Source organism: Kogia breviceps, chromosome 13 (assembly GCF_026419965.1).
Source record: "Kogia breviceps isolate mKogBre1 chromosome 13, mKogBre1 haplotype 1, whole genome shotgun sequence".
Classification (NCBI taxonomy): domain Eukaryota; kingdom Metazoa; phylum Chordata; class Mammalia; order Artiodactyla; family Physeteridae; genus Kogia; species Kogia breviceps.
In genome coordinates this window covers 39761133-39872225 of record NC_081322.1, presented here as the reverse complement: position 1 = coordinate 39872225, position 111093 = coordinate 39761133, and the positions used below count along the sequence as shown (strand labels likewise).

General features: G+C 38.9%; 1 protein-coding gene and 1 pseudogene across 1 annotated transcript; one reads left to right on the top strand and one right to left on the bottom strand.

Annotated features, from left to right (window-relative positions):
• The first annotated feature begins 40589 nt into the window (after positions 1-40589).
• Positions 40590-105462, top strand: SEC63 (SEC63 homolog, protein translocation regulator). The gene is made up of 21 exons (XM_059083930.2): positions 40590-40910; positions 62715-62814; positions 67383-67497; positions 68868-68980; positions 72866-72927; positions 73728-73786; positions 75231-75281; positions 76295-76403; positions 78483-78577; positions 78677-78809; positions 80188-80280; positions 80945-81099; positions 82425-82572; positions 83903-83985; positions 88214-88273; positions 88479-88652; positions 92409-92567; positions 94346-94447; positions 99253-99351; positions 103672-103776; positions 105050-105462. The coding sequence occupies exons 1-21, from the start codon at positions 40787-40789 to the stop codon at positions 105191-105193; spliced, it is 2283 nt and encodes a 760-aa protein (XP_058939913.1). The 5' UTR covers positions 40590-40786; the 3' UTR covers positions 105194-105462.
• Positions 61584-62341, bottom strand: LOC131768204 (large ribosomal subunit protein uL23 pseudogene; annotated as a pseudogene).
• Positions 105463-111093: the final 5631 nt, after the last annotated feature.

The following is a 111093-nucleotide window of genomic DNA, read 5'->3' as shown; positions in this document are numbered from 1 at the left end:
CCTTTATCTTTCTCCCCTTTCTCCATCCTGCTGCTTGGAAAGTGGCTGTGATGGCTGGAGCTCCATCTTGAACGAAAAGGACAAGGGCCATGCATAGCAGAGTAGCAAACCAGAGTCCTTGACACCATGGAGCCCCCTACCAACTCAGGCCTGCCCACTCAGATTTTATGTGAAGGAGGAATAAACTTCTATGTTGCTTAAGCTACTATTATCTTGAGATTTTGGTCATTCACAATTAAACGAATACCAATTGATTTAGTATATTTCAGGTGGAGCAGATGAGCAGAGGAATTCTATTTTGTACTAAAGGACAAGGGAAAGTGTCATATCATCCAGGAAGGGCTGAGTGTGTGATAGCCTGGAGTGAAAAGCGTGAAAAGCTGGGCAGTCGTTTTGGGGGGTTGGTAGGAGCAATGCTACTTCCTAAAAGTAACCAAGGCCAAGGCTTTTGAACTCCCTTCTTTCTCTGCTATTGGTCCTTAATCTTAAACCAGTGCAAATCCCTTGAGCATTCAATGTCCATATTGGTAAACTAATAATAATGTTTTATAATGTGTTTGGTTTTTAGTTTCACGAGTAAGAAACACTGAATAATTAATAGCGAGAAAATGCAGTATCACAGTTTGAAAATTGAAATATACTTAAATAGTAATGAGAAAGAAGCACTCCAACTTATCGACAGTCTTCTCTTTTAAGCGCTGTGCTAGGCTAAGTACTTTATAAACATTATCTCATTTAATCCTAACAACAATTCCATGTGCTAAATGAATTAAATACTGTTTTTAGCTCCATTTTCTGGATGAGATACCTAGAGATACTTAACTGACACTTGGAGAGAAAGATTAAGCATACCTAGGATCATACAGTTGATAACAGATCTGCATGACCCCAACACCCATACTCCTAAGCAATACTCTGACTGAAGTTGTAAAGAAATATATTCTACAAAATCGAGATCTCTCTTAACAATTTCATGTTAAAATGAGCGTCAGTTGGTGTAACAGCCAGGTTCCCCACAGGAAACAGAATTTATCCCAACAAGTAAGACTGTTAGTGCAATGGGGAGACTGTAATAAAGGGACTGCCTCCAGAGGTGTGGGTGGGGTTAAGGAAATGAACGAAGAATTTTGAGGCACCCAGAGTCTGGTACCAGCAGGAAGCCATTAATTCCTCTAGGGCTGAAGGGGAAGAAAAAGTGGTCTTGGAGCCTGGTGAGAGCTGGAGCTCCCTGAGGGGAGCCATAGGTGTGGAACATCACAGCTATCAACAGAGATGCAGCTACTAAGGGGGGAGGGCAAAGAATAAAGCCTGACCCCTCTCTCCTCTTGCCCTCTCATCAGAAGGGGTCAGTCTCCTTGGGCACAGAGCAGGGCTGGGAAGGATGGAGAATGGGTCAGGAAGGCAAGCAGAGGAATTACAGCAAGCACCGTCCATCTCTGATCTACAACAGCTCTGTAATCCAGCCATCATTCAGACTTTTCTAGAAAACACACTCTTTGGGCAATTCTTTGAGGGAAGTATCCCACAGGACTGAGAGCAGCTCTCAGAGCTCAGGATCCACTCCCTTTCTTACCCTGCTTTGCAAGCATAACCGGGCTGCAGGGAATCTTCAGGGCAGCATAGGCAGTTCAGCCCTGCAATCCCAGGGTTCTCTTTTCCTCCATGTAGCCTCTCCAGCCATCCTTTAGGACAGTCTCAGCCTTTAGTGCTGTATTCCTTCATGCCACAGGGGGAGAGGCAGCTGTCAGAGTAACGAAGTGAGTAGATGATGGTCAGACAAAAAGCTGCTTCAATGATTAAGACATATTTTTTACTTGAGCCCAGTCTAGTCATTTATTTTTGGAAAGTCCATGGATATTATAGCCACAGGAATCAAAAATTAGTTTCCAACTGCAGTAGACACCTCTTAAATGGTAAGCAATGATGGGCCAAGGCCCATACCACTATCAGTTGTGTTTACTTCATATTATTCATGAATTTTTTGTTAAAAGGATGTAAGAGAGGTGCAGGAAATCTGTGAGAAAATACTTTGTGGGAAATGAAGGATAAATAAATTGATAATCTATTGTCTTTTGACTTCTGAAAAAGGAAAAATTCTAAACTCTGTAGCTTCTCCTCAGAGGATATTTTACACCCATTAACTATGAAACAAAATTGGTATACAAAGAAAAGGAAAAGGTAAATTCTGACTGCTTAAGCCTCTGGGAAGCATGAACGAGAAAGTGACACTGCCAGTCTATCGTACAATCTTGTTTTAATGAGAAAAAGCCTGAAAAAACTTCAGCAGCCCACACAGTCCAAATCAGGTCTTTTATAAGCAGATGTTGCCACCTTTGGGGCCACTAGAAAATCAAATCAAATCCTTGAGCAAATTATAAAATGGTACCCTTAGGAATTACAGAAATAATGAGTCATTCTACTTTTCAAATACATGGTAATAAAACCACATTATATCTCTGTTTTTATGGTTAAGTTTTATTTTTAAAGTATTTTTTAAAGTTATATTTTGGTAAATCATTTTTCTAACTTTGTATTCTTTCACAAAGCAGTTTTGTCATATTTTTCTGTTTGTCATGATCACTAAATGGCTATTATATTTATATAAAGTAATAATACCAGTTCTGGCTTCAGTAGCCAAAAAAACAAAATTTAGGAGAAAAGAATATTTCTTTCTTACTGAAAAAATATATACTTCTGGTCTTTACATTTTCATTTGGGCTTTTGCCATGCCACAAAAAAAGAAAATGAAGCCCTCTGAAAAGTGTTGACATAGATGGGGAATTTCTTTTAGTAAAGAGTGCTTAAGAGGAAGGTGGAATTACTCACTAAGTCAATATTTTCCCCCCAAAAAAGGCTCTGCAGAATTGTAGTCTTCAGAGATGCTACTCTCTCTCTCTCTGAGACTCATAATGTACATTAACATATTAAAGGCTCTGAGAATTACTGCAAGAAAGTAATCTGCTTAACATTTGTTCTACTCACCATTATTTTTCCTTCCACAAAACCCTGTAATTCCCCATGAAATTATTAAGAAAAACCAAAAAATATACTTTGGGGAATGTGGCCTTGAACTGAAGTTCCCCTAATTACAGTATAACTCACTGTAAAGATTTTTTTTAAATTTAATTAATTAATTTATTTATTATCTTTGGCTGCATTGGGTCTTTGTTGTTCGCATGGGGTTTCCCTAGTTGCGGCAGGTGGGGGCTACTCTTCGTTGCGGTGCACAGGCTTCTCATTGTGGTGGCTTCTCTTGTTGTGGAGCATGGGCTCTAGGTGCGTGGGCTTCATTAGTTGTGGCACGCGGGCTCAGTAGTTGTGGCTCACGGGCTTAGTTGCTCCGCGGCATGTGGGATCTTCCTGGACCAGGGCTCAAACCCATGTCCCCTGCATGGGCAGGCGGATTCTTAACCACTGTGCCACCAGGGAAGCCCCAGTAAAGATTTTTGTTGTCAAATTGTTTTGAAATTTTTAAGCCATCCAGGAAGAGTCTGATTTCAATGAACCAAATCAAATCTTTAAGTAGGAGAACTGGCCTTTATGTCACATGCCCAAGCACCAGAAAGAATGACATCCAAGACCCTTGCTTTTTTCTTTGCCCTATTCACACCTGGGTTCCTGAGAAGTTCCTGACGTCCTCTGCCTGAACTTTCCCCTTATCTCTTATTTTTGGCCTCATAAAAATCCCCTAGGGAGGGCTTGGGGAGACAAAAACCAAGACACATTTGATAATCCTCTGGTCTTGGCTCCCTTCCTCTGCTCTGATTCACAGTTACCCCTTAAATTCTATCTGTCTCCTTCCAGACACTCCAGAAATAATCCAACCATATTCAGCTTATTCTAAAGCCCTGGTGCTGGATTGTGTCCACTCAGTCTTTGAAGGGATATTTCTGGCCCCCTAAGGTGAGGCAGGCAGTGTGCCAGGCCCTGGGGCTCCTGCAGTGACCCAGACAGACATGGCCCTGAGCTCACAGAGTTCTTGATCTAATGAGAATGCCAATGGAACCAGGCAGGTCCTAGGTAAGAAAACCAGGGATTACTAACTATTAAAGAGCAGGGAAACTGGAATTTAGTCATAATAGGCAATTATATTTTATTTAAAATTTAAAACTGTATATCCTTTTCAATAAAGTGGTTTTTGTTTCTTTGGCTGTTTTAATTTTATATGAAAAGCAAAGTTGGCTATAAATGCATGATGATTTCCCTCTAGATTAACCGATCTTATGGATAATATAAGGGTAACCAAGTTTACTTGGTGGCTGCATATTCTAATTTCAGTAAAATAAATAGAGACCAGTTAAAATCTTCTTCAGGACTGGTGTTGTAACTCAAAACTTCTAAATGCTAAGTGAATGGTAGGTGTTCACATATGTAGAGACAAAAATTTTTTATGAAGAACATTTTTAGGTACAAATTCTTTTGAACTGATGATTGTGATTTTTTAAAAGGTGCTCCTCAGGATGGGTTTGGAAGAAACTGCTGGGCTTGGATATTTGGAGAAGAGTGAGGTTTCTGGGAATCAGATCAGAAAACCTGGCTTCAGGCAGACAATGGTCTCTTTCTCTTCCTTGCTCTCTGTGAATATGAAATTTTACCTATCCCAACTTCTCCTTTTCCAGACACAGAGACTGGCAGCTTTTTGGAAGCTTCAGCTGTTCCCTCCCTCAAGGGTGGTGGGCTTAGGGGCTGGAGGTGACGTGCTGCTTTTGGAGGGGGGGTGAATGGTGGTCATTTCTGCAAGCCATTTCGTGTGAGACTAATTTTATACAGGCTTTTAGGTCAAGATATAGTCAGGAGCAACTCAGGGAAAATTCTCCACCGAACCTCAGGTTCCTAGCACTAGAACAAATTTTTTTTTTTTTTAAAGGAGGGTGTGTGTCTAGACTAGAGGAGGTAGAGGAGGAAGTGCTCACCTCCATTAAATATGGTCATTATGCCCCAAGTACCCTTACCCATAGGCAAAGCAGGTAATCCTTGATTCAAAAATGACAGCCCATGAATAACTCCTGTGATGTAATGTACAGCACAGTGACTATAGATAATAGTACTGTATTGCATATTTGACACTTGCTAAGAAAGGAGATCTCAAAAATGCTCATCACAAGAAAAAGAATTTTAACTATGTATGGTGATGGTGATGTTAACTAGACTTATTGTGGGGATCATTTTGCAATATATATAAATATTGGATCATGTCATACACCTAAAAAACTAATGTAATATATCAATTATACCTAAATTAAAAACCAAAAACATCCCCAAAACAAACAACAGTCAATGCAACTGCCCACCCATCTACCACTCTAGCTTCACCCTTATTGATTGTTTGTTTGTTTTTTATAAATTTATTTATTTAGTTTTGGCTGCATTGGGTCTTTGTTGCCGCACGCGGGCTTTCTGTAGTTGCAGAGAGCCAGGGCTGCTCTTCGTTGCGTTGTGCGGGCTTCTCATTGTGATGGCTTCTCTTTGTTTTGGGGCACGGGCTCTAGGTGCGAAGGCTTCGGTAGTTGTGGCCCGCTGGCTCTAGAGTGCAGACTCAGTAGTTGTGGTGCAACGGGCTTAGTTGCTCCGCGGCATGTGGGATTTTCCCCGACCAGGGCTCAAACCCATGTCCCCCGCATTGGCAGGCGGATTCTTAACCACTGTGCCACCTGGGAAGTCCCCACACTTTCTGATTCTTGAGAGCTTTCTTTTCTAAAATCATATACTCCTTGGAGGAGTTGTAGCTTAATTTAGGGGTTATAGTTTATCAGATAACATGTACAAAACTGAGATGATTTCCCATCTTGGTAAATGAGTACCAATGCCCACACAGTTGCTTAAGTTAAAAATCACACCCTTTCCCTGTATTCCTCATGCAGTCCATAGCCACTTCTTGTCAGTTTTTCCTCCAACGTATCTCAAGTCTATCTACTTCTCTCCCTTTCCCCTGCACCATCCTAACCCAAGCCTCCCTCATAGCTCATTGGCAATGCCCTCCTATGAGACCCTCAGCACCTGTACCACCCCCTGGCCATGAGCTGTAATTGCTGTTTACTGACCTGCCTCCTCTCACACAAGCTCAGGGCCTGGTGTATCAAATAGATGAGTGAATCTGAGTGACACTATTTTCTAAGTCACTGCAGGAGACAGGAAGTTGGGAATTCTACTTAGTATACTCAATGAGAATATTCTTTCCCTAGGGCTGGCCTCTGGACACTAAAAACAAACAAACAGACCAAAAAAACCCACAGATATATTTCGAAGGATAACTTGACCTGAAATGAATCCTAATCAGTTTAGACAGTAAAATATAAGACTTGATTTAGAACCAAGAAACTTCTCTAAGCTTCACCTATCAAAGAATCTTCAGGGCTTTTTCGTCATGTCGAAATCCTTGATGAAGTGCACTGCAAAGGGCTTAAGAGACGATTCTGGATAATTTAAGCAACCAGGATACTTTTGAATTAAGGTTGTTGGGAGAAGCCCAGGCAGAGTAGAGGTCCCTTTTAATCTTTTGGACTTCAGGGTCAATTTGTCGGGTAAGGAGGGAAAGCTCCCTTCACTTTATTTTTCTCATATTCTGTCTCTTCTTGCCTCCCTCATCTTTCATTCTATTTTCTTCATCCTTCCTCAGAAACATCTCCCTGCTTTCTAAAATCACGGCTCTTTTTTTTTTTTTTTTCGGTATGCGGGCCTCACACTGTTGTGGCCTCTCCCGTTGCAGAGCGCAGGCTCCGGAAGCACAGGCTCAGTGGCCATGGCTCACGGGCCCAGCCGCTCCGTGGCACGTGAGATCTTCCCAGACCGGGGCACGAACCCGTGTCCCCTGCATTGGCAGGCGGATTCTTTTTTTGCGGTACGCGGGCCTCTCACTGTTGTGGCCTCTCCCGTTGCGGAGCACAGGCTCCGGACGCGCAGGCTCAGCGGCCATGGCTCACGGGCCCAGCCGCTCTGTGGCATGTGGGATCTTCCCAGACCGGGGCACGAACCCGTGTCCCCTGCACTGGCAGGCGGATTCTCAACCACTGCGCCACCAGGGAAGCCCTAAAATCACGGCTCTTAGAGCTGGAAGGGACTCAATAGACTCTCTCTAGTATCTGGCTTAACATCCCCTGAGGCGAAAACCTAGGCTCAGAGACTTGAAATGATTTGCCCACAGCAGTTGGAGACCAGTTTTTCATTGATGACCCCTAATTTGTCTCACCATGTACTGCTGCCTTGCTTTTTTTCTCTAAGAGAATAGTAAGAAGAAAGAAGGCTCCAGTACTGGCAGGGAAAAAAAAAAAGTTTATTTTTCTTTTATTTGAAAAAAAAATAATGTAACATGAATTTGTGCTTTCAAAATATTAATTTCCTGAGTTAAAGAGTTAAACTCAGGTCACAAAACAAAAGAGAAATCCTGATTAAATTAGAAAATAAAAATACTTTGAGTAGAAGTTTATTATTAGAGCTCTGATTTGTTTCTCCAGTTCACTAGTTAGCTGCCCAGTAGTTCTTAAGTTCAAAACTCTGATAATGTCCTTCTAATCATCTCTTGAGCCACAGGGACTCTTAGCCCTAGACTAATGCAAGAGGCTTAGAACTCTCTCACATGCCTTACTTGTTTCTTTACTTTCTTTTCATGGATTTTGTTGACTACTTCCCAGATGTTTGAAAGGTACCTATTCAATGTCTCTTTATTCAGGTGCACCATTAAAAATTAAAGTTGAAACAAAAATAAAATATCAAATAGATTATCCTTAATAAAAATATTCCTAGGGAGGGCTGCTCCCAATTCATTAGGCTCTGTGGCTCATGGGGTAGACAAAGACTGACTTAATAATGCTTATAGTATACTGGGGTTTATAGAGATCCAGACTGCCCTCTTGGTAGCCTGCAGAGGAGCCAGTGTACACAAATGGAAAGCATCCTCCAAACAGTCTATGAGAGAGAATCATGCAGTCAACCCAAACCCCTCACTTTGTTTAGCCTGCATTGTCCTCATGAACTGACCCCACTTGCTTCACCCAGGCTCATTGCTGACCGCTCTCCCCTTGTTCACCATGCTCCAGCCCAGCTGTTTTCCATTGTGTTCCTCAAATTCCAGCTGCTGTTCCACACTTCCAGGCCCTGCCCCTGTCCTCACCTGATACCTTGACCTAGAACACTTTTCCTTCCTAGGACTGGCTCCTCATCCCAAGGGAAGCCTTTCTGAGGCACTTTACCTGAAGCAGGCACCACCTCTATCCACTCAGTCTCCAGGCCATTATCCTATTTGTTTCCTTCATAGACCTGCCGTAATCTGAAATTGAGTTAATTTTTTACTGTTTGTCTGTGCCTCTCCCCTCCCCCCAGAAGGTAAGTTCTGTACGAATTTTCTTGTCTTGTTCACCGTACATAGCCCCAGCATCTCTACCTGGCACAGAGTAGATGCTTGATAAGTATTTGTTGAATATACGAAGTAACAAATAAAACAAGCTGGAGGATAGTAGATTATTGTTTAAATATAGATGAGCTGTGCAATTATGATGTCAGCTGGATTCAGAATTGCCTGCCAGGAATGAAGTCTCCAAGAATATCGCTGTGGACAGGAAAACACAGACTCATCGGTCCAAGGCAATTTCTTTCTTTTTTTTTTTTTTTTGGCATTCTTCTATCCAACTTCATTTATTTATTTTATTAATTTTTATTGGAGTATAGTTGCTTTACAATGTTGTGTTAGTTTCTGCCATACAGCAAAGTGAATCAGCTATATGTATACATATATCCCCTCTTTTTTGGATTTCCTTCCCATTTAGGTCACCACAGATCACTGAGTAGAGTTCCCTGGGTTATACAGCAGGTTCTCATTAGTTATCTATTTATACATAGTAGTGTGTATATGTCAATCCCAATCTGCCAATTCATCCCGCCCTCCCACCCCCAAGGCAATTTCGTCTAATTGGAATTTTCCTAAAACTAGGCTGCATTCTAACAGTCCCTTGTAATGTTTCCCAAGACATATCAGTCTGAACTCCTCAATAAGAGAATATCCAAGCAGTATTGGGAGATTCTAGAGACACAGAGATGAGAAAGCCTCCATCCCTTTCCTGAGAGATCTTGTACTCTAAGGGGGTAAAGACATAAGGGGCTTTGTCTTTTGTAAATTGCTCAGACCACAGAATTTTCATTAGTACATGAAGCAGTCTCAGGAGTGTTGTTCTACAATATGAGATTTTGAAATGGTTCCTGAATCCTTCACCTTTCAAAGCCTAGGATCATTTGGACTCCACAAAAGTACCCAGCGTTTCAAAACAAACAAACGATTTTTTGAAAAAAAAAATGCTACCCGTTACTGAGCTCCTGTTATGTGCTAGACCCTAGCCTGGGCATTTTTTACATTGTTTTTCTCCCAAGGTAGTTCCGATTATATTAAACTCATTTTTACATATGATGAGACCGAGACTCAAGAAAATTCAGTAACTGGTTCGAGGTTACACAACTAGGAAGTGAAAGCCATGAATCAGATCCCAGGTGTTTCTAGTGCCAGAGCCCATGTTCCTTGCACTATACCACAGGCTCTTGTTTCAAATATTCCAGGACCCAGTTCCTCCATTTTTCACCTACAATGGATCTCTTCCTAACTTCCCTTCTCTATACATGTTAGAGAACATCTTATACACACCAGGTAAAAGCCCTGTAGATCCAGGCAGTCTTCCTTACAAAGAGGGTGCAGTCCAATGGCACACTGTACTAATGGAACCATTGAATAAGGCTGCAGGAGCTCTAAGGATATGTAGAAGACATGGGGCAAAAATAACACTAAACTATCAATTACAGATGTGACTGATACAAGACGCTTAATCGGCTCAGCTTCTGTTCCCACTTTGGTAACTGCAGAGCCCTTCTGGGTGACACCATTTATCCCCTAGGTCCATTCAGGTTTCTCTCATGCCTTATTTTCAGTTCCTAATGGTCACCTAAATAGTATTCATGGATGAAAAGCAGCTGTGTCTTCCAAGGGCTGTGACTTCCCCAACGATTGGCAACAGTGAGTGCTGGTTTCCCACTGGAGCCAAACCCTTCCTCCATCTCAGGGAAGCAGTTCCATTCCTCCTAGCCCCTGCGGATACAGTTTTTATTTTTTTCTTTCAGATGTTACTACTTGAAAATTGCGGTTTTATTCCAGCTCATTAAGTCTTATAAATATTATGATTTGACATGTCACATCCGCCAGTCAATTTCACCTTCGTAAACTCTGGGTTGTTTGGACAATTGCAGAAATTAGACAGGGAGGGCGTAGTTGGCAGGAATGAAGACAGTCACCCCCTCCCTTCCTGCACACACTATCCAGCCCATGGCAAGGCACTGCTGGAAAAGTAGACTATGAGGGAGAAAACACTTTAAAAGTAATTATTACTCTGCTGAGGAAATAACATTGACTTTCCTTCAAACCACTTTTTTGGAGTATCAGGCAAATATCAAACATCTTTCAACCTCTTGGATTTGAAATGGTTTTATAGGTACATGTGACAATTGACTTCGAAACAAAGGCTTTTGGAACTAGCTGCTCTCCTCTCTAAATATGTTTCATAAGAAGGCATATGCCTATGGGAGGAGTGGGATGAGGAACTAGGGAAATAATAGAAAATAAAAAGAGGGGGGATGGGGGAAGGGTAGGAGAGAGGAAGAGTCAGAAACAAAGGACACATGGGGTTTAAGTGTTCTGCTTCCTTTTGCTTTTCATTAACACAAATGATGGGGCTACCAGTGGATTTCAAATCCACTTAAGCTCTTCTTAGGGGCTGGTTGTGGCCTGAGGCACAGGCCGGCTCTCAGAAGAGAGCTTGGCAGTAACAGAGGCAGAAGTCAGACAGAAAGGCTCTGACATGTGAGCTGTCGGGTGATGTCAACAACAGCTGACCTATCATAAGACCTTAGGAAGTTAACCAATGGGAATCTTGTTTCAGAGCATCCAGTGCCGGCTAGCTCCCCGCTAGGTGCTTGGAAACAGATTGACTAGCATAATGGAGTGATTTTGTAATCTGTCATAATACCATAAGCCACAGATCCACAGACTTTGACCCCTCACAGGTATAATAAGCTCCTTTGAATAAAGCTGCACATGTTCTCCCTATGGGGAGTGTGGGAGGGGGCCTTTCCTCTAATTACATATCCAAAGCAGATGTTTTGCCTGAGAACAAAGCATTATATTCATTAGCAGCAATCTTATAAACCAGGTTCTTTTTACTAGCGAGTTAACTAATTGACAGTTAAGAATTTGTATTAATAATATACTGCAGCCAGGCATTGCTTAATCTGACAGTTTTTTAAAAAAAACGTAGGCAAGCTCTGCAAGCCAGCATGACTGCCAGCCTTTATGTAGGAATCCTGCTTATCCAGGATCTTCAAATCCGAGGTCGAAGTCCAGGAGTCAGCAGAGTTACTCGCTTGGATGATTTTTGTTGTTGTTCCCTTTGTGACACATCTGAACAAGGAAGTGATTTTGTCCCTGTTTTCTTAAAATCTTATTGGCATGATTCACTTGTTCTCCAAATTATCCAGATAGTGAATTATCCTGACTCTTCCTTTCTGCTTTTCTGTGTCCCACACTCTCTTTTTAAAAATTTTATTTTACGGTATAGAAAGAACTATTTCTCAAGTCATTAGCAACTCCATCAAAAGTTGTGTAAGTGATGGTAGAGATGGTGAAATTGAAAATCTATCATCTCACTGCCCTTTCCAGTCTTTGCCTTCAAAATTCTACCCATTTTTTGAGACCCAGTTAAAGACTTCCTCTTCCACGATATCTTCTCTAACCTCCCCCACTCATGAAAATCAAATATTTCCCTCTTCCTCTCTCCCAGCATTTGCACCAAACCTCTCCTGTGCCCATGACTCACCTGATTGTAACCCTCTTGGGACAGAATCTGTCCTATCTATGCCCTCATTCTCCCTCCCAAGATCCCTTGCCTATAGTTAATACTTACTAAATATCTGCTAGGTCACACTGAAATTACTCTTTATTGTAGCTCTAATCTCAGTCAGTCTGTAAACACACATTTGATCTCTGTTTTTTAATAACTATGTCTAGAATCTAGTCCTCTGCGGCAGGACCTTTAATACCTCTTGTCCATCTCCGTGCTTAAGTCTCAGCCTCCTTGAGAGGGATCTTTCTTAGACACACATATGGTCACGAGACTCCTCTGCTTAAAATCCTTGCACAGTTCTTCATTCATTCATTCATTCATTCATTCCCCAGATATTTACAGAGCATGAGCTGTGTGCCTTGCATTGTGTTGGGAGCTGGGAATTCAGCAGTGAACAAAACACTCCAAGATCCTGCACTTGTGGAACTGATATCTATGGGGGAAACAAACAACACATAAACAAGTAAGTATACAGTATGTCAGATGGTGATAAGTACTACAGGGAAAAGAAAACAAGTGAGGGGGATCTGGAGCGAGAGAAGGGAAGGCCAGCGCTATCCTGGCTTGGTCAGGAAAGGCTTCTGGGTGAAAGCCATTGAGTAGGGACTAGACGAAGTGAGGGAGTGAACCAAGTGGAAACCGGGGCGAGGAAAGCTCCCCAGGTAGAGGGAACACAGAGGAAGGAAGGCACTGCGGTGGAGAGGAGCATACCAGTGTGCTTGGAATCAGAGGCAGAGGTCGGGAGAGATCACGCTGGATTTTGGGGGCATTGTAAGGACTTCGGATTTTACTCTGAGTGAGATGAGGAGCTTTGAATGATTCTCAGCAGAGGAGAGTTTTGATGTAACCTCAGCTTTGAAAAGATGACTCAGGCTATCCTATGTTGAGTAGAATGCTGGGAGGGCTGCATAAGGACAGAAGTAGGGGAACCTATTTAGAGGCTATTGCCACAGTCCAACACAGATGACAGTCACCTGGGCCCGGTGGGTCATACAGGTGGTGAAAAGTGGCTGGACTCGCTGTCTTGTAGAGGTAGAGCCAACAGGACGACTTGCTATTAGAATGTATGTAAGGGGGCAGGGGGAAGAGATAGAGAGAGAGAGAGAGAGGCCTATGGACTTTTCTTCGCAGTCTTCTATTTGGCCCACCTTCCAGTGCTGTCAGCTCCCTCTCGCTTTTTATATTCTATGCTCTGTTCACACCCATCTCCTCCATGTCCCACACTCACATTCTTTCACATGCTTGGGTCTTTGCTGATAATAATCCTTCCTACTGGGTGCCAAAATGTGGTCATTTGTTCACCAAGCAAACTCCTCTTCCTCCTTCAAGACTTCTGAACTGAAACATCCTCTGTGAGGTCTGCTTTGTTTTACACACACACACACACACACACACACACACACACACACACACACACACACACACACCTGAGCAGGTGCAGCCATAACCACCTTTCTTTCCTATAGACTTTTACAAATGCCTCTCCTGCACAAAGCTCACTTATTTGTTCATGTTTCAGGCTTTGGGGGCCTCCTGGAGAAAGTGTGCTCCCTGAGGGTGGGACTCTACCTTCTTTATCACTCTTGCTCTTCCACAATAAGTGGAACATAGTGGAGCTTCGTTAAGTGTTTATTGAATCAGTGAATGAATGAGAGTCGTGGAGGGATGTGCCTCTTCCTCTAACTCCCTCTTTCTCCTCTCCTTTCCCTGCAGAAAAATGTTTTGTTTTTTCCCCCCTCCCTGTAACCACATAAGCACTCATGCTACCTGGCAGGGCATGTGACAAAAGGACTTGATTGGATAAACACTGACTTAGCTTGGAAACTCAGGAATAAAATTTTCTTTGCATCTTAAATATGTTTTAAAATATCAAATGAATTTAAGACTGCTTTAACTATCCACCAAATCAGGCTGTGTTGTAAGGAATGACAGCCTCCAATTTCACTCCCAGCAAAGCTTTCTTAGAGGTCATGGAATAGAAAGGCTCATGGACCAAATTAAATTTCTCAAATAACATTATTTATTGAATCTATTTAAAACACCGAATGGGAAACAGGGGGACATAGATGAGGCAGGGGGTGGTTAACATCTTTAGAATGAGGGCAAGCAGCATGGAAGGAAGCTCAGTCTTCTCTCTCTGCTTGTGTTATAGTTAGAAGAACCAGAGTTGAGTTTGGACAAGGTAGGGGCTCAGTAGAAAGAACGCTCCTAGAGCTACCCCATGCTTGCTTTATTGGAAAGACACAGGGCAAGTACACCAGCACAGAGTCAAATCATGCCAATTAGTTTACTAAAGCTATGAGTTTCAGCTGCATTTCTGGGGCAGAGCACACATGGGGCCATAAAGGATGATACTGAGATCACTGAAAGGTTACTGATTTAGGGATGACATAACTACCAGCCTAGAGGTAGCATAATCCATAACATATGACATGTCTTTCTATCCCTTTTTGTCTATGAGTAACACTCTTGTTGATCTTTTTTAACATATAACATATTTTACGAGTGACCAATTACTACCTAATACTTAGCACATCTTATGAATTCTGTGTTTCATAGTCTATTTGCTCACTCATGTATACTTATCAGATCCTGAGTTTTATTTCTCATAAACTACTCATTTACTTTCTATCTATGCTGAATCCTTCTTATGAGTTTTATCCACCTTACGTGTTTTTCTTTCTTCGATAGTAGAATTGGATATTCTCAAATAACGCAGCAAGCACATACACTATAGGCTGGAAAAGAGAGATTCTAAAATGCCAGTTTAAGTGTACCTGTGCCCTAATGCAATGTCTAAGGGAGATAATTACACCCAGCAATTTATGCCTCTCACCACCTACAGTACATCCCCATGATTGGCTTATTGAAGAACATGTTTAAAGGCAAAAGAAAATGAAAGTCATACAACCTCTGGGATAGTTAATTACTTAAACCCATGCTGGCTGGTTAATAATCATAATAGTTCGTTGGAAATTTTTGTTTTCACTTATCTTAGTAACTCGGAATCTTTTTATTTTCTTGCTTACTCTCAAGAAGTCCTAAACTATTTCCAAAATGGTATTGCTCAGCTGAAAGAAAGGAATTCCAGGGGCAGTTATTTATTTCTTTGTTTATTTTGGATTCACTCTCATTTTTTATTGTGCAAATTGCTTTTTAAAAGTAAACTTTTTTGGGCTTCCCTGGTGGCGCAGTGGTTGAGAATCCATCTGCCGATGCAGGGGACACGGGTTCGTGCCCCGGTCTGGGAAGATCCCACATGCCGCAGAGCGGCTGGGCCCGTGAGCCATGGCCGCTGAGCCTGCGCGTCCGGAGCCTGTGCTCCGCAAAGGGAGAGGCCACAACAGTGAGAGGCCTGCGTACCACACAAAAAAATAAAAAAATAAATAAAAAAATAAAAGTAAACTTTTTTGAGAGGTATACTTTGCATCCAATAAAACACACCCATTTTAACTGTGCAATTCGTTGGGTTTTGACAAATATTTGCACCCACATAAATACCACCACAATCAAGACATAGAGCATATCCATTATTCTCCCAAATTTCTTCATTCTCTAGCAGCAGTTTGACACAAAAAGGAAATCTCCGAAGTGCCCATTTTTAAAGGATTTCACTTTGCTTAAAGCCCAATTCGTGCTTTTGTGGGCAAATTGAGATACCTTTGTAAAACATCATTTAGCAATTTATTTCCAATAGGTGCTGAATAGTGCTTATCCAACACATTGTTTTTAATTATTGGCATCAATTAGGAGTATAGGTGCTTCTGATAATTGGTGTCAGCCTTGCCTTCTGCCCCTATCTTGAGAAACGTTTCAACCACCTTTCCAGCATTACTTCTTCCCACTTCTGGACCCACAGCCATGGTCAGACAGTATGTGTGATTGCCCTTTACATGTACCACAGTCAACATGCAACACAATACAACCTCTGTGCACTTGCTCACGTGACGTTCCAGCCCAGAAAGCCCTTCTCCAGGGACCAGCTCAAGCCCTGCCTCTCTGAGAAGCGTTTCACAACCCACCCAAACTGTTGATCACTTTCTCTCCGGCACGTCCACACTGTACACGCTCAGCACACGTGGTTAGTATCGCCAGTTTAGTGTCTTTTGTGTACCTGTCTCCTCCACAACTGGATAGTAGACTCCTCAAGGGCAAGGACCTCCCTTTACCCCAGTGGTGTCCAATGCCCAGTGAATAGTCACTGAATGACTGAGCCCATGAGACTTTCCCTGGCAGGATATATTACATTTGAATAGGTCCCAAAACACTGCTTGACTCACAACAGATAATTGGATGTCTAGCCCATGCTCTAGCCAACAATCTCAGAGGGACACAATGGGAGTGTTGGGTCCTGCACTCTAATATAGAAGCCATTCTGCCTTAAGGAAACCTGATATATGACAATCCAAACTTACAGAGTATATAAATCACGCATATTTTTTGGAGAGCAGGAAAGGGGTTGCACAAAGGGGAAGAAAGAGGAGGAGAGAGAGAATATCCATAATTACTTTCCTTACAAATTGTTTTTTTACAGTACAGAAAGCAGTCATCACAGGGTTCCTGGATTGCTTGATTCTGTCCTCCTATGCGCTCCTGTGGGACTTCCTCCATCATGCATCTTCTCTCTCTCCAATTCCAAACTTCTCCTTTCTACTGGGTCTTAGCCCCCATGCCACGAACGACTCCAGTTTTCTTTAGTTAAAAAGAAAAAAAAAATGTATCCTACTGAGGTCCTTGATCTCCTCCAGCTGTGACTGTATCTCCCTCCTTCCCTTCTCATCCAATTTTCTGAGTCCCCTCTATTCATTGTCTTCACTTACTCTCTGTCTTTTCACTCCTAAACCTGTTCCCGCCTGGCTTCATTCCAGACCACCTAACTGACTTTGCTCTTGCAAAGACCACTGAACTCATAACTGCCAAGGCAAATGGTCAATTTTCAGTACTATCTTTGTTTCACTCACAGAGCTGATCATTCTTTTCTCTTCCAGGTTTTCTTCCAATTCTCCCAAAGCTCTTTCGCAGTCTCTTTTTTGTACACCTCTCTCTTTATCTGTTATCCTCCAAAATGTCATTACTCAAGATTCTGCCCTTGACCTACTTTTCTTTTCCTTTATATTCCTTTACATTTCTCTTCCTATTTACATTTATTCCCAATGAACGGTCACCTGTACAATGATAACACTGGAATCTGTTTTTCCAGCCCAGCCCAGATCTCTTTTCCCAAGATTTAAGTTATCGTCTATCAAAACTGCAATGTCAACATGCCCAGATTCTACTCATGCTATTTTAATAGCACCACCACCCCCTCAACACCCAAGTCAGAGACCTGGACATCATCCTGACTTCTCTCTCTGCTTTCTTTCTGCCCCTCATTCATTCAGGTCCCCCTCCAGGTAAACACTCCCCCCACCCACCCCAAATTTCCCCTATAATCTGGACTGGAGTTGCATTTTACTTGGCAGAGTTTGAATCCCAAAGACAGTGAGCACAGTGACAAATGGAAGAGTTAAAATTAACCTGAAAGGGCTTCCCTGGTGGCGCAGTGGTTGAGAGTCTGCCTGCTGATGCAGGGGACATGGGTTCGTGTCCCGGTCCGGGAAGATCCCACATGCCGTGGAGTGGCTGGGCCGCTGAGCCTGCGCGTCTGGAAACTGTGCTCTGCAATGGGAGAGGCCACAGCAGTGAGAGGACCGCGTACCGCAAACAACAGCAAAAACAAAAATTAACCTGAAAGATTTTTGTTTCAGTCTATGAAGGATTAAATACTACAGGAATTTCCTTTTACCATAAACAACTGGAAAACCAGACAAGATATTTGAAACAGTTTCCTGACATTGGACAACGGGTTATGAATTGTAATCCCTGAGAAAAGGGAACGAAACAAGGAATGCCTTATCAGCATTCTAGCTCATTGTCTGGATGCAAGAAGAAGGAATCTAAACAACCTGATAATCTTGCCAAGTTGAAAGACAGAGATCAGAGTTTGGGGAAGTTGTGGCGTACAGTACCAGAGTGGAGGGAGGTAAATAAACAGAAAGAGAGCTCCAGAGAGCTCCAGGGGAGCCCCTTTGAGTCTTTGGCTGAGTACTGATCTGAACATGTATAAGAGGAAACCCCCCAAGGCCTGGGAATAACGGCCTTGCAAAAAACGGTAGAGGGATGATCAATGCTCAAAGCCCACACAGGGCTAGGAGTAGTTGTATTTCATCCAGTCAGAATAGAGACCTCAGAGAGAGTGCTTGCTCTTGTAGAGGGGCTAAATTAACTCTACAATAATGAGTCCTATGCAGTGCAGTTCTGCTGGTAATGAATTTTTCCAGCTTTTGTCTGTCTGAAAACATTTTTTTTTTTTGTGGTTTGCTCAAAGATATTTTTGCTGCATGTAGAATTCTAGGCTGACAGTTTGTTGGGTTGGTTTTTTTTTTTTTTTTTTTGGTACTTTAAAGTGTTGTTCCATTGTTTAACTACCAATGAAAAATCTGCTGTCATTTTAATTGTTCCTTTGTATATAATATATATTTTTTTCCTCACCTGCTTCTACGATTTTCTCTTTATCACTGATTTTCAGCAATTTGATTATGATATGCCTTGGAGTAGTTTTCTTTATGTTTCTCATGCTTGGGTTTTTTGTTTTTGTTTTGTTTTGTTTTTAGAGCTCCTTGGATCTGTGAGCTTGTAGTTTTCATCAAATTTTGGAAATTATTTCTCCATATATTTTTCTGTACCCATTCCCTTTCTTTGGAGGCTTTAATTATGTGCATATTAGTCTGCTTGAAGTTGTGCCACAGATCACTGATGCTCTGTTCATTTTTAAAATTTCTTTTTTCTCTACATATTTCATTTTGAATATTTTCTTCAATCTCATAATTTGTGATGTCTAATCTGCTACTAATCTCATCAAGTGTATAATTTATCTCAGATTTAATCTCTAGATTTGGGTCTTTTAAAATACCTTCCATGTCTCTACATAACTTTTTGAACATAAGGAAAATACAGTTTTAATATTTTCTGTTAATTCTAACATTTCCTCTAGTTCTGGATTGGTTTCAATTAATTGATTTTTTTTCTCATCATAATAGAGCATATTTTCTTGTTTCTTTATATACCTGGTAATCTTTGATTGGATGACCAGCATTGTAAATTTTACCTTGTTGGATGATGGGTATTTTTGAATTTTTATAAATATTCTTCAACATTGTTCTGAAGTGCATTTAAGTTACTTAGAAATCATTTGCTCTTTGGGGGCCTCGCATTTATGATATTTTTTTGGTGGGGGGAAGCTAGGTGGGCCTCTCACTGTTGTGACCTCTCCCGTTGCAGAGCACAGGCTCCGGTCGTGCAGGCTCGGCGGCCATGGCTCACGGGCCCAGCCGCTCCACGGCATGTGGGATCTTCCCGGACCGGGGTACAAACCCGTGTCCCCTGCATCGGCAGACGGATTCTCAACCACTGCGCCACCAGGGAAGCCCTATGATATTTTAGAGTAAACTAGAGCAGTGTTTAGTTCAGGACTAATAATCATTCCCCATTATTGAGGCAAGACCTTCTGAGGACTCTACCAATGCTCCATGAATTATGAGGTTTTCTATGCTGGCTGGTGGGAACAGACATTATTCTTAGCCCTGAGCAAGTGCCAGGTAGTATACTCTCTGATCCTGTTAGATCGTTCTTTCTTCAGCCTTGGATCATTTTTCCACATGCTTGTGCTGATAAATTCTCTTGAATATTTGAAGGTGATTTTCTGAAAATCTCTGGAGTTCTTTCTTTGTTCAGCTCTCTCTTCTCTGGCACTCTGTCCTGTGAACTTTAGCTGCCTTTATCTCCCCAGAATCTTGGCTCCATCTCTTCGATTCACAAGTCCAACAGGATCCACACGAGTTCGACTTTTCTTTGCTGTGGCCTGGGAACCATTCAAGGCAGAAAGCTGGGGCAATCATAGGACTCACCTCATTTGTTTCCTATCTCTCAGGGATCACTGTCCTTCATTGCCTGATGACCAATGTTTCATACATTTAATCTGGTTCATTATTGTTGTTTCAGGTGGGAGAGTAAATCCAGTCCATTACTCCATCATGGCTGAAAGCAGAAGTCCTAAAGCCTCCTCTAAATTTGCCCTAAAGAAGCTTAAAAGAAAGCATTGACAGGATCAAACTCAAATAACTTAGCTGCACCTCAGAACAAAGTCCCAAACTCTTTAAGAATACAATAAAATCTAGTGTCCAACAATGTAAAATGCACAATGTCTGGCATCTGATAAAAATTACCAGCCATACAAAGAAGCAGGAAAATATGACACACACCAAGGAGAAAAATCAACCAGTAGAGACAGATCCAGAAATGACAGAGGTAATGGAATTAGCAGACAAAGGGCTTAAAACATCTATTATAAATCATACAGGTATATTTGACACTGTAAAGGAAAACATGAGCATGATGAGGAGAGATATGAAAGATACTTATTTTAAAAAGAATCAGGTGGGACTTCCCTGACAGTCCAGTGGTTAGGACTCCATGCTTCCACTGCAGGGGGCCCAGGGTTTGATCCCTGGTGGGGGAACTACGATCCCACAAGCCTTGCGGTGTGGCCAAAAAACAAACAAACAAACAAACAAAAAACATAAAAAGAATGGGAGACTTGGATTCTAACATTGATGCTTCCACAGGTTGGCTGTATGACCCTAGAAAATGACCTCCCCTCTCTGGGCTAATGACATCCTGCTAATACTCTCTTCCTCTCAATCTCTTTCTCATCCCATAAATTCTCTATCCTAAATATCTGCATGTCTCCTTCTCTATTTCCCAATCATCTCTGCCTAGACTATGCAAGTCTCCTATCCTAATCATCACCAATCCTTTTCTCCAATTGCCGGAGAGATTTTTCTAAGATGAAAAATGAACCATGTCTCTCTCCTGGCCTTTCACTGTCCTAAGGATAAAGTCCACAGTTCCTACTGCAGACTCAACGCCCTTCCTGGTCTGGTCCCACCCTTCTTGCTCCTTTGAGCCTTTGTAGAAACCATTCTTTCCTTTCCTTCATGGCTCCACTCCTACCCTTTCATCTTGAGGCTTCCTGCCTAGAACATTTCCCCCAGTGATTTTTCAGTCAGTTAATTTCCGATCCTTCATTAAATTGCAAGGGTAAACTCTACTTCCTCAGGGAAGCCTTCCCTGACGACCTGTATCCCTTCCCCTGACTCTGTTAAGTGCTGCTCCTGCTATGCACTCTTATATGTCTCTGGTTCAATGGTCACAGCATTTTTCTCACCATATTATAATTGCCTAATTGTCTCTCCCCATCCCAGCCTCTGTGCCTGTTCCCCATTTTATCACAGCACCTAACCCAGTGCCTGGTTCTAAAAAGAATGAATGAATGTTTACCCTCCATAGTATATTTTGGTTCTGCTCCTTCCATCCCACACCCAGAGCCCTGCTCTAGGCCATGCGCCTGTAACCCTGCATTCTTGGAATAACCTCAGATCAGCCTCCTGGCCTGAGAGTCTCCTTCATCTAATCCACCCTGCTCACAGCAGCAAGAACCATTGTCCTCAAGCATCGTTTTGATCATATCACTCCCCTTCTTAGAAGCCTACAATAGCTCCAATTGCCTCTTGAATTAAATTAAAACTCCTAATCATGGGTTTCAAGGGTCCCTACCAATTAGCTGCCTGCCTTCCCCCACACAGAACTGCTGTCATCTTTTCACAGGCCCTCAAGTATGGCTTCTCCTGCTGCCCCGCAAATCTGCTCCATGTCCACCTCCTTCCTAAGCCCGCCCCTATGGCACTCTAGCCTTCTTTCTTAGCTTTTTCCCCTCCTCTTTCTTTGTCTCAAATAATTATATCCCTTCCCCTACTTTAAAAATATTGCTCTATAATTATTTTCTTTGTGACAGTTTCCTAAATCAACTCCACATGGCTTTGTCCTTTCTACCACAACTTGTTTTCATGTGTGTAGAATATTGGTGCTTATATGTGTGTTGTTGGCATTCCATGCCCTGTGGCTTCTGCTAACTAATTTTTGGTACTGTCTGCCCTATTAAGGTCTGGCAACTCCAAGGAGAAGGATGGCATCTTTTCATCCCTTGTGACTTTTTGCTAGCCTCAGGCATGTTCTGTGCCTGAGGTCCTTGCTTACCTTTACAATAGTGACGGAGGGGAGACTGGAAAGTGGGAATTCCTAAGGAAACCTGATTTCCTTCAGACTGATAGGTGCAGCCCTAGTTGAGCAGTAGATAGTGTGAGCTCAGCATTCCTGTCATGGGGGAAATCTTAGTGTGGTGGTGAGCAAGAGGGACAAAAACAGACATTTCTGAGTGCCTACCCTGTGCCAGACACTGTGCTAGGAGCTTTACATATGCTATTTCATTTCTGCCTCCCAATAACCTGATGAATTAGGACTGATTATTCTTAATTTACAAGTACATTCAGTGTCAGAGAGGTACGTATAATCTGCGTTGTCACTGATAAAAGTCTTCCTGATCCAAAATACATGCTTCTGTTCTCATACCAAGGAAAACATGTTTCTGGAAAAGTGGACCTTCTGGTAGAGTGGTGAAGAAGGGCACCAAAATCAGGACACGTGCTCTGACAATGCTGTGTCCATACTTCATATACAATGTTGACTATTGCTTTATGTTTGAGGAAGAGGCTCACCAAGCGTATACCACATGGCTCTGTCACCCCGTCTGCTTGTCTTGGTCTTGTGAGACGAGACTCCTCCTACAAATGATTACATTTTACATTTTAGTTAAAGATTCCTGGGCTTCCCTGGTGGCGCAGTGGTTGAGAGTCCGCCTGCCGATGCAGGGGACGCGGGTTCGCGCCCCGGTCCGGAAAGATCCCACATGCCACGGAGCGGCTGGGCCCGTGAGCCGTGGCCGCTGAGCCTGCGCGTCCGGAGCCTGTGCTCCGCAACGGGAGAGGCCACAGCGGTGAGAGGCCCGCGTACCGCAAAAAAAAAAAAAAAAAAGATTCCTTTAAGAACTTGATGAGAGCCATGGACTCCTTCCACAGAAAAGATAGTAAACATATGACATTTATGTACAAATCAGGGTGTTTGCAGACACTTCCCCTCTTACTTCTAGCCATAGGTTTATCAAGACCCCAGTCCTACACAGAGAACTACATGTTCTCCTTATGCTTTTCGTATTTTACAGAATCCAGAACCCATTAATGGTAAAGATTTTTGAGGACTCTGTGTCAATGTCTTTTATGTACATGTTTCAAAAGATATGCTGCATAAATAAGTCTTTAGTTACTTAATGATGCAAAAGTTAGCTTTAAGGTGGAGACCTAAGAGAAAACCTAGAGGTTGAAAAGAAGTTAGAGAAGGGGCTTTGGGAAAAGTAAACTTCATGATCCTTCATTCTGGTTGTGCCCATATTAATCTGTGGTCCCTACTGTTGGTTTTAATCACAACACCTTAATTTCCAGATCAGGTTTCATCGTGATTGTAGAAAATATTATCATTTGTTTCAACCTAATTTTTTTACGAACCGAACCAGAGTGTGCTCTATTTACAGGGGAAGCTCCTTTACAAACAGTAAACTCATTTTCCTGGGAAACTCTTCCCTTTGTAGTTGAGGAGAAAGGAAAAAAATAAAAACACTGGCATCTTTTGGGGTGGCTTTTTGAGGCTGTTTGAGGCTGAAGAGTGACATCTTTCGGTGGAGAGATGGAAGGGGCTTCTTATTAGGCCACTTTTAACTGGGACATGTAGGAGACCAAGTGTCCATGGCTTCAGAGTATCTGTGAACTCCCTAAAGTTGTATGCAAAGTTTTGGGTGTAAAATGTGCATTTTTCTGAAAAAATCGTCCAGGGCTTTCATCATGTCCTCAGAGGGTTCTTTGATCAAGAAAAGTTGGTTCACTGAGTTGGGCCTGTGTTTTCTTCAATTGTTTGAGGTCAGAAGATTACCTGCTGCAAAACCACTGGGAGGGCAGGGGGCGCGTGTTTAAAACTCAGATTCCTGGGCCCCATCTGCAACCTTCTGAATTAGAATCTCTGTGGGAATGACCTGGGACTCTGATTCTTTCACAGTTACCCAGCTGATTTGGTTAAATTTCTGAATTAGCTAGGTTTCAAGTGCTTAACATCACCTGTCAGAATAAGATAAAAAATTACAATGTAGGGAAGTACTTACATTTACCTAAACAGGCCTGCGTTCAAATGCCAGCTCAGCTACTTACTAGCTGTGTAACTTCGGCAAATTATGAATCTCTTTGAACCTTAGTTCCGTAATCTGTAAATATGTGACTAAATAATTTATCTGTCTTGAGATAATATTGCCTAATACATAGTAGGAGTCCAAAAAATATTATTTACTGTTCATTGCTTCTCTTAAACAATGAATATTCCCCAGACTCTCCAGGTCTATTTTTTTCAAGTGCTTTATGAGGCTTTTTTCATAAAGATATTGTCAATAAACAAAACAAAACAGATTAATCATTATCTGCAATGATCCACATGCCATGTATAATGGGGTTCTCTTATGCCATCAAATATGCCCGAACTGTAAACTATAAACAGAAATTTTCTTTGTCTCAATAGACAAATTAGCAATATTCATATTCTGTAGGCTCTGCTATAGTGCAGCTCTCTCTGTGGCCTCATGGTGAGTTTAGCAAATGGAAAGTATAAATACCAGAATTTACCAACAGGGACAAAGTCTTCCATGCTTAATAGACACATTATTGAGAATGCTTGATTTAATTGAGAATCTACTTACTAGTACATCTCCAGAAGCAAAAGGAGGAAAGAAGAAATTCCTTTTTTTTTTTGTAAAATCGGTTGTAAAATCCTAAGTTTGGTAAGAACACCCTCATGAACCCTTTTCACTCCCATTCCCACGCACACACACCCGACTGTTTTGAGCAAATTCCTTCCCTCTGGTGATTTTGCAGCTCTATTCTACTACAGCTGTCTATTTTCTATCATTAGGAACTCATTTACACAAATGTTCAGTTTTATACCAAAGAACATTTACTCTGGCTCACGATGTAAGCAGAAAATCTAAAGGAAATACAATGCCTAAATAAAAACAACAAGCTCTTCTAATTCATTTTCACATAGAGTTCCCATTTGATTAACTAAAAAAACTAGGAGTTTGTCCCTGGTGTCTCTTCTGTGGCTAGACATTTATTTCAATTCCTGGTGGAAGAAGACTTGTTTGTTTGGAGCATAAGGAACTGTGGCTCTATGGAGAACTGGTATTCAAGAGGTCGAATGCAGTGGTCTGCCCACCTTCAACCTATCATCTTATCATTCTTCAACCAGTTGTCAAATATCTTGAATAGGATAAACTCAGGTTTCATATTCTTTGATTGCCATCTGCTGGTAATCCTCTGTACTAGAAAATAAAAATTCCCAGGAAGATTGCAACAATCCGGTTATTGCTTGGTTTAAGTAGTTCTCGAAACCCCAAAGAGAACGGTATTTTTCATGCCCACGGTGATACCAGAGAGTCACGCCAAAGTTCCAGAGAACGCGTCTCTCAAAAATATATATTTGTACGTTGTGTTGTTGTTTCCTGGGAAGATGGTTGCACAGCTACCGAATCATACACTATGTAACCTTTCCAGGTTAGCTTCTTTTACTTAGTAGTATGCATCTGAGTTTCCTCTTTGTCTTTTCATGGCTCGATAGCTCATTTCTTTTTAGCATTAGATAATATTCCATTGTGTGGATGTAGCACAGTTTATTTATCCATTCATCTAGTAAATCTTGGTTGCTTCCAAGTTTCGACAATTATGAATAAAGCTGCTCTAAACATTCGTGTTCAGATTTTGGGGTAGATATAAGTTTGCAACTTATTTGTGTAAATACTAAGGAGTGCCATTGTTGGATGGTATGGTAAAGGTTGCTCATTTTTAAGAGGACTAAGTGGACAGCACTGGCTGTAAATATCTGTTAAAATCTACTTAACGTTTAGTCCCTGGACCCATGATGAGCTTCAGGCATTCAGAAATCCCACCAAAATAATACACAAACTATTGGGTAATGTGCATTTTCTGGGGGTATGGTTCATTGTTTTCATCAGATGCTCAAAGATGCATCAGGAGACAGCTCCCTGGAAACTTTGAAAGGAGTGTAGCTGAGGTGCCCACACAGGAGATAGGACAGGCCTATAGTGGTTCTCTTTGCCACCAGACATCCATTATTGGAGCTGGAATTAGAAAATAAGAAAACTAACATTTCTTGAGAGCTTACCATGTGCCTGATACTGTTAGCTCCCACATTAAAAAGAAATATTAATAATAATAATGCTAAAAACAATAGCGGGGACTTATTAAGAATCCACCAAGCTAAATAGTTTAACTTTATTACTATATATATAATCTTACAATTATCCTATGTTTAGAAATTATTTTCATTTTCTAAAAATGACCAAGGATCAGAAATATTACATTGTCCAGATTTATACAGCTAATTATGGGGCTGAAATTCAAATGCAGACCTGTTTAGACTTCACTCCTGAATAACAAAGACAATAAACCCAAATTCCTGCCTTTGATGACTTCTATGAGAGAAGACAGAGCTGCACGCCATCTGCAGTGAGGAATGGGATGTGGCTCTGTCTGCTGAAGTGGGGGAACTGGGGATCCCCAAACAGGAGGAGAAAATGTCTGAGCTAAGTCTTCAAGGGCAATAAAGACCTGGCTAGGCAGAGAAGATGGAGGCAGAGATGGAATTTCAAGTAAGGAAGCAGCACATGTCATGGCACAGAACACGAGAAAGAGGCTGAATATATAGTCATACTGCCTATATCACAGCAGCTCCTGACAAGAATGACATGCCAGCTCTTGGGGCAATAGGACAAAGATCAATCATCTTTGGTCTTAAAGAGAAGAAATTTCAAAAGTGAATTAAAAATAGATAAACGAGACTTCATCAAAGGTATAAACCTTTGTGTTTCAAAGGACACCATCAAAAAAGTGAAAAGACAACCCACAGAAAGGGAGAAAATATTTGTAAGTCCTACATCTAATATGGGACTTGTACCAGAGTAAAGACATTTTACAACTTAACAACAATAAGACAAATAACTCCATTCTTAAAAGGGCAAAAGATCTGGATCAACTTGTCTCTAAAGAGGACATACATATGGCCTATAAGCATATGACAAGATGATCGACATCATTAGTAATCGGGAATATGCAAATCAAAACCGTAATTAGTAGGGGGCTTCCCTGGTGGTGCAGTGGTTGAGAGTCCGCCTGCCAATGCAGGGGACACGGGTTCGTGCCCCAGTCCGGGAAGATCCCACATGCCACAGAGCGGCTGGGCCCGTGAGCCATGGCCGCTGAGCCTGCGCGTCCGGAGCCTGTGCTCCGCAACGGGAGAGGCCACAACAGTGAGGGGCCCGCGTACCGCAAAAAAAGAATCCGCCTGCCAATGCAGGGGACACGTGTTCAATCCCTGGTCTGGGAAGATCCCACATGCCGTGGAGCAACTAAGCCCATGCGCCACAACTACTGAGCCTGAGCTCTAGAGCCCATGAGCCATGACTACTGAGCCCGCAGTGCTGCAACTACTGAAGCCCACACGCCTAGAGCCCATGCTCTGCAGCAAGAGAAGCCACTGCAATGAGAAGCCTGTGCACCACAATGAAGAGTAGCCCCTGCTCACCACAACTAGAGAAAGCCCGTGTGCAGCAATGAAGACGCAACACAGCCAAAAAAACAAAAACAACCCCCCCCCCCGCAATTAGTTATCATTTCATGCCCACTGGGATGACTAAAATTAAAAAAAAGACTATAACAAGTGTTCTGAGGAAATTGTAACCCTTACACATTGCTGTGGGATCGTTACCAGTCCGAGCTTATAGTGCTTGCCACACAACAGGCCAATAAATTGAGAGACAAGGGGTTGGGGCAAGGAATAGCGATCTTATTTGGAAAACCAGGAGACCAAGAAGATCGTGGACTACTGTCCCCAAAACCCATCTCACTGGAGTTAGATTTCAGACTTCTTTTATACTAAAAAGGGAGGGGTTGTGGCTGGTTGTTGCCAACTTCGTAGTGCTGGCCAGACCCTGGGGAGGATGTGATGATCCTTTGTTCTTACAGCTATCTATATAGGTCTGCTAACAAAGTTCCTGAAAACCTCCAACAAGAAAAATGTTCTCTGTTCCACAACTTTTTATCTCTATATGAATGAAAAATGTTATACCTTTAAAGGCCTGGGAGGAAGAGCCTTGAGTATGGGCTATTATATATATTTCAGGCTATAGGCAGCATTCCTTTACAAAGCTGCAGAGCCAGCATGACTAAGCACAGGCAACAGAACAAGGTTAGAGCTAAAGGACTAGATTAATGTGGAGTCAGGTTTGTTCTTTGTTACAGAATTATAAATGGTTCAGACACTTTGGAAAACAGTTCGGCAGTTCTTCAAAATGTTAAACACAGAGTTACTACATGACTTAACAATTCCACTCCTAGATATGTACCCAAGAGAATTGAAAACATGCAACCACACGAAAAACTATACATGAGTGCTCATAGCAGTATCATTCAGCCAAACAGTAGAAACAACCCAAATATCCGTCAACTGATTGGATAAACAAAATGTGGAATGTCCATATACTAGAATATTACTCAGCCATAAAAAGGAATGAAGTGCTGGTATATGCTACAGCATGGATGAACCTTAGAAACATTATGCAAACTGAAAGAAGCCAGTCACAAGAGACCACATGGCATATGATTGTATTTATATGAAATATCCAGAAAAGGCAAATTTACACAGATAGAAAGTAGATTAGTGGTTGCCATGGGCTGGAGGGAGATGAGGGAGAATGAGGAGTGACTGCTATTGGTACAAAGTTTCTTTTTTGGGTGATATAACTTTAATCCCCTCAACCACCTACGAGGTAGATACCACTGTTATCCCCATTTTACTGATGAGAAAATTGAAGTAGAGAGAGATGGAGCTGATTTTTAAATATAAACCTAAGTATTATCTTTTGATAACACTTTATAACTTTTCAAAGCTCTTTCATGAAAATGGAATAATATATGCAGAAGTGCTTTGTGAATGATAAAGTACTATGCAAATGAAAGTAATTATAACTATTTTAATGTAATCTGATTTTCCCTCCATGGTATTGCTGTGAGAGAGATAAGGTGTGTAATATTATATCATTCTGTAGACAAAAACAAACACATGCAATTGCGAAGTGCAAAGTAAAGTGACTTGCCCAAGGTCACAAAGTTAGTAATGGTATATTCAGAACTAGTACCCACATTTTTAAAGTTTCGTACTTTTTTTTTTTTTTTTTTGTGGTACGTGGGCCTCTCACTGTTGTGGCCTCTCCCGTTGTGGAGCGCAGGCTCCGGACACGCAGGCTCAGTGGCCATGGCTCACGGGCCTAGCCGCGGATGTGGGATCTTCCCGGACTGGGGCACGAACCCGTGTTCCCTGCATCGGCAGGTGGACTCTCAACCACTGCGCCACCAGGGAAGCCCTTGTACTTTTTTTAGGATGATAAATTCTGTAAGTGTTTTTCTTGCCAAGTGTATTTATAACTACTTTAATTATTAGAGTTAAAAACAGGTGAGTGCTCATAAATAAATCTTCAAATTATCCCTTCTTCTGTATTTTCAATTCCACTCACTCCAGAGGTACCTTCCTTCTCTTCCCCATCCTTTCCCTATTCTCTAACTCACAGTCACTGATACACCTTCACATTCATACTCCGGGAATCAGGGAGGAGCCATCAGGCTTCAGATCTCTCTTAGTTAACACAGGGAAGACATATTCATCAACTTAACAGAATGAGACCAGATCTTAGCTCTTAAGATAGAGTCAGAGTGCAGTTAGTAGGAGAAAGATGGATGTCGTAAGGTGACTACACAGCATTTGAAAATCACTCTTCAAGGTGATTAAATGTACTTGATTTTAGATGCTAGAGATCAGAAGGGATTAGCAATGTCCCCAAAAGTAAGACCCATTAAGTACAGATGAGGGAATTCCCTGGTGGTCCAGTGGTTAGGACTCCATGCTTTCACTGCTAAGGGCACGGGTTCAATCCCTGGTCAGGGAACTAACATCCCGTGAGTGGCGCACCCCCCCAAAACAACCCCCCCCAAATCCAATGCCCCCCTGCAAGCATGCACACACATAAATGATAGCATTTATTCTTCCCTTCATCTATGAGACCAGAGCTTGGTCCTTCACTGGCCATTGAGCACCAAAGCTAGAGGCTATGAGACTGTACGATTTCAGAAAACCCTGCAGTGGGGATTTGGTTTGTGAATGCTGCCTGGGGGCAAGGTGTCTGGTTAGGGAACTGAGGATAGGTACCTTAACTACACTCCTCCCTAACTCCCATCCTCTGTAAAGCTTGGTTCTGCACTTCTTTCCTGGACCTTTGAGTAAACTACTGCCTAAACCTTCTGTAGGGACTGGAGATAAGGCTGTATCTAAAACTGAGAGGCCCCTGCTTGTAGGCGTGGGAAGTTCATGGCTGACCAGGAGGGGTCCAGCCCCAGAGGAGATCAGCAGGGGTGATTTATATAATGTTCCACCCAGAAGAGCAGCTAGAAATATCTTATGAAGGACAGAAAACAGAGGGACTGAGAGCATGTCATATAAACATGGCAAAGTCATCCATGTTTAAAGAGAAAAAAACCTCAGCAGTTGCTTCTCCCTCAGTCTCTCACTCCCGATTCATGACCCTTCTTCCAGCTCTTGTTCCTGTTCCTTCCCCTCCTGACAGAACGGTGCAGATGCTGAGCACCCACACTTGTCTCTGTCTTTCCTTTTCCTTCTAATCATTACACACTGGCTTCTCCCCTCCCAACTACTCCATTGCAACTACTCTTGATAAAGTAATCCATCGGTGGCAACCATTTTGCTAAAACTACTAGACCAACATTTCCCAAAGTACATTTCTGTAGCCCCTTGTCATGCCTATTTTTTAAAAGGAGGCAATGGTCAAATAATTTGAGAAGCCTCATCTTAGAGATTTATATTCGTATTCACAGACCAAAGATTTTGGGGTGTACTACAATCCCCTCTCTTCTCCGAGTTTTCTCTCCCTGCCTGATTCCAGTTTAGGACATCTTTGTCTGACACCTTCAAGTGAGGGGTGAATCACAGCAGCTATCGGATTGTATTAGTTAATCTGACCGTCCAGCAACTCTTCGCTTGTTCTTACGTTCATTTATTGGAGATGGAACTCTCCATCTGAAGCACCAGGGGCTGCCCTCATCACTGGTGTTGGAACGCATAGCATTGACAGCCTGAGCAAACGGACCTGAAATTAAATCTTTTCTTCCTTTTCCCCTTTTTTATCCTCCTCATGCCCTGTCCATTTTATTAATGATATAGTCATAGAATTTGCCCATAGATTAAAGTCCAGATTCCTTATTCTGATTTGATCTTCAAACCTTTTACAAACTGGCTCCATCATTATCATCTTAATTCCATAACTGGGTGACTTTGCTGGGCCAGAGGTGAGAGTCAGATACTCTAGGAGAAGGAAGCCTGGTGACCCTCTTCACCTTGTAGCTATTTGCATTCACTGACATGCAACACAACTGGGGAGCCCTCTGGGCAAAGTACTTGAACCCGGTCCACAACTGGGGCTAAGACATATATATAGACATGTCTGATTAACGGGGGGTTCCAGGTGGAAGCTAGGTTTCTGGGAAAGCACACTGGTAAGTAAGAGGAATCTGGTGCAGGGAGCAGGATAGGGATTGGAGGCATAGAGGAACATCTCTGTCCTGGAGTCAGACTGCTTGGATTCCAAACTCACCTCCACTGCTGACCACTGTGTGTCCCTGGGCATATTTCTTTATCTCTTTAAGCCTCTCTTTTCCTCATGTGGAAAATGGAAGCACTTCTAGTCCCTACTTCATAGGGCTGTTTGAGAATGAAATGAGCTAAATTATGTAAAGTACTTAGTGAATATTCCTGTTGTCAGCTGTAAGACTTCAGCATTAAGGAGCCAGTAGTGAGCAGTTCTGGATAGAGTGGTGGTTGACCCTGGAACTTCCACTTCATTTGTGTGCTCTGGGGAGAAGGTGCCTATGTGTGTGGACTCAAGGTTCTGTGATCCTGTGGCTCTCAAGAATCCTTTCTGTGGACCACTCCACTTGTTCCTCTATCCCCACTCTAACTTCAGAGAACTCTACTGCCATCACCAAATCCTGGACAAACAACATAGTAATACTAGGATGTATTCTTTTTGCAAAAGCAATGGCATGGATTTCAACAATTAGATGCAAAGGATCTAGCATTTAGGCAATGACAGCAGTGGTGGTGAGGGTATTGGAGTATAGCTGATTTACAGTGTTGTGTGAGTTTCTGTGGCACAGCAAAGTGAATCAGTTATACATACACATATATCCACTCTTTAGATTCTTTTCCCATGTAGGTCATCACAGAGTATTGAGTAGAGTTCCCTGTGTTATACAGTAGTTCCTTATTAGTTATCTATTTTATATGTAATAGTGTGTTTTAAAACGAGGTTTCCCACACTTCTTTGATTTTAAGACTCACCTGGAGTAATTGCTAAAAATGTAATAACCATGCTTCCTCCCCAGCTAACTGTGTCAGAATCGACAAGGGCCTGGGAGCTATAATTTTAACAAGCACCTGGGTGCTCTGCTCCTCCTCCGAGAGGAGGTTTGGAAAACACTGCCTTCAAAGAGCAGTGAATCAGGAACTCTAAAACTTGCAACAGCTGCCTGATTTTGTCATCTTCCTGTTTCTGAAAGGGCACCTGATCCTCACCCATCAGGAACAAAACGGTTACAAAAGAACAGAAAAAGGGACTCAGCATCATTCCACAGCTTTTATTTTTTTATTAATTTTTTAAAAAACAATTTTTGGCTGCATTGGGTCTTTGTTGCTGTGCGCGGGCTTTCTCGTTGCAATGAGCGGGGTCTACTCTTCGTTGAGGTGCGTGGGCTTCTCATTGAGGTGGCTTCTCTTGTTGCAGAGCACAGGCTCTAGGCACGTGGACTTCAGTAGTTGTGGCACATGGGCTTCAGTAGTTGCAGCACGTGGGCTTCAGTAGTTGTGGCTCGCGGGCTCTAGAGCGCAGGCTCAGTAGTTGTGGCACACGGGCTTGGTTGCTCCGTGGCATGTGGGATCTTCCTGGACCAGGGATCGAACATGTGTCCCCTGCATTGGCAGGCAGATTCTTAACCACTGTGCCACTAGGGAAGTCCCCATTCTACAGCTTTCTGAAGGGAATTGTTTTCTTATAAAATGCTCAGGCGGATGATAATCTAAAGCCTAGCACAGATCTTGGCACAGGGTCACAAATATTTGTGAAATAAATGAATGAGTGGTTAAATAACTCTGGAAAGGAGCACCCGAGGGCTGGAGGAAGGAATCAGCAAGCAGATGGTCTCCCTTAATTCCTGACTTTTGACCTTCTGCTCAGACACAAATTATAGTCACACACATGCAACCACTACAACATATGTTGCTTCAGTAAACTCAACATATGACAAACAGACAAATTGGGAAGTGGTTATTCATTGTGCAAAAGGATGATTTAATTTATAAAAATGATTCACTAAAACAGTGTGGTTTCCAGACTAGCAGCATCGGAATCACCTGGGAACTTGTGAGAAATGCAAATTTTCAGGCCGCCCTTTACCACAGTCTGATTCAGAAACTCTGGGGGTGAGGCCCAGCATTCTGAGCTTTAATGAACCTTCTCGGTGATTCTCCTGCAACTAAAGTTTGAGAACTACTGTGCTAGAGCATTTCTTTAAATGAGAAGCTCCCCACCTGATTAAAGAATGTTCAAGAACATGCTTACTGTCAAAGGAGACCTTATCTGTATTCTATGATTGAGCTTTTCTATGCATCTTCAGAAATCTTCCAGACCATAGTTCAGTGTTTCTTTAATAAAGCATTTCACACATAAGTATAATTTATTACATATATATTTAATATGAATAAATGTATAGTGTACGATAGAAAAATATCACACCACATTTCACATGGTGAGGGTTAAGTATTCTTTTATGACACTCGTAATGTACTGAGCCATAATGTAAAATATATCTCTTGCTACGAATAATGGTCAAAAACAATTTTAAAAGCACAGCTGTATATGGCACAAGGTTTGGTAGTTCTTCTTATCTGTACGAACAGGTAATGACATGTGAATAGGCATACAGAAGGGCTAATTATAAGGATCAAATTGGTAATCCCTGCTAAGGAAGAACATTCCTTAGGTTCTAAAAAGTGTTTTTATTTCTGTGGTCCTGTCTCAGACTCAGGCAGTGAGTTTGATTTCATAGGTTGGTTGGTTGGTTGTTTTTTCCTCAGTGTCTAGGTTTTAGTGGGAGTAGAGGTAGGCACTTGGCAAATCATGAAGACGTCTATGCTAGACTACTACTATGTGTGTAATACTATGTATACCTAACAACTGTTGAAAGCAATTCATTTAGTATTTACATAATGTAGAAGTAAGTGAAGATCTTCAAAATGAGAACAAACAAAGGCTATTTATTCAGACCCTGCTATAGCAAGAGATTCTGCCACCATTGCTTGGGTTTGGCAGAGACTCAAAGCCAGACAGGGGAGTAGGGAAGCTTTACGGTGAAAAAAGGGAAGGCTTCGGTGTGCTTTGATGGAGAAGCTAGAGACAGGCTGACTAGGAGTTGGGTATCCTGCGTGACTGATTAAGGCAGCATATTTGGCTGGTTGATCCTAATTACCAAAAGGGGGTAAAAAGTTGGGAAGCTAGTCCTGATGCTCTGGGCCAATTGCTGAAGAGGTTGTGTTTTGGCTTCCTGGATTGCTTGCTGTAAGGGTTGTGGGTTAGAGTTCTATTGACAGATTGGTCTGGCCATTGTCTCAGTACGCATAAAGCAAGGCAACTACTGAATGTGGAAGGCAAGTTTATTCATGTATTTAATATTTATGGTCTCTAGCCAACCTGTCCAGTGAATCAGAGGTTAAAATGAGGGTTGAATCTAGTCAGCCTGTAGGTCAAAGTTTCCCTTCCTTGATCTGATTAACATTGGCAGGGAGGGCACACACCAAACTTTTGGTGAACTGGAAATGCTTGCTGATGCTGACACCTCCTCACTGGCTATCAGTCAGCTGTAGGATGGCTACTCTGAGTCCGTGCTAATCTGACTGAGCCATGAGAGCTGAGGACCCCACAGTGACCATAACCACTCAGCCCTCCGCAGGCCAGCAGGTGAAGGGTAAATGGGTCTTGTCTCTACTGTTTTTGCAACTTCTTGTGAATCTATAATTATTTCAAAATAGAAAGTTAAAAGAAGAAAAGGATCCCTGGCTGCTGTGTAGAGAACAGATGTGAGGCAGGAGAGAGGTGGGAAAGCAGGATTGGAAGTAGAGAGTGAACAGGATGTGAAATATAGGAGCCAGCAGAGTGAGGTAAGGTATGTCAGAGAAATCTTTTTGGGGACATAACTATTGTATTAGATCTTAAGATTTGATTGATATCAAAGAGTGGAAAGTATGTGCTGGGTAAAGGAGGAAGAAGAAAATAGTAGAAATCATGACCTAGTTCACCCTCTTGTTTTCTGCAGGCCCTTACTTAAACCATGCTAGTTAAAACCATTTCTTTTTATCTCTTTTTTTTAAAGGTATCTAAAGGAGACTGCAATGTCTTCCACTTATGGACTCCTTTAACAAAGCTCATTAAATGGCAATATTGCTAACATGTTGCCTGTAACCTGGAAGCTGGACTTAAAAAGTATTTTCCCACTTCTGTGATTGCCATTTACAACCAGACTGTACTTCATGCTATTCTTCAAATGTTCTCTGAGCTGATTCCACCTGCATTTTTTCCTTCAATTTCTATTTAAGTTTCAAGGCCTAGCTCAATTGCCACCTCGTCTTTGAAGCCTTCTGATTCTCTCTGCCAAAAGAAAGGACTCTTTCCTATGAACCTGGAAATAATTTTATTTGTATATTCCTTACAGCATTTATCAATTCCTTCCTTTGGTTTTTGTTACTTATTGAAAAAAGTATGTCCTTCTCATTAGACTGTAGGCAAGTTTCCAGAGGTCAGAGACCCTGTCTTAAACATTCCTATGCTCCCCACCCTCGCTAATAGTATATGTGATTTCAATGAATGTTAAATGTTGAATGACTGATTTTCTTCCTTATAATAATCTGTATATTTGAAAGTAAGGAGATACATTCATTTTGGAGTTAGGGTGATATTTTTATGTAGTTTACAGTTATTTCTGTGTATAGTTGTTAGCACTTCCAGGAATACTTCTTCCACCTCTACCCCTGGGGCAAACTTACCGAGCATTGCAACATGAAAGAGTGATGCACCTTGATTATGAATATGAATATATTCCACTAGGCCTGGTACCTGAAGTATGTAGGTAATAGAGGAGAAATATTGTTTGAAACGTACAGAGTCAGAAACTACTCTGTGGAAAATTCTTCCACTCATGAGATGTTAAAATTGTAAGCAGAGAATTTGGTTGTCATTGAGCCTTGTCAAAAAGGAAAAATCTCTCTCAGTAGAAATGTATTCAATATGCAGTTTATACAATTGTAAATGTTACCATATTAAAAAGAATCCTGATGGAAATCATGCAAAAATAGAATTTATCAGAATTCTTTTGTTTGTAGAACACAAACCTATAGCGATTATAATTATTATAAATATTAGCTATATTTTAGTAGACTTTCTTTAGAGCAGATTTAGGTTCACAGCAAAAGAGTGAAAGGTACAGAGATTTCTCATATATTTCCTATTCTCTCCCTCTCCTGGCCCCCAGAGCCTCCTCCATTTTCAACACCCCCCACTAGAGTGGTACATTTGTTACAAATGATGAATCTACCTTGACACATCATTATCAGCAGAGTTCATAGTGAATATGAACTTTTGTACCGAATTTTATAATCATCATTTTATATTTTTTATTAATTAAGGCTCCCCAATTTTGTAAACTTCAGTATCCACAAATATTTGTTTTTCAACAAGATGATTTATGTTTTCCCTTAAGATCTAATCTCTATTGCGATTTTTTTTTCTCCTTACATAAATATACAAACTTGAAATTGCCCTTAGTGATCTCTCCTGTTTATTTATGGCCACTCTTCCAAATTATATTTCAATCTGGGCGGGAAATTTCATTAAGTGCTATTTTATGGCTCACTGTGAAATGTCAATCCGTTTTTCTTTAAGCAGTTTAGATATGTTGGTAATGCATAAAATTAATTCATAAAGGAATAACCTTTATGTTTGTTGATACATCATTGATACATCGTCGACAACTGGTTTTAGTACAATAATTCTCAGCTTTGTAATCACAAAAGTAGGTATAGAACAAGAACAATATTTTTTTTTTTTTTTTTTTTTTTTTTTTTTTTTTGCGATACGCGGGCCTCTCACTGTTGTGGCCTCTCCCGTTGCGGAGCACAGGCTCAGCTGCCATGGCTCACGGGCTCAGCCGCTCCACGGCATGTGGGATCTTCCCGGACCGGGGCACGAACCCGTGTCCCCTGCATCGGCAGGCAGATTCTCAACCACTGCGCCACGAGGGAAGCCCCAACAAGAACAATATTGACAAGTCCAACATACTCATGAAAAGGGAGGAGCCAAAATGCAAACCTGATCCCAACACTAAAGAAAACCACAGCCCTCAATTCCTCTTTTAACATTGTTTTCATGCTTTCAGAGTGGAGCATAATCCAGTTCCAATGTCTTTCTAACCCATACCTCCCTTCACATTCTCTCCAAGTGTAAGATTGGGGTTTCATTGGGTCATAAGGGCCTTAGGAAGCTAGGGAATGAAAGGATTTTAACGGGTTAGTAACTTTTACCTAGTCAAAGTTCCAACATGTGGGTCATGCTTTGAAATTTCAACTGGAATAATGCCGAGGAATTTTTTTGTAAATAATAAATGTTGTACAAAGGTTACTTTGTTGATGTTACTGTTGTCATTATGATGGGCATAACTTTCCATCTCTGTAAGATCAAATAAAAAGAATTGTTCATTTTGTATCAGAAGAGATTTAGCTCTTAATGGAGAAAATCCTGGCACTGAAAGAAAGTAATAAGAGGCATAACATTAAAGATGATTTGCTAGGCTTTGACAGTGAAGGTTATTGTAGGGTAGAGAGAGGGGGGAAAAGACTGGAAATAATTGCATGTACCTACTTATTAATTTGGTTCTTTCCAGTCTCTTTAAGGCTAACTACATTAAGTAGAAAATTAAATCATGTTGACTATAGCTACACAAATGTATTTTGGTATGCATAAATGTTAAGTCAACACCAGTAGTTACAAGCATTACTTGCAAGGAAGGAAAGGTTCACTTTAGGAAAAAGAAAATTATTAGGAGGAACCAAAAAATAGTCAGGTTTTCTATACTTGAGTGGAAATATCTTCCTAGCAATTAAAATGAAATTGATTAAAATACTCCTTTACAGACACATATAGAGAAAATACAAAAATGCCTTTTAACATGTCCTATTAGACTAAACAAAATGTGTTTGTAGCTCTGGTTCTACCATATTCACTCAGTACTATTAAATATTTCACTGAAATGATATCTTAAAAGAAACAACTGTTTAAAAAGCAATTAAAAAATCAGTCAGAAAAAATTGTGGTTAATTAAAGGTATGATTCAGATTTGCTTTGGGGAATATTTGGGTGATCTGAGTTTATCTATGATGCATAGCATTAAGTTCTAAGACAGACTGTGTTTATACATTTTCAAATCTTTAATCTTTTAATTTGATTTAAAAAGCCATATTTTAGACAGGTCTGGAGTTTAGCAAATAAATGTGATTTGTTCAAAATTTGGTTTCATGGTTCAGTTCTGTACAAACCACTCATATGCATGACCCCAAACTGCAGTGAAAAGATTACTCCTGCAGAAAAAAAGGCAGAAGGGGAATATTTATCATGAATAATTTATATTGACACAAGGTTATAAAACTGATGTATTATCTTTAACCAAATGCAGAGTAAAATGTATAATCAGGGTAATAAAAAAACCAACCAGTTCAGCATAATTAAAACAGGACTTAATAACAAATTCAACATAAACAAAAGGAACTTCAGGATCCTACCCACTGCAGTTGAGCCAATTTTATGACAGACTTGTTTCTGAAGCAAGGCAGATTGCTTTGGGCATATGGGCCTTGGGTGATCACAGTGCTGTGCTGACTTCATTGTCCAATCCTCTCCCCCTTACCTCTCTGTTTTATTTCTTCCCCTCTAATATAGTCTTTGAAAACTTCACACAGAAAAAAGTGAGGAGGGGAATGCAGAGCAAATGATTTTCTGAAATTTCCTTTCAAAATGGGTAGTTAGGACATTTGAGAGGGAAGAGAGAATACATGTGAATATAATCTATTATGAAGGAAGTCGTCACTGATTATGATAAATCCTATTTTTGAGAACATGAAATAAAAGATGACACGTGACCAGATTTCTCTTCCAACAGTGGAAGGCATATTGAAAGGAACCTAGTAAATAGACTATATAGCCTTAAAATGAGTTTTAAAAAATACAGTGTAATATTTGTTTATTGCATTGGTTTTCCAGTTTTCACTATAACTCCCTTTAATCTTCACAACGACTCTGTGAGGTGACTCGGGTGGGCCTTTCCTTTTGGTCGTGGAGATGCTGGGATAGGCTCCAGCCAGGGCTTCCGCGGGACCGTGGGGGTCATTCACGGATCAGGGCACCAGCGCCCTCGGCTCCCAGCTTAGCTGACACCAGCCTCCGGGATCTCACAGCCGGCGAGGGCAGAGGCCGCGGAGAGCGACTGCTCCCCCAGCCGTCTTCTCCTCGAAGTGCGGATTCCTGCCCACAATCCGCACGCGAGGGCCGGCCGCTCTCAGGGAAATGCGAGGGTCAGCGACGAGGCGGTGGTCAGGGCACTGACTTTGTGGCGTCAACGTGATCTGGGTTTGAATCCTCAGACGTTTCCTTACTGTGCTTCACTTTAGGCAATCTCTCTCAGCCTCTATTTCCTCATCTGGAGAGCGGGCATGCTTTGATTCATTCCAAGGGGTTCACCGACCACTGAGTGATTTAAAGCAATAAAGGTCTTTGCCTACTGCCTGTGTCGAAGAATGCTATATTATTAGCTCTGGGATAGGTAGGTCACCATCTCTACCGGCTTGGGGAATCTCTATCTGCAAAATGGGCGCAATGTAGATCGCAGTCTCTTAATAGCAAACGTTGCTTTGCCAAAAAACCCCTACAACCAAACCCCTCACCATCCCTCCCCACCGCCTTGCTCCCGCGCCCTATTCTGACGGACCAGTGTTTCCAAACTGGAGGAGCGGATCCAGAACTTAAGGAAACATTCTTATCAACCAGGGAAATTGAAAAGTGAGAATGCAGGACAGGGTGGGTAGGGATGGGAGACAGGGGAGGCAAGGAAGTCTCACCTCTGCTTCGAATGGGTGCGACCCCGGTCGCAGTCAGGTGAACCGCCCGCGCCCACTGCTCGGCCGGGAAGCCTCGGCTGGGACCCTGTAAACTGACCCTCAGGACCCGGAGCTGGACCCTGGAAAAAGAAACTGAGGAGAGAGGGGGAGGCACTTTAGGGGTAGGGGCGGGGCCTTCAGGGAGGGTCTACCAGAGCTTGAGGGGCGGAGCTGAGGCTAAGCGGGCAGGGCTAAGGGCGGGAGCTCGCAGAGTTCTTCGGCTGCGCGCGCCACGTCTCTCTCAGCGAGCTGGTTGGGGAGAGGCGGGGGGCGGAGGAGGGGAAAACCGCGCGGGGAGGGAGCTATCTCTTCTCGCGAGAGCTGGGACCGCAGCGGCGGTGGCGGCGGTGGGTCCGGGAGAGTAGCGTGGGGGCGGGGAGGAGAGGCGGCGGCGGCGTAGGAGCTACGCCACAGGCTGCCGGGGCGCTGGGAGCCCGAAAGCAGAGGGGGGTCGTGGCGGCGGTGGTGAGAAGAGGGAGGCGGAGGAGGGGGGTGCCATGGCGGGGCAGCAGTTCCAGTACGATGACAGTGGGAACACCTTCTTCTACTTCCTCACCTCCTTCGTGGGGCTCATCGTGATCCCGGCCACATACTACCTCTGGCCCCGAGATCAGAATGCCGGTGAGTCCCTTCGGCAGCAGCCTGTGGACTCGCGCAGGCTCTGCCGGCCCCTCCGGGCCGCGCCGCTTCCACCCGCTCCGGCCCAGCCCGCCGCGCCCGGGGTGATATCGCCCGCGCGGCCGGGCCTCGAGTCCAGGCGTCCGCCGCTGGCGGGGCCCGGGCTCGGCGGTGTTTCCCTCGGTGCCTCTCCGGGTTCCTCTCCACCCCCTTCATTGTCCTCGGGAGTTTCGCTTTGCACCCTATCCCCCATTGTTCTGGACGCTCCTTGCAGCCTCGTTTTGCCTCTTTGTCTTCTCTGTCTCCAGTTTTATTGGGTATTTTTCTTTACGGAGCGAGCAGGGTGGGATAGGGAGGATGGCAATTGGGAGGTGAGAGAAGAGTTGGGCAAGGAGGAAGCCGAGCGTGCAGGCTCCACTCTGAGCCCCCAGGCCACGGTCTTCTTCCCCCTAAAGCCCAATTTCCCTGTTGCAGCGGTCGTTACAGATGTTTCGGGCACCGTCTGAGCTGGGTGGCAGGTATAGGACTCCAGCTGAGCTCGCCAACCGCCCCTCCCCCCCGTGCCTTTCCCCCGTTGGTTTTTCATTTGTTCACTCACACTTGGGGGGTGTGGGTGGGAAGCAATGCCGTTATTCCCCTTAGGAAAAATTAGGCTTTTCTCTATTTCCGTTTCTTTGGAGTTTCCTATTGTTTATGGCAGAAAAAGTGCAAGTATGAAGGAAGGATTAAGTCTTCTAGGTAGTCCAGCTGTGAGGTAGTTGGTCCGTTTGCTTTTAGTTCTCAATCTTTTCACATTAAACAACGTCGGATTAGAACACAGAATTATTTAGATTCTTTGCAAGGCATTTTATGTTTGGGTTTTGGATTCCGTTTGTTGCACTCTACTAGGATATATGGCAGGTGATATTCTTAAAACTGATGGAACTGCAAGGCCTTAGTAGGTTGTTTGTGGTAGCGTTAACAGTAACAAGTAGCTTTTGAGTAAGAACATTTAGGGAAGGCTTTCTGTTTCACAAGAGCTATGGTAACTTGAATACATAGATTCTCTCAAGTTGGGTGTGGTGGGAGTCTGGGTAGTCCAGGTGGTATACTGTAGTTTGGGGACACTGTTACCAGTGAAGCATGGAATCACATCGGAACTTGTTATGCTTTAAGACTGATTCAGTGCTTCTAGCTACTTACAGTTTCGCAGGAAAACTAAATAAGCTTCAAAAATCAAATATTAAAATATCCTGTTGTGTTATTCAAAATTACTACTACAGATCCACATGCTTTATTCAAAACGCTTGAGGACAGGTATGCTACAGAGTCTTTCAAATTTTAGAAAGATAGTACCTACCCTAACAAGCCTTTAAGGGTCTAAAACAGCACCAATAATCAAATTAATATCCCAACAGCAAAATATAACTACTTTTTAAAGTGAGATGAATAAAGGTTATGAGTAGCCTTCTATCAGTCCAAGTCACCAAATTATTTTCCTGCAAACATCTAGGCATGTAATTTTGAATTTCAGAGTTCTTATGGCAATATTGACTTTTCAGGGGTATCTTCTATATGAAAGCATAAAAAGATTTACTCAGCAATTGTACAACATTAAAGTTGAGTTTAATCTTTGTTTAGCTTTTTTAAAAGATGACACATTTGGGGGCTTTCAGTTTCAAGGTGACAGTTGTTTCAGTGTTGCTCTTTGGGAATTGTTGGGCTCTTGAGTCCATCAGAAAGCATGGCGCTATTTCAGATTGGAAAATATAGGGTTTGACAAATAGAAATAGCTTCGTCATTGGCATATTTGACGTGTTAATTGAAGTTACTCTGTAATCCAAAACATTATCATTGGAATCCTTTTGCCTTGATTTTTGTCTAATCTGTTGGGCTAAGTGCACTTATAATTAATACCCCTTTTAGTAGTTAAAGGGTCCTATTTATCTTACTCTCTTGGTTGTTTGCAAATTGGCTGAATAAGATGACTGAATACTTTTTCAGACCTTTATGGGCAAAAGCTCTGTGTGAAGTAATAATATGGAGGGTTTGGATTTCCTTAGAATAGTGGTTCTTAAACCTGACTACTCATTAGAATCACTTGGGGGACCTTTTAAAAACACTTAGACCCATCATCAGATATTGTGATTTAATTGGTTTGGAGAGGGTGCTATATGTATTGGTTTTTTTAAAAGTCCCTATGTGATTGTAAATTGTAACTAGGTTTGAGTAGTGTTGTAAGGTAGGTCATGGTCTTTTGTTGGAGTTGTCATTTTGGGAGGGGGTGTATTTCTTTTGATATGTGCACTTTCCTGAAAACAAAAAAACCTCTAATGTCTTAGCTTTTTTATTTTACAAAGCTAAGAAGTACTTACTGTAGAATAGGGCTGTAAAGTTCTTGTAGTTGGAAGTAGAATATTTTTGTTAAAGCAACTTTAATAGGTTTATAATGATATTTGACAAGAGAAAATAACTGTTTCTAGTTATTAGAAATTCAAATAATCCAGAGAGGGCTTTTATTCTTTCCATAGGTTAAGGATTATAGATCCTTTGCATTGAGATAAAATATATCACTGCTTTCCGCAGATTTTGGAGGTGTTTTTTTTGACTCCTTGATCTTACTTTTTCAAAACTGCCTAGTTTTGAAACCTGGATCTGCCAATTACTGTGTTTTCTTAGGGAAGTGATTTAATTTGTGTTTTAGTTTACTCATTTGTGAACTAGAGACAGTAGTTATCTGTTTTATAGAATTAAATTAATAAAAATGTAAAATGTTTAGAACAGTGTCTGGCACATATTGGGGCTCTTAGCTCCTGCTGTTTTTGCTGGTTACTTAGACTTTCTGGAACAATTTGATTTGGTACACTTATGTACTCAGATTTTTTCCCCCATTGTTTGAAAGGATTAATGAAACTTTTTTAAAAAAGTTACATTCCTTTATTCTTTGCTTGCTCCCTCTCAAATAGTGTACAAGTGATTTAGCTCTCTGACTTGGGAATGTGAGTAGGAGTTCACTTTTAGTCCTTAGTAGTAAATAAAAAATGCTGTATTTGAAGTTAGAAGTTTTGGTTTTAAGTTCCAGCCTAGTCCCTGTTTAGTTGTTTCTGAACTCTCATCCTCATTTTCTAGGGGTGATAATAATAACCTGCCCTACCTACCCAAGATGTGATTATGAGAAACAAAGAAATAAATGCATATAAACATGCTTGCTTGTAAAACTAAATGTACTGTAGAATTTTCTTCATTTTGCAAGTATTTATAGAGCATAATACTTTGTGCTAGATGCTGCTTCTAGGTGATGGATCAGATTTTCTTTTTAAAGCTTTTTAAAATATTTTTTTATTTTTGGCAGCATTGGATCTTTGTTGTTGCATGCGGGCTTTCTCTAGTTGTGGCGAGCGGGGGCTACTCTTCGTTTCGGTGCGTGGGCTTCTCACTGTGGTGACCTCTCATTGTGGAGCACAGGCTCTAGGCACACGGGCTTCAGTAGTTGCAGCATGTAGGCTCAGTAGTTGTGGCTCGTGGGCTCTAGAGTACAGGCTCGGTAGCTGTGGCACACAGGGCTTAGTTGCTCCGTGGTATGTGGGATCTTCCCGGACCAGGAATTGAACCTGTGTCCCCTGCATTGGCAGGCGGATTCTCAACCACTGCGCCACGAGGGAAGGCCGATGGATCAGGTATTTAAGGGCTTATAGCTTTTCTTAGTAAGTTGCATATACTCAATGCAGAAAAGATCAAAGGGACAGAACAAAAATTGCTTGTAATTCCATCACCCAAATCACCCAGAAGTGATTAAACATTTTGGTGTGTGCATCCCCTTGATGACTTTAGACATAATCCCTTTTCTTGTGGGGGGGAGACCCCACATCCTCCTCCAGTCTTAGACAGATAATTGTGATCCTCACCTCAGCTTTGCTGCTGTTCATTGACTGTTGACTAGCCTCAAGGATGGGTAGTGCTGAATGCACTCACTATAGCACTTTAAACTAGACTCAAGTGTTATCCCAATTTTATTAATGAGAAAATTGAGCCCTAGAGGAGGTAACCAACTTGTCTAAAGCTATATTGCTACTAGGTGGAAGATTGAGTGTTGGACCCAAATCCATCTTATGCCAAAGTTTCTCTTGTTAGCCACTACCTTATATTCTCTCCTGTAATTACTGTAACACATTATAATAAGTATTAAAATGATAAGTGGAAAGTGCTGTGGGAGCACAGAGGAAGGAGAGAATAATTCTGTTTGGGGATTTGGGTGTTAATGTAGAGGAGTTGATTTGAGATAGGTCTTAAAAGGTAAATGGGAGATGTGCATTCCAGATGTAGGGGAAAGCATATGCAAAAGCTTGGAGATGTTCAGTAAGTGGTAAAGATTTAATGTGATTGGCACTTAGGAGCAAATCAACCATTTTATACTTTATCCTATAAGTTATTGGGTAAATAATGGAGGTTTTTTAAGTAGGGTAATTTACATGGTCAGTTTTGCTTTTGTGGAGCTTTGAGTGGAGAATGGTTTGGTGGGAGGTGGTGGTGTCTGGGTGGGGAAAAACTAGATGGAGAAGAAATCCATTTCAGAGGCTTATTAGTCCTTTGAGATGTCAGTGTATAGGGGAATGAGCAGGTTAGAAAGAGAATTCTAAGATAGCATGGGCTGTTTGTGGAATATAAGTACCCTGGAGGGAATGAGAGAGTGGAGTGCAGATTTTGAATTTTCACTCATTTCTGTTTTGTTTCTCTTCCTCTTAAAAGCTGTTTGGAGATTGGTCCAATAATGACATATTAACTTTTATCAGTTTTAGGGTTGAGTGCAGGGAAAAGGATGGGGATGAACATTTTTTTTTTTTTTTTTTCCTGTGGTACGTGGGCCTCTCACTGTTGTGGCCTCCCCTGTTGTGGAGCACAGGCTCGGGATGTGCAGGCTCAGCGGCCATGGCTCACTGGCTCAGCCACTCCGCGGCATGTGGGATCTTCCTGGACCCGGGCACGAACCCATGTCCCCTGCATCGGCAGGCGGGTTCTCAACCACCGTGCCACCAGGGAAGCCCCAAGGGATGAACATTTTTATTTAAAATGAAATGTTGGCTTTATTGATTTATCTAGATAATTTCTAATTACAGTAGAGTTATTTCAATCTCTTGTTGAGTGGATTTTTTTAACAGAAAAAACTGGCTAGTTATCAGTTTTGTGTTCAAAGGAGTATATTTTATGAATGTTCATATTCCACTTAGAACATATAGTCTTCCTAAGATTTTAGATTTTGAAGGGGTATTAGAGATCTGAGAAGTTTGAGTCATTTTAAAGTAGTCATTCCCTCTGTGTTCTGTCTGGACAGAAAAGGTATCAGACATGAGCATATACACATTTAAGTCCCACGTCATAGAGGAAACTTGGCAGTATGAATTATAGTACAACATTTAGGTTTTATAAATGCGGTGACAGACATTGGATTAGTAAATACATTTATAAAATTGTTTTTAAAGGTCATCTTGCATTCTTGCTTGATCTTGGAGAACCTGAAGGACAAAGATAGGCTTACTTTCTTATAAAATAAAATTTTCAGATGTTCATTCCCTTAATTATACTTTACAGGTCATAACAAATATATCCATATTGTACTCAGACTTCCTTTAAAAAAAAAAATCCCATTACCAGACTCTGTTGATGACAAATGTTGTTACACCATCTCACCGTCACATTGTTTGTTGAAAAGGCATTATTGTTCATTCTCTTAATAAGCGAAGCCAAGTCCCCCTAAACCCCAAGTTCCTCTGCTGAGTTTATGATTAACCTCTCTATTCAAAACGTTATTTGCTTTATTCCCTTTCTTGTCCCATACCTGTTCCCCTCAAGATTGAGGAGTATCAAAGGAAAGGGGGATTGAAACCAAGCAGGACCCTGCCAGGTACAAAAGCCCCTCCATGTCCCCCATTTCTTGTTTATAGAAAAAGACTTTAGTCTCCTAGGCCTTCCTTGAGTTCCAAAGAGTAGGCACAGGTAGTTACTAAGTAGGGAAGTGAGGGAATACAGAAACAAAGGAAAAGCAGTTAAACAAGAAAAGTAATGACAATAGTTCAGGGATAAAACAGAGTCCTAGTTCCTCCTCAAGGGATATACAGAACTATCTGAAGGATCTCTTGGAGTTGTTCTTCAGGAACTAAGACCTGCCCCCCCCAACCCCCAACCTTGTGGTGACTTTGGAAGGTTGATGATTGAGATTCCTGAGACACCACCTTGTTACCTCACCACCAGCCAATCAGAAGAAAGCATGTATCCTGCAGCCCTCACCCCCAGATGCTGCCTTTAAAATCCCTTGCCTGAAAACAGTCGGGGAGTTTGGGTCTTTTGAGCATGAGCTACCCTACTCCTTGCTTGGCACCTGCAGTAAATGCTGTACCTTCCTTCACCACAACCCAGCATCAGTAAATTGGCTTTGCTGTGGCAGGTGAGCAAACCCAAAGTTGGGTTTGGTAACATAAGGTGTTCCTTACATTTTGGAATTATATTTGTTGGTGTGGATGAAGGAATTTTCTTGTGTAGATTCCAGATGTTTTTCACTTTAGATTTTTGCCTGTTTAGTTAAATCTAGTAGCTATTGATTGAGCATTCACTGTTTGCCTGTACTGGGAGCAGCAGATGGTACAAAGATGAATGCAATGTAAATATAGTCTTTTGATAGAGTTTATAATCTGAATGGGGTGGGAGAATTAGGATTAGACAGATACACAAATTATTATATCCAAAACACAACAAAGAAAGTGTAAGAGAAGTGAAAGCAAGTGCTATGGAAGTTAGTTGGATAAAGTATTTGCATCTAGTTAGGGGTGGTAGTGGGTATCTAGAGGTGAGGAAAGGCTCTTCAGAGTAAGTTGATTTTGACTGGACTGTTAAAGGATGAGAAGGATTTAATGGGTGGAATGGAGGGAAGAGGTGCAAAGAAGAAATCACATGAGCAAAAGTGTAGAGCCTGGAAAGCATGAAACATGTTTAAAATACAGATCAAACCAGTTGCAGCAGAGTTCCCAGAGTGAAAAAGTGTGAGAAAAGGCCAGAAAACTTGATTAAGTCATATAGAAAACCTTATATGTTCAGCTGAAGAGTGTATATGTGATTTGGTTGACAGTGTGTCATTTTGAACATTTTAGAACACTTTTGCAACTGTGCTGTATGCAAGTTAATGTAATAACATCTCATAGCATGAGACAGTATAGAGATTGAGAAGCAGACAAGAAATAATATGGGCCCAAACAATGGTGGTAGCAATAGGAAGGTAAGGGACATACTTGAGATATTACTTGATATATTACTTTTCTTTTAAAGTTTTTATTGTGGTAGTATGTATATAAAACATAAAATTTGTAGTTTTAACCATTTTAAATGTGCAGTTCATTAGCATTAATTACATTCACAATGTTGTGCAACCATCATCTTTCCAAAATTTTTCATCATCCCAAATAAAACTGTGTACCTGTTGAGCAATAACTTCTCATTCTCTCTTGCCTTCAGCCCCTGGTAAACTGTAAGCTACTTTTTGTCTCTGTAAATTTGCCTAGTCTAGATATTTCATATAAGTGGAATCATACAATATTTGTCCTTTTGTGTTTAGCTTATTTCATTTAGCATAATGTTTTCTAGATTCATCCATGTTGTAGCATGTATCAGAACTTCATTCTTTTCATGGCTGAATAATATTCTGTTGTACAGATATACCACATTTTTATTCACTCATCTGTTGATGAACACGTGGGTTGTTTCTGTTCTTTGTCTTTTGTGAATAATGCTGCAGTGAACATTGGCATTCAAATGTCTGAGTTCTTATTATCAGTTCTTTGGGGGTATATTTCTTGGGGTAGAAATCCAGTTGTCCAAACAGAATTTGTTGAAGAGACTGTTCATTTTTCATTGAATGAACAATAGCCTTTTCAAAAATCAGTTGGCTCTAGATATGTGGGTAGTCTCTATTTTTGTGGGATAATTTATTGAGCATAGTTTACCAGTGAGGACCTCTTAATTTTAGAATACCTCAAGGCTGAGTCTTTGACTTCTTTTCCATCCACACTTATTCCTATGGTGATCTCATCTGGTCTCATGGCTTTAAATATCAGCTGTGTGACTCATAAAAACTTATATTTCCAGTCTAAAACTCTTTCCTTGAACTCCAGACTTCTGTATATGTAAGTTCTGAGTCCACATTTCCATTTGCATATCTAATAGACATCTTAATGTGCAAAATACTGATGTGATTTCTGTCTCCCCTCTCCCCAACCTTCTTGACTCATAGTCTTTTCCATCTCAGTTAATCATATCTGTTTCTTCAACTGTTCTGGCAAGAAGACTTAGCGTTCGTTATTCTTGGTTCATCTCTTTGTCTCATATGCCACTTTCAGACTTTTAGTGTGTCCTGTTGGCTCTACCTTCAAATTATATCTAGTCTGACCATTTCTTATTGCTCCACAACCACCACTGTCCTGTTTTATTGCCTGGATTATCATTAGCCTTCTAACTAGTCTCATTGTTTCTACCCTTACTCCTTGCAGTCTTTTCTCAAAATAGTAGCAGTGATCCTTTTAGAACTGAAGCTGGCCCATGTCACTCCTCTGCTCAGAACCCTTTAAGCCTCTCCCATCTCAATTGCAGTAGAAGCTAAAGTCATTGGAGTGGCCTGTGAAGTCCTTCATGAGCTTTTTGACTTCATTTCTTATACTTTCTCTCTTGTTTCTTCCATTCCAGTCATACTAGTCACTCTGCTGTTCTTAGGGCACATGAGGCACACTTCTTCTTTTGAACCTTTATGGTTGCTGCTCCCTATGCCTGGAATGCTTTTTCTCTAGTAGCCACATTACGACCTTCCCCATCTCCATTGTGTCCTTGCTCAAACACCATCTTCTCAGTGTTGCCTTCTTTGAGCACCTTATTTAAAATTGTTAAGTTTTTTTCTACGTTCAAAGAAGCTCTTCCCTTTTTCTGTTTTATTTCTCTTCATAACACTTATCATCTTTTAATATACTATATAGTTTACTTAATTTGTTTATTGCTTTCTCCTCCGCTAGAATGTATGGTGTGTGAGAGCAGGGGTTTTTGTTTTGTTTTCTGCTGTATCCTCGTGTCCAGAAACATCCAGGCACATAGTAGGTACCCACCAATATTTATTTAATAAAGGTGTTCTCTACATTCTATACAAATATTTATGTACTGCTTGCTATATTCTTGGCAACTGGAAAGGGCAGGGCTGATTATGTATATGACAACAATGTCTGCCTCCAAGAGTTTGAGTACAGATTAGTAAAAATTGGATTTAATACTGGCTGCTAAAGAATGGTGGTGCCATTCATGCCAACTGCTGAAAAGAATGTATAGTCCTTCTTCCTTTTTTAGAAGAGAGCTATAAAAATGTTAAAAATTTTAAATTTAATAATTCCACTTCTGGGACACTGTTCTAAGGATATAGTTCTAAATACTTACAGGACCAAAGAAAGATACTGTGATATTGTGACTTATAAAAATATATTTTGGGGCTTCCCTGGTGGCGCGGTGGTTGAGAATCTGCCTGCCGATGCAGGGGACGCGGGTTCGTGCCCCGGTCTAGGAAGATCCCACATGCCGCGGAGCGGCTGGGCCCGTGAGCCATGGCCACTGAGCCTGTGCGTCCGGAGCCTGTGCTCCGCTACGGGAGAGGCCACAACAGTGAGAGGCCCGCGTACGGCAAAAAAAAAAAAAAAAAAAAAAATATATATATATATATATATTGGTCATCTGAATGACCAGATATATGGTTCTTATATATATTTGGCCTTTGTCCACATTTCCTGCTCACAACTTCCAAAATCCTTGGAGTTTCCTAAGTGTTAAGAGTGATACAGGTATCTTTTGTTATGTGAATGAGGTGTCTTTTGGAAGCACTGAAAAGGGACTCTGCTGGTCACCAGGAGAACCAACCATGTGATTAGGGGGTTGGAACTTTCAGTCCTACCCCTGATCTCCAGGGATGGTAGAGGGGCTAGGGATTGAGCTCAAATGCCAATGGCCAGTGATTTAATCAACCGTGCCTATATGAAGCCTCTATAAAACCCCAAAAGGATAGGGTTCGGAGAGGCTGCTGGATTGGTGAACACATGGAGATTTTGGGAGAGAGGTGCACCCAGAGCGGGCATGGAAGCTCCTCGCCCTTTCCCCAAACCTTGCTCTATGCATCTATTCCATTTGGCTTTTCCTCAGTTGTGTCCTTTTATAGTAAACCAGTGATATAGTAAGTGAAATGTTTCTTTGAGTTCTGTGAGCGACTTTAGCAAATTAATCAAACCAAAGGAGGAGGTGGTTGGAACCCCCCCCCCCCCAGTCTATAACCTGGGCTTGTGACTGACATCTAAAGTAGGGGGGGGGCTTCCCTGGTGGCGCAGTGGTTGAGAATCCGCCTGCCGATGCAGGAGACACGGGTTCGTGCCCTGGTCCGGGAGGATCCCACATGCCGCGGAGCGGCTAGGCCCGTGAGCCATGGCCGCTGGGCCTGCGCGTCCGGAGCCTGTGCTCCGCAACGGGAGAGGCCGCAACAGTGAGAGGCCCGCATACCGCCAAAAAAAATAAAAATAAAAAAAAAATAAAGTAGGGGGGCATGGGTGTGCAGTCTTGTGGGACCGAGCCCTCAACCTGTGGAGTCTGATGCTAACTCTGGGTAGATAGTGTCAGAACTGAGTTGGATTTTTGGACACCCAGCTGGTATTCCAAGAATTACTCGTCGAAGGTGTGGGGACTGTCCCCACCCCTACGTTGGAAATTGAATTTCAGAACATCCTATTTAAATGCCCATAATACCAAAAAATCAGAAACAATTTGTATGTCGAATTATAGGATGGTAGGTATATTATGGTGTCAATTCATTTGGTTATTAGTAGTCATTAAATGATGTTTATGTTGAGTTTCTAAACATGGGAGATATTTAGAAATTAAAAAATTAAAAATTACAGGTAATGTGATTTTAACACAAACTTTAGCTTTATGTGTTTGTGTCTGTCAATTTGTACGCTGGTACATTATAGAGTGCTGCCCTTAAATTAGCATTTGTATGTCCTGCTTGTTCTTCTGTCTGAGAAACTATCTCTTGGGCATCTGCTGTACTGGGGAGAAGTAGTAGATGTCATCATTACTGCAGAAGTGTTCTTGAGGGCCTTCATTGAGGCAGCCCTGCAGCCCTCTGATTGAGGGAAGCACATTGCCCCTAGAAATTAGTTGCTGGAATTTCCTTGTTCGTAGAGATGTCTTTCCTGAGTATGTACCCTCAACCTTGCCAACTTTCCTTTGTTCCTTCCACCTTCCCAGATGTTCTCCGAAAGAGGACTACAAAGGAAACACATTAAAATTATTATTGATTATTATCTGGGTGTCAGAATGGTGAATATTTTCCTCCTTCTGCTCTTATGTATATGCTGAGTTTACTGTATGAATTTGTATTAATGTCTAAAAGCTTATTCAAAGAATCTCTGGCTAGATTGGCTATGATGGAATGAGCCAATCATAGCCATAGAAGGAGGAAGACATTCTCTGTACCTCTTATGTCTGCAGGCCCTTTCAGCTCAGTGAATTGTTTTTACTTTGGGGTATGTAGTGTTTAAGGTCCCAGTGGGACATACATCCTTGTGTGTTTTTTAAAAAAATTTATTTATTTATTTTATTTTTTATCTTTGGCTGTGTTGGGTCTTCGTTGCTGCGAGCGGGCTTTCTCTAGCTGTGGTGAGCGGGGCCACTCTTCATTGCAGTGTGCGGGCTTCTCATTGCAGTGGCTTCTCTTGTTGCAGAGCACAGGCTCTAGGTGCACAGGCTTCAGTAGTTGTGGTGCACGAGCTTAGTTGCTCCGCGGCATGTGGGATCTTCTCGGACCAGGGCTCGAACCCGTGTCCCCTGCATTGGCAGGTGGATTCTTAACCACTGCCCCACCAGGGAAGCCCCATCCTTGTGTTTTCCCTGTTTTTTTTTTTTGTTTTTTTTTTTTGCGGTACGCAGGCCTCTCACTGCTGTGGCCTCTCCCGTTGCGGAGCACAGGCTCCGGAAGCACAGGCTCAGCGGCCATGGCTCATGGACCCAGCCGCTCCGCGGCATGTGGGTTCTTCCTGGACCGGGGCACAAATCCATGTCCCCTGCATCGGCAGGCGGATTCTCAACCACTGCGCCACCAGGGAAGCCCCCATCCTTGTGTTTTAAATTGCCATTTTTTTTTCTTATTTTATTTATTTATTTATTCATTCATTCATTCATTCATTCATTCATTCATTGTGGTATGTGAGCCTCTCACAGTTGTGGCCTCTCCAGCTGTGGAGCACAGGCTCCGGACGTGCAGGCTCAGCGGCCATGGCTCACGGGCCCAGCTGCTCCGTGGCATGTGGGATCTTCCCAGACTGGGGCACGAACCCGTGTCCCCTGCATCGGCAGGCAGACTTTAAAACACTGTGCCACCAGAGAAGCCCCATTTTTTTTTAAAGCTAGTATTTCTTTACTGTAACAGTATTTGAGTTTCTCTATTTCTTTTTCTCTTGTTTTGTCTTAGAAATAATTAACCTTTGACTTGGGCTATGGATTATCACTTGGGATAGAGGTGAAAAGAAAAATAGAGTGGTAATGGTAGAGGATTGGATGGTAAGGTAGCTAACAGAGTAGCTGTGTTGTCGGCTGATGAGATGGCAGGGTAGAGAGGACCCTTTAGTAGCATCTTGGGTCATGTTTGAGAGTATACTAAGGAGACATAGCATCTTTCTCAGAGACCCACTTGCAGCACACTATAATTCCTTAAGAATTCTCCACTATCTTCTACCTCTAGTTCAGTTTAAGAAATGTAACTTGAGGGACTTCCTTGGTGGTCCAGTGGTAAAGAATCTCCCCTGCAATGCAGGGGACGTGGGTTTGCGATCCCTGGTCGGGGAGCTAAGATCCCACATGCTGCGGGGCAACTAAGCCTACGCGCCACAACTACTGAGCCCGTGTACCTCAACTAGAGAGCCTGTGTGCCGCAAACTATATAGCCCACGAGCTGTGGAGCCCGCGCCACAACTAGAGAAGAGAAAACCTGCACGGCACAACTAGAGAGAAGCCCATGTGCTGAAGCAAAAGATCCTGCATGCTGCAATGAAGATCCTGCATGCTGCAACTAAGACCCGATGCAGTCAAAATAAATAAATAAATAAATAAATAAATAATAAAATCTGTTAAAAAAAAAAAAGAAATGTAGCTTGAAATGAATCGTTGCTGCAGTTGAGACTCCCCTTCTTTCCTTAGTATTATCTTCTGGCTTAAGAGACAAATGGCTCACAAAAACCCCTGTGTCCTACAGATATGAAGGATGGTTTGTTTTTCTTTTGGATCTTGACACTTCTATAGCAAATTGAGCTAAAACAAACAAAAAAGAACTGGTTTGCCATCCTCTCCCCCTCAAATTTATGTCACATTGCCTTGTCCCACACTCTTTAATACTGAAGTCCTTGTGGTGGTTTTATTTGTAGTACTTTTTTAAAAATAAATTTTTATTGTTTTTTTGTTTGTTTGTTTTGGACCACGCTGCACGGCTTGCGGGATCTTAGTTCCTCCACCAGGGATTGAACCTGGGTCACAGCAGTGAAAGCGCCGAGTCCTAACCGCTGGACCGCCAGGGAATCCCTGGTCCGTAAACTTCTGTTTCAGAAGTTTAGAGGTGTCACCTAATCAGTTGTTTTTAGCTACTTCTTGTTCTTAAATATTTTGACTTGAATTTCTTCATATTACATTTTCTGCTTCGGAGATATAGTCTGGTCTGGTTAAGTTAATGAGAATAGGGACCTAATATATTTTAGCTGCTTTTGAGAATTGTCAAGGCAATCTAACTATTCTTTGTTTAGGAAAGACAGTTAAAGTGATTATGTGCACAGGCCTATGAATTTAAACCTGGGCACAAGTCTCATCTGTATTCTTTAGTGGTTATTTGCAATTCCTTTGGTACCATCTGTAACTTTGGGCAAGTTACTTAACCTCACTGAGCCTCAGGTTTTTTTGTTTTGTTTTGAAGTATAATCATCCATCCATACATATGTACCCCCAGGGTGATTGGGAGGTCTAAATGAGGTAATTAAAACATTCAACAAATATTTATTAAGCACCTACTATTTGCCAGGCATTATGTTAGGCAATGGAATATGGGAGTGAACAATATAGACAGGATCCCTTCTCTCTTGAAGCTTACATCTTAGTGTGGGGCAGATGATTGACATCTAAACAAACAAACAAAATCAGATAGTGATAAATACTGTGTAGAGAAGTAGAATATTCAGAGAAAATCTTCCTGAGAAAGTTTCTTCAAGCTGAGAGACAAAAGGGAGCCAGCCATTCAAAAATCTGAATTGAGTGGAAAAGCCTGTTTCAGGCTGGGGAAACAGTGTACAAAGTCTTCAAGGGAAGAAAGAGTTGGACATATTCCAGGAACAGAGAAGAAGACCAAAGTGGCAAGAGTGTGGCAGGTGAGAAGAAGAATCCACGATAAAGTCAGAGAGGGAGCTGTGGTGCTGATAATGTCTGTAAGCCTGGTACAAAGCTTGGATTTTATTTTAGGTGCAGTTGGAAGCTATTGAAAGTTTCTAAGCAGAGACGTTGACAAGGTCTCCTATTTCTTAATGAGGTGAAAAATGTTTTTTGGCCAGCTTGGATATATATCCTTTAAAGGATGAAGTCGTATCTACTTAAAATATTAAAAAGTCATATACTATAGGGGCTTCCCTGGTGGCGCAGTGGTTGAGAGTCCGCCTGCCGATGCAGGGGACGCGGGTTCGTGCCCCGGTCCGGGAGGATCCCACATGCCGCGGAGTGGCTGGGCCCATGAGCCATGGCCGCTGAGCCTGCGCGTCTGGAGCCTGTGCTCCTCAGCGGGAGAGGCCACAACAGTGAGAGGCCCGCCTAGCACACACACAAAAAACAAAAAAACCCATATACTATAAAATATAGTACTTAAAAATACAGTTTTATCTCCTTACATTTCAGGAAACAATTATTTTCAAACTCCTCATGTATTCAACCTCAGTGTCTTTGTGATCACCAGAGCTATTTTATGAGTCATCGAACAGTTTTTCAGAATGTATATGTTTCATCTGCATTTGTGATATAGCACTTTTGGGCTCTGAATGTGATACCATCACTGCAAATTTTATTCCAAGCCACAAGAGCAGCATTATATAACATTAGGTGTTTGATCATCCTGTAAGTATATATTTTTAATCTCTATAATGTAGCCACTTGGTAAATTTTTCAAGTGGTCTTTACAAAGGTTGCTTACAATGACAGCTTAACACTTGTAATTGTGAGATATACCCCCAGAGATAATTATGGAATATCTGAATATTTTTGCCTTCAGATGACCTCTAAGTGTGCTAAACTACTATTAATTGAGATTGTTGTGGGCTTTCTTCTTCCAGCTTTTTTTTGTTGTCTGGCTTTTTTCCTCTTTTAAAATCAAGCTCCCCAACCTCCCCCTCCCTCAAGGTGTTCATAAGTACTCAAATATATAGTGATTCTCTTTGCCTGAAGGATACTTGTAGGGGAATGGAAAAAGAGAATTGTTGCCTTATCACCTCTGTTTATTCTCCCAACCTTTCCTTTCTTCTCCCTGTGTCCCTGATCTTCAGACCATATCATTCAGCTGCTTTCCATGACCCCTCTGTAGCCATGTGTTTTGGTGTGTGTGTGTGTTTAATATTGTCTCCAGTGGGGAGGTGCTCTTGGCATCTAGTGGGTAGAAACCATAATGCTGCCAAACATACTCTAATACACAGGGCAGCTCCCCACAACTGTTACCTAGTCCAAAATGTCCATTGTGCTGAGGCTGAAAAACTGCTCTATAGTACTCGTTTCAGTACTCTAAAGGGAAGATAAAATTGAGGTGGGTAAGCATATGGTATAGTTGTATGCTGCTGTCCAGTCAAGCACCAGCTGAATCTATTTGAACCACTTGGGTTGTATTGGTTTGCACTTTCGTTGCACTTACATAATCCTTGGGCATTCCTGAGGATTATGAACTTTGGTTCTGGTGGGGTGGTTCTACTCTGATCCAAACATTTTCAGCTGCTTTCTGGGTTTCCTTCTCTGTTGCCAGGGTATGCATAGGGGGTAGGTGGCAACTGAACCCAAGTTTCTGAAATCCTTCCAATTTAGGTAACTTCTGATTGTGTGCACTGGGTGGTAGTGATGGTGAGTAGTGTTTAGTCAAATGTCTTATCTATCCCAAATCCAAACAGTTCTGACCTGGCCTTGAGAATGACACACTATGGCTAACTATTCAGATTCAGGTTAAGAGCATAACAGAAGCTTTAGTTTCTCTTAGTCTGTTTTGAGATTAGGGTGACTAGATAAGTGATAGTTTTGGTGGTCTGGAGCACTGAATTCCCAGTTTTTCATTTCCAAATTATCATTTTCATGCCTTTTCTATTTTGAAGTATTCTGGGAACCAAACTGCACTATTACAGTGAAACGTGTTTACCTGTTTTTTTAAATAAAAGAACAAAATTGTCCCAACAACGAGTGAGCTATTGTCATCACATTGAGGTAATATATTCTCAACTAGCTGCAGAGAGGCTTTGGGTAGCTAGAAAACTGATATATAGGGGCTTCCCTGGTGGTGCAGTGGTTGAGAGTCCGCCTGCTGATGTAGGGGACACGGGTTCGTGCCCCGGTCCGGGAAGATCCCACATGCAGCGGAGTGGCTGGGCCCGTGAGCCATGGCCGCCGAGCCTGCGCGTCCGGAGCCTGTGCTCCACAGCTGGAGAGGCCCCAACAGTGAGAGGCCCGTGTACCAAAAAAAAAAAAGAAAACTGATATATAATGTCTTCTAGACTTTTTGGAATTTCTTGGTACTATTTTCTTGGACCCCTTAGGGATTTAGGAATATTTTTTAGGAGTCACTGAATTTTGGAAAGAAGTGTGGTACATTTTTTTCTTTTAAGTAAATTATGTTATCTCTATATCATTTAGCTTCATTAATTTTAGTAATCTATATTGCAAGGTATATTCTAAAATTTATTTCTCAGTAATTTTTATAATCCTCAAAATATATACTGATATATTTATTTGAACTGAAAAATGAAGTCAGACTTTTTTTGGACCAAGCTTGATTTGCCTAATTGGTTTAACAGTGAGGACTGCCTTTGTCAGTTAGGTTATGGAGCATGTTTTTTCTATAAATTGAATAACTGAAGATAATCTGCAACTTCTAAGTTTTGAAAAAATATACTTAAAGTAAAAGATAAAGCTATTTTACCTAACATTGTGCCATATTGACAACAGTGTACTTTTTATTTTTAAAACTAAGTTTCAGTGTTTATAGTTTCAACTCTGAACATATGGGATATTTACAAGTTGCTTATAAGTGAAAGTGTAACAGGTATTTTACTCTTAGTAATTTATCAATTTGTAATATTTATGTTGCCTCATTAACACACACACACGCACACACACACACACACATACGGATAAAAGTAGCAGCAGAAATTTTAACACATAAAAAACCTTATGGATGTGTTAAACTTCACTGTGGTAAAATTACTGATGTTCTTTGGTCATGCGTGCCAAAGCATTTGGAGGTGAAGTGTCTTGATGTCTGCAACTTACTCTAAAAAAAGGGGAGAGGGAGGGAAAGAAGGAACTAGAGATAAAGCCAAGAGTTGCAGAATGTTAATAGTTGGTGGATTTAGGTGAAGGGTATTGTTCATTGTAATATTCTTTCAACTTTTCTGAAGGCTTGAAAATTTTCAATATAAAAATTTGGGAAAAATAGTCACAGGGAATAAAACAAATTAGTTTGAAGAAGTATGTGTCAGTATTATAAGAAATGACTTACCAGGGTAAAAATATATTACATTAGGATAAAATTATGTGGGGGAAGTAGAATGAAGAGCTTGTTCGTAAATTTCTGTAAATGGATGATGGTGGATATGAAATTGCTATTATGATTTTTAGATTTCATTGGTACATTTAAAAGCAATGAAACTATTTTATTTTAAAATATCAACTTATGTCAGAAACAACATCTTTTGCAACCTTCAAACTTCCGATGAAAATTTTAGATGCCAAATTAGAACTCTACAAGAGGGTACATGATTTTTAAAAATTCTTTTGTGGTAAGCAGGCACACAGGTTTGAAGACCGGATCTGGCTAACATTCTTTCAGCTCTTCAGGTTCTAGGAATATGGTGCTAAGGGTTCACTCATTTATACCACAGACTGACAGATCATTCTGCATGACAGGTGGATATTACTGTTTTAGCAAAGGCACTGTATAGCTTATGAAGCACAACCATAATAACCTGCCCCCAAGCCTGGACTACTCCCGTGGACATACAAACTTCATGATTGCTGAGAGCAATCATATGTTGCTTTTTTTTTTTTTAATCACAGAATTGCTTTATGACCTTGTAATTTCCCTTTTCTATAAATGTCAATAATTTCTTTAAAAACTATGTTAATGATATTACTTAGGTAATTTTTGCTGGCCATGAAACTAGTAATTCTATAAACTAGAAGTTGATAAATGAATTCCTTTTTATTCTAAGTGTCTTCAAAAAACTCTCAAAGTACTTTACTTTTTTTTTCTTTTCCATTATGGTTTATTACAGGATATTAAATATAGTGCCCTGTGCTACACAATAGAACCTTGTTGTTTATTCTATATATAATAGTTTGTATCTGCTATTCCCAAACTCCCAATCCATCCCTCCTTGTGGAAGGACTTTACTTTTGATAGTTACTTTGACTTGAGGTCATTTGTATAGAATTTTGGAATGTGTACTATGAATATTGAGTGGTGCTGGATATCACTGTGTTACTGTGTAAACTATACCCTGTAGTACTTACTGATTATTTAAATATTCTACTAAAAGGTTAAGATATAAATTTTGGATTGGAAGAGTGAGGCATACAAGGTGCATGTACACATTGTGCAAGACTTTGGGGGCTGAAAACCATGTGTACTTTCTCTTGGACAGAAACATAGGGAGAATATTAATCCTCTGAATAGGTCAAGCCATCTGATTAATAAAGAGACTTCAGCATGTTCTTATAACATGTTTCCTTGGTTTCATACTTAAAATGGGAGACTGTGGAGGCTTAATTTAATGAAATCCAGATTAAAAAATCACCAGTGGTATTTTCAAAAGTGTCCATAATTTAACTGTGAAAATCAGAAAATTAACATTACTACCATTTCATTTTCAGACATATTCAAGTTTTGTCACTTGTCTCAATGATGTCCTTTATAGCAAATGATCCATTTCAGAATCACACATCACATTTATTGACATGTTTCTTTAGTTTCCTTCAGTCTGGAACAGTTCTTTAGTTTTTCCTTGACTTTAAAGAAAGTCATAGGCCAATTATTTTGTAGAATGGACCTGAATTTTGGTTGTCTGGTATTTTCTCATTATTAGATTCAGGTTATGTATCTTAGAGAAGAATTTCACAAAACTGATTCTGTGTTCTTCTCATTGCATTCTGTTAGATGGTATATGATTGCATTTTGTCTCATTGATGGTGATGTTCACTGATCACCTGATAAGATGGTGTCCACCAGATTTTTTGTATTAGTTCCCTATCATTGCTGTAACAAACCACGACCTTAGTGGCTTAATATTACACAAATTTATAGTTTTGGAGGCCAGACTTCCAAGGGAGGTTTTACTGGGCTAGTGATTGTGTTCGCAGGGCAGGTTCTTTCTGCAGGGTTTAGAATAGAATCCTTGCCTTTTCCAGCTTCTGGAGACAGCCTGTATTCTTTGGTTTGTGGCCTCTCCTTCCATCTTCAAAGAACAACACCCCAACCCCTGCTTGCATTGTTACATCATCTTTTCTTTGACCCTCCTGCTTCCTTATAAGGAGCCCTGTGATTATATTGGGACCACCCAGATAATATAGGATAATCTTACCATCTCAAATCTTTAATTTGGTCACATCTGTGAAGTCCCTTTTGCTGTGTAAGATAATATATTCACGGGTTCTGGGTTTTAGGATGTGGTGGACATCTTGACAGGGGGCAGTTATTCAGCCTATCACACTTCCCCACTGTAAAATCATTCTTTCCCTTTTGTAATATTTTGTGGGAAGATACTTGGATCTCTTGTTCCCGTTCACGGAGAATGCTATTTAGAAATCAAGATCTGGGTGCTAGGTGTGCTCACTGCTATTGAGATGTCATTGTTCCTAGGCTCACTTAATAGAGTTAGGGAATGTGTATGTATGTGTATAGATCTACATCTATATTTCTATATTAAAAGATATTAATTAGTTCTTACTCATATCTTCAGTTCCACTCTAATACCACAGAGTTGATTCATGTTTTCTAATTTTTCACATATGTAACTCCCTTCTCTGACAGTGAAAAACTGACTGCAGTTATCCTTAATATATTAACTTACTTGATAATTCTCCCTGCATATTACCAGTCTCCTTTTCTGCCACCACCCCTCCCCCTACATGGATCCCTCTTCACCACACCTGTTTCTGATACCTCCTGCCACATTGTTCTCTCATGTGGATTCTTTCCTGGAAGCATGGTGATAACAGGGTTGGTGGACTTCTTATATGGCAGCTTTGGAACATTCTGTTATATGCAAAGTTCTTTTACTTAGCTGAGGTCTCATTTAAGGACTCTGGTTTCGTAGTTTTTAATATTGTGAAAAAATTTTTATTTAGTATTAAGCAGCTGGACTCAGTTTAGATGATCTCAGTTTTGTTGGCAACATCCAAAGCATCATAGTCAGTAGCCAGTCGAACATATACCTTCTTCCCTCCGTCAGCCCTGATGAGGGTGTTGACCTTGGCCATGTCAATGTTGTAGAGCTTCTTCACAGACCGTTTGATATGGTGCTTGTTGACTTTGACATTCATAATGAACCCAAGTGTATTGCTGTCTTCTGTCTTCTTCATGACCAACTCCCTGCTCAAGGGGAACTTGATGATGACATAGTGGTTAAGCTTGTCGCTCTTCCAAGGATAAATGGGCTGCCTTCGGGGTGTCTTGGGCCACCCAGAAAGTGGGTAACATGCAATCTTTTCTTTTTTGTGGATGTGGATGCTTTTTAGCACTGCCTTCTTGGCCTTCCAAGCTTTTGTTTTGGCTTTGGCTTTGGAGTGGCATGGACTTCTTTCTTTGCTTTCTATATGCCATCTTCATGAAAATGTAGATTTTTATTTTAAAACTTACCTAAATTTTTTTTAAACTTGGGAGAGTTATTCAAACCAGGTGATTGTGGTGAGCTTAGTAAAACAGTATATGATATGTTGGCTTTGGTTTAATTCCTTTTTAATTGAATTGCAGATTTTTCCTGGGGACTAAAATAATACCTTTTGTTATAACTCTTATATAAACCTATTTTAACTTCTTATGGGTTTGGGTGACTTTTCTTATTTAACATAATTATTTTCATATTTGAAGACTATCATTTCTGCTTGGCTTCCTTAATAAAGTGCATGTTCCAACTATTTTGCACTTGTTACTTTTATAGCAGAAGGGAAAGGAGGAGAGAATTTCTCAGAAATTACTGATTATATAACTAAATATTTTGGGTTCAAGTCAGTTTTTAATTTTTTCAGTTAGAAGTTAAGTCTCACATGAAAAATGATTGCCTGGTAGTTGAATAAAATTTTCCAGATAGATCATTTGTTCTAAGTGGTACAAAATTTAGCCTATCTTGTGAATTTTTTTTAAAAGTTTAAGTAGAGAGTACTTTGATGTTCCAATATAATATTAGCATGATAATGAAGGTTAGTATGGTTTTAACTCTGGTTTTGTCTTCACTGTGGAAATCGTTGAACTTATCACCTTATTTTTCTTTTTATTGACAGAGCAAAATCGATTAAAGAATATCAGAAAAGTATATGGAAGATGTATGTGGTATCGTTTACGGTTATTAAAACCTCAGCCAAATATTATTCCTACAGTAAAGTAAGTAATTGATTTCAATAAAAAACATACTTAGTGCTTACCCTTTGCTAGATATCATAAAATAGGGGTATAATGATGAATAAAAACATGTGTTTGTAAAGAAATTGTAACCTTAGTAGGGGTAAGATGTGATTAGTAAATTTGAGAACAGTCTGAACAGAGTGGTTTAGAAGTTCAAAAGAGAGAGAATGTACTTCTGACTTGGGGGAGGAGGGGAGAAAGAGAAGTCAAATCTTGAAGGAAGGTCTTGTGTCAGGATTTGAATTTTGTCTTAAAGACTATGGAGGAATCTTTAAAAGGTTATCGAAAGCACGGAGGTGACAGGCTCAAGTTTGCATTTCATGGTGATTGAAGTTTTTGAGCACATACTGTGTGCCAGGTGCTGTGCTAGGATTTTATACGTTATCTCATTAGTTTTATGTTAACTTCGGTAGATATTTTTGCTTTTCCTCAGATGAGGAAACTGAGACTAAGAAGATGAGGTAACTCGACCAAGTTCCTGCAGCAAGAAGTGGTGGAGTAGGGACCTAGTTACCCTTTATTTTTGCAGGGCCATCTGCTTAAACAGGCCGTTAGCATGTTTAAAGTAGGTGTCTTTGATTTTTTGAGGCTGTGGGTTATGCTGGTTAGCCTGGGCTTTGGACCTTCACCCTAAGTCATCAATTTACAGGTAACAGATGAAACTAAGGGGAAGTGAAAGAGCTGCCATTATTGGAGGACTGTATCCTGTGAATTACCTACATATATCTATCCAGTAGATAGGAGGGCAAGGCGTAGCAGAGGAAATTAGTAAAAGTGGATCCAGTTATTTTTAAAAATTGGTTTAAATGATGATGATAGTTTTCAACATATGTGCCTGGTTTAGTTCCTTTGTAGAGGGAGGGAAATCTTAGCTTTGGTGTTAAGAGTTCTTCAATGGTATGAAACTAAAAGGCAGAATTAGTGTTTATAAGAGTAGTTTCATGTTCACTATGTATTCCTTGCTATTGCTTCTCATTTTTTGTTTTGTTTCTTAAATTTATTTATTTAATTTATTTTTTTTGGGGGGCTGTGTTGGGTCTTCATTGCTCGCACGGCCTTTTCTCTAGTTGTGGCAAGCAGGGGCTACTCTTCGTTGCGGTGCGCGGGCTTCTCATTCAGTGGCTTCTCTTGTTGCGGAGCATGGTCTCTAGGCACGCAGGCTTTAGTAGTTGTGGCACGCGGCACAGTAGTTGTGGCTCGTGGGCTCTAGAGTGCCAGCTCAGTGGTTGTGGCGCATGGGCTTAGTTGCTCTGCGGCATGTGGATCTTCCCAGACCAGGGCTCGAACCCATGTCCTGTGCTTTGGCAGGTGGATTCTTAACCACTACGCCACCAGGGAAGTCCTCGCTTCTCGTTTTAAATTAAACTTTTATGAGGCAGCAAGGCAGATGTTTTTGGCTTTCCAGTCTCTTCTGTTTTGGGCTTTGGTCAACACATTGTGGATATCTGAACCTCAGTTTTCAAGAAAAAAAACCCAACTTTGTGATGTTCTCTTCAATAATTAGTAAAGAGATTTACTTAAATAGAAGTACAAATTAATGGATGTTTAAATAAGGCAGAATTAAATAATACTGGTAAAATTTCAGATAAGGTCAGGAACCACCAAAACCTTTTTGCTACTTAACCTTGAAGCGTTCTTTCAAAATTAAGTAGTCATTGTGTAATACTCTAATTTCTGGAAGTTGCTTAAAAGAAAAAACACAGGACCTCAACTTAATTACTGAAGCTGTATGTAGGGAAAATGTTTGTCTTTTCAGAGAAACCAAACATGTTTTTAAAAAATTGGGCACAGAGCATGATATAATCTGTTATGTTTCTACCTTTGGTTTGGCTCTCAGGAAATTAGAGCGTGGTTTTATTAGTTGTGGTAGTTTTCATCAGCCTGGGGATTCTGTCATGAACCTCTTCTCTCCTCCCTTTATTCTTTGGCTCAGAGAGCTAGATGCTACATGAAGAGCATCTAAAACAGGGTGTAGTGTGTTTTAGGTGTTTTGTTCCCTTTCTCTTCTACCCTTGTTTGCTTTAAAATTTTACTTTAGTGGTTTTTAATTTTACTTTTATCTTTGTTTTTTGAGCTTTGTAGCCTTTTGGGGAAGTTCACAAAACAAAATGTGGAGTTACTAATTTTGTGTGGAAATAAAATATATTTTCAAGTGTTCTTTAACATATTGAGGGTATTAGCAAACTTTGGGTCTGAGTCAAAAGTTACTGTTTTAAATTATTTTCATTATTCATAAAATAAGTAGTTATTGTGTGCTATGTATGTGTCAGGTATTATACTAGGTGCTGATATACCGTGAGTAACAAATACTAACAAGTAAACAAGTGATGATAATAGAGTTTAGTAAGGGTTGTAAGGAGCGGGGAGGGTGTGTCATGAAAGAACAGAGGGAGTGCTCTTAACTGGCATGAGATAGAGACGATTTCCTTGAGTAAGTGAGGTCCTAGTTGAAGGCTGAGACTTGGGTAAGAGTTACTAATAACAGCAAATAGCTGCCATGAATTGGTTGTTTACTATCTGTGAGGCACCTTTTAGGGGCTTTTTACATACCTAATCTTATTTAATTCTCAAACCCACACTAAAAGTTGGAAATTGAATTGTAAAAGCCTAAGCAGCTTGCCAAGATCTCTCAGTTAATGTGGTAAAGTTGGGATTTGACTTCAGGTAGTTTTTGCTCCAGAGCCTATGTTCTTAACTACCTCTCCCTAGATAGCCAGGTAAAAGTGGGAGTATTCCAGGTAGGCCTCCCTCTTCGTGTGTGGGCATACAGATAGTATGGAAAGCAGCTTGCAGTATTATGCCCTTAATAAGGTTTAGAGCATTAATTTGGCTAGATAGAAAGAAATTTGCATCTGAGTGCCATCTCTATTACTCTGAGGTTAGTCAGAACTGAATAAGATCCTGTCCACGTGCTCAAGGAGTTTGCAACGAGCCAGAGGAGGAAGGTCATGGTTTGTGCTTCTTTGTGACTGTAACCATGGTCTCCCCATTGATCATCTTAACAAGGCTTAAGGATTGCTTCTTGGAGGATAGATAATTTGAGTTGAGTCTTGAAGGGTGAATATAGTTTGGATATGAAGCAATGGGGAATGGGAATTCTAGGTTGAAAGACCCAAGAGAGCAAAAGCATAATGGTGGGAAAAGCTTAGGGAACTGTAGGATATGGGGATTTATTTTGTTTGAAATACTAGGGTGATAAAAGTAAGGAGGTAGGTTGGAACTGGATCCTGGAAACTCCAAATAAACACGTTTAAGCTAGGTTTTTATCAAGAGAGCTTAAACACACAGAATGTTTTCTTTCTGTATTTTGAAAATAGGTCACTTCAGTTTTGTTTGACTAGGTCTCCTGTGATTCATTTATGTCTTTGTTAAACAGTTCCTACCTAATGTAGCAAATTGTGATATAAAAGGTGTAAAAAAATTATTCAGTTTCATCATTAAAGATAACCACCATTAAGATGATTTACCTTCTATATTTTTACTTATAATAAACTTTTATTTACAAAGAATAGGATTATATTATACATACAGCTTTGAAAGCTGTTTTTCTAATTTAACATTACAAGGTAGATAATCTTCCACAGCAAATATTTTTAGTGTCTAGATAGTATCTCTCTATGGATGTACTGTTATTTATCTGTTCAGTATTCTATTGATGGACATTTATGTGTGTGTGTTTTCAGCTATTATACCTGTAACCACCCTTTTATACATTATAAACTTAATTTTAGTTTATTTCCTTCTAAATTTCTTGAAGTGGAATAGATGATATTTAAAAAGGTATATACTTCTTTAGGGCTTTTGATAACCTTATTGCCAGATATTCCTTCAGAGTGTAGAATGTATGAGAGCTCCTTTTTACCTTAGCCTCTCCAACACTGGTAATATCAATCTTTTAAATATTTTTACTAAATAGAACATATTAAAGAGAAAAGAAATTAGTTTTTTTCAAACTGTATGTTCTTTTGTATCTTTTTTTAACTTGTTATGCACGTCTTTCTATATCTGTTAGCTAAAAATGTTCTATTGTGCGGCTATATCTTGGTTTATTTAATTAGTTCCTTATAAATGGACATTAAGGTTGTTTCCAAATTTTTACTGTTATAAACAAGGCTACTTATTCATCTTTGCACAATTGACCCATTATTTTTCATAGTTTATCTTACTAAAACTGTAATTACAAGGTCAAGAGCAATTCTTTTTTACATTAAATGTTTAACTGAATACCAAGTATTAATATATTTTGATCTAATGGAATGGGTCCAATAAGTTAATGAGTACATTAACTTCTTACTTAAAATTCTGCAAATAGTAACTGAGAGAATATTATATGCCAGGCACTGCTAGATTGTAGAGAATTCAAAGGTGAAAAAAGATGCTGTCCTTATTGTGTCTTACAACCCAGTGGTTATAGAATTTGAGTCAATAGCACAGTGACATGAGACTACTTAAGATTGTTTTGTGCCTTGCCATAGTGTCTTTAGAATCTTAAAGGAAAACCATATAGTTTTATTTATTTCTACTTCACTTATCTTTTTTCTAAACAGGAAAATAGTTCTGCTTGCAGGATGGGCATTGTTATTATTCCTTACATACAAAGTTTCCAAAACAGACCGAGAATATCAAGAATACAATCCTTATGAAGTATTAAATTTGGATCCTGTAAGTAGTATTTTATATAGTCCCTTGAAAATACTCTGGGCCTACAGCCTAAAAGAAATTGAGCTGTGCCTAAAGAAATCAGACTCTGGTCAGTTAAAAAAGATACCTAATCCATTATTATTCTAATGCATGTATGTTTTTTAAGCCACGGATGTTGACTGCCATCCTATTAAGGTGGGTTTGTAATTGCTAAAATGTAAAAATATCTGAAGATGAGATGAGAAGTTAGTATATTTTTAAAAGACATTTCTAAGGTTGGTTTAATGCAAAGTTAGAAGCAAGGGGTTTATTTATGTTAGTTGGATGGGACCCTGTGTTAGTTGACACTAAGGCAGTGTGTTGGTGTCTTTGCCACAGAAATTCAGGTTAATCTTGAGTGTACCTGTTAGCTGACTTTCTTGATTGTACTTAAGTGATGGGTCCCAGTAGAAAATTGGTCTTTTAAGTTAATCAGTGGAAAGTTAGAACTGAAATGAATGCTAGAGATCATTTAGCCTTTTTTTGTCATGGAGAAAATGAGGCCTGGAAAATTTTTGTTTTGTCTGGGGTCCCATAACTTCTTAGTAACCAAGGTGAATCTAGTGCCCTTTCCATTTTTTCCCCCATACTACTTTTTTTTTTTTTTCACCTCTAGTCTCTCCTCAGTAGATGGCTTGATCCAGAGATTCATATGATACACAGTAAGGAGTGTGTTTATCTTCCAGTTCTCTGCTTTGTAGAAGAAAAGTTTGCATATCATCTGAGTTTTCTTATTGTGATGATCATGGTCATCAAGAGAGATTTTTTTTTTTTTTTTTTTTTTTTTAAGAGAGATTTTTTAAGATTAAAATGTTTGGGGGCAATTTAATGCCATAAAAAAATCAATGTGAAAAATTTATTCATAGAAATTGAATCTAATTAGGAAACAACTAAGGTAAACTTACTAAGTATTTACTTAATATTAAAATATTGACAAGCAGGTAAAACCAGAAATTCTTCAGATTTTTTTCTTAGAAAAGAAGTTAACCTTTTATTTGAGTTTTTTTCAGCCAGACTTAATTTACTGTGATCATTCTTTGATATTTAAATGTCACTATCATTTTATTTTATTTAAATGGCATTATATAGTATCAGTCTCAAATCGTCGGTGCCTGGGGAACTGTGTGGCACATACTAGGTGCTCAATGAAATAAAATATATTGGACAAAATGAATATTTTTATTTAAAAAATATGTGGGTGAAATTTATAGGACAAGGTATATATAGGATGAAAACTTCATTTTCTGTTTCTGAAAATATTGCGTAGTTCAATATTTTAAGTTCAGAGTGGGATGGATTATGTTTTTACAGCATTGTGCTTATTTTTACTAAAACAAAGCCTTTTCTTTCAGGGGGCAACAGTAGCAGAAATTAAGAAACAGTATCGTTTGCTGTCACTTAAGTATCATCCAGACAAAGGAGGTGATGAAGTTATGTTCATGAGGATAGCAAAAGCTTATGCAGCGTAAGTATTATAGGACCCGTTACACATTTTTAAGAGTGGTAAAGATAGTTTTCTATTTGAATAAAGTAGTAATAAAATAGTTGTCATACACTTTTATTAAGCGCCTCATATGTTGAGTCTATCATCTATGGAACTACCTGGCAACCCTGAAGTGTTAATTTAGCCAACCCTTAATTTTAAGTAACTTAACAGTAGTGCTTTTGCCATGTAAGTTGGTTAAATTAAGTAATAAGTGATGTGTTAATTGAGCTATTTTCAAAGCATCCTGATTAGAAGAGATATAATTGCACCTTGTTTTCATTTCTAGGCTTTTTGTTAGGCTAGATCTATTTCTTTTATTTTGGCTTGTAGCTCATTTGGCTTGTAGTCTCATTTAAACTATAAACTAAAGATGAGTTTAATTTTGGGGAAACAGGATAGGGTATATAAAATTTGAAGTAATTCCTTGAGTATTAATATTACAAGAGTTAAAAAGTTAGCTGGACTCTTCAGGAATCATAGATATATCCCACACAGCTCTTATGTTGAATTAAAGAGTAAAATACAGACAAGATGTTATCCATTTTTTGAGGACTCGGTAATGTATATAATTTTGTAAGCTAACTTAAAAAATATAAATAAATAATAGGATATGCAGATATAATAGCAGGCTGTGAAAGTGGAATGTGAATGACAAATGTTTGGGAAATATCATCTTACGCATTTTTGTGCTTAATGAAAGTATATTGACCATGTCTCCTCTCTGCCTAGCCCGCCCCCCCACCCTTTGTGGATTGCTTGTTATCTATGTGAATATGATTCTGTAATAAAGCAATACTTTCAGGAGCTTCTGAAGTATACATTACATTTTCTTTTCTACACAGCAGACGTCCTCCAGATTGCTGTCTTTCAGTTGATGTCTCCTTTTCCCCTTTTTTCAGTATGTCTCCTTTAAGCATTTACCCTTGTTGCACAAGTATTGCAGTGCCTTAGTTGGTGTCTTCAGGTAATTTAAGAAGAACTGAAGATTTCCACAGGAAGTCAGATAGCCTTGGTTTCCCTGTACAATTGTCCACCCCACCCAGAGCTTTAGCTATCGTTTCTTTCAACTTTCTGTCTTCTAATCGGATTCTTTTCCCCAAAATAATTAGTAGTTTTAATTTTAGTGCTTTTGGTACAGTTATTTTTTTCCCCCCTGAGTTTTCAGGTATTGTAACACTTTCAAGTTCATGATTTTGTTCTCAGGTTACTGGAAATCTGACTCTATGATGTATGGTCACTATTCTAAGAAATACAGAAGAATAATATATGGCCTTTGGTTTTAACTCAGTTACATGTTCAAGATGTAGAATGTTTTGTATGTAAAATGTCTTAAATAGTTGATGGTCTATCAGACAAATAAGAAGTAAAATGATTATGGGACCCAGAACTTTGAGTTATTGTAACTTGTACAAGTATAACTAGATTAGTTAAAAGGGTACATTTTACTGAATATAGATTCTGAGTGGTTGAAGCTGCTATCTTGTGTATAACTCTACCAGCCTAAGTTATGTAATTCAAGCAACTTGTAGAATGTAGTTATAAAAAACTGCATGATCTACAAAGTTTTTCAGAATTTGCCTTGGTTATTCAGGCTAGTTTCTCTTCCCTTATTGCACTCATTATAATAACCAAGCTGGGTCATTCCTGTTTCTTCAGACCAGATTGTAACTTAAAGGAAAGGGGGTATGGTTATTTTTGAGGAGTTACACCAACTATTGATATCTGATTCATTCTTCTGGATATAGTTGGGATTTTGCTTTTGGGTGTAAAATCTATGTTTAAACTACTTTATAACAAGTGGGCAGCATGATTTACATCCTTAAAGATATTTTGATTTTTAAAAAGTATGTTTTCATGTGTTCTTACATATGAATATGTAACTTAGCTCTACGTAGCCAACTCAGGCCCCTCACATATAATTTAGTGAAAGCATTCTCTGGGTTAGGATTTATAAACTGAGGTCCCTGAAACTGTATACAGAATTTATGTGTGTTTGTAAATGTGCAGCGCACCTTTTTTTCCAGGGCAGGAGGGGCATAGGTTTCATTAGATTCCTAATAGGATCTATGATATAACCTCCCACCCCCAAAGTCAAGGGGTATAATCATGTTTAGGAAACTTTATACTCATTGAATTAAAAAAAAATTATGTTAGCACCATTGGTGTTGTTTAAGCTTGTTATATATAAATTATACTGAAATCACATAGCTTTTAAGTACCTTAAGTCTTAGGAATGGATACTGAAGCACTAATAAGTAGCCAAAAATCAGTTGGTTTCTTACACTGACTTTTTAAAAAATGGATAATTCCTTTGAGTATACAGGATGGTTACACAGCAGTTGTACAAATGGTTTAATGAATGAGTTAATGGAATTTTAATCAGGTGTGTATGCAGGTTGAAAAATCAAGTGCTTCTCTGATGAGAGCTGTGCTTTATTTTGCAAAACCTAAGGGCATTGTATAGAGAAGAGAACAGTTTATGGTGCTGCCATCATTAGAAAGTCAAGAGGGGACAGAGATAATTATTTTGGGGAAAAGACTCTGATTAGGAGACAGAAAATTGAAAGAAACAATAGCTAAAGCTCTGGGTGGGGTGGAAAATTGTACAGGGAAACAAAGGCAAAAGTTTTTGAAAAACATCCCTCCCTTAGCAGAAAGGAATCTTAGCACCACTCCTTATTAACTTGCAGTCTCTCTAATAATGCCTTTCATTGGCTCCTGTATTTTACTGCAGCCTTAGGTCAAACATTGTAAGTGGAGTTATAGTTGAATAAGGACTGAATACATCAAGGTTCTTGTTTTCATATATGACCAAATTGATAAGTTTAAAAATATTTTCAAATCATTGAAAAATTTTGCAATTTTATTAAGGTACTTCTGCATTCTCTCTCTCAATTGGAGCTTTGTTGAATAGAAAATTCATTGTATCTTAAGTGCATATGTTCTGGGAAATAGAAATATGGCTAAAATTAGATTTGGACATAAGCATAATCTTTTGCCAATTGGTCTGCAAGAATGCCTTCCTTATTATGTTATTGGTCATTTTGTGTGTATGTGTCTGCCTTGTCTCCTTAACAGCATTGTAAAGTTTTTGAAGGAATTGAAATTTTCTTTTCTTTTCTTTTCTTTTTTTTTTTAACATCTATACTGGGACCTGGAATAAAACTACTCTCACCCTGTGCCTTGAGCCATTGCCCAGGTCAGGGGTTATATTTATGTTTAGGTATTTAAAAAATCACTCTCAGTTTCATATTGTTTGGGTTAAGAAGCTGTTGCTTTAGCAGATATTTTCCTGGTCTTGCTGGAAGTTGGCTTTGGAGAAAATTGTGATCTTAGCACAATGCAAATGACCTTTTCCAAAGCAGTGGAATTTTATAGGTGTTATTAATTATTTTTTTCTTTGAGAATGTGGTGCCAGTTTTGGAGGGATTATTATTAATCATGTATTAAGTTTATATTTAAAAAGTAGATATATATCATTATTAAAGTAAAAACATGCCCATTGAAGAAATTTTGGGAAATAACTGAGTGTATAAGATTTTTAAAAGTAACCTATAATCCTCCCTGCCTCCTTAGAAAATGTAGTAACCTTTAAAGTTGCATCTTCTGGCTTGAACTGGCTAAACCTGAGAACCCATGGGCCAACTAGGAATTTGTATCTGGGCTCAATAGTTAGCATTTTCTGTTAATGCTGAATTTCTTATTTTCCTCTCCCCCTTTTTTCTGATTTCAGAGAGTTCTTTTCTTGATTCTCTGAAATTATCTTTAAGAAGTGAGTTGGTTAGTTAATGGAGTTTGTGTATATGAGTAATTATTTTTCAGATGTGGCTTTCTAATTTTGCACCTTTGTTCCTTTTATGCTAGTTTAACTGATGAAGAGTCCCGGAAAAACTGGGAAGAGTTTGGAAATCCAGATGGGCCTCAAGGTGTGGTAAATGATGATTAAAAAATACTTGGGGGCTTCCCTGGTGGCACAGTGGTTGAGAGTCCGCCTGCCGATGCAGGGGACACGGGTTCGTGCCCCGGTCTGGGAAGATCCCACATGCCGCGGAGTGGCTGGGCCCCTGAGCCATGGCCGCTGAGCCTGTGCTCCACAACGGGAGAGGCCACAACAGTGAGAGGCCCACGTAATGCAAAAAAAATAAAAATAAAAATAAATACTGGGGTTATGATATGTGTATATTATAAAAATGTTAACTAGATTGAAAAGAATGTTTTGATTTTCTTAGTTTGTGAATGGGAAAATTACAACCACAAGGAATTAAACAAATATGTAAATTGAGTTCCCTTTAATTAATTTTTACTTTATTCTTCTTTCTAGAGATTGGTTTGAAAGACAGAACTTTGATTGATTTGATGAGGAAAGTAGTCACTGTCATTATTCTTCATTTCCAGTTAGTAGTTGATAAAAATTGGATGAAAAAAATCTGTTTTTCTTTATTGACTAAACATTCTCATATATTCATAGTGTTTACATAAACTCAGGACATATAAAAGAATTTAAGTGTTCTGGGAAGAAGGAATTCACATACTTAGAATTTTTTTACTTCTGGAAAAAAATTTTAAATGTCAAGTATAAACCATGTCCATCAACTTTTGTGTAATGGAAACACATAATAAGATAATCTTAAAGCTTTTTTGGAGGGGATGGGGGAGATAGAATTTGGGGATATAAAGAAATAAAACTGGAAATGGAGACTCTTCAAAAATATTCTTTCTATTTTAGCCACGAGCTTTGGAATTGCCCTGCCAGCTTGGATAGTTGACCAGAAAAATTCAATTTTGGTGAGTACATTTAAATAAGACACTATAATGTGTATAAAGAGAGCTTTACAAAGAAAATACTGATATGCTGTTTTCAATTTAACTGTGTATTGTGAAAACTGTTTTTGCATAATGGAGAAGAGATTCGGTTCCTATTATTAGGTTGTTGGTTTGGGGCAGTGTGTTCTAGTGTAGGGTTCCCCCCACCGCACTGTTTAAGGAATTCCTTACAGTTGTGGTGATTTCTTGTGGAGGTGGTTTCAGATTGGGTCCTACCCTTGGTTTAGGGAACCACTGTTTTTTTATGGTATCTACATTTATCTTAAGTAGCGCTCAAAATTTAAGTTATCTTTTATTCCACATTTACCCAGGCTAAATTAATTTTAATGTGTGCTAACATAATGATATATATTATATATGGTACTTCAGGAGACAGTAGGATATCAGGCTTCAGTCCATAATAGAGGCGGCAACTCTTAAAACATCAGGAATTATCCTAACGTATTGTTCAGGAATTCCCTACTCCTTTCTTGAAAATAATTATCTAGGAGCTATCTTTGAAGCAATAAAAAAATCCATGTTTTGTTTTGAAAATGGCTATTTAGTATTATTTTATGGCTATTTATTTACATGTAATTTTCCAGGGTATATAGTTGCTGTATATAAGCATGTTTATTATGCTTAGGGTTATTCAGGGAATACTAGAGAAGAGAAAAGATAGTTAGCTACCAGATTTAGGATCAAGCGGTAGGACAGAAATCTAAGACCAAGAGATAGAAATTACTTGCAAACAGAACATTATGTGTTCTGTTTGATATTTAGGCAAAGAAACCAGCTTCTACCATTTATTTCCAAGGCACTAACTACTTGCCAAGGTGTGGATATATAATACAGTTGACCCTTGGACAACAGGGGCTTGAACTGTGTGGGTTCACTTAATATGTGGATTTTTTTGATAAATACGGACTACAGTACTGCGCAATCCATGGTTGGTTGAATCTGAGGATGCAGAACCACAGGTAATGGGGGGCAAACTCTGAAGTTAGAGGTGGATTTTCCACTGCAAGGAGGTCGGGGAGCCAAGCCCCACATTGTTCAAGGGTCAGCTGAAGTTGGCCCTCCCTTTCGGCATGTTTTGCTTCCATGGATGAAGAGGCCCTATTTTATCACCATTTTATATAAAGGACTTGAGCATCCCTGAATTTTGGTATCCTTGGGGGCCTTAAAACCAGTTCCCCATGGATACCGAGGGATGACTATATATGCTGCAGGTTCCCTATCTACAAAAGGAAAATAATAATGGTACCTTCCTCTTAGAGTTTGAAAATAAGGATTAAATGAAGTACTGCAAGAGGAGTGCTTTTAATAGTACCTCCCCCATGTAAGCCTCAAAAGAAGTGTTCATGGATGTTGTCATAATTTACCGGATGAAGGCCATCATTTTTTCTTTCCTTTTCAATTCAAGGTTTTACTTGTATATGGATTGGCATTCATGGTTATCCTTCCAGTTGTTGTGGTAAGTTCCAGCTCTTTTTATTAACATTTTTTTAGGGAAGGGAATTGGTGCATGCTTTGGAGTCTTCTTATAAGATTGTAATTTGTATTAGAATATAATCCATTAATCCTTGAATTTTAAGAATCTTATATTCGATTATACTTTAAAGGTCTTCTAAAGGTGACATCTCTTTAGTATGTTAAAATGAATCTCCTCCTGATCCAAAAATTACACACAAATGAGATAGTACAGATGTATTTAGAATATTACCACCTCCCCCAACTCCATTTCTCTGTCAGAGATAATCACTGCTAAGTTTGCTTCCTTTTCATATATTTTTCTGTGCATTATGTATATATACATGTGCACATTTTTAAAAAAAATGTGATCTTACTATATGTATTGTACTGTGACTTTTTTTGCTTCATATAGGGGTACAACATGTAGAACAACCTCATTTTTAAAAACAGTTGCACAGTACCTCAATATGGAGGTACCATAAAGTTTATGATTTTATTGTTTATTACTCTCATGACTGGTGGTGTTCTTACTGATCTTACGGTTCCTATGGGTCCCATAGTGAGGCTAACAATTAACCTGTCTTGCCTTCTTCATAGGATTGTTGTGTGAGAATCCACTTGTGTACAATAATGTGAATGAAAGTAGTATATCAACTATAAAGTTGCTCCTATGCTTATTTGTCAAATATTTATTGAAGACATGCTGTGTGTGAGGAACCAGCTTGTTGCTTATAGCAGTGGGTTGTTTCATTCCTATTTTGCCTTTAAACAATTTCTAGCTGAAACTTAAATGTTTTAATCATATATATGTAACGAGGTAGGTTGGTGTTTAGGCCTCAGACAGCGTAAATATTTACCAAATAAATCATTTGAAATATGTAACAAAGGCATTTGTTCTAAAGAGCAGGTCTTTTTATTGGTTTATGAACATTTAGAAAATTTGACCATTCTGTATCAAAGTTAACATTTATCGTGGTTTTTATGCTTTATTTCTGGTTTAATTTTGTGCTTTAGGGCTCTTGGTGGTATCGCTCAATACGCTATAGTGGAGACCAGATTCTAATACGCACAACACAAATTTATACATACTTTGTTTATAAAACCCGAAATATGGATATGAAACGTAAGTAAATTTAAGTAACTGTGATATTAGATTATTTTTTGAGTCATTTATGTAGAGTTGATATATATTCAACTGGAGAAATTCCATTTAATAGTTTTAGGGATATTCAGTTCATTATAGCTAAAGCTGGAGGAAAATGCTAACACCCTTTATCATATGTCTTAATCTATAGTTCTGTTATTCCCGTTTTACTCAGCTATATGTATATATCAATACATATTTTTTTCCCTCAAGAAATTTTATGGTAAAACTTCTTGTGGGCTAATTTTGTAATGATACCAGCTAACATTTCTTGAGTATTTATCATTGCCAGGCATTGCTAGCCACTATGCATGTATTAACTCATTTAATCTTTGTATGCCCCCATAAATAAGTGCTGTTTTTAAGCACATTTTCTAGTTGAAACTGAGCCCAAGAATACACAGTAAGTGACAGAGCTAGGATGGAACTCAGGTAATGTGGTTCCCAAGCCCTAAATCAGTACATTATACTGTGTTAATCGTGTAAAGTATGTAGAAGTCTTGGGTGTGTTAAAAGAAAACTGCCAGAATATTTCATTCCCAGAGTCTTATTTCAAAATTTATTATGAAAAAATAAGTACCATCCTAAATAACTTTCTTTGAATCCCATAAAGCTAACATTATAAATTTTATCCCTGGAATATATAGTGTTACCTTTCAGAGTCACTGCTCTGTGGAAATCATACACATTTCCCTTCCCTTCCTTAAAAAAAAAAAAAAAAAGTAAGTTTTAAATTGTGCCTCACTGGAGGATGCATTTTTGTTCCAAAACCTGAGTGGACTTTTTTGTATTTCATATTTGCCAATTTTACCAACTTTCTTGGTAGTGAGAAAGAGATTCCTCAGGATCATATGACTGTGTGAGCTGATCTTGTATTTCTGAAGAATGAACTGATCTTACATTTCTGAAGAATGAGCAGATCTTTTATTTCTGAGGAATGAGTGAATGTTATCTTTCCTTATGTACATGTATGACTCTTCCTTATGCTGGATCGAAATATTAATATATAAACATTCTTCCTTATGAAACTGTTTCATGTTTGTAACCTGTTTTAATGTGTTTTTTGGATCAGTGATCTTGATTTCTATTTCATTTCTGAGGATGGTACTTGGCCTTACACAATTAATTCTATCAGAAAAGCTTTGTTTGGCTGGTGGGTTTGGTTATATATCCTTGGTTTTAGCATTGGCACCATTTATATAGCTGTCTTAGTTGTTTTCATTCAAACATTTGAGGGTAGTAATAGTAATAGCTCACACACGTTACTATGCTGACTGTGTGTCAGGCACATATGAAGAAACTGAGGCCCACAGAGAGGTGAAGAATATTGTTCTAGGTCATTCAGCTCCGCACTTAACCTCTGTACTGTCCTGCTTTTTGTGAGGATGTTGTATGTATTTTCTGCTGTAAGGTAAGATTGATGTCTATAGTGCCAGTCATTAAAGAACTTGTATAGGCCAACGAGAGTAACGCTAAGATATGTGACCTCACATCATGTGTATTTCAAGGAACACTATTCCTACAAAACCCTCCAGGGTTCCATAATTAAAATTTCTGCAAATTACAGTGTATTTTAGTTTACTCAAGGCTCTGAGGAGTCATGAAGTGAAGAAACCTGAAACTCTTTTTAACTCTTATTTCTCAGCTTTATTTAGCCATGGAGTCCCCCCCCCATTTTTTTTTTTTACAAAGCAGCAACATCACATAGAATACTTCCTGCTATAAATTTCTGTGGAAATGCTTAGGTCTAGAAACATGCTTAGGTCTAGAAACAGATGCTATTTGTAGTGATTTTAATCCATCTAGTTGCTTCTGGGCCCTTAATTTTATGTGTATTTCTATTTACTTGTGATAGGTAATATTGCACACATTTTAAAAAGTGAGACATTTCTTTTGTTAGGAGAGAAATTAAAATGCTTATTGATAGTGGAGTTCAGATGATTTTAGCATTGTGTGTGATTGGAAAACTGCCTCACTCTAGGATTAATCAAGTATCATGGGAGGCGGATTAATGGGTGAGCAAATTTATTTTTCTTCAGATTTCTTTTGTTTTCTTAGGTCTTATCATGGTCTTGGCTGGAGCCTCTGAATTTGATCCTCAGTATAACAAGGATGCCACAAGCAGACCAACAGATAATATTCTAATACCTCAGGTTAGGCCTGTCTCCCAAATTCCTTGATAAACATTTAAGTATATAAAATTAATGCTTTTTTAAGTATACATTTTAAAATAATTATTTTATTTACTCTAGCTAATCAGAGAAATTGGCAGCATTAATTTAAAGAAGAATGAGCCGCCACTTACCTGCCCATATAGCCTGAAGGCCAGAGTTCTTTTACTGTCTCATCTTGCTAGAATGAAAATTCCTGAGACCCTTGAAGAAGGTATTTGTGATTCTAATATCTGTAGGGTTTTAGTGGTACAGAAGAGGTGGATTTAATTAGACCTTATGGTGCAGTGTTTTTTTGTCACTGTTCTTTTTTTGCTCAATCAGATAATTACTCAAGGACCTTTTGAAAACAAATCTGTATGCTACGTACATAGTTACTTCACAAATTCTTTGAAGGTATTAGTAAGTCAGATGTTTTGGCAAATGTTAAAATGTTGTGTTTCAAGGTGAGAGAATACTCTCTATGAAAAATGTTAAGTCAGTTGCAGATTATACAATAGTTCCTGATGACTTTTGAAAAAGGATTTTGTAAGCCTTTTGGGGCAAGAAAAACATGGATTTTCACAACAGATGTCTCAGTCACTGCCACCAGTACCACCATCATACTCCAGCAGTAGTTACCAATAAAGTGTCTGTTTAATCTTTATTTAAAGCTTTATAAGTACTTGAAGCCATCTATTCTACTTAAAAGAAAAGCAGTGGATTGGGACAGTGGTGTTTCCAGGGATGTCATGAATTTGAGTGTCATCTCTTTTCACTTGCATTATTTCAATTGGAAGTTTTAAAAGAAAGTTATTATCCTTAGGGAATTTTCTTTCTGAATGAACCAGCCCTCCGCCCCTCGCCCCCTTTGAGCCAATAATGCAATCAAATGCATTTCAAAACAAGGTCAGTTGATGCTCAGTGATTAATGGTAGGATAGGCTGCTTATGATGGAATCAAGGAGCGCTATTTAGGCTTTGTTTATTGAAGTTGCAAGTTAACGAGTAATTCTGTTCCTAATGTTTTGTACAGATATGAAACCATCTCCATTTTTACCAATTATCTAAGAAACAGGGAACAGATTTTTTTTAGGTTGAGTACCAACCCCAGTGGATGATCTTAATGGTTAACTATTATTCTATGCAGTATAAATGAAAGTGTCTGTCTCCCTCCTCCTACTCCTATCCTCCTCTCTCCATTTAGTTGACATTTATTTTCAGTCTTAGTCTTTGGACTTATCCATAATTATACTTATAAGAATTTAGGTACACAAGAAGAAGAATTTTGAAGTTCTTAAATTAGTAAGATAATGATTGAATTTAAGATTAAGGCTATTTCCAACAAAAAGGTAGGGAGTAATTTATAAAGCCCAAGACCATAATATTAAAAGTTTGCCTTTGAAACATCTAATTTGAGGTAGGGTTTTCTGATTGATTTTTGACATAGTGCTGCCGAGGAGAAACTGTTGTGTTCAACCTGTAATATTCTGAGGTCATGTGAAAAATTTGTGTGACGGCTTAAATTTAGCATTCATCTTGGACTACAGGTGATAAAGATGTTTTAATCATAAAAGAAGAATGATTTGTTTCAGGTGTTTTATTGTTTTGCAGATCAGCAATTTATGCTGAAAAAATGCCCTGCCCTACTTCAAGAAATGGTTAATGTAATCTGCCAACTAATAATAATGGCCCGGAGCCGTGAAGGTGAGGAGGAAGCATAATTATGTTGTACTTTTTCTTGCAAGCACATACAGATTACACTTCATAGTTTTAAGATTTTTGGGTGCTTAGTATAATTCTGTCTGTAAGGTGAATCAGTTTTCCCAGTTCATGGTTTTTCTTATTTCTTTCCTGTATTTTTCATTATGTAAAGTATGGTGACTTATGTTCTTTGAATTTAATTTTTCATTGTTTAATTGTTATTTATTGTTTGCAAAGATTTAAAATACCCTTTTCCTTCCTCTGAGTAGTTTTAGAATTAGGTTAACAGTGAGTTTGAAGTAATTCTTTAAGTGATGTGATGATGATTCATCTGACATGTAGTGTTTTTACATAATGGAAAAAAGAACGAGGGAGTTTATTTATGGTCAGTAATGGAAAGAGAGACCCTTAAAAAAGAGATACTGGTTGTGTTTTGTTGTTATGGATGGATGATGTCAGTTTTTGGCATGACATCAGTATGTGCATTTGACCAAGTTTGTGTATTTTCTGTGTCTTACCCAGTAACTTTTAAAGGAAATTCAACACTGTGATCGTAAAATTTGAGGTGATAAGGATGTTCACATGATTTTTTTCTGTGATGAATTGTGTACTCCTGAACATATAAAAAGTCCAGACCTCTTTTTGCTTTTCTTCTATTCTTTCTAAGAAAGGGAGTTTCGTGCTCCAACTTTGGCATCCCTGGAAAACTGCATGAAGCTTTCCCAGATGGCTGTGCAAGGCCTTCAGCAGTTTAAGTCTCCCCTTCTGCAGCTCCCTCACATTGAAGAAGACAATCTTAGAAGGGTTTCTAATCATAAAAAGGTAATTTGCTACTTTAAAATTAGTTTTAAGCAGTTTGTCCTGTCACTTAAAGGTAACATGAATGAAAATTTTTCTAGAAATGGTTACTATGAACTTCTTAGATTTACAATGTTTTAAACATTCTAAAACTATCCCTCAAGTGATTCTGTTAATACTTTCTTGAATAGGTAGCTGTTTTATAATATTTTACTACTGTAGTGGTTTACTTTGGGGGTCAGTGCATTTTAGCAGTCAACACTTTGTCCTTTGTGTTGCCAAAAATAAACATACTAAGTAAAAATGCACTGTATACTTTCCATTTATTTCATTCGTGGCTTAAAAGTTGGGCAATAGTTTATTGGTTGAGTATGAATTAAAAAAATCAAGCATTCAAAAAATAAGTAGATCAAATACAGATAATTCTTATTTAGGAAATACAATCTATATAGATTATGATAATGAATCTTAAGATATTTCAGAAATGTTAATATAAATGAAAACTTGAGGAAATATAAGAAAAAGTAGAATGAAATTGTAATTTTGGTAGGAGATTTTAAACATTACTTTGTATATATTGATATTAGACAAAGTAGGCAGAAGATACACATTGGATTTGATAGTGTTAAGGTAGAACTAATAAATATATATTAGAAATTTGCATCAGAGTTCTCTCCTTTAGAGTAAGTGTGTTACTCTTATAAATTTGATCACATTTTAAGTCATAATTGTAAACTTCAGAATTCAAAAGCAGGCATTTCACATGCCTCATGAGCTAATCACTATTGGTGAAAGTAAAAATTAATAACTGGCACCAAATACTCAGAAATTAAAAAACCTTCTCCTGAGTATCCATTTAGCCAGGCTAGATTTTACTGCAATAACAGATAGCTGTATTTAGAAAATAACAAAAATGAGAGTATTGCATAGTAAAACTTAAGGGTGCATGCAGCTGTTACTTGGACATAAATTCATACTGTTAAAGGTTTTTATCATTAAAATTAAAAATAAAGGTCTGCAAACTGAACAAATCAAATGACAGTCGTTCTTGCTTGGGTCAAGAGATTATATGAGTGTTATTATTTTTTTCCTCTAACTTTATTTTTTTCTAATTAAAAAAAAGTAGCTGTGTATTAACTTTGTAATAAAAAAAATTCTTAAATTTAAATTTCCTTGGAGAAAAAGGCCATGAAATGCAGTGAAGTTGTATTTTCTGCTTTGAAATGTATATAATCTTAACATTTTTCTAAAAGTTTTTGGATTTTGTTTTGGTAAACATGCTAATAACTTTCCTTTTATGTAAAGTTATATGACTTCAGGATTTATTTTCATTCTCTTTTTAAATTTAGTACAAAATTAAGACTATCCAGGATTTGGTGAGTTTAAAAGAATCAGATCGTCACAATCTATTGCACTTCCTTGAAGATGAAAAGTATGAAGAGGTTATGGCTGTCCTTGGGAGTTTCCCATATGTGACCATGGACATAAAATCACAGGGTAAGTGGGAGGTTTCCCATTGCTTCCCTTTTGATAGATTGGCTTTTGTTTATTTGGCTCAAGGTCCTCAAAACACTTCATTTAATAACTCTTAATTAGACTTTGCAAAACTGTAGTTTCCCTGTCAGATTTGCTCTGATGGAAGATGTTGTATACTTTTTAGTTTTGAGAACCCTACTTTTATTATCCACCTAATGGGCTTAGGTTTGAGGATGCTTTTGTTCTGTAGTTCAGCTTTCAAGATCTTAACTTTTCAAAGTATGAAAGAGATTTCTAGATGTAATGAAAGGATATTTGAAATATATCTATTGTTAGTATAAGATACCTGCTTAGTTCTAAAATTAATTTTTAAAAAACCTAACTTTATATTAATTAAATCTTGAAAATCATCATGCTCTGTGCCACATTTCATGTGTTTTTCTTGACTTCTGTCTTTATGTCTGCTTGGAGTGAAAAAAAAAATAGAGTTTATTTTTCTACCTACATAATTGTCCTGTGAGTTCCCATTTTAGAGCTGAATGTAGTATCTTAGAATGGTGACAGAATTAGAATTAGAGATTATTCTGCTCCATTCCTTCATTGTGACATTGTTCTGAGCTTTGACATTTGCTAAGTTGCCATTGTGAAAACATTCTTGTGGGACCAAGAATACAAGGATGTGTTAGGAATGGTTTCTGTTTTTAAAGGGCTTGTAGTTAAGTTTATTTTATTATTAGACCTTTGGGGATGTGTGTGGCAAATGTGGTTTTAAAAAATTAAACAGTTGCAAAAACATTGCAAGAAATGTTTTTAAAGCGTTTTTTAATATAAATAATATTTTCAAGTTCTTGCCTTAAAATATCTTTACTGTTGCTCAGAATACTAGTTTTAATTATTTTATTCTTACAGGCACGCATTTGTTCATATAGGTAAGATCTTGTGAGTATAAAGTTTGCACAATTTAAGAGTGACAGAATCCTATTTTTATATCACTGTGAGATAAAGCTGTTGTAGTCCTAACATACTCTGTTTTAAAAGACTTGGGTTTGAAACTTGGCAGTGTCGATATAGCTATTTTGTGAACTTGGGCATTTTACTTTATTTCTGAACTTCAGTATTTTCTTTAAAGAAATAATAATAATGCTTCATAGAGCTGATTTAAGAATTAAATGAGTACATTGTTGAAGGCATTATCTACCAGAGTAGATAGTCAATAAATTATTTTTTATTTAGTAGGTTTAAAACTCTGTATGTTTGAAATACTGAAATACCAGATTGATTTGAATAAGTTGAGTTTTGCTGTTTACCTTGACATAGAGCTTGATTTTTTAAATTTATTTTTCTTTTATAGTATTGGATGATGAAGATAGCAACAACATCACAGTAGGATCCTTAGTTACAGTGTTGGTTAAATTGACAAGGCAAACAATGGCAGTAAGTAGTCTGTTTGTATTTTTATGCTTTAAGAGTTATGTGTTAAGGCTTTTATATTCTTTCACTCTAAGTTATACATTCTCAAAGTCAAAACTGTTGTAGATTTGCAAATATAATTTTGCAGGTTCTGTTAGCTGTTTTGAAATTTTAAATTAATTTTTATAGTTTTCACATTAGTTTTTCACACACACACACACACACACACACACAAAGTTGAAAAATACATTAATTCTTCCTGTGATGATTTGTTAATTCCCTATAAAACATTATAATTACAAGGTAGTGTGGATATCATTCTTAAACTGTAAAGTGTTATACAGATATTGATTATTGATTATTGTTGAGAATTTCCTTACCTACTTTTTTTGAATTTTATTTTTTTATACAGCAGGTTCTTATTAGTTATCTATTTTATACATATTAGTGTATATATGTCAATCCCGATCTCCCAATTCATCCCACCACCACCAGCACCCCCCCTTCCCCCCCTTGGTGTCCATACGTTTGTTCTCTGCATCTGTGTCTCTGTTTCCGCCCTGCAAACCAGTTCATCTGTACCATTTTTCTTTTCTTTCTTTTTTAAGAAGATGTTGGGGGTAGGATTTTATTAATTAATTTACTTATTTTTGCTGTGTTGGTCTTTTTTGTGCCAGGGCTTTCTCTAGTTGTGGCAAGCGGGGGCCACTCTTCATCGCGTTGCACGGGCCTCTCACTATCGCGGCCTCTCTTGTTGCAGAGCACAGGCTTCAGACGCGCAGGCTCAGTAGTTGTGGCTCACGGTCCCAGTTGCTCCGTGGCATGTGGGATCTTCCCAGACCAGGGCTTGAACTCGTGTCTCCTGCATTAGCAGGCAGATTCTCAACCACTGCACCACCAGGGAAGCCCTGTACCATTTTTCTAGGTTCCACATATATGCGTTAATATACGATATTTGTTTTTCTCTTTCTGACTTACTTCACTCTGTATGACAGTCTCTAGATCCATCCACATGTCAACAAATGACCCAATTTCGTTCCTTTTTATGGCTGAGTAATATTCCATTGTATATATGTACCACATCTTCTTTATCCATTCGTCTGTCGTTGGGCATTTAGGTTGCTTCCATGTGGCTATTGTAAATAGTGCTGCAGTGAACATTGGGGTTGATGTGTCTTTTTGAATTATGGTTTTCTCTGGGTATATGCCCAGTAGTGGGATTGCTGGATCATATGGTAATTCTGTTTTTAGTTTTTTAAGGAACTTCCATACTGTTCTCCATAGTGGCTGTATCAATTTACACTCCCACCAAGAGTGCAAGAGGGTACCCTTTTCTCCACACCCTCTCCAGCATTTGTTGTTTGTAGATTTTCTGATAATGCCCATTCTTACTGGTGTGAGGTGATACCTCACTATAGTTTTTTTTGTTTTTGTTTTTTTTTGTGGTACGCGGGCCTTCCACTGTCACGGCCTCTCCAGTTGTGGAGCACAGGCTCCGGACGCACAGGCTCAGCGGCCATGGCTCACGAGCTCCGCGGCATGTGGGATCTTCCCGGATTGGGGCACGAACCCGTGTCCCCTGCATCGGCAGGCGGACTCTCAACCACTGCGCCACCAGGGAAGCCCCTCACTATAGTTTTGATTTGCATTTCTCTAATGATGTTGAGCATCTTTTAATGTGCTTCTTGTCCATCTGTATGTCTTCTTTGGAGAAATGTCTATTTAGGTCTTCTGCCCATTTTTTCATTGGGTTGTTTGTTTTTTAATATTGAGCTGCATGAGCTGTTTATATATTTTGGAGATTAATCCTTTGTCCGTTGATTCATTTGCCAATATTTTCTCCTGTTGTGAGGGTTGTCTTTTCGTCTTGTTTGTAGTTTCGTCTTTGCAAAAGCTTTTAAGTTTCATTAGGTCCCATTTGTTTATATTTGTTTTTATTTCCATTACTCTAGGAGGTAGATCAAAAAAGATCTTGCTGTGATTTCTGTCAAAGAGTGTTCTTCCTATGTTTTCCTCTAAGAGTTTTATAGTGTCTGGTCTTACATTTAGGTCTTGAATCAATTTTGAGTTTATTTTTATGTCTGGTGTTAGGGAGTGTTCTAATTTCATTCTTTTACATGTAGCTGTCCAGTTTTCCCAGCACCACTTATTGAAGAGACTGTCTTTTCTCCACTGTATATCCTTGCCTCGTTTGTCATAGATTAGTTGACTATAGGTTTGTGGGTTTATCTTTGGGCTTTCTATCCTGTTCCATTGATATATATTTCTGTTTTTGTGTCAGTACCATATTGTCTTGATTACTGTAGCTTTGTAGTACAGTCTGAAGTCAGGGAGTCTGATTCCTCCAGCTCTGTTTTTTTTCCCTCAAGACTGCTCTGGCTATTTGGGGTCTTTTGTGTCTCCATACAAATTTTAAGATTTTTTGTTCTAGTTCTGTAAAAAATGCCACTGGTAATTTGATAGGGATTACCTTGAATCTGTAGATTGCTTTGGGTAGTATAGTCATTTTCACAATATTGATTCTTCCAATCCAAGAACATGGTATCTCTCTCCATCTGATTATGTCATCTTTGATTTCTTTCATCAGTGTCTTATAGTTTTCTGAGTACAGGTACAGGTCTTTTGTCTCCCTAGATAGGTTTATTCCTAGGTATTTTATTCTTTGTGTTGCAGTGGTGAATGGGATTGTTTCCTTAATTTCTCTTTCAGATTTTTCTGAAATCTCAACCACTGCGCCACTAGGGAAGCCCTCTAGATATTTTTTGATTTCCTCTTTGATTTCCTCAGTGATCTCTTGGTTATTTAGTAACTTATTGTTTAACCCCACATGTTTGTGTTGTTTACGTTTTTTTCCCTGTAATGGATTTCCAATCTCAAAGCATTGTGGTCAGAAAAGATGCTTGATACGATTTCAATTTTCTTAAATTTACTGAGGCTTGATTTATGACCCAAGATGTGATCTATCCTGGAGAATGTTCCATGTGCACTTGAGAAGAAAGTGTAATCTGCTGTTTTTGGATGGAATGTCCTATAAATATCAGTTAAATCTATCTGGTCTATTGTGTCATTCAAAGCTTGTGTTAAGCTTCCCTGGTGGCGCAGTGTTTAAGAATCCACCTGCCAATGCAGGGGACACGGGTTCAAGCCCTGATCCGGGAAGATCCCACATGCTCGGAGCAACTAAGCCCGTGGGCCACAACTACTAAAGCCCACGTGCCACAACTACTGAAGCCCACCTGCCTAGAGCCCATGGTCCACAACAAAAGAAGCCACAGCAATGAGGAGCCTGTGCACCACAACAAAGACTAGCCCCCACCCACCACATCTACAGAAAGCCTGCGCATAGTAACGAAGAACCAACGCAGCCAAAAAGAAATTAATTAATTAATTTTTAAAAAGATTGATATGTTTGGTTTTTACAGGCCATACAGTCTCTGTAGCAACTTCTGAACTCACAAATGGGCATAGTTGTAGTCTAATAAAACTTTGTTTAAAAAGCAGACAGTGAGCCATAGTTTGCTGACCAATGCATTAGGCCAACGGTTTGAGCCCAGCAGTTATTGTTTTCACTTGTTAGTTTTAATAATTCTAGGGAGTTTATGAAACACAACCCATATCACTTGTCATCTTCTAGTATAGATTCTTGCTAAATTCTTACTGGATTTCAAATCCTAAATTTATAGTTTCTGCACTGATTCTAAATGGATTATTTGGTGGGTGGGTATGTCTTTAGGATATGTAGATTTGGTGTTACACTTCTTAGTTATATCTAAGTTATATCCAGCAATATCACAATCATAAATAAACTAATATTGGTCTTGTGAAGTTTTAATGTTAGAGAATAATGTAATATATTCACATTCTCATAACTTTAAAATAGTCATGTCTGATTACTATTAGAATAAAAGTAAAAATTTAAATTATGAAATATGACTGACTTATAATGAGTTTATGTATTTTAGGGCATTGCATTTATAAACTTAAGTACAATGTACTTCTCAAAATATATTCAAGACAGATGTGAGATATTTCAGAAGGTAACTTCTAAAGCGTCATTTAGTGATTGCTAAATTTGCACACATACATCATTTAGTAATTGCTTCAAGTCTCCTGTCTATCCATGATTTTGTCCCCACCCCCTGCAATTGTCAGCAGTTAAGAAACTTACTGATAATATATATTGAAAGATTGCTTTATCGGAAAGATAAATATAGGTTGACAGACTTCATATTTTTCTTCTCGCTACCTGTAGGAAGTATTTGAAAAGGAGCAGTCCATCTGTGCTGCAGAGGAACAGCCAGCAGAAGATGGGGTAAAAACTTCAGTTTTCCTATCTATCTTTCATGGTGAGAGAACTGTTTTGTTTAGTTCTCTGATTGATTTATATTGCTGTGGGAGAAAAATTCACTTTACTACAACATTTATTAGTTTAGCCATTTCCATCTAAAATTTACTGTGACTTCCAAATGAAACTAGTGCTACAACTTCTGAGTGTGCATGTGTGTTGTGATTTACAGCAGGGTGATACTAACAAGAACAGAACAAAAGGAGGATGGCAACAGAAGAGTAAAGGACCCAAGAAAACTGCTAAATCAAAAAAAAAGAAACCTTTAAAAAAAAAACCTACACCTGTGTCCTTATCACAGACGAAGCAACAGAAACAAAAGCAGGCTAATGGAGTCGTTGGGAGTGTAAGTTTATTATCTTATGTAAAGATTATTGTTATTTTCACCTTTATTGAGGTTTAACATACACTAAAATGTTCAAATCTTATGTGTACAGCTCCTGAAGTTTTACAATTGTGTGTACCCATGATACCCAGATCAAGATATAAAAAAACCTTACCAGCACCCTAAAAGGCTCTCTTGTACCCTTCTCAGTCAGTGACCCCTCCATCTACCCCCACGGCCTTCCCCACTAATCTGACTATTAGGACCATAGATTAGTTTTGCCTATTCTTAAAATTCCTATAAGTGGAATTGTTTGGCTGCTTTCATTCAACATAGTGTCTTTGACATTCATCTGTACAGTGTGTAGTAGCAGCTGTGTGTGTGAGAGAGAGAGAGAGAGAGATATTCCATTATATGAATGTACCAGAATTTATCTGTTCCGTGATTGGTGGGTCTTTCTAGTTTTTGCCTGTTCTGAATAGAGATGTTCTGCTTTTGTACATGTCATTTTGTGGACATTCATTTTTCTTGGGTATGTACCTAGCAGTGGAATTGCTGGGTCATAAAATAGGTGTATGTTTAACTTGTTGAAAGAGCCCATTTTCTAAAGTTGTACTATTTTTTGGTCCTACCAGCAAAATATGAGTCCCGTTCCACCCTCACCAATACTTGGTTTTACCATTCTTTTTTATTTTAGCCACTGTGATGGATCTGTGGTGGGGTGTGTGTGTGTGTGTGTGTGTGTTTCCTGTGTGTGGTTTTATTTATATTTACCTGATGACTAATGATATTGAGCACCTGTTCATGTACATACTGGCCATTTGGATATCCTCTTTTATTTTGGGGTTGTTTTTCTTCTTATGGATTTGTAGGATTCCTTTTTGTATTCTGGATATGAGTCCCTTTTAGCTCTCTTAATGGAGCTTTTTTTTTTTTTTTTTTTTTTTTTTTTTTTTTTCTTCTCTACGCGGGCCTCTCACTGTTGTGGTCTCTCTCTTTGCGGAGCACAAGCTCCAGACGCGCAGGCTCAGCCGCCATGGCTCACGGGCCCAGCCGCTCTGCAGCATGTGGGATCTTCACAGACCGGGGCACGAACCCGTATCCCCTGCATCAGCAGGCGGACTCTCAACCACTGCGCCACCAGGGAAGCCCTTAATGGAGCTTTTGATGGTTCTTAATTTTAATAAAGTCTGTTTCATCAGTCTTTATGGTTAGTGCTTTCGTGTCCTGTTAGAGACATCCTTGCCTATGCCAAGGACACAAGGAATGGAAGATATTTTTGTTTTCTTCTATGAGTATTATTATTTTACTTGTTAAATTTAGCTCTATGTTATATCTTAAATTTTTGTGAAGAGTGTGAGATTGGGATTATGGACCACTTATTTTAGCACCATTTATTGGAAAGATCATTCTTTCCTCTCTGAATTGCAATAGTGATTTGCTGTAAAAAAGTTGCCGTTAAGTGTATATGCGCAGATCTGTTTATGAACTTTCTAGTCCATTCCATTGATTATTTGTCTCTTCTTGTGCCAGTACCACACTGTCTTAATTATTGTGGCTTTATTTTAAGTCTTAAAATATGGTCATGTAAGTCCTCAAACTCTTATTTTACGTCTTCAAAATTGTCTTGACTATTTTAGGTCCTTTGCATTTCCAGCTAAAATTTTAGAATAAGCTTGAGAATTTCCACCCAAAAAAAGCTGCTGAAATTTAGATTGGTATTGTGTTTACTCTGTGGTTCAGTATGGGAAGAATTCACAGGTTAACAGTATTGACTCTTTTTATTCATAATTATGCTTTATCTTTATTAACTAGATCTTCCTTAATTTTTCTCAGCAGTGTTTTGTGATTTCCATTGACAGAGCATATGACATCTTTCATTAGATTTACTCCTGTGTGTTTGATCCTTTCTAGTGCTATTGCAAATAACGTTAAAAAAATTTCATTCTTCAGTGTTTATTGCTGGTGTATAGAAGTGTAGTTGCCTTCTAAATATTTGCCTTATATCAAGGATTCTTGATGAATTGACAGTAATTCTAACTATTTGTAGATATTTAAAGAAAAAGATTTTCTACATACACAATCATGCCATCTGGGAATAAAGACAGCTTTACTTTAATCTTTATGAGGTTTCTTCCTTTCTGCTTTACTGGCTAGAACTTTCAGTGTAATGTTGATTAGCAGTAGAAGTGAAGATGGCAGTCACCCTTTTCTTATTGTTGATCTCATGGAGAAAGCAAACATTATTTCACCACTAAGTATGACGTTAGGTATAGGGTTTTTGTAGATATTCTTTATCAGGTTAAGGAGGTGTTCCCTCTATTCCCAGTTTGGTTTTTTATCGAGATGATTGTATGATTTTTCTCCTTTCTGTTAATGTGACTAATTATACTGATGAATTAAAAATTTTTAAACTATCCTTGTATTCCTGGAACAAATCTCACTTGCTCATACATAGTATTTTTAAAATATTTATCTGGAGTTAGTAATATTTTGTTTAGGATTCCTGCATCTATTTTTATGAGAGAATATTGGTTTGTCATTCTTCTTTCTTGTAATATTCTTGTGAGGTTTTGGATCATGTTTATGCTGACCTCATTAAACAAGTTAGGGATTATTCTCTCTTTCTTTTTCCTGGAAGGGTGTATAAGATTGGGTTGTTTCTTATTTGGAAGAATTACCTAGAGAAGCCATATGGGCTTAGAGTTTGAAAAAGGATTTAATTGTAGAGTCCATTTATTTAACATATTCCACTTTTTTTCTTATATCAGTTTTAGTAAATTGTGTTTTTCAAGGACTGTCCATTTCCTCTAAGTCGTCAAATTTACTGACAAAGTTATACATAATATCTTTTTTTTGTGTGTGTGTGGTACGCGGGCCTCTCACTGTTGTGGCCTCTCCCGTTGCGGAGCACAGGCTCCGGACGCACAGGCTCAGTGGCCATGGCTCACGGGCCCAGCCGCTCTGCGGCATGTGGGATCTTCCCGGACCGGGGCACGAACCCATGTCCCCTGCATCGGCAGGCGGACTCTCAACCACTGCACCACCAGGGAAGCCCAATATCCTTACTTTTAATGTCTTTTGGATCTGTAGTTATGTCTCTTTTATTCCTAACATTGGTAATCTGTATTGTCTTTTTTTTTCTTTGATCAGTCTTGCCTAATAAAATTTATCAATTTTATTAATCTTTTTAAAGAACCAATGTTTGGTTTTGTTTGGGTTTCCCTTTTGCATATCTTCTTTCTCTTTAATTGATTTCTGATCTGTATTATTCACTCCTACTTTCTTTGTATTTAATTTGCTATTCTTTTTCTTGCTTCTTGAAATGGACTAGTAAATATTTTGTCTGGGACAGTGACTTTCCTTACTGCATTATACTCCTTATTGAAGATGATATTAAATTCCCAAAGCAGTACTTCTCATTTCTCCTTCTCAAATAAAATATATTGTATAATTGGTGTTTATGAAAGATGAGCCATCTTAGTCATTGTGGTAGTATATTTTGCAAATAGAAATAAAATATTTTTGTTTTACAAACTATGAAGACTGAATAAAATAACTGACAAAAAGACAAATAAGCCAAATGTTAAAAGTCTTCAGTCTGACTCCCACATATTTATATATAAAAATGTTTATAATTCTCTAAAATTCTGCATGAATAGTGAAATTGTAATCTTGAGCCAGTTTGATTATAATGACAGTAAATTAGTTTCAGGGACTCAGAATGGTATATTCATTGAGATATTCAGAGCTTTTGTGGTTGCTTTTTCCTTTTAGGAAGCTGCAGTAAAGGAAGATGAAGAAGAAGTTTCTGACAAAGGCAGTGACTCTGAGGAAGAAGAAACCAATAGAGACTCTCAAAGTGAAAAAGATGATGGTAGTGACAGAGACTCTGATAGAGAGCAAGATGAAAAACAAAACAAGGATGATGAAGCAGTAAGACTTATAAGTTTAAATAATTGGAATTATAACTGATGATAGTTTTGGTTTCTGTTGTTGTTTTTCCTTTGCTTACTTTTTTTGCTTGTCTTAAGCAATACCAGTATTTTTTTTAACCAGTATATTTTATAATCTTATATTACTTTTACAGAATGTTTTTGAGCGATGGTAGTTGTAATTATAAAGAAAAATTATTTCTAACAAGATTGGAAATCCTAATTTTCTTAAATCTTAAGTTGTTAGATGGGGTAGGACCTGGGTCTGAGGTGAAGTCAGTTTGTTCTCTTAAGGCAGTTTTCTGTGTTATACGGAAATATGAGTAAGGAAAGGTGAATTATGAAATAGGTAGCAGTTACTCGGAAGAGGATCTCAAATGTTCCAGGAAATGTTAAGGGTGAAGAAACATTACTGTGGGCTGTAATGTCAAGAAGTTGGTTAAGGTAAAAGCTAACATTACGGAATGCCACCTCGTTTCAAGAGGTATATAAGGCATTAAGGAAAGGGCTATCACTAAGGAATTAAGATTGTGAGGGTAAAGGGAATAGAAAAAAAATCTCATGGCATGGCATTACGTTGCACATGATTTATAAGAAAGTTGTAGAAAAGAATATTTGGTGGACAAATAATGGTCCTTAGAGGCTCACTGTAAATGAACTGTAACCTGATCAGCCATTTTCTTTATGTTTGTGGTGTTCTTGACTGGACCATTGATATAAAAGTAACCCTTGTGGTTTAGGAATTTAAAAGAGATTCCCTGAATAGCCTCTGAAGCAAAAGCAGAGGCCAAAAAAAGGAAAAAGTAAAAGGGCAAAGGATAAAGGTATACAGAAATAAGGTACTTGCCCTTGGGAATGGTGGGAGAAAAATAAGGATGACTGTTTTTAGCAGTTGCTGGCCCTTGAATGTTTTTGTACTTTGAGAATTAAGTTGATTGCCAGGAAATTAAAACCTATCAAAGAAATTATTCCCCCACTCTTGTTTTGAGAAAGTTGACATATTTCTTTCTGACTGTATCAGGGTTAGTGGAGGTGACTAGATTAGTAGGGTTTTGATAAACTAGTTTCTTCAGATGACCAAAAAATACATTCATTCAATTGACAAATAATTATACAAATAACAAATAATTACTCATTATCTGTCACACTGCAAGCACTGTGTTAGATGATAGGAATGCAAAGCCAAATGTACAATAGTTTCTGCCCTTGAATGATAGGAGCCTGGTGGAGAAGGCAGACTTGTAAGTAAGCTTTATAGTACCAAAGAGACTATGCACGTTGTGCAAGGGGCAGTGATAGCACAAAGGAAGGAGTGATCAACTCAGCTCTGGGATAGAGGACGATTTGTGGGACTCAGGAACTCATACTTTAGACTTTAGCTGCTCCTGAAAGAATAATGAGTAGGAATTTGCCAGGTAGAGAAAAAAGAAAACAAAAATCTAAACAGGGTTTAGGAGGAGTGAAATAGCTGATGAGGTCAGAGAAGTCTAGGTGGTTGGAAATGACTAGAAGAAAAAGTGCAGGGAGGAAAACAGTGACAGGAGGCTGGAGAGACAGGTCCAGGTCAGGTCATGATTGGCTGTGTAGTTCATACTAGATGGGTTAGAGTTGATTTATGAAAAGAAGCATTGTAAGTCTGGGCCAGGGAAATGATCAGATTTGTGGGACTGAACTCAGTAGTAATTAGCATTGTCAGGAATAACATCTGGAAGAAGACAGACACCCCTTAAAATGATTGAAAACATGCTTGATTTCAAAGATTTAATTTTCACTTTACAGGAGTGGCAAGAATTACAGCAAAGTATACAGCGAAAGGAGCGAGCTCTACTGGAAACCAAATCAAAGATAACACATCCTGTTTATAGTCTTTACTTTCCTGAGGTGAGTTATACACAGCCTAGTGTTTTCCTTATTCTTTTCAGATATTTCTTAGTTGCTTTTTATCTCTCTGTAGTGTGTATTGGCTCAAATGTGCTGAATGTAGTCTATTCTTGATAGGCCACATTTTTGAGGCCTGTATTTCAACATAAATCATTTTTAGTGAATGTGTTGTTTAAAAGGAGGGTTGTTAACTTTTTAAGTACTTCTGTCTTTTCTGCGCCCAGATTACTGAGAGTTGTGCTTAATGATGATTTTTCATTAGCAGTTCAGGCAGTCCTGGTTGGACAAATGCATATTTTGCCTATGACTATATGGCTGTTGTGAATCTCACACTTCTGTCATGTTTTAAATAGGATGAAAATGTTCTTAAATTTTCCCCATGGGTTTTCTCTGAGGGTTCTCTACTGGCCACCTGTAGCCACTAGACTTGCTCCAATAATTGCCCTGGTCCATGGGAAGAGGCAAGCCCATGGCTGAGGGACCCACTAAGTTCAGTAGGAGCCAAGCCCCAAGCTCAGGACAGATCATTGCAGTGCTGTTTGTTCCCTTGTGCTTGTTTTCTTTGTGACTGTGGCCTGTTCAACTTTTGATCTCTTTGATACACTATGTTGTTTGTCTTTCAAATGAATTTGGGATCTGCTTGATGTATTGCATTTGTGGATGATTTTGTCGGTGGCTGGAGATCAAGGACTGGTTGCCTCTTAGTTTAGCGAGGGTGTTCCGTAGACTGCCTTGCAGCTTTGCCACAGAACCTTGTGCTTACCACTCATGTTTGGCAGGTGATTTCATGTATAAATCTGCTTTCTGCTCTAGAACATCAATCTCTAGTTGCTGGGGGCTGCTGAAGGCAAATTCCTAAGTGATTTGGCTCTCCTAATAATAAATGAGTGGCTCTGCACAGACTTTTGTTTTGACTTGGAGAGAAGTCAGCCCGGGATTCCATCTTACTGTGTGTACTGATCTTCTGGCATGTCCTGAGTTATAGCCCATCTGTTAGGGGCATTTTGCCCATTGCAGTGTAGTCTGCCAACACCAAAGCTCCTGAAATCAAGCGAATAAATTTCACTCATTGATTGGTTTTAAAAGTACCATGGGATGCTGTAAGCTGTATAATTTGTACCCTTATAATAGACAGCTTCATTTTAGACCATTCTTAGTTAATAAGCAAAGCATTCATTTACTCCCTTAGAACATTTTAGCAGTGAAAATGCCTTCTTGTAATTTCATCTACATGGTAAATATCTCAAAGTGCCATTTATCAGATAAACTTTATTTAGGATTTTCCTAACATCTACCTGTCTACCTTCCTATGTACCTACCTAACCACCATACTACCCACTTAAATTATTTAAAGTTTTACGTTAATAATTGACTTACATGTTAATTGCAGCTCATATATTTAATAAGTTAAGAATGGTTGGGAATCTCACACAGTAGAAACAGTTTTGTTTGAAGTGCAAATAACTCATGGTAGAACATCTTTTCCACTTTCACCATGTGCACCAAGAGAGCATAGGTGCAGTGCTGTAGATTGATAGTCACTAGCTTCTTTTATTTTTTTTCCACAACAGATCCGCTCTTTTTCTTTTTAGTTTGCTTTTATTTATTTATTTATTTAGGCTGCATTGGGTCTTTGTTGCTGTGCGCAGGCTTCTCTTGATGCAGAGAATGAGCTCTAGACACGCGGGCAACAGTAGTAGTGGCACGCGGGCTCAGTAGTTGTGGCTCGCGGGCTCTAGAGTGCAGACTCAGCAGTTGTGGCTCACGGGCTTAGTTGCTCCACCACGTGTGGGATTTTCCCAGACCAGGGCTCAAACCTGTGTCCCCTGCACTGGCAGGTGGATTCTTAACCACTGCGCCACCAGGGAAGTCCCAGATAGTCACTAGCTTCTTAATAAATAGTATTCTTGGGTGAATCTCATTTTAATCAAATAGCGTGGGTGGGGGGTGGAGGGTGGGAAGCATTCTCTAAGTGGAGATAAAGAGTAAATGCACATTTTGAATATACCCCTCTGCTTCTCATATTAATACATGTTCTGGTAATGATATTTCTGATAATGAAATTCAGACCACTTAAATAGTAAAGATGTTTACCTCATTTCATTAATAATCATAACTTTAAAAATTATTATTGATATATAGTTGAAATACAACATCACGTTAGTTTCAGTTATACCATATAGTGATTTGACATTTGCATACGTTGTGAAATGGTCACCACAATAAGTCTAGTAACCATCTGTTCCCATACAGAGTTATTACAATATTATTGATCATATTCCTTATGCTGTATATTACATCCCTGTGGCTTGTTTATTTTATAACTGGAGGTTTGTACTTCTTAATCTCCTTCATTTATTTCTCCCCCTACCCCCACCCCTCTGGCAACTACCTGTTTGTTCTCTATATCTGTGAGTCTGTTTTCATTTTGTTTTGTTTTGTTTTTTAGATTCTACAAATAAGTGAGATCATATGGTATTTGTCTTTCTCTCACTTCACTTAACATGATATCCTCTAGGTCCATCCACATTGTTTCAAATGTCAAGATTTCGATTCTTTTTTATGGTTAAGTAATATTCCATTGTATATATGTACCACATCTTCTTTGTCCATTCATCCATCAATGGATACTTCAGTTGCTTCCATATCTTGACTACTGTAAATAATGATGAGGTGAATTGCTGTGTACATACCTTTTCAATATAGCAACTTTGTTTTCTTGGGGTAAACTGCCAGAAGTGAAATTGCTGAATCATGTGGTAGTTGTGTTTTTAATTTTTTTGAGGATCCTCCATACTGTTTTCCTTAGTGGCTATGTAAATGTAACTGTAACTTTATTGTGCTCTGTGTCGTGGGCAGTTTAACGATATTATATTTGTATTATCTCGGTTTATCTTCACAACACAGTGTGAGGTAGACATTCATCACTTAACAGAGAAAAAAGTGAGGTTTAGAGAAGTGAAATAATCAGGTCTGGATGGCTTTAAAACAGGCATTGGCAAACTACTGCCTACAGACAAATCTGCTTCCCGACCTGTTTTGTAAATGAAGTTTTATTGGAACAGAGTCACACTCATTCTTTTTGCAATACAGTGGTAGAGTTGAGTAGTTGCAGAGACTCTGGCTCACAAAGGCCAGATGTTTATACAGTTGGCCCTCGGTATCTGGGTTCTGCATCTGCAAATACAGAGGGCCAACCATACCATGACACTTTCTGTAAGAGACTTGAGCATCTATGAATTTTCGTATCCTGCAGGTGGGGTGGTCCTGGACCAATCTCCTGTGAGGTACAACTGAACTCCATTTTGAGTCTGTTATGTTTTACCCATTTTGTGTGTGTAAAACACACATAGACGACCATATTATATACACATATTCTTGTTGTGGTAGTCTTAACCCTTGGGTTAAGCAGAAGTTGGGTTAATCATGCACTTGTGATCTGTTATTCTGCTTATTAATGTTGCAGTGCCTTGTAGTTTAAGGCATTTAAACAAAAACTTCTAGCTGAACTTAGTGTAGCATTATTAGAAAGATAATAGAACAAATTTTAATATCTTAGGACTGAAATGCAATAGAAAGTACAAGTGATTTTGGCTTAGAAACATAAACATTTTTCCTACGAAACTATTTTCAGTAAAAAGTTATTTTTTTAACCTTCTTTTGGATAATTGAGGCTTTAGAATAGTCTGTTGTTTTGGTTGATTATTTGGAATATCCTAGAGTTTATTTTTAGCTACAAAACATTTTTTTTTAAAGCCATTTTAGAAGGATATTGTCTCTATCCTGTTCTTAAACAGTGGATGTGAAGAAGATGACTGTTTAGTTACTGACCTGTGCTGTAATACAGTGATAGTTGCTGGGCACACTGAAGTTTTGTACTTCCAGACTAGTCTTCTAATTTTTGTTTTAATAGATTTTTGTCTCCTGTCAGTGCTCTCTGCTACCATTGTGCATTCTGGTGGCAATTTTTCTACCCAGCTCTTTTTCTGTTCCTAATCTTTTATGAAGTACAATTAAAAATGCTGAGCTTATTAAAATCATGTGCAGTAAAAGGTATAAACAGGCTCTTAGAATCTGAAATGCTCTCTTATGAGTAATGTGTTTTAATATATTAATTTCTGATATTGTTGCCCAGGTCCGTTCCACTCCTACTTTCTGGCTTTTGCTTATTACTAGGTAACATTACTAAAGATTATTTGCTAAATGATATTGTAATAGTTCATACTGTTTTCTTTTTTAGCATATCTTTTGTCATTTACAATTAATCAGGGGTTTTTAATACAGAGGTTCATCAATAGCGTTTAAGGGGCCATTTGAAACACCAAAATTACATACAAAAGTGTAAAAAGTAAATATTTATTGACATCTATTTTGTACCAGGCACTGAGTCTATGCTGGGGATACAGCAACGAATAAAACAAGGAAAATACGGTTGGCCCTTTGCATCTGTGGGTTTTGCATCCATGGATTTACCAACTGTGGATTGAAAATGTTAGGGGGGTACATACCAGAAAGTTCCAAAAGGCAAAACTTGAATTTGCTGGGTACTGGCATAGCATTTACATTGTATTAGATATTATAAGTAATCTAGAGATGAAACAAATCATATGCAAACACGACACCAGTTTATATAAAGGATGTGAGCATTCATGGATTTGGGTGTCCACATTGTGGGTGTGGGGGGGCGTGTCTGGAACCAGTCCCCCTCAGGTATCAAGGGATAACCATACTGCTAAAATGAGACAAGGCAAAATTGTATTTCTCTTACTCTTTTTGGTTATTTATACTCTTTTTTTTCTTTGCAGGAAAAACAAGAATGGTGGTGGCTTTATATCGCAGATAGGAAGGAACAGACATTAATATCTATGCCATATCATGTGTGTACACTAAAAGATATGGAAGAGGTAATTATCCAACAACATTATTTAAATATAGAAAACAGTATAGAAATCAGTTTATTGTATTTGGCTTATTACATTTTATTTAAGACACATTTTATAACTATTCTCTGACGTCTTTTGGAGGGAGCTCATTGGAAATTTATAAAGTACAGAACTACAACTTGGTAGTCTTCTAAAACCTTGTTCTCAACGTATTTGGGGGAGTTTTCACTGTTACTATCTAAGAACACATGCCTTACCTTATCTCCAGAATTTTATTATTATTATTATTTTTTTTTTTTTGCTGTATGCGGGCCTTTCACTGTTGTGGCCTCTCCCGCTGAGGAGCACAGGCTCCGGACGCGCAGGCTCAGCGGCCATGGCTCACGGGCCCAGCTGCTCCGTGGCATGTGGGATCTTCCCAGACCGAGGCATGAACCCGTGTCCCCTGCATCGGCAGGCGGACTCTCAACCACTGTGCCACCAGGGAAGCCCTTTAATTATGTTTTACAAAAATTTATGATTTTTTTCCTCTTTGGGTTAGTGCTCAGATATATACCTTTTGTCTTAAAAAAACAAATATAGGAACTGGTGATTCGTTTTTTAGAGTGGAATTTTTTATTACATTGCTTTGTCTGCTGTCAGTGACATCACTAATATAGCTTTGTGATGAACATATTTTGCCCTTGGATTTTCTTGTTTTTCTTCTTGATTTTTTATGTTATTTTTCTAGGAAGAAGGTTCTGTCTACCTGGACTTGGTGGACAAGAGCAAGGCTTTGAATTTCAAGATCTATGATGATGATTTTTAATCCAAAAAGTTTTTTCCCACCTTTCTAACCAAGTAGTACATGTATAAAGTAGTTTCTTGTTTGACACTTAGAGTTGGTACCAACTTAAGGGTATTTTTTGACGGAGTAATTTTAACATTTTTTTAAATTTAAATTTTACCTAGTTTTGAATGGATAATACGTTCACCTAGTTAATATTTCAGAAGATATACAAAAGTGCACACACTGAAACATCTTGTATCCCTGTCTCAGTCACCCATTCCACTTCCTGGAGACCATCAGTGTTATCAAAATATTATGTTCTTCATGTGGTATTGTATATAAATTACAAACAAATATGTAGGTGTATTCTCCCCAGTTTTGCACAAAAGGTAGCATATACCATGTTCTGCACCTTACCTTTTTCTCTTAGTGACATAACTTGGAATTTGCACCAAGTTATGGTGCAAATTAATTTCTGTACTAATTTTTGTTAATACAGAAAAAGCTTCCTCATTTGTTTTTACAGCTGCATGATATTCTTTTGTGTGGGAGTTAATTTATTCAGCACTCACCTGTTTTGTGGACTTACAAGATGTTTCTTGTCTTTTGCTGCAATGAATAACCTCATGTCATTTTGCACATGTGCAAACATATCTATAGGATAAATTCATAGAGGCAGAATTAATGAATCAGAGGCTCTGCACATTTGTAATTTTGATAGATATTGCTAAATGTTTATTTCTTCATAGGGAGAATGAATGTTCAAGTGTGCCCATTGCCTCTCAGTGTGTGAGACATATAAAAACGTGGCATGCACGTTATGCCCCCATAGACCCTTCGTCTATGAGTTTTGACCTCTTTTTTTATTTTTCATGCCATTGACATTTAAAAAAATAATAAATTTATTTATTTGTTTTTGGCTGCGTTGGGTCTTTGTTGCTGCACGTGGACTTTCTCTAGTTGCGGAGAGTGGGGACCACTCCTTGCTGCGTTGCGCAGGCCTCTCTTTGCGGTGGCCTCTCTTGTTGTGGAGCACAGGCTCCAGGTGCGCGGGCCTCAGCAGCTGTGGCACGTGGTCTCAGTAGTTGTGGCTCATGGGCTCCAGAGCGCAGGCCCAGCAGCTGTGGTGCATGGGCTCAGCTGCTCCGTGGCATGTGGGATCTTCCTGGACCAGGGCTCGAACCCGTGTCCCCTGCATTGGCAGGCAGACTCCCAATCACTGCACCACCAGGGAAGTCCCAGCCATTGACATTTTTGAAGAGTCCAGGCAAGGTATTGTATAGAATATCCCTTAATCTGAATTTGTCTTATTGGTTACTCACGCTTATATTCTTCTTAAATATTTTTGGAAAAATACTGCGTAGGTGATGTAATAACCTACTTAGTGCATCACATCAGGGGCACATTATATCAGTTTGCCTGATATTGGTGATATATTATGGTTGATCATTTAGTTAAGGCTTCTCTCTGTTGTAAAAAGTATGTCTTCCTCCAATCTGTGGGGTCTTGGACGCTATGTGACTACCCTGTTCTCCAGCAGTCTTTAACCCACTCATTTTAGCATACGTTGATGATTTTTGCCTGAATCAATTTTTACTATGCTGGTTGTATTCAGTGTAGTTTTAATTTTATATTTCTCTTAAGAGGGAAAGTGTACATCTTTCAATGTGTTTGAATCATATTTCTTTGTGTGTCTGTGACCATTGTTCATTTTTGTTGGATTATTGGTCTTTTAAATTGGTTTTGGGACTTTATTTTTGTTTAAATATTATGAAATCAGCCCTTTGTGATGTGTGTTGCAGATATTTCTCCCCAGTTTGTTTTACTATTGTGGCTGTTTTTATCAAGCAAAAGTAGAAATATTTACTCATTTGTTTATCCATTGGTTTATTTGGGTGTTTGATGGTATGATTTAGTAGTCTTTTTCTTTTATGATTTGTAGGTTTGATGTTACAGTAAGAGGGGCCAAACTTTGAGATTAATTTAAAAAAAAATTCTCCCATGATGTTTTCTAGCTTGTTTGTTTTAATGGCAAATTTTAATATATAATCTTGCCAACAAAATCTGGATTTTGGAAAGTGGAGGCAGATTACCAGAACATCTAAATGTCATCATAAAAATGTATTCTTCCTTTGTCCAAGTGGAATAGAAACGTCTAAGAGTTTGTAAATTTTTGTGTTTGAAGTTCATTAGTATATGATAGGAAATAACATATCTTTTTGACCTTGTAAGGCATTGGACATCTGTAAAGAAAAAACGTATTTCTCCCATGTGTTTCTCCTTTACTCTAACACTACTGCCACACTCTCAACACTTCTGATACCAGTTTGTGGGCTTTTCCCCACACCAAGCAATTCGCTGTGACACCAGCTGAGTGTCCTGTGGTTTAATGCAGTGCTGACACGGTCTACCTGGATATCTACCTCAGGTTAAGGGTTCAGTCCCACAAGACTGCTGTTCCCCCGCTCCCCATCTTTAGATGCTAGTCACAAGTCCCAGGTTGTCACCTATACTTCTGACCAACTGGCTGTAAATCTGGGTTCCCATGATCCCCCTCCTTGGGTTCAATAATTTGCTAGAATGGCTCACAGAACTCAGGGAAACATATTTACCAGTTTATTATGAAAATACTATGATAAAGGATATAGATGAATATCCAGATGGAAGAAATACCTAGGGCAGGGTATGTGGGAAGGTGCATGGAGCTTCCATGCTCTTTCTGAGCAATCCACTCTCCCAGAACTTGCACATGTTCACCAACTCGGAAGCTCCCTGAACCCCTACTTCGAGGATTTTTATGGAGGCTTTATCACAAAGGCATAATTGATCATTAACTCAGTTTCCAGCCCTTCTCTGGAGACTGGGGGCGTGGGACTAAAAGTTCTAAGCCTCTAATCATGGTCTGGGCATTCTGGTGACCAGTCCTCATCTAGGAGCCCACCAAGAGCCGCCTCATTAGAAGAGAACTCATTCTTATCCAGGAAATTCCAAGGGATTTATAAGCTCAGTGTCAGGAACTAGAGTCAAAGACCAAATATTAGAACAAAAGATGCTCCTTTTGCTCTTATCACTTAGGAAATTACAGGGGTTTGAGGAGGTCTGTGCCTGGAACTGAGGGCAGAGACCAATATATATATTTTCTCCTATCTCACAGCATTTGTTGTAGAAATAAGAAAATTTGGCAAGAACTATTTCCTCTCTGGTGAAGTCTGTTTTAGTCCATTTCATTTATTTTACTTTTATACCCAACTTCATTTCTTCAAGTTGTCAAGATGTGATGGTCAACATAGAACTTGGTCACTTTAAACATGTTTTCTTGAATTGTGGAGATAGAAATTAACCCCATCAATTCTGCCTCTTTTTGTTTTCTTTTTGTATAGTATATATATGACATAAACATCATATATGTATGTATTTGTTGTTGTTAGAACTTTGTAACATTTATTAGGACCTCCTGTGTCATCTGAGTAAACCCTAGCTATTAAATACTCTGGTCTAAATATTTTAGGAGTGAGCTGTTGTTTCTTCCACTCCTCAAAATACAGATTTTAAGTGCTGATTTTATATTCTAGGTAGAACTGAAGTTTCCTGCACCAGGAAAGCCTGGAAATTATCAATATACAGTGTTCCTAAGATCAGACTCCTATATGGGTTTGGATCAGATTAAACCATTGAAGGTAAGAATAATGACTATGCAGTACATATGGTTGTCTATTTGAATAAGTGCTTAATATACTGGGGAAGATTTTCTAGTTTTGAAATGTAGAATAATAGAAAAAGAGGTCATCTCATACTTTTAGGTAATATATTTGATGGACTACTCTTTCAATAATAAACTTAAGTTGTATTAACGGAGTATAATGATTTAGAACCATGAGTATAACTTACGTGATACATTTTATTTATTTATTATTTTTTAAAAATTTATTTATTTTTGGCTGTGTTGGATCTTCGTTTCTGTGCGTGGGCTTTCTCTAGTTGCGGTGAGCAGGGGCCACTCTTCATCGCGGTGCGCGGGCCTCTCACTGTTGCGGCCTCTCCCGTTGTGGAGCACAGGCTCCAGACGCACAGGCTCAGTAGTTGTTACACACGGGCCTAGATGCTCCGCGGCATGTGGGATCTCCCAGACCAGGGCTTGAACCCATGTCCCCTGCATTGGCAGGCAGATTCTTAACCACTGTGCCACCAGGGAAGCCCCGTGATACATTTTAATGTGCTGTAGTATGCTGTAACTTTACAGGGCCTCACCACATGGGTTCTGTTTTCTTTAAAAAGCACGTGTTTTCCCACAGATTCCATTGCAGTGTTTATTGATTTCCAAAACTAATTTGTTTTTGATCATTTTAGAGTATACATTTGTGTGTCATTTGAAGCACACTCCCATCAGTGTTTACCATTTCACTTGAGCTTGTTGTAAGAGGCATGCTATTGTGTTAGAGAGATTGTGCTGAAGAAGTATTGTTGCACTGTATACTGGAGACCTAAGAGAAGGGAACCAGCAAAGACATACTATTTTTTCCCCCACAAGAATACTGTATTTCTTTCCATTGGCTGTAGAATGTTACTTCATGAGTCTGGAGGCTGCAAATACCTTTTTGGAAGTCACACTTGAGTTTTTCTTCATCAGCAGAAGACTTATTAAGACATTACTCAGTGTTCTCACTCAAGAATCACAGTTATTCATCTTTCATGCCACAGAATAAATAGTATAAGCTCCTAAAATCAAACTATCAGACTACATTAGAAATTTAACTATACTTACATGTTAGTAGATTCACCTTTTTATTTATGGGATGAATATCTGTTCTAAGTGTGTTAAATTTAGAGTTAAAAGCATAAAATCTATTTCTTTATAATTGCTGCAGTCAAAGAAAACCTTTTCTTTACCAGGTATTTCTCCCGTTATTCCTCCCCAAGTTTCTGAAGTCTACATTTAATTCTTTTTTGTAGTTGGAAGTTCATGAGGCTAAGCCTGTGCCAGAAAATCACCCACAGTGGGATACAGCAGTAGAGGGGGATGAAGACCAGGAGGACAGCGAGGGCTTTGAAGATAGCTTTGAGGAAGAGGAAGAAGAGGAGGAAGATGATGACTAAGCAGTACTATGAATGGACCACAATATTTGCACATATTTGCAAATTTTTGCTGTTTTGGAAGTGTGTAATAAACCAGAAACAGTGCAGAACTGATGTTGAAGGAGGTGTTAGTTCTTTACTGGAAATGAGTGCATAATATAACTAGGCAGTGGTGGTGCCTTGGTACAGTCTGAAAAATGCTTAAGGCTTGTGAAAGCCTTTCAAGTATGGGATGGTGCATTTATTTCATCTGCAAATGATAATAAACCCTTTGTTATAACTGTCCAGAAGTGTGGGCTATGTATTATCTGATCATTTATGGTCCCAGTGAAAGTAAAGGTACACGAAAAACAATCTATAAATGAGCGACTTTTCTTTGTTTAGCTTTAGTTTTAACAAACATTAAAGTATGATAAACACCACAAATGTTTTAAGTAACATCTGCTCAAGTTTTAATCTCTTGGTAAGCTCTATTATTCATTTATTGACATTTTGCAGTGATACAAGAGTATTTATAACAGCTCCATTCATAGCTTTAAACATTTTATTTTTGCCTATCGTGGTCGTAAGTTGGCATTCTGTCACATTCCACATAATATAGAGGCTACATTTTGGGATTTTCCTTTTTTTAATTGCCCAGAGTTATCAGATTATAAAAATGGCTTTTTATGGCTTAAAACATTTTTAAGCCTCTATTTTAGCAGATCAATACAGGATCTAATTCTTTTTATAAGCTATAGATCTAAAAATGATTGTGGGACCATATGTTTTCTGATATTGGTGACTTATGTTATTAAACCTTTTTTAAAAGGTTCATTATAAAAGCTGAAATACATTCTTAGCTTTTAATCTACCTGACTCTATCAGAAGCCTTTTAAGGAAAAATATGACATGCAAACGAGGCATTTTTTTGTATTCATTTTGGACTCCTGTCAATAAAATAGAAGTTTGACTCATTTTACGTTTGTAATGGTGTGTCTTTTTACTCCCAGAAAGGGATATGATAGGATAACTCATTCTTTTATTTTTCAACTAAAAATTTAATAATTACATGACTGCTGAAGTGATGGCTATTTCTGTATACTATAGAAAAAACCATGATTGGGAGGAATTTCCCCCTCACACTCTAACACAGTACAACCTGGAAGGGTAGTGCGTATAAAGAGCAGAAATGTGTACATACTGAGTTATTGAGGTATTACTAGATACGGAGGAAGCATAAGTCTCTATTATAGGACTGATTGTAATAATCCTCTCCTATCAAAATCTCCACAGACCAAAGTACTCTTGGAATACTAATTTGTGATCGTGCTTACTTAGAAGGTTGTCACTTTCCATGCAGAATTACCACTGGTATTTTGTTACTGCAGTAGTTGGAAATAAAATTTGAAACTTAACCAAAAACATGAACGGGGGTTTTTTTGGTTCTAAAATTAGGATGTAATATTTCCTATAATATGGTCAAAGCAGTTTTTTCACTGGAACCTCCATCATCTACTTCTCTTTTAAAGGTGTTAGTGAGACCCTTCCTTGGGAAGCAGAAGCGCCACTGAGGATTTGTTTCATTTTCTAAGTATAGAGGGTGGGTTTAACTTTCGAGTCAGGTTTTGCTGGGAAGTTGCTGGCCACCTAAGTGAGGTGTAAGGGAGTGAGCCAGCCGGTGGCATCCAGTGAAAGGAGAGGTTAGAGAAAACGCAGGTGGCATGAAGGCAAGGAAAGTGAGCAAATGAAACAATGTGTAGTATGCACACTCCTGGTTTTCTTGAAAGATACTTTTCAAGAAAAGTATTTCTATTCTAGTGGCTATTTTGTCTTAAAGAGGCTTTGTAAGTTATTCAAACAACTGGCTTCTTTCTGATTTTAAGGCTAGAGGATGGTTTTACAACCCGGTAACTCACCACAGTGCTTAAAAAAACAGCATCACCTCATTAGGAAACTCTACTAGCCTGTTTTCCTTTGCCATTTGTGTGATATATGTGTACTTCCTAACCAAATAATACATTTTCTTCTAATGAGCTCTTTCCATATTGCAATAGTGAAAGAACTGAGCCTTCATTTTATAGTTCTCATCTTTCCAGCAAGTCTCTGAATTCTACATCCTTTCTTTCTTTCTCTATTATTGAGATTTAATAACTAATTTACCCTGGTTTGCATTTAATCAAATGGAAACTTTCATTGAGTGCAGTTTCAGTTTTGTTCCCATCAAGAAACACGTTTTGTCAACAGAATAGATGAATATATAGACGAAAATATTCAGTGTGCGTATACAAAGTTAAGCTGGTTATTTATGAAATTAAGCTACTTAAATTGTATAATATTTTTCTCTTTAAATTGGTGAAGTACCTATTAAAACAAAAGGGACTCGTCCAGAGGAGACCACAATTGAAAGTCTTACAGTTGTAAATTTTTGTGTTATGAAACTTGATTGAGGCCCCACGTGCATATCTCAATCTCGAAGTCAGGTGTTCATGTCCTTTAAAGTTAAAAAAAAATTTTTTGTGAATATTTTTTAAAAATTGAGTACACTGATTAAGGTTTTCTGTGTAGAACATTACTGTATTCTGTTTCTCCCAGCTTGCACTGAGGGGTGCAGGAGGATGATGAGCCTGTCTGACTCCCCTGCGAGGTGGAAGCTCAGGCCCTGGGTGGAAGCAGAGCAGGTGGACACCAGCGGACTGATGTGGAAAAAGGGAGCAAGGGTGTTGAGGAATGTAATGAGGTTCTCTGAGCATATTATTCTCGACCATAACATTTATCCAGTTATTCACTTCAGCCAATCAAAACCAGATCCTGGAGTGGTCTTTAGCAACAATTGTTATTTCAAATGTAATTCAGCAAGCACTTCGCATATTTTTTGAGGGGTTGTTCATCATTCATCACATATTTACTGAGTTTCAGTGTGGCTGGGTCTGTGATTGGACACTTGGGCTGTAAAAATCAAAGAATTTGCGTTCTTAAGGACTCATAGGTATTAGGGCAGGCAGATGTGTGGCAGTCTGTTTTAATCCATTTGCATTGGCTAATGACCATTGTTTGGAATGCCTTTTTTTGTCTTTCCACTGTAGGCAGAGGAGTTTTTTTAGGTGCTAGCTACTTGTTGGCTTAAAAAAAGAAAAAGGCAAACCTTCATCCTTTATTATTAAGTGTTTCTTTAAAGTATTTTCCTCCCCAAATATTCTTATTCAGCTCCATGAAATCCCCCATTTAATCTGCCTTATGGTAAATGAAACAGCTATCAGTGAACCATAATGTGACATTTTACCTACCAGCTGTGCAGTGATTGGCCCAAATATGTCTTAAAAAGCATCAGGCATCTTCACACATTTAAACTTGATGCTAGGGCTATTTTGCAAAACTACAAAAAAAGCTGTGATCTTGTACATTTTTCTGTAACTTGAGCTAAAAATTCAAGTCAGCAATCATTGGCCTGCTTTAGGGCTGTGGTTTCAGGTGGGGGCGTGTACATCCCAGGAGTATGCAGGTAATCAGTTCACTGGGAAAATGTTAAAGCCGTTGTTTGTATTTAATCTCAACCTTTTAAATTTCTATTTTTGTGTGTTTTATAATGTACATAATATATTGTACAATTGTACACTTCTATAATTTGTAAATAAATAATACATTTATTGGTGCATTATACATTCTTTCCTGATTTCAATGCATGATCAAAATATTTGGATATGCTGCTTTGAAGTGTTGATATACTGCCATTTAAGCAAAAATGAAGGTTTGGACTTTTGGCACTCACCATTTGAGTACGCAAAACGATGCTACTTTGCTGGAGTCGAAGGGTTGGCATTCACTGTGTAGCCAAGTGATATTTTTGAGGTGGAACTGAGTAGGTTTGGTGATGGGGTTAATAGATGAGGGGAGGGTTCTAAGCAGCTGTTGTCCATGGAAAGAAAGTGGGACAGGTGAGGGCAGAAGTGCTAAGTGTGGCTTCCAGGGACTTCCGGCAGTCTACAGCTCTGTTCGTGGTCCCTACAGTCAGTGGCTGCTAGAAATTACAGGTGAGCATGAGAAGGACTTTCCACTCTTTTCTGCACTAGATGGTCCAGCATTAACCTGCCAGGCTGGGTTACTGGACATCTGAAGTGTACACTTTAAAATCTGCATAATTATGAGCAGATTCCATAAAGAAATTTAAACTATTTCCCTGTAGTTTCTAGCCTGGTTCTGGTAGAGGGCAATAGGGCTATAATTTTCTTTAGCTAAGAATGGTTTAGTTTGTGACACAAAGAACCAAAATTAAAGACATGGCTGTAATTTATTTCTAGCTCCACCTTCTAGGCCTACCTCCTTCCCTTTAATGTTTTGTATTCCTGTCTAACCCTAGCCTTTATTACATGTGTCCTTTAATATATTAAATTTACTTCTCGGTTTTCTGGCTAGAAACATTAAGCCCCTTTGCAACAAACTCCCGAAGACAATACACGTTTATTAATACAAATGCATTAGATTGCTTGAGAGAGGTGGGAAGTCAGGTAGGACAAAAAAATCCTTTTATTCTACAAAATTGATTTTTGGATGGTAGGTGTCAAAAACTATTGAAGGGTCTGAGATTTTTACTCTGTGTGCAAGCTAACAAGTTAACCTGCCACAGTGCCATGGACAGAGGACGGACTCCTAAGTCAGAGGCACTGGAGGCTGCATGAGCTTCCTGTTCCCCATCTACTCCTCTGTCTCCCAAGTTCCATGGGGCTGATTGGAGTAGCTCAGGTGGATGCTGCACGTGCTGAGGAATTTCGAGCTCAGGAAACCTACTCTTTAAAGAGTATGCAAGCAAAGCTGCCCAAGAGGGAGATACTTTCTTCCAAGGCTGTTTCCTATGCACACATAAAAAGATAGTCTGGAACAAAAGCAGCGCCGCGCCTCTGCTCAGAAGGTTTGCAGAAACAGGAGATATTCATAGAAAATTGTCTCTCAAAAGTTGGAATTCAAAATATATAGTGACTTCTATTTACAAAGAGGTATAGAGTACTTAACTTTCAAAGAGAATGAGTTCTATTTAGTGACCATTAAGACCAGTGAGGCCATGTTCCTTGAGAATAATGTGCATTTAAACCTCTTGCAAATGTTTTATTGTCAAAGATAGTTTTATGTTACAAATGAAGAACATTCACTTAACATGTGCACCAACTAAAAAAAATACAGAATTTTCCAAATTGAATCCAGAGCAGTGTGATAGTGCAAACAGGGTGTCTAAAAATGAACACTGTAGTTGTTATATATTATAATCATAAAAGATTTTGATAATTGCCTCTGTACCTTTGCCCAAAACCTCAACCCAAAGCGTGTCCTGCCCCCTCCTACCCCCGCCAAATCCCACTCTTCCCAAACAAACTGAACATGTGCCTCCAAGTGAGTGGATCCTTGAAGAACAGCTGCCATTCCTTTAGTGGTGTCCTTTTTCCTAAGATGCTGTCCAAGTCCAGGGAGTCTTTGGAGTGTCTTTGGTTGAAATAATTGAGGAACCTCTGAAATATTCTTCTGAACAGTTGTGCTGGCATCTGACCATCATCCTTTGAGGGAATATTTATTATTTTTTTTACTGTGAAAAGTCATTTAGAGATGATGAATTGGGAGGGTAGTCAAATTTGCTGATATTTCGATGAAAAATTAAGCATGTGACTAAAATTCAATGGGTGCCTTTTTAAAAATCATGATTTTTAGTTAAAGTGCATCTGAGGACTCCCAAGGAGACATTCACTAATATTACTGGGAAAACTCTAGCCTCCCTCATTTATATGAATTACTCTGCATCTATATCTTTGTAAAAATTAGTCTACTTGCTTTATAATCACATCCAAAGTTTCTCCAGCTTTTTATAATTTCTTGATTCTCTGCCACATTCCTGGGACTCCTGTTGCTGGCTGTGCTGTACGTCAACTTTCCAAATTTTTCCAGAAGCCTCCTCTTCT

Coding starts and splice junctions, on each gene's coding strand:
- SEC63 (XM_059083930.2), top strand. CDS start 40,787: ATGGCGGGGCAGCAGTTCCAGTACGATGACAGTGGGAACACCTTCTTC. Junction 75,282..76,294: donor TTATCCTTCCAGTTGTTGTG/GTAAGTTCCAGC, acceptor TTTGTGCTTTAG/GGCTCTTGGTGGTATCGCTC. Junction 99,352..103,671: donor CACTAAAAGATATGGAAGAG/GTAATTATCCAA, acceptor TTTATATTCTAG/GTAGAACTGAAGTTTCCTGC.